The sequence below is a fragment of the Hypanus sabinus genome, chromosome 4 (assembly GCF_030144855.1).
Source record: "Hypanus sabinus isolate sHypSab1 chromosome 4, sHypSab1.hap1, whole genome shotgun sequence".
NCBI classification, from domain to species: domain Eukaryota; kingdom Metazoa; phylum Chordata; class Chondrichthyes; order Myliobatiformes; family Dasyatidae; genus Hypanus; species Hypanus sabinus.
In genome coordinates, this window is record NC_082709.1 from 148,958,244 (window position 1) to 149,102,422 (window position 144,179).

The 144,179-nt window shown below is 40.7% G+C and overlaps 1 protein-coding gene across 2 annotated transcripts; it reads left to right on the top strand.

Annotated features, from left to right (window-relative positions):
• Positions 1-2,027: 2,027 nt before the first annotated feature.
• ttf2 (transcription termination factor, RNA polymerase II) lies at positions 2,028-78,620 on the top strand. Of its 2 annotated transcripts, none has more exons than XM_059968359.1 (23): positions 2,028-2,153; positions 10,665-10,776; positions 11,736-11,822; positions 13,775-13,841; positions 14,143-15,171; positions 20,582-20,708; positions 21,633-21,794; positions 32,476-32,630; positions 42,504-42,585; positions 43,838-43,951; positions 46,358-46,508; positions 47,243-47,348; positions 49,329-49,528; positions 49,780-49,933; positions 53,009-53,100; positions 53,715-53,803; positions 56,319-56,446; positions 56,968-57,138; positions 58,233-58,291; positions 59,783-59,936; positions 61,539-61,621; positions 64,270-64,344; positions 76,975-78,620. In XM_059968359.1, exons 1-23 carry the CDS (start codon positions 2,126-2,128, stop codon positions 77,117-77,119), a joined length of 3,570 nt encoding a protein of 1,189 aa, XP_059824342.1. In that variant the 5' UTR covers positions 2,028-2,125; the 3' UTR covers positions 77,120-78,620. The 2 variants fall into 2 exon arrangements, with proteins under 2 accessions (XP_059824342.1, XP_059824341.1); XM_059968358.1 differs by having other exon boundaries at positions 32,473-32,630; positions 76,975-78,619.
• Positions 78,621-144,179: the final 65,559 nt, after the last annotated feature.

Here is a 144,179-nt window from a genome sequence, read left to right on the forward strand (position 1 = left end):
GACGGATTAGGATAATGGGCAAAGAAATGGCAGATGGAGTACAGTGTCAGGAAGTGTATGGTCAAGCACTTTGGTAGAAGATTTGAAAGGGCTGACTATCTTCTAAGTGGAGAGAAAATACCAAAATAAACTGATCCTTGTGCAGGATTCCCTGAAGGTTAATTTACAGATTGAGTCTACAGCGAGGAAGGCAAATGAAATGTTAGCATTCATTTCAAGAGAACGAGAATATAAAAGCAAGGATGTAATGTTGGGACTTCATAAAGCACTGGTGAGGCCTCATGGAGTATTGTGGGTAGTTTTGGGCCCCGTATCTTAGAAAGGATATAGAAAGGAAACTGGAGAGGTTCATGAAAATGATTCCAGGATTGAATGGCTTGTCATATGACCTCTTTCAGACCTACCGAATGGTGAAAGGCCTTCATAGAGAGTGGACGTGGAGAGAATGTTTCCTACGGTGGGAGAGTCTCTAAGACCATAGGATGCAGCCTCAGAATAGAGGGGCGTCGTTTTAGAATGGAAATGAAGAGGAATTTCTTTAGCCAGAGAGCAGTGAATCTGCAGATTTCTTTGCTACCAGCAGCTGTGGAGGCCAAGTCTTTATTAGTGTAAAGGGGGTTTCTTCTTTTTTCTTTGTTACTGTGTATGTAATCAAAAGGGCTTCTTTGTTTTGTTAACTAGCAGGAATGATAATTTACTGATAACGAGAATTGTATTCCTTTGTAAACCAAATGGGGATTAATGTTCTTTCTTCTGAGTCTGTAAGCTTTTGTTGACGGGCTTTTGGGCAGATCGGCCCGAGGGGGTTGAGAGAGAGGACGCAATGCTGTAAACTGGCCGAGGAACGGACCCCAAGCGGGGGTCTGAGGCCAGGAGGTACTCCGAGGGGGTGGATGAAGCTAGATGTGCTTGGTTGACCACTCGGAGGGTCCTGAGCTGCGAGTTGAGGAGTTTGGAGGGGATCGAATGGTGGCCAGAAGACTTCAGTAATTGAGCTCCAACGGTTGTGCACGAAGTGGTTTGGACTTTGATAAGTTTGGCGCCTTTTCTTTATTTTTTTCTCTTCATATATACTGTATCGTTATTAATCACTTAGTTACAGTAATCTTTATAAATTGTACTCATTTAATCGCTTATGGTGTACTGTCTGTTTTTGGGCGAGGCGGGAACATCACACAGCATCCACACCAGCTGATTACCCAGTTTGGCGGGGCCGAAGGCTGCTCCCCCAGACGAGAACGAGCTGAGCGAGCCTGAGGTGACCCAGGGGGTTACATTAATATTTAAGGCAGAGGTTGACAGAGTTTTGATTGGTTAGGGCATGAAGAGATACAGGGAGAAGGCACGAGTTTTGGGCTGAGGAAAATTGGATCAGCCATGATGAAATGGGGGGGGGGGGGAGGCTCGATGAGCCAAATGGCCTAATTCTGCTCCTATATCTTCTGGTTTTATTATCAAATTACATCTGACTTACAAACACCTCTATGCAGGGATTCCTTTATATTTAAGTTGATAACTATCCCAACTCCAGTTTTTACTTATGATTAATCTGAGGTGATTGATATGATTCTACATTATTTTTAATGTTAATGAATGAAACTATAAACTAGACAGAATTGGTATAAATCAGAATTCTCAAAATATTACTTTCTCCTCAAAGTTGCTAATAATATTATGAACAGATTAATATCACAACTAATTGTTTTACTGTAATGGGGGTTGGGGGTTAGTGTATTGCTAGATGGAGAGAAGTTCTGATAGAGGTCTTTACCAAAATGTCGACTCCTCTCTATATAGGTGCCTGACCTGCTGAATTCCTCCGGCATTTAATGTGCATTGACTGTAATGGTTAAGCAGACTGGATGGGCCGAGTGGCTTCATTTTTTCTGTTTTTATGACGCAACCCAAGTATGCCCTTCCCTACTACTCACTCTCAATCTGATTGGTGGTTGTCACCCGGAGTGACAACCAAGATGTAGTTCCCGCCCTATTTGCATCCTGGCCTCTGATTGGAAGAAAGAGCGACGTCCCTCATGAACGGCGTGCGGCGGTAGGCGTCGTACTGTACTACTTCGGCCGCTATCTTGAAACTACTGTTCGTCTGGATTCGGAGTTGGAGAATCAGATGGAGAAGGTGTTCTGTAAGGAACACGGTATGTTCTAGTACGGGTACTTGCTATTGAAAGTATGGGAGGGATAGGTAATCGGCTCAGTGGCATTGGCCTAAGTTTTTAAACCCATTTCAGGCAGTGACGTACTTTAACTGGCATGTGGCCTGGCCAATGAGAAGCTGCTCCGAGTTCAGCGCCAATCACTGTCCGGGTGGCCGGGGCTTCCCAGCGCAGCGACGGTGGAGATGTGTGTCATCTTTCAGTTCTTCTTTTCTTCGTGGTTGCTCAGACCCAAGCCCTCCAATTCCTAGCGCAAGCTCCTTTTTCATTTTTAAAGTGTTGTTGGATGTGCAGGAGCTAGTTGGCGTTTGGTCCGCCGTTCAGTATCTAATAATGCATCAATGACTCAGCTCAGCTCTGCTGCATTATAGAGAAGAAAATCCTAAAGAAATACCTCCATAAATCCAAAGGACCTTTTTAGAGACGGTAACCCATTCTCTGTGTCTCCTCAGTGAGCTTCTAAATATTTTCTCCATTTAAAAATAAAAATCACCTCTTATTCTGAAAATAGAGTCCCCTAACTTGATGTCACCCTGCATAATAAATCCGTCCCAGTTCGGTGAATCTTTGCTGTGCAGTTGACTCGGCGTTCTGGACATTGCAGCTGCTGTCAGTCAGAGTTACAGGCGGTTTGCAACACCTGTATGTAATGAGACTGATGGGGAGTTGAGTGACGATATGGAATAGATTTCGGCAAGAAATAAAAGGAAAATGAGTCCGGGGGGTGTGGGTGCGGGTTCAGACGAGGAAGGTCGTTTTCAAAATACTGGTTACTTTCATATCTAATTGTCACAAAAATCTTCACCTGGTTAATTGACAAAGGCTGTTCAGAAGGATATCAGTCTTAGCAAAGGCAGAGTGTTGATTACATGAGCTGATTTAAAACAGCTAGAGATATGCTGAAAATGAAGACTGTGGATGGAAGTAGAGTTGTTAGTATATTAAACACACACATAGTGCTAGAGGTAATCAGCAGGCCAGGCAGCATCTATGGAAAGCAGTCAACAGTTGACGTTTCGGGCGAGACCCTTCAGCAGGACCAGAAAATACAGAGGAGGAGATTTAAAATGTGGGGGGAGGGAAGAAAGAAACACAAAGTGAAAAGTGAAACTGGGAGGGCTGAAGTGAAGAGCTGGGAAGTTGATTGGTGGAAGAGATACAGGGCTGGAGAAGATGGAATCTAATAGGACAGAAGAGCATGGGAGAAAGAAAGAGGGGGCACCAGAGGGAGGTGTTACGAACCCCATAACTAGGTGTCTTACCAGCAAAGATAGGAGTAGCCGTTGAAGTCTGATGATACTATTTTTAACAATATTTATTAGTAAAAATACACAAAAATAATATCAATGCAAATATACAGATAATATACGTCATCAATACTAAACCTAAAAGTGCGGGTATAATAATCATCAATAAGAAATAAGCTCTATCATTGTCTAGGGGATAATGAATTGTCCGATGGAAATATAAAGTTCAGTTCAGTTCATACAGGCTGCAGTTGTTGCTGATCAATATGTGGCAACTGTTGGAGAGAGAGAGAGAGAAAAACTTGCCGACTTTCCTTGTTACGATCTTGATCTGTATTCGTCCTTTAGCTAGACTGTTCCGTGGAGGACTCGCCACCCAGGCAAGGACGGACACACACACAAGCCCCCCACCGGTCTCGTAGCGTTTCTCATGGTGCATCTGAGGGGTGTTCCCCAGACCCTACTTTTATCCTCACACATGGGGCCTCAGCTGTCAATTAGGTTGGGATGATGCAATCCCTCAACCAGCCAACTCTGGCTGCCCCCCGAGGGGTTTCAATGAATAGAACAGTACTCAATACACAATTCCTTCTCCAAGAGACAATAGCAGTAATCAGTGGTTCCGTTCCACTTTTGTTAGGAGACATTCCACTTTTTGTGTATTCCCGCATTGTCAATAACAACTGCCTGTTCTGTTATCCTGCGTCTCTCTCTCTCATTACTGACATGATGTGTATCTCTCTCATTTCCTGGGTATCAGACCCGAAATAATAGCGATCTTGCAATTCTCAAAAAGGAGGGGGCGACTTTGCACCCTTCGACCCATCACAGTTGCTCCACATTCACCACATTCGTAACAGAGGCAATAGGCAGGCAAGGAGATGAGGTGAGAGAGGAAAAGGGAATGGTAAAGGAGAAGGGCAGTGGCATTACCAGAATTTTGAGAAATCGATGTTCATGCCATCTGGTCAGAGGCTACCCAGACAAAATATAAGGTGTTGTTCCTCCAACCTGAGTGTGGCCTCATCACAACAGTAGAGAAGTCCATGGATTGATATATTGGAATAGGAAGTGGAATTAAAATGGGTGGACATATTGGAGCAACACACACAAAATGCTGGTGGAACGCAGCAGGCCAGGTAGCATCTATAGGAAGAAGTACAGTCAACGTTCCAGGCCGAGACCCTTCGTCAGGACTGATCTATGTACCAATGGAGGACATATTGGACCCTTTTCTTTCTTCCATGGCCTGCTGTCTTCTCCTATTAGATTCCCTATTCTCCAGCCCTGTATCTCATTCACTAATCAACTTCCCAGCTCTACTTCATCCCTCCCCCTCCTGGTTTCACTTTGCGTTTCTCTCTCCCCTCCCCCCACCTTTTAAATCTGCTCCTCTTTTTTCTCCAGTCCTGCTGGAGGGACTCAGCCAAAATGCCGGCTGGTTATTCTTTTCCATAGATGCTGCCTCGCCTGCTGAGTTCCTCCAGCATTTTGTGTGTGTTGCCTGGATTTCCAGCACCTGCAGATTTTCTCTTACTTGTTCGTACATTAGTGGTGGGAAATGATGGTTCAGGGTGTTAATTTCAGGTGTACCTTTGTGTGTATCTGTGGAGGATATTAGAGACAAGCCAGGAGGGGCAAAGTTGTTTGAGCTGAGAGATTACGGACCTGGAGAGAAGGGAAAAAATGAGATAGTTAGTTCTGTGGAGTTACTCTGCTGTCAAAAGCCTGTTTAGTCTTTGCTAGTTATGTAGTCAGAATGTATGACTCACCATTGTGGTGTTTTAAATGCCAACGAGTGGAATATAAGACCATAAGACATAGGAGCAGAATTGGGCCATTCAGTCCACCAAGTCCTCTCTGCCATTTCATCATGGCTGATCCCAGATCCTATTCAACCCCATACACCTGGCCTCTCACTATATCCCTTGATGCCGCAACTTCTCAGGATTCTATCAACTTCCCATGGACTTGGCCTCCGCTGCAGTTTGTGGCTGAGCATTCCACATACGTATTTACTACTCTCTGACTGGAAAAAAAATCCTCCTTACTTCTGTTCTGAAAGGTTGCCCCTCAATTTTGAGGCGATGCCCTATAATTCTGGATACCCCCACTGGAGGAAGCATCCTTTCCACATCCACCTTATCTAGTCCTTTCAACAATCGGTTGGTTTCAGTGATTTCCCCACGCATTCTTCTCAATTCCAGTGAGTACAGGCCCAAAGTTGCCAAATGCTCCTGATATGTTAACCCCTTAATTCCTGGAATCATCCTTGTGAACCTCTTCTGTACTCCCTCCAATGACAATATATCCTTTCTGAGATAAAGGGCCCAAAACACATTGCTGCTGCTTGCAGGGGGAAGTTGCGATGTGGAAAATGTGGAGGTGAGCATAAATTTGGGAATTGTGAAGTTGGTGCTGAGGCGAGAGGCTGCAACTGTGAGGGTGCTCTGCTGCTTATTTACAATGCCCTCTTTTATGAAAGACTCGGGAAATTCAGAAGGTGAAGTTAGCGCATAATATTTCTTGCGCTAAATCTGCGAGAAGATTTGATTCCTCCGTTGAGTGTTGGGTTGAAACAGACTCAGGGATTCGGATAGAGGAAGATCATGGAGTGAGGTTGTACAGGTGGGGAGTGGGGGAAATGAAGCATCTAGTGAGGTATTGATTCTTAAAAAAAAATAAATTATCTTGCTTTTGTATGTACTGTGGTCAATGGACCAGCACAGGTTGGAAAGCGATCTGTGATTGTACACAGGGTGCTACACACTGATTTTCTCCAATCAACTTACAGTTCTTCTTTGGAATGCGAGAAGTCTGTTTGCCAACGGACAGCAATTAAAGCACATGTTTCAGGTTTTGGTGACACCTCGAGTGTTATTTGTGTACAAGAAACTTGGTTGTGATCACATTTATCGTTAAGGGGGTATGAGGTTGTGAGATATGATAGATGTACAGCTGTGGGAGGGAGGTTGTACCACCTTAGTGAAGGAGAGTTTATTGTATGTAATTTTGCCTTCTCCAGAGAATGCCAAATGTGTAATTATTGAATTATTATTTCTGTAGGGTGGGATCAAAATTGTGAACTTTTGTAATCTAGGTCTGGAACTGCCTATGGAAGGGTTGGGGAGAATGTTGTGAGATTATTCTAGTATAATTATTTTTTGTAGTGACTTTAATGCATTTAGTGGTTTGTGAGACAGAAAGACTACAGATGCTAATGGGGCAGTAGTAGAGGAGTTTCTGGAAGAATGACTTAATCTGTTTAAATAATGGAAAAAAGTCAATAGTGTCTATTGCAAAAGGTGGAGACTCTTGTCTGGACTTGACTCATATCTCTGCTCCACTTGATCAACTCAATAGTTTGGCTACAGTGACTGATTGTATGGGGAATAATCATTTCCCAGTTCTGTGTATTGTAGGAATCAAAGTTCACTGTCAGAGTTTGTGTTCTGGTACTAAATGGTGTTTTAAGAGGGAAACCTGGGGAAAATGTTCCATTGTGTGTGAGATATCATTTGTCTCAAGGTGATCCCATAGAAGAAAACCGAGAGTGTATAATTTCTAGTTTGTGTGGGGTAGCTCATCAAGCCATTCCTTCGGTGTATGGGAGAGCTGGTATGAATGTGTTCCTTGGTGGACACAGGAATGTACAGAGACCAGGGATGGGCTTTTCATGTTTTGAAAAGTAGATTAATGCAAGAAGCTTTGCTGAACTTTCAGAAGAAAAGAGCAATAGCAAGGAGCGTTATTAGGAATGCTAAAAGGGTGGCGGGGGAGTATTTTGCTCACCAAATGGGAGGGAAACTGGCATGACAGTGGTGTGGAGAATATGAAAGAAGATGAATGGTGTTTGAGGTTATATCTAGATTCCAGTGTTAGTGGAGAATGAAAGGTGACAACAAACAAAGAAAAGGCTGAATGACTGGGAAACACATTTGAAAAGATACAGAGACTAGACCAGGGGTGGGCAAACTTTTTGACTTGTGGGCCACAAAGGGTTCTAAAATTTGACAGGGGGGCCGGACCAGGAACAGATGGACGGAGTGTTTTGGTAATACACCTCATAAGAGAAAATAAAATATCATGGGATATGTAGAAAACATGTGCTTTAATTTCAATTGAAAATGAACAAATGCATTACAACAAAATATCTGTCTTTGAAGTCCCATGGTATTTAGCTATTTATTGAAATGACTTTTAAAACACTGAAAATTAAATGAATAAAATACAGCTTTTTTTAATATTAACAGTTATTATTTTAAAGCACTGAAAATTCTGTTATCCTTCAAGATATTATCATCATCACTCTCCTCCTGACTGTCTTTATTTCAAAAACGGTAGGAGATGCAGGTCTACTTGTCCTGCTCCTTCTTATTCAATTGTCCCCTGTGCCAAAACTCAACAACGACCAGCACAAGGACAGAACAGTGACAGCGCGCCAGTATGCGGAGCGCGTTATTGGATCTGGAGCGCATTTTTTATTTTGAGAACGTACGTGCACCTGCGCACTACTCATGTCCATCACTTAACAGAAATGACATGTAACATGTAAGGCTTATTGAAAAAAATATTTTCAAATGCATTTTTTACATAACACAACGAAGAAACTTATTTTTAATTTCAGTGGGAACAGTGTTGTTGGTCTCCCGTTTTAGCCAGCGCATCAAAGTCTGGATTTAGTTTTGTTGTGGCGATTCTCAGGATGGATCTGAAGTGTTGGTCAGTTAACTTGGATCTGTGGCTGGCTTTGTTGATGTTCATGACGCTGACCGCCTGCTCACACAAATAGGTCGAGCCGAACAAAGAGTAAAGTGCAAATGTGGAGTAATACGCTGCACCTCAACAAAGGTCAATGTATATAGAGTGCGTCATCTATTGGGAAAATGCCAGAATTGCGGGGGAAAAAAGTTAACAAGGTTTATTAATATAATTTCATCAAGTTCTGCGGGCCGGATTAAAAAGCTTAACGGGCCGCAGTTTGCCCATGCCTGGACTAGACAATTTAGGGGCTGAGTATCTTCATGCACTTTGATGGGGAATGGGAAGATTTGTGAGAAATGAGATGTTTGAGAGTGCCATGCATCATGATTTTATGTTGGCTGAATTGAAATTTGCTGTCAACAGTGCAAGTTCTACAGCCCCTGAACAGGATATGGTTAACTATCATATGATCCAGCATCTGTCGGGGACAGTCCTAAGGAAGATACTTGAGTTTTATAATAAGGTCTGGAAGCAAGGAATGCTCCCAGGAGGCTGGAAAGGGACTGTGGTGTTGTCTGATGTTAAATTTGGGAAGGATCCCATGCTACCAAGTAGCTACAGTCCTATTGCTTTCACTTCTTCACTTGTGTAAGCTGATGGAGAAAATGATATCAATTAGGCTGATGTTTCTTTTGGAGAAGAGAGAATTACTTGGTCGATACCGATGTGTGTTTTGTAAAGGGAAATCTACATATGATGCCTTTGTATTACTGGGAAAAGAATTTTACTGTACAGTAAAAGAATCAGTAGTTGCAGTGTTTTTGGACTTAGGAAAAAGCTTATGATAGGCTATGGAGGAAGGGGCTTTTGATTAAACTAAGTAATCCTGGTATTGGTGGGAGGCCTTACAACTGGGTTTTGGATTTGGATTGTTTGTTCAGCCATTTGTTTAGAGTGAGTGTGGGTGAAAGAGTGTCATCAGAGTTTTTGGCGGATAATGGGACACCCCCGCCCCGGGTTGTGTCATTAGTCCAATGTTATTTAATCTGATGATTAATGATATTTTTAATGGTGTTGGGCCAGGGTTTGGGTGGAGCTCTTGGGAAAAGGATCCATAATGCTACCTGTGTGGTATGATATGTGTAATCACTGTTTTCAGCAATGGAAGATTGATCTTTGAACTGGCAGTTTAAATTTTCAGTTTCTAAGTCAATATATATTGTTTTTTCTTGGAAGTATGGGTTGGATAATATTCACCTTACCCTGTGTCAGTGCTGCGTAGGGTTCCCGTATCTAAATACTTGGGGTTATGGCGAACACATACAAAGTTTTTGGAGGATAAATACAAGCAGGTTATTAACTTTTTATGCTGTGTGGCTAGTTCTGACGGCGGAGCTTCCAGCGCTGTGCTTTTGACAATTTATCGTGCTTTAATGCAGTCTTGTCTGGACTGTGGTAGCTTGATCTATGGGGAAGCAGCTCATTCAGTTTTAGCAACACACACAAAATGCTGGTGGAACACAGCAGGCCAGGCAGCATCTATAGGGAGAAGCACTGTCGACATTTTGGGCCGAGACCCTTCGTCAGGACTAACTGAAAAGGAAGATAGTAAGAGATTTAAAAGTAGGAGGGGGAGGGGGAAATGCAAAATGATAGGAGAAGACTGGAGGGGGTGGAAAGGTGATTGGCAAAAGGGATACAGAGCTGGAGAAGGGAAAGCATCATGGGATGGGAGGCCGAGGGAGAAAGAAAGGGGGAGGGGAGCACCAGAGGGAGATGGAGAATGGGCAGAGTGATGAGCAGAGAGAGAGAAAAAAAAGAGGAGGGGGAAAATAAACTAAATATATCAGGGATGGAGTAAGAAGGGGAGGAGAGGCATTAACAGAAGTTAGAGAAGTCAATGTTCATGCCATCAGGTTGGAGGCTACCCAGCCAGTATATAAGGTGTTGTTCCTCCAACTTGAGTGTGGCTTCATCTTGACAGTAGAGGAGGCCATGGATATACATATCAGAATGGGAATGAGACGTGGAATTAAAATGTGTGGCCACTGGGAGATCCTGCTTTCTCTGGCGGACAGAGCTTAGGTGTTCAGCGAAACGGTCTCCCAGTCTGTGTCGGGTCTCACCAATATATAGACAGCCACACCGGAAGCACCGGACGCAGTATACCACACCAGCCGACTCATGGGTGAAGTGTCGCCGCACCTGGAAGGACTTTCTGGGGCCCTGAATGGTAGTGAGGGAGGAAGTGTAAGGGCAGGTGTAGCAGAACACCTGCTACAGAAGCAGAACAAGTGCTACCTTGAAATGGTCAAAATGTTAAAATTAGTTTTTTAAAGTCAGTCTCAATGTAATTTGCAGAGTCGATTAAACCAGCTTTTAAGTACAGGTGACCCCTGCATTAGGTGGGGGGGAGGGGAAAGTGTGTGGGAGGGTTGGTAAAAGTGCTTACATATGCTGAGCTCACCAGTAAATTATTGTGTGATTTTGTTTGAACCCATCACCTTTACTCCTTCATTATACTATCCCATGTTTCTTGCAGGATTCCTGTGTTTGCTGAAGACTGGAGTGAAAGATGGAGCTACTAAGGGAAAGAGTTTCTACGTTTGTTCAAATCGACAGAATTCCCCTTGTTCCTTTGTACAGCCTGCTGAGTATGTATTGTTTGGGGTTGTAATGTAGAAGAACAAACAGTATTTAGTTGAGAAATTTTGGCATCAATAATGCACCTTACTAAGAAGCGAGCTTGGAATATATTTAGAAATGTTTAAAGCTAGTGGGATTTTGCATTAGCTGGAAGTTCATGAGCTGCTGTTGCTAGTTATCTAGCTTGAAGCTAGACAATTTAACAATTTGAATTTAAACAACATACGATATTTGAACCAAAGTGTTTGCTTCCGTGGACTGAAATGGGTAATTATTTCATGGGGCTAGTGGATTTGGGAATAGTTTCCATAATATCCTGACCATTATAGCCTTTGCCCAGTTTATTGAACATGAAGTGCTAATCACTAATCTCACTAATGTTTATGACACCTTGCTGCAAGCACATTGCCCACAGTGCATCACTGACTTCACACCATGGCGGATTGTCTGTTATTTTAAAGTTGCAGGGTCCAAATTTCAAGTGTCTTCGATTCAACATCACTAATTGTTTCTAAATACATTTTGTGCAAATATATCTATGTGGTACAATATCAGATTATATGAATAACTGAATGCAGGAATGCAACAGCAAGGACCTTGTGCCGTGATACAGGCAGAATTTTTGTTGACTTCTTTATCCAGCCTTTTGGTTGATTTTCTGAGAGAAACATTATGATTGAATGAACTTTAAATAACAACTTGTGTTTTTTTAAAAAAAGAACACTAATGAATATAAAGAGTGATGGCTGTGGCAACCATAATCTGGTACAGCTAGCCTATTACTATCTGAAATAACTTACAAAGCAGAATGCAAAACAAGTTGAAATTTGCACTATGCATCTTTCATATAAATAAAATGTTTCTACAATCTCTTTATCCTTAGCTCAGTAAATATAATCCTTTTAACAGAAAGGGAGAAGGGTATAGCAGTAGTTCAGATATTCCAAATGTTGTCTATCCTTCCCAGTATTCCTGTATCTCACTGCCTGGTGCATGAAGACTCAATTGTGGAACTTCAGGCGATTCACAAGAAATCAGACACTCAGTCATATCGGTAAGATTTTATTATCACTGCTGTGTCAACAGCATTAATTTATATTTCACTAAATGAGCAGTGAAATTAATATGTTGATTATAATACTATATAATTTTGGGCATGAAGGGAAATGGGAAAATGCAGGAGATTGGGGCTGAGAGGGAAAATAGATCAGCCGTGATGAAATGTTGGCGTAGACCCAATGATCCGAATAGTCTAACTCTGCTCCTAAATCTTATGGTCCTAATAGGAATACCTGCGTGTATCTTCTTCATAGGTTCAGAGTTCTAGGTTGTATATCTTATAGTTTTATGCCTCATGTAGTCACCGAGTGCATTTAACCAAATTGTTGGTTTCTTTTCCTTTAACCAGAGCTTGGAGGGCTTATTGGATCACTTCATCAAAATGTGAAAGTTGCAGTTACTGGAAATCTGACATAAAAGCAGAAAGTAGCAGAGAGTGTGTAGCAGAGCAGGCAAATGGAGATTAGAAAATGTTTTGGATTGACTACCTTTTGCTAAAATTGAAAAAACTGTTAGAATGTAGTTTGAATGGAGCAAAAGGAGGAAAGGCTCCTGAGAATAAAGGAAACACCAGTGTCAGGGTGAAACCAAGAGAGGTTGTGTGACTTAAGTGTTGATTTTGTCAGCTGAGAGAGAGAGCCAGTCTGCCTCAAGGAGATAGTAGTCAAATAAATGAAAATATGGGAGCAAGTTAGAAAAACTAAATACTGGAACTGTGTGGCGCTGCACATGCTACAGATCTGAAATGAAAACTATGTTGTAAATATTCAGCATTTCAGGCAGCATCTGTAGGGAGATAAGAATGGCTAATGTACTAGGTTTGGCCAGCTCTGAAGCAGATTGGAAAGGCTGTTTATCTGAAATTGAGTTCCTTTTTCTAGCTTTGAGAAATGTAATGTGCAAGTTTGAGGTTGAGATGCTCTTTCTTGTGTTTGCGTTGGGCTTTGTTGTAATAATGGGAAAGTCATCTGGGACTAGGCTGGGGAATTAAAGTACTAAGTTCTAGTTGCCTGTCATTTTAATTGTCTCCCATTCACACCTACATTTGGTTTCTTAGGGTTTCACTGAAGCCAAAGGTAAGTTCAGGAAACAGAATCTTACCTTTTAACTTTGTAATTACAATCCATAGGACCTAATACTAATTTCAACATTTTCGGATAGCTAGCATTTGTAGTTTGTATCAAAGCTGGCCAGATCATAAAAGCATCTTATCTGTATCGTTAGCTAATTATTCTCCATCATGAATTGCTGAACTGTCTCAGTATTCTGCTTTTATCATTTGTCTATAGTATCATCTCTTTTCCAGCATTTCTTCTTTCTCTTGCAAGGTATATCAGAATTGATTAGCAAATACTCATCTCTCTCCCTATCTCAACCGAAAGCATTCAATCTTTCTTGGTCTCCACCCTTTCATAGGCAACCTGTTTGTTCTACGTGCTCCTCCCCAGTCTCTGCAACTTAAAATGCGACTTCTAATTGTCTCAACGGCCAAGCGTCTGAAACACAGTTTCCCTTTACACAGATGCTCGCTGATTCTTCTAATTCTGGCCTTTGCCCACTTTTATGATGTAATCTCTCCTCAGTGGAACAAACTGGAATTGGTGCATAGCTTCTCATTGAACAGTGGGCCCTGCAGGACCACTAATCATGGACTTCAGGTCAGAATAATTCCCATTGACCATTATCCTTCTATTGGCACGCCAATTCTGAATCTAATTTGTCAGGTCACTGTAGATCCAATGCATGATAATATTGTGGATGGGCTTACCATGACACCAAAATATGTTTTGTCCTTCACCTTCATGAAATAAAAAAGATTTTATTTCAGTATTTTTGTTACTAGCAATCAGAATAATTTTCCCTCGAGTATAAAAATGGAAGTTTGAGGTCTAAGCATTTGGTATTATTTCTGATATTTTCAGTAATTGTCCTGTGCTATTCCTGCAGATTATACTATCGCTGTGTTAAAGGGAAGGCAGATAACTTGAAATGGTGTGGAAATGTGCCTTGGCAGGTATGGATGTTCAGCATCTGCATGATTATGCTGTACTTCTTAAGTTTGGGTTTGTTTGGAGTGTTTTTAAAAATTGTCATCTGCATTTCACATCTGCACCCCTGTCCTGAGAGCATTTAATGCCTGTATAAGATGTGGGAGTGGAAAGTGTTATTCCAGCATTGAAGCTTTGACAGTCCTCACTTTATTTAAGAATGGATGCAAAAATTGTATTTTGTAGTTGGTTTTCAATTAACATATAATATTAAAAACATGTATATTCATGCAGCAGAAATATTAAATGTTAACACTTGTTTTTCAGGAGCGAAATCCAAATATTTCATCAACTAACAGAGATGGGAATCTCGATGCACGACAGCACCTCCTCTCTGTGAATCAAGAGCGAAATCCTTTTAAAATTCCTGCCAAGAATCAGAAGCCATCTTCTTCGTTTGTTCCTACGGGTGGTAGTAGTAAACAAGGTGTAGAGTTTGAATCAGACAGGGAGCACAATGAAGATATGAGTGAGTCGTTTGCTTTGGGTGGCTCATCACTAATGTGCAATGATAAAGCAACAAAGAAGCGTCATGATGGGTTGAATGTCATTGACAAGTTAACCAATGAGACTGAAAAGCTTCACATTAAGGACTTTGCGAAGACTCGGAAGGAAACAAGCCGTCACCTTAAGAGTGATGTTGAAACAAGTAGCATTGACTCTGCTAAGATTCATTGTTCATCATGTGATCCCTTGCCAACTGACAGAGGAAGGTTTTCAAAGCCATCACGGGGAGCAGAGAGAGATGAGGTAACACTAGAATCTGGGAAGTGCATCCAAAAAGAATTATCTAATCACTTCTCTCATCATGAAAACACTGTAGATTTGCAAAGAGAATCAGCAAAAGAAAGACAAGCATCAAGCAGTAAAGGTGAAAGTGAAAAATCACTTGGCACTCAGCAGTGCAACGTAAAGAAAATATCCCAAAAGTCTAAATTAATAGATACTCAGGAAAACCATTTACAGTGGAAGCAAACAACTAAAGCTGAACATGATGCCAATTCAGTTCTTACTACAAGAAAGCCAGCAAAGGAGGAAAATGACTCATGTGAAATTAATTCTGAAGCTCCGGCGAGCACTGGGGCAGGAAAGATCCATGCCACTTTAAAGCAAAGTATACCCAGCAGTCAGTCAGTGGATCCTAAACAAAGCATAAGCACAAAGAATTCAAATACAAGTAATAAACAGAGACCACTCACAGCCTTTCCTGGATTTGAATATGTATCGGCAAACAAGGATGCCAAGAATATGACAGCACTGCACAGCCAGCTGGCTATTCAGCTTAAACAGAAAAAGGTAATCGTTATGAGCAAACGTAACATAAAAAGACAATGATAATTTTTTATTTATTACCAACACTGGTTGCTTTGAGAGGGCAGTAGTTGTCTTTTTCTACTGTTGCTGTCCCAAGTAATAAATATACACAACCAGATTGCCATTAAGTCACCGTGTTTCCCAGTTTCAACAGGCTGATTAAACCGGGGTGTACCAGGTTTAAGCAGCCTGTTGATGCACCAGCTGCACTTGTCTTACAGAGCAGAGGTGGCAGGTTTGAGAGGTGCTGCTGAAGCTATGATGACTTCCTGCAGAGAATTCTGGAAATAGTACTCAATAAGTTATGTGAGAGTAAAATAATTGTATTTTAATTTTATCTGCAATGATGAAATTAACATGCAATACAATACATAATTCTCTGAATGCTGCTCTTCCAAACAAGGGGAAGGTTGTACACAAATATAGAAATTTAATTAATCTGGATCAGAGCCCTTAATACCCCTTTAATCCACATACCTATACAAATGTTTCTTAAATGTTGAAATCGAACACACGTAATCCACTTCTGCTGGTAGCTTGTTCTACACTCTGAGTGAAGAAGTCATGTTCTACTTAACCATTTCACCTTTCATCCTTAGCCTATGATCTCCAGTTCCAGTTTCAACCAATCTGGAAAAAACCTGCTTACATTTACACTATCTATACCCCCCATACTTTTGTATACCCCTATCAAATCTCCTCTCAATCTTCACTCTAGGGAATAAAGTTGTAACCTTTTCAACCTTTCCCAATCTTTCAGGACCTCAAATCCGGGCAACACCTTGTAACTTTTCTCTGTATTCTTTCAATCTTTTTGCCATGTTTCTTATTGGTAGATAACCAAAACTGCACATGATATTCCAAATTAGGCTTTACCAATGTCTTGTACAACTTCAGTGTAACATCCCAACTACTGTAGTCTATAGTTTAATTTATGAGGGCCAATGTGGCAATTTTTTTATGACCCTACCTACCTATGACGGCACTTTCAACGAATTATGGATCTGTGTTCCCAGATCGTCTGTTCTGCTGCATTCCTCAGTGTCCTACTGCTCATCTGGTAAGACCTACCAAAGTTGGTCCTCTCAAAGTGCAGCACCTCACATTTGTCTGCATTGAATTCCATCTGCCGTTTTCAGCCCAATTTCCCCAGCTGGTTGAGATCCCACTGCAAGCTTTGATGGTCTTCCTTGCTGCCTACCACATCCCCAACCTTTTAGTCATCCACAAATTTGCTGATTCAGTTGACAAATTATCCAGATCATTGATATAGATGACTAACAACAATGACCCCGCACCAGTCCCTGCACAGTCACAGGCCTCCAGTCAAAGAGACAACCACCTACTATCACTCTCTGGTTTCTCTCACAAAGCCAGTGTCACATCCAATTTGTTACCTCATCTTGAATGTCATGCGATTGAACCTTTGTTACCAGCCTCCCACGCAGGACCTTGTCAAATGCCTCACTGAAGCCCATGTAGACAACATCTACTGCCTTGCCTTCATTATCTTTCCTAGAAACCTCCTTAAAAAAACTATTAAGATTGGTTTGACACAATCTACCATACACAGCCATGTTGACTATCCCTAATTGGTCCCTGTTCATCCAAATACATAATACAGTGTAACTGGTTCCTTAGAATACTTGCCAATAATTTTCCCATTTCTGATGTCAGGCTCACCAACCTATAATTTCCTGGCTGCTTTGTAGAACCTTTCTTAAACAATGGAACAACATATTCTGTGCTCCAATCCTCCGGCATATCACCTGTAGCTAAGGATGTTTAAATATCTCTGCTAGCATGACTGCAATTTCTGCACTAGCCTCCCGCAGGGTCCAAGGGAGCACCTTATTGGACCCAAGGGATTTATTCTCCCTGATTTGTCTCAAATCAGCAAATACCTCCTCTAAAATCTGTATATGGTCTAAGACCTCGCTGCTGCTTTGGCTCACTTCTGTAGACTCTTTCTGTCTCCCAAGTAAATACAGTTGCAAAAAATCGACTGAAGAGCTCTCACTTCTTGTTTAGTTCCATGTTATGACTACCAATCTACCAACCAGAGGACCAATATTGTTTCTTGCTATGCTTTTGCTCTTAATATATCTGTAGAAGCCCTTAGGATTCTCCTTCATCTTGTCTGCTAGAGCAACCTAGAGTTTTCTTTTAGCTCTGCTAATTTCCTTAAGTGTTCTCTTGTATTTCTTGTACTCAGCTACCTCATTTCCTCCTTCCTGTCCATACCTACTATGCACCTCCTTTTTCTTAACCAGGGTTTCTATATCACTCAAAACCAAAGTTCCCTAAACCTGTTATCCTTGCCTTTTATTCTGACAGGAACATGCAAACTGTGTACGAAAGCCTCCCACTTACCAAGTACACCTTTGCCAATAAACAACTTGTCCCAATCTACATTTGCTGGATCCTTTCTGATACCATCAAAATTGGCCTTTCTCCAATTTAGAATCTCAACCTGAGGACCAGACCCATTCTTTTCCATAATTACCTGGAAACTAATGGCATTATGATCACTCAATACAAAGTGTTCCCCTACACAAACTTTTGTCACCTGCCCTGTCTCATTCCTTAATTGGAGATCTAGCATCACACTCTCTCCAGTTGGGAGTTCCTGTGTGCTGATTTCCGGAACACATTTGACACACTGCATTCTATCTAGCCCTTTATGCCCTATTTAGCCCTATCTAGCTAGTCAATATGCAAAAAGTTTAAATCACCTATTATTCCAACCTTGTGTTTCTTGGAGTAGTCTACGATATCTCCACAGATTTGCTTCTCTAAGTCCCACGGACTGCTGAGTGGTCTATAATATAATGCCGTTAATGTGGTCATCCCTTTCTTATTCCTCTATCACATCTAAAGCAATGGAACTCTGGAACATTGAGCTGCCAGTCCTGCTCCTCCTGCAACTAAGTCTTACTAATGGCTACACTGTCACAATTCCACCCACTGATTCATGCCCTAAGCCCATCTGCCTTTCCTACAGTAGTCCTTGCATTGAAATATACACTCAGAACATTAGTCCTACCATGTTCAAGCTTTGGATTTCTGACTCTGTATGTAGGTTTAACAACTACTTACCCCAAAACCACTTTATGATCTTCTCTTGTGTGCTGGTTTCATTTCCCCTACCCCATGCAGCACTAGCACAATATCCACTAGGATATTAGTACCCCTCCCATTCAGTTGCAAACCATCCCTTCTGTACAGGTCCCACCTTCCCTTGAATAGAGCCCAATGATCCAGAAATCTGAAGCACTCCCACCTGCTCCATTTCCTTATCTATGTGTTAAACTACATCAGAGGTCGGCAACCTGCGGCTCCAGAGCCACATGCAGCTCTTTGATCTCTGTGATGCGGCTCCCCGTTGTTTGTTAGCTTTTGAAATGTAATTCGAAATTTGAAGATTATGGTGATCTGGTACAATATGAAAACTTTGCGGAGACACCGTTTCCTGGCACATCCGAACCAGCTCACAATTAGCCACCGTTCCGACTAAGGGAGATAGCCTACGGGGGTTTGTGAGTACGTGTCTTTTGGAGCATACGCGCCCACGGGGGGGGGCTGGTTGAGGGAGGCTTTAAAGCAAGGCTGTTTAGTTCGAATAAAGTTAACTTTGACTGCAGTCTTTATTTTAGCGCTGCGTGTAGCACACCGCTAAAACGTGTTTTTTATCGCTATTAATATACATCACCACTGCCAATGCCTGACACCAGCCAGTGCGCGCATTCTTTTAATTCTTCGATCCAAGGTAGGCTACCTATGGAGTAACCTTCAACCCAACGTCTTTTTTTCGGAGTTCAAAATGTTTTTGTTGCATGCAGAAATGTAATTTCGTTTTCTCTGCAGGAGTTCATCAATTTCATAAATGCAACACATTATAGTTTGTTTATACATAGCATAAAGGCAAAAAAAAACCCGTTGTATGCAGTGTTATTTCATTTTGTGGCTCCCAGTGTTTTCTTTTCTGTGGGAAATGGGTCCATATTGGCTCTTTCAGTGGTAAACGTTGCCGACCCCTGAACTACATGATCTTATTTCCTACCTCACTAGTATGTGGCATGGGTAGCAATTCTTGAGATCACAACCCTGGAGGTCCTGTCCTTTAACTTAGTACCTAACTCCCTGTACTCACTTTGCAGGATCTCATCACACATTGTTTTCAATGTAGATTACAACGTCCGGCTGCTGACCCTCTCACTTAAGATTGTTCAAGTTCAAGTTTAATTAAGAAACATTGTTCCTCTGGAGCCACGGTGCAGAACACAGTCCCAACAGTCACACACAGCACAGGGCACATGTAGCACTTTTAATTATGATAGCAGAAAAAAAAAGACACAAAAAATCTGGTGCCCAGATGCAACATACCATCTGAGAATCTCATTCTCATCCACAGAACCTCCTGTCTGTTCCCCTAACTAATGAATCCCCTATCATTACAGCTTCCTTCCTCCCCTTCCCTTCTGAACCACAGAGCCAGACTTGGTGCCAGAGACCTCACCTAGCTTTCACTGCTAGGTTGACCGCCCATCAGCATCCAAAGTGGTATACCTGTTGTTGAGAATGGCCACAGGAGTATTCTGCACTGGCTGCCTATCCCCTCTTCCTCTCCTGACTGTCATCCAGTTACCTGTGTGTGTCCTGAACTTTGGGTGTACCAACATCTCTTCATTGCCTGACAATCAAACCCTCAGGCTCCCGAAGATTTGGAGTTCATCCAGTTCCAGCTCCAACTGCTTACACAGTCTGTTAGAAGCTGCAGCTGGACGCACTTCTTACAAGTGTAATCATCAGGGACAATCCCTGCCTAGCATCCCCACTGGTCTAACTGCAATAAGAAATAAAGAAAGAAAAATTAAATGGGGAAAAAAATCTACCTACACCTTCACCTCAATGAACCAAGCTTGAACTCCTCACTCTAACACTGGCCCACACACACAATGGCCGCTCAGAAACCAAACTACTTTTTGTTGGCCCTTGCCTAATTATGTCTCCTCTGGAACTGTGGCACGCAGAATGACCCAAATGCCCCTGCTCACTTTTTAAAAAAATCTCTCCTGCTATACAATCCGATGTATTCTCAGGTGCAGAGTTTGTTGTGGTAAAATCTGTCAAGCAGATTCCTGCATTCTGTCTTGTGAGGTGGAAATGGTAGCAATTCCATTCTGAATTTCAAAAAGGGCACATTTATCTTTTCTCGATTCCTTTATCCCTTGAAATACTTGTGTCAGTTTTGTTAATCAATGAATGGTATTTGCTTCATGTATAATTGACGAACAAGAAAAAAACCTCTTGTTCCTACATTTTTTTCCCAGATTGTAACAATGTATTTGGTAACATTACCATTTTCATGTCTAAATTTCTTACTTTTTAGAATACTCTGCGAACAGTGAATGTTGCTGCCCTCCCTGATAAAGGTCAAAGGTTAATAAATCAAGTCAAGGATCTGGAGGATGCTCTAAGTGCACTTTGTCTATCTGCTGCAGATGAACAGGAGAAAGGTATTGTATTTAGTTTATTAGGATTAACGACTGGGTATTCTTGTAACAATACTGATGACTTCCAGTTACATTCTAAGGGACTACATAGGCTAGAAAGAAAAAAAATGTCAAATCATGTCAGAAGACATGGATGGAGATGACCTTGTCCCTAATGATAAGAACAATGAGCAATGACCTTGGTGACAGAACTCAAGAGCATAAGAGCTCAGTAGCAGAAAGCAAGGCCACCAAGGGTGGAGTTTTAGGTCCATTTGCTACTGTATTTTTGAATAATTCCTTGATGAGCTTTCTGAAAACTTCTGGATTATTTATACCAGAAAAATAAATTTATATCTATTTTTGCTTTTAAAATTATGAACTTTTAAATCCACACAAATGAACTGTTTTTTTTTGCCAAGAGAAGGTATTAAGAGTTGAAGAAACACTTTGCTTCATTTGGAATTTTTAGCTGATCCAGCTTTCACGTTCCACATCTTCAGTAGTTTCAGAATTTAAGCAGCTTTTAACACAGTGGGAATTTGTATGCATCCCATTGGCAATTTTCCAACCAGTCTGGATTTGCATTGCTTGTGTGAATTTGGAAATTTGCTCTGAGTGTGCACGATCTCTGGTTGATACATACAGTGTAAAATTGTACACAATCTCACCCAGCAATTGCAGACCATGGTAATTTGTCAATGCAGATGAACATAAGAAATAATAGCAAGTATAGGCCATTTTCCCCTTCATCCTGCTCTGCCATTCAGGCAGATCTGCCAAGGCTGATCTGTTACCTTGGCACCATTCTCTTGCTCTATTTTCACTTCTCTTGATTGGATCCAGAAATTGGCAAAAACTTACTTGCCTGTAAACTAAAATGTATTTGCACGTGGTAAAAATATAATCAACATTTTAACAGCATCTCGACAATTTCTTTCTCTATAGGAGAAGAAATGAGGTATAGACAGAACAATCCTTTCGATAAAAGTGATACCACCTTAAGTAAACCAGTGCTCCAGGAGGATCCAAGAGGATCGAGAATAGCACCACGTTTCAATGAAGCTTCCTCCCTGGGGTCAAGTCAATTTTCTAACCAGGTGAATGGAGGTAAGATGTCACAATGAACATTGCTTTGAGAAAAAATAATGGACTGCTATAGGCGGCTCAGTCCATCAAGTCAATCTATTGGTTGTTTCTGTTTCCCTTTAAATAGCTTTATTTCATGCAAGCATCTAATTCCTTTAAGAGCGTTAAAAGTATTAGCATCAATTTGAAAATAGATTTTACTTATTCCTTCAATAATCCTGATTTTTCTCCTGTATACTCTTCATTCCTCAGCAGCTGGTTTTTTGTTCCTTGAGTTTCTGGTAGTCATGTCTTTTGGATATAACTCCCATAATTCTTAACTCTGGCTATAAGAAGACCAAATCCTTTAGCTAGATTTTGGTCATATAAAGCATTCTTAATTTAACTGCAAGTGAACTCTAATTGTAGAGGGTGAATTTCAACAATGTTTCAAATTGTTCATCATGTTAAATGAGATGTAGTTTTACTTAAAAGCAAACTTCTACTGTCTGCCCTTCAGCAATATTGCTCTGGGTACTATCATTGCTATCTTAAAGTATTGCCGTTTTTCAACTTAAGTATCCTTTTTCTGTGCCATGAGATTCTTTCAGTGCTGTACTGCAAGTCTGTTCAACTCCTTATCCTCAATTATATTTCCTGATTTGTGATCAATACTGGTAATTGATATGGATGAATACTCCTTAGACACTGTTAGAAATGCATTAGGCAAGTCCACACAACCATTACCAGAAATGCAATTTGTGTTGAGCAATATTAGAGTCTTAGAGCACTATAGCACAGAAACTAATTTCACCAGAATGTTTGCACACAATGCTGACGTATTGTGAAACGCTTTGCAGAAGACACAAGGATATTTATTTAATAACTACTGCTATTCAGGGATGAATTCTGCAGTTTTATCTTTATTTAGAGATACATATTTAAAATTTAGGTTTTATTTAAAACCAGAGTTTTAAATTCTTTTATAAATTTCAAATTTCTGACCAACAATTTCAAAATTCACTGCAGTGTTTTGCTTTTGAAAGTCAGATGCTGGTGGTCTGCCAGAAAGGAAAGAATGTTGGACAAATTTGGTAGGTTAGATGGCATCTGTGAAAAGTGAAACAGTTGACATTTTCTGGTACATTACTTTTTTCTGACTCCATAAGTGTTGACTGAGGCGCTGAGTTTTTCAAGCATCGTTTTTATTACCTCGTAGTGCAATTGGTTTGACTGTTGAATTATACAACAGGTTAGCAATGATGCCCATTCTTAATTCAGTTGATCTTCCTCTGCTATGTGTCCTGTTTGAGCTGCTTATTGTTTGGGATTCCTTTTTATTGCTGTCCTACAGATTTGGTAATATTGATGCCAAAATCTAGTGCTTTTAGCCATTTTGTCAGTTTAACAAGCAGTCATTATGTAGTCAGATGCTGATCGCTGATCGAAACACAACTGTGTGAGTGTGTGGACATCAGCAAGTTAGATTAACAGGAAGAGTTTAAAAGGAGACAGGCTTTATAGAGCGGGTGTTAGAGTAGAAGGAGTCAGAGTAGGAGGGCTTTGGCTCAACGTGGCTCCGGCAATAACAGGTTGAGGCGAGGTAAGTTACTTGTGAAAAATAAGAACAGGAAGTATGTCTGTGAGGCCAGTGTTCTTTACTGGGTGTCAGATGTGGGACGTCCAGAAGGCTTCTATCCTCCCGGACGGTCACATCTGTGCCAGGTGCATTGAGCTGCAGCTGCTTAGGGACCAGGTTATGGAACTAGAGATGCAGCTTGATGACTGTCATCTGGTCAGGGAGAGTGAGGAGATGATAGAGAGAAGCTATAGGCAAGTAGTCTCACCAGGGCTTTGGGAAACAAATAAGTAGGTAACAGTCAGGAGAGGGAAGGGCAAGAGTCAGATACTAGAGAGTACCCCTGTGCCTGTCCCCCTTAACAATAACTACTCCTGTTTGAGTACTTTTGGCGGGGGGGGGGGGGGGGACCTACCTGGGGCAAGCAACAGTGGCTTCACCTCTGGCTCGGAAGGGTAGGAAAAGGAAGAGGATGGCAGCAGTAATAGGGACTCTATAGTTAGGGGGTCAGACCGGCGATTCTGTGGACGCAGGAAAGAAACACCGATGGTAGTTTGCCTCCCAGGTAAACTACCAGGTACCAAGGTCCGGGATGTTTCTGATCGTGCCTACGATATCCTGAAGTGCGAAGGTGAACAGCCAGAGGTCGTAGTACATATTGGTACCAACAACATAGATAGGAAAAGGAAGGAGCTCCTGAAAGACTACAGGGAGTTAGGAAAGAAGCTGAGAAGCAGGACCTTAAAGGTAGCAATCTCAGGATTACTGCCTGTGCCACGCAACAGAGAGTATAGGAATAGAGTGAGGTGGAAGGTAAATGAGTGACTGAGGGATTGGAGAAGCAGGCAGGGATTCAGATTTCTGAATCATTGGGACCTCTTTTGGAACAGGTGTGACCTGCAAAACAAAAAAGGACGGGTTGCACTTGAAATCAAGAGAGACCAATATCCTGGCAGGAGGTTTGCTAAGGCTGTTGGGGAGAGTTTAAACTAGAATTGCTGGAGGGTAGGAATCTAGAACAAGGGGTTTAGATCAGGTGGAGTTTATTAAATGTGTTCAGAAAGGTTTCCTGACACAATATGTAGATAAGCCTACAAGACAGTCGGCTGCACTTGATATAGTATTGGGAAATGAACCTAGTCAGCTGTCAGGTCTCTCAGTGGGAGAGCATTTTGGGGATAGTGATCACAATTCTATCTCTTTTACCATAGCATTAGAGAGGGATAGGAACAGACAAGTTAGGAAAGCATTTAATTGGAGTAAGGGGAAATATGAAGCTATCAGGCAGGAACTTGGAAGCATAAATTGGGATCAGATGTTCTCAGGGAAATGTATGGCAGATATGTGGCAAATGTTCATAGGATATTTGCATGGCGTTCTACATAGGTACGTTCCAATGAGACAGGGAAAGGATGGTAGGGTACAGGAACCATGGTGTACAAAGGCTGTAGAAAATCTAGTCAAGCAGAAAAGCAAAGCTTATGAAAGGTTCAAAAAACTAGGTAATGATAGAGATCTAGAAGATTAAAAAAGCTAGTAGGAAGGAGCTTAAGAATGAAATTAGGAGAACTAGAGGGGCCATGAGAAGACCTTGGCAGGCAGGGTTAAGGGAAACCCCAAGGCATTCTACAAGTATGTGAAGAGCAAGAGGATAAGACATGAGAGAATAGGACCAAATCAAATGTGACAGTGTAAAAGTGCGTATGGAACTGGAGGAGATAGTGGAGGTACTTAATGAATACCTCGCTTCAGTATTCACTGTGGAAAAGGATCTTGGTGATTGTAGGAATGACTTACAGCGGATTGAGAAGCTTGAGCATATAGATATTAAGAGGATGTGTGAGAGCTTTCAGAAAGCATCAAGTTGGATAAGTCTCCGGGACCAGATGAGATGTACCCCAGGCTACTGTGGGTGGTAAGGGAGGAGATTGCTGAGCCTCTGGCAATGATATTTGCATCATAAATGGGGACAGGAGAGATTCTGGAGGATTGGAGCGTTGCAGAAGTTGTTCCATTAATCATGAGAAAGGGAGTAGAGATAGCCCAGGAAATTATAGACCAGTGAGTCTTACTTTGGTAGTTGGTAAGTTGATGGAGAAGATCCTGAGAGATAGCATTTATGAACATCTGGAGAGGCATAACATGATTAGGAATAGTCAGCATGGCTTTGTAAAGGGCAGGTCATGCCTTACGAGCCTGATTGAATTTTTTGAGGATGTGACTAAACACATTGATGAAGGAAGAGCAGTAGATGTAGTGTATATGGATTTCAGCAAGGCATGGGATCCAAGGGGACCTTGTAGAGGGGTCATATTCTGCGTGATGTGAATGAAGAAGTGGAGGGATGGGTTAAACATAGAACATAGAATAGTACAGCACATTACCCACAATGGCCCACAATGTTGTGCCGACCCTCAAACCCTGCCTCCCATATAACCCCCCCACCTTAAATTCCTCCATATACCTGTCTGGTAGTCTCTTAAACTTCACTAATGTATCTGCCTCCACCACTGACTCAGGCAGTGCATTCCACGCACCAACCACTCTCTGAATGAAAAACCTTCCTCTAATATCCCCCTTGAACTTCCCTCCCCTTACCTTAAAGCCATGTCCTCTTGAGCAGTGGTGCCCTGGGGAAGAGGCGCTGGCTGTCCACTCTATCTATTCCTCTTAATATCTTGTATACCTGTATCATGTCTCCTCCCACCCTCCTTCTCTCCAGAGAGTAAAGATCTAGCTCCTTTAATCTCTGATCATAATCCATACTCTCTAAACCAGGCAGCATCCTGGTAAATCTCCTCTGTACCCTTTCCAATGCTTCCACATTCTTCCTATAATGAGGCGACCAGAACTGGGCACAGTACTCTAAGTGTGGCCTAACTAGAGTTTTATAGAGCTGCATCATTACATCGCATCTCTTAAACTCTATCCCTCGACTTATGAAAGCTAACACCCAGCTTTCTTAACTATCCTATCTACCTGTGAGGCAACTTTCAGGGATCTGTGGACATGTACCCCCAGATCCCTTTGCTCCTCCACTCTCCAAAGTATCCTGCCATTTACCTTGTACTCTGCCTTGGAGTTTGTCCTTCCAAAGTGTACCACCTCACACTTCTCTGGGTTGAACTCCATCTACCACTTCTCAGCCCACTTCTGCATCCTATCAATGTCTCTCTGCAATCTTCAACAATCCTCTACACCATCTACAACACCACCAATGTCTGTGCCATCTGCAAACTTGCCAACCCACCCTTCTACCCCCACATCCAGGTCGTTAATAAAAATCATGAAAGGTAGAGGTCCCAGAAGAGATCCTTGTGGGACACCACTAGTCACAACCCTCCAATCTGAATGTACTCCCTCTGCCTTCTGCAGACAAGCCAATTATGAATCCATCTGGCCAAACATCCCTGTATCCCATGCCTTCTGACTTTCTGAATAAGCTTACCATCTGGAACCTTGTCAAATGCCTTACTAAAATCCATGTAGATCACATCCACTGCACTACCCTCATCTATATGCCTGGTCACCTCCTCAAAGAACTCTATCAGGCTTGTTAGACACGATCTGCCCTTCACAAAGCCATGCTGTCCCTGATCAGACCATGATTCTCTAAATGCCCATGGATCCTATTTCTAAGAATCTTTTCAAACAGCTTTCCCACCACAGACGTAAGGCTCACTGGTCTGTAATTACTTGGACTATCCCTACTACCTTTTTTGAACAAGGGGACAATGTTCGCCTCCCTTCAATCCTCAGGTACCATTCCTGTGGACAACAAGGACATAAAGATCCTAGCCAGAGGCTCAGCAATCTCTTCCCTCGCCTTGTGGAGCAGCCTGGGGAATATTCCATCAGGCCCCAGGGACTTATCCATCCTAATATATTTTAACAACTCCAACACCTCCTCTTCCTTAATATCAACATGCTCCAGAACATCAACCTCACTCATATTGTCCTCACTGTCATCAAGTTCACTCTCATTGGTGAATACCAGAGAAGTATGCATTGAGGACCTCACTCCCTTCCACAGCCTCCAGGCACATCTTCCCACTTTTATCTCTAATCGGTCCAACCTTCACTGCTGTCATCCTTTTGTTCTTCACATAATTGAAGAATGCCTTGGGGTTTTCCTTTACCCTACTTGCCAAGGCCTTCTCATGCCCCCTTCTTGCTCTTCTCAGCCCCTTCTTAAGCTCCTTTCTTGCTACCCTATATTCCTTAATAGACCCTTCTGATCCTTGCTTCCTAAACCTCATGTATGCTGCCTTCATCTACCTGACTAGATTTTCTACCTCACTTGTCACCCATGGTTCACCCTATCGTTCTTTATCTTCCTCACCGGGACAAATTTATCCCTAATATCCTGCAAGAGATCCTTAAACTTCGACCACATGTTCATAGTACATTTCCCTGCAAAAACATCATCCCAATTCACACCTGCAAGTTGCCTCATAATTTGCCCGTCCCCAATTAAAAATTTTCCGGTCCTCTCTGATTCTATCCTTTTTCATGATAATGTTAAAGGCCTGGGAGCAGTGATCACTGTCCCCCAGATGCTCACCCACTGAGAGATCTGTGACCTGATCCAGTTCGTTACTTAATACTAGATCTAGTATGGCATTCCCCCTACTCGGCCTGTCAACATACTGTGACAGGAATCTATCCTGGACACACTTAACAAACTCTGCTCCATCTAAACCCTTGGAACTAATCAAGTTCCAATCAATATTAGGGAGGTTAAAGTCACCCATGATAACAACCCTGTTATTTTTGCACCTTTCCAAAATCTGCCTCCCAATCTGCTCCTCAGTATCCTGCTGCTACCAGGGGGCCTATAGAATACTCCCAATAGAGTAACTGCTCCCTTCCTGTTCCTGACTTCCACACATACTGACTCAAAAGAGGATCCTGCTACATTACCCCCCCTTTCTGTAGCTGTAATAGTGTCGCTGACCAGTAATGCCACCCCTCCTCCTCTTCCCACCCCCCCTCTCCCTTTTAAAGCAGGAATATTGAGAATCCATTCCTGCCCTGGTACCAGCCAAGTCTCTGTAATGGCCACTACATCATAATTCCATGTATGTATCCAAGCTCTCAGTTCATCACCTTTGATCCTAATGCTTCTTGCACTGAAGTACACACACTTTAGTCCTTCTACCTTACTACCTTTACACCCTTTATTCTACTTCTCTTTCCTCAAAGCCTCTCTATATGTTAGATCTGGCTTTACTCCATGCACTTCTTTCACTGCTCTATCGCTCCGGGTCCCATCCCCCTTGCAAATTAGTTTAAACCCTCCCGAACCATGCTAGCAAACCTACCAGCAAGGATATTGCTCCCCCTTGAGTTCAGGTGCAACCCATCCAATCTGTACGGGTCCCACCTTCCTCAGAAGAGATCCCAATGGTCCTAAAATCTAAAACCCTGCCCCTTGCACCAACTCCTCAGCCACGCATTCAACTGCCATCTCCTCCAATTCTTACCATCACTATCACGTAGCACTGGTAGCAATCCTAAGAACGCCACCCTTGAGGTCCTGTTCTTCAGCCTTCTGCCTAGTTCCCGAAACTCACACTCATCCCTCATCCCTTTTCCTGCTTATGTTGTTGGTACCAACATGTATCACAACTTCCCTCTCGTACCAGGACGTCATGCACTCGGTCGGAGACATCCCGGACCCTGGCACCCGGGAGGCAACAAACCTTGCAGGTGTCCTTCTCACGTCCACAAAATCTCCTGTCTGCTCCCCTGACTATTGAGTCTCCAATGACGACAGCTCTCCTCTTCTCTGTCCCATCCTTCTGCACCACAGGGTCAGACTCAGTGCCAGAGGCCCTGCCAACGTGGCTCACACCTGGTCGGTCATCCTTGCCAACATTATCCAGGACGGTAAACTTATTATTCAGGGGAATGGCTACAGGGGTGCTCTGCACTACCTGTCTACTCTCCTTCGCTTTCCCCCCTCTGACTGTCACCCAAGGACCTGCTTCCGGCAGCCTAGGTGTGACTACCTCCCTGTAGCTCTCATCTGTGACTGCCTCATTTTCCCTTATGAGTTGAAGGTCATTCAGCTGCTGCTCCAGATTCTTTACATAGTCTTAAATCATGGGATTGAGTTTAAGAGCCGAGATATAATGTTGCAGCTATATTTTGGAGTACTGTGCTCAGTTCTGGTCACCTCACTACAGGTAGGATGTGGAAACTATAGAAAGGATGCAAAGGAGATTCCCAAGGATGTTGCTGGATTGGGGAGCATGCCTTATGAGGATAGGTTGAGTGAACTTAGCCTTTTCTCCTTGGAGTGGCGGAGAATGAGAGGTGACCTAAGATGATGAGAGGCATTTGACCCATCAAATCTGCTCCACTATTTCATCATGACTGATCCATTTTTCCTAACCTACCAAAATCTTCTTCCTTCTCCCCACATCGTTTTATGCCCTGACTAATCAGGAATCCATCATCCTGTGCATTAGATGTACATGATCATGTGGATAGTCAAAGGCTTTTTCCCAGGGCTGAAATGGCTAGCTCGAGAGGGCAGAGTTTTAATGTGTTTGAAAGTATGTACAGAGAAGATGTCAGGGGTAAGTTTTTTGCGCAGAGTTGAAAGTGCATGGAATGGGCTGCCGACAACGGTGGAGGAGGCTGATACGATAGGGTCTTTTAAGAGACTCTTGGATAGGTACATGGAGCTTAGAAAAATAGAGGGCTATGTGTAACCCTAGATAATTTTAAAAGTAATGTTTGGCACAGCATTGTGGCCTGAAGCGCCTCTATTATGCTGTAGGTTGTCTATGTTTCTGTGTAGCTAACAGGAAAGAAAAGAAGCCCATTCAAAAATGCAACTAAATGCATGTGACCAGTGACAATCTACTGTGCAGTGCCAGTGTTCAAATGGCATGAATTCTATTAATGTTATTTTGTACCTTACACAAAATCAAAATTTTATTAGTGATAACAGATAAAAATTAAAGATCTTAAACAGTTCCACTTGTGGTAAAGTAACAGAGATATAGTAATATTGATTAGCTATCTAGTCAAATGCAGAATTACCATTTAATGTATTTCCTAAAGGGTACATTAATCTGATTATGCAGGGTAGTGAGTTTCAAAATTAATTCTGCATTCACTTTATTCAGCTGTACTCATGGATCATTAAATCCATCCATTAAAGCGTCCTAGGTTTTCATGCCACATTTTTCCACATGCAGTAGAATATCTATTTTCCAGACCACAGTTGTCTGCTTTTCCAGTTACTTGCAAGGATTATTGCTAATCACTATCTAGTGCGAGACATCAGTTTATCACAAAGCTGATTTTTACATCAAATTGTTTCAGATGAACAACATTTCGGTTTAAAATTGTAGTGCACCATCTTGCTATTGAGCCATGTATTAAATTTTTGTAGCTTCATCGTGCCAGATAATAGTTCTATTGTAGTACAAACAAAATTCCAGATATACTCAGGGAAGGGAGCATCTGTGGAAAGAAAAGAATTAAAATTTCTGTATCTACTTTAGGTGCATAAGGAAATGTGTTTACATAGACAACTAGTTATGAGAAGTACAATGTGCTCCTGATTTTGGACTTGTTTATGCTAATGTTGTGCTACTCTTTGCAAGATTTCCCTGCAACCCCTGGTGTACTCACTGTGCTGTTTGTATAAAAGTATCCTTTTAGACCATAAGAAGGAGCACAGTTAGGCCATTTGACCCATCAAGTCTGCTCCGCTATTTCTTCATGGCTGATCCATTTTTCCTAACCTGCCAAAACCTTCTGCCTTCTCCCCACATCCGTTTATGCTCTGACTAATCTGGAATCCATCATCCTGTGCATTAGATGTACATAGAAGAATTGGCCTCAAGGGACATGGTGAGAGGACAGTTGTATGGGGTTGACTGGGATCCAGGATCAGCCATGATGAAATGCTGGAGTGGACTGAATGGGCTGAATGGCCTAATTCTGCTCCCATGTCTTATGGTTTTATGGACTTCTGGCTGTTCACCCTCCTACTTAAGAATGCTGAGACTCGATCCAAAATATGCCCACCCCTGGCACGCAGGAGGACATATACCATCTGGGAATCTCATTCTCGTCCACAGATCTCATCCCTTTCCATAACTAACAAATCCCTATTACCACAGCGTGCCTCTTATCCCCTTTTACTTCTGAGTCACAGAGGCAGACGGTGCCAGAGACTCGCCCACTGTGACTTACCGCTGTTAGGTCATTCCCTTCGACAATATCCAAAGTGATATACCTGGCGTTGAAGGGGATGGCCACAGGGGTACCCTGTACTGGCACCTTAACCCCTTTCCCTTTCCTGACTGTCACCCGATTTCCTGTGTCCTTTACCTTGGATGTAACTACCTCTCCGTTTGTCCTATCTAACACCACTTCAGCCTCCCGGATGATCTGGAGTTCATTCAGTTCCAGTTCCAGTTCCAGCTCCAAATCTTTAATGTGGTTTGTTGGAAGCTGCAGCTGGATGCACTTCTTGCAGCTGTAGTCATCAAGGACACTGGAGGTCTCCCTGCCTTCCCACAGCCTGTAAGAGGAGCATTCAACGATCCTTCCTGGAATCCCTACTGTTCCAGCTGCACAGATATAAAAAAGAGAACTAAAAAACTTGAGCTTTTCTTTCCTTTCTGAAGCTTCAAGGTTACCATTCTGAATATGTTTGCTGTAGTGACCTGCTGCAGTCTTTTCTTCTCAGGCAGTGGACCTGACTGAAGTCCCTTCTTCTCAAATTTCCGATTTATGGATTGGCTGCTGGTCAAAGCTCATTTTGTGCAACATTCCAATAGACAATACTTGAAGCCTCTCCCTTAAGCTTTATCAGCTATTGCATTGCTTGTAAGAAGTTCTTTAAAAAATATTAATAATTTCTTAATCATTATTCCCTGAATATTTTTACTGCTTAACTGCTTAACTGCTTAACTCTTTAACTATTCCCAAAACATGCCATAAATATATAAACCTGCCTTCTCACATTACTGAACCACAGTATCTCAATGTGGTTTCAAAATTTGTTTCCAAGTATAGAAGCTAAAGTGTTTTGAAGTTGTCCACTCTTAATTCTTCTAACCCCAACAAGACCAGATGGTTTTTAGACATTGTGGAATCCCTTCATTTCAGCAGATTCACAGCAACAGAGTGCACACGGTGGACAGAAAAGTCAAGATCGACTCTTCACCATTGGAAAAATGACCAGTGATGCCATTGAGCAACTCCACAAATCATTGGAGACTTGCCCAGATGTGTCTGATGAGGCTGAAGATCCACATTATCTCAAGGTAAATTATTTGGAATTGGTTAATTATTGTCACAAGTACTGGATACTGTGAAAAGCTTTGTCTTGCATATTGTGCAAGTCGTTGCACAGTTCATTGAAGTTAAACAAGGTAAAACTAATAACAGTGCAAAAAACAGCTATGGAGAAAATGCGGTACAAGTAAAGAATAAGGTGCAAGGTCATGAGTTAAACTATGAGATCAAGCGTCATACAAACCATTTATGATGAAGTCAAGAGTCATCTTATACTTAGGAGCTATTTAATGGTTTTATAACAGCAGAAGCTATTCCAAGAGTGGTGTAATATGTTTTAAACTTTTTTAATCTACATCCTGAGAAGAGAGAATGTCTGTGGTATGTGAGGTCTTAGAAAGTGCTAGCTGCTTTCCTGAGGCAGCAAGACGTATAGACAGATTCCATGTTGGGGAGGCTAGGTTCCATGATGTGTCCTCAACTCTCTTAAATAAATATTTAGGTTGACGGACCATTTTTATTTGGAAATGACAAAAGCAATGTGCAGATACCATGAATAAGTATTTCTTAACATGTATGTTGCTTTAAGGCTACTACTTAGAATTAGCATGAGTTTAGTTTGCTTTTGGGAAGGAACAAATGCTGTGGTTATGTCTTCTGCTTGATAAACATACACTTTTTGTAACAGTTGTAGAATTAGCTGGATAGATGCATGCTACAGCTAAAAAATTCTACGGAAATGAACAAAAATGCTTATTGAATTGACTTTATTTCTAAAATCCCTCACATAGATGGGGAGTAAAAATCTTTATGTTACGTCTCCATCTAAATGTGCAATCATAGTAATTTATAATAAATAGAACAGTCAATGTAACGTAGAAATACACTCAAATCAGTGTGAGTTAATCACTCTGATGGCCTGGTAGAAGAAGCTGTCCCGGAATATGCTATGTATCATTTCCTGGATGTAGCAGCTGGAATGGATTGTGGTTCGGGTGACTCAAGTCCCTAATGATCCTTTGGGCCCTTTTTTCTCACCTGTCTTTGTAAATGTCCTGAATCATGGGAAGTTCACAACTGCAGATGTGCTGGGCTGTCTGTACCACTCTCTGCATAGTCCTACGATTAAGGGAGGTACAGTTCCCGTACCAGGCAATGATGCAGCCAGTCAGGATGCTCTCAATTGTGCCCCTTTAAAAAGTTCTTAGGATTTGGGAGCTGTTGCCAAACTTCCTCAACTGTTTGAGATGAAAGAGGCACTGTTGTGCCTTTTTCACCACACAGCCAGTGTGTACAGACCACCTGAGGTCCTCGGTGATGTGGATGCCAAGAAACCTAAAGCTGTTTACCCTCTCAACCCCAGATTCATTGATGTCAATAGGGGTTAGCCCGTCTCCATTCCTCCTGTAATCCACAACCAGCTCCTTTGTTTTTGCGACACTGAGGGAGAGGTTGTTTTCTTGACACCACTGCATCAGAGAGATGACTTCTTCCTGTAGGCCACCTCATTATTGTTTGAGTTTAGACCAATCAATGTAGTGTCATTGGCAAATTTAACTGCCAGGTTTGAGCTGTGGATGATGACACAGTTATGGGTATACAGGGAGTAAAGGAGGCAACTTAGTACAGAGCCCTGAGGGGTTTCTGTGTTGAGAGTCAGAGGGGTGGAAGGGTGGTTAACACATCGAGCAATTTGTATTACCTGACATTTCTGTATTGTTTGTATGCACTATTAGTAAAAGCAATGGATTCTTTGCATTCTAATAATGTGGGGTAACTTCCACAAAATCTACATTCTTTCATTGGATCAAATGTTAAATACTGTGGATCAGCGCTCCAAAACAGTTCCACAAGTTTTGAGAAGGCTTGTTGCACGAGTCTTCAAAAGATGGAAATTGATAAATTCCGTTACTTCCTATCAAAAGTTCCACTGTGTTTTATTTAAATTGCTGTCCCTCATGTCACCCAAACCATGACTTGTTTTGTATACTAGGGAAATTAGTTTTGTATTTAACACAGAAATAAATTAAAATTGTCTACATTTGGAAATGAGAATAAGCTGGAAATTTAGGAACAGTAAAAATGTTTCAATAAACTTCCAGGCCTCGGTGCTAAACCATAGTAACTTTGCATTGCCAACTTCATTGTGACATTCATTTCAACGGAAGTCTTTCCCTTTCATCCTCCTTCCCACAACCCTGCTGCACTCCTGCAAGAACCTCTTTATCCAAAAATTTAAATAACTCATCAGTCAGGGAGCCATTTAGTATGGAAAAATCCTACAAAATCCTACCTTGGCGCCTCACCATAGTGTAGGAGTGACACTGGTCAAACATCAGTGAAGTAAGGCAGAGATTTGTTCTCTGGCAGGTCTAACCTAGCCGTGAAGGTGATGTTCCATCGGTATACTACTAGACTGGATCTAGTAGTAGGATTGTGGCTAGCTAAGTCAAGGAGGTAAACATGCCTTTGCTACTTTGTAGGTTATGCCTCTTTAGGCAAAGGCTGCACCCAACGAGGACGTCTAATGGTGTCTGTGGTAGATGAATCCAAAAGGGTCAATGGTTCAGCCACCTTGGTGGCATGCAGAGGAACCAGAGTGCTGGACAACGGATGGCATCACTAGACTAGTTAGTTGTCACTGTGGGGCAGCTTCCTTATCCACTAAGTCTGTTACACTCCTGTGTACCACTTAGCATCAGACTTGGAAGCCCACTGTATGGGGGGGGGGGCATGACACCATCTGTCTTATTACTGTGCAAGGTGTGTTGGGAGTAGAGTTTCTGGATGGTGGGTGCTGATCTTGTGGCCCATAAACGTGCCTGCAGAGTCTAAACTCTCAGCACAGTCAACATTGAAATCGATGGACAGTCGAAGAGAGAGAGTTTGGAATTTGGGAAGGCCTGGTGTAGTCGTACAAGGTGTTGGTAAGCCCATACTTAAGAGTATTGTGTTCAGTTTTGGTCAGCCAGCTAGCTATAAAATGGTAATATTACATTAGAAAGAATGCAGAAAAGATTAAAAAGAATGCTGCCAGGACTTGAGGGACTGAGTAAAGGGAAGAGGCTGGACAGGCTAGGACTTTCCCTTGGTGTATAGCAGATGGAGAGGTGTATAAAATTATTAGGGGCACAGATAAGGATGAATGCACTCAGTCATTCTCCCAGTACTGAGGAATCAACAACTAGAAACATAGGTTTAAGACGAAGGGGAAAAGATTTAAGAACTTCAGAAGCAACTTTTTTTTACATAGTAGATGATGTGTTGGTGGAATGAGCCGCCAGAGGAAGTACTTAAGGCAGATACAGTAACAACTTTTAAAAGATAGTTGGATGGGTACATGGATATCAAAAGTTTAGAACGAAGTTAAATGCTGGCAAATAGGACTAGTTTGGATAGCCATCTTGGTCAGCATGGGCCAGTTGGGCTGAAGGGCCTGTTTCTATGCTGTGTCTTTGAACTGCTACATACTTCTAAGGGTAACCATATAATGGCTGAAATGAATTTTCTACATTTTTTAACAAGCAATGACTCTGCACTGCTAATTCAAACTTAAAACCGATCTTAGGACATAGTGCAGGATTTGCTCAGTGTATTTATTTTTATTCATTTATTGAGATGCAGCACAGCCCTTCTGGCCACCCAGCATTCCCCCGATTTAATCACACCCGAATACCGAATAATCGGTACATATTTGGACTGTTGGATGAAACAGTTTGCTGGGGAGAATGTGCAGATGATGTTGGGAATTGAGCCCAGGTTCCCTGCACTGTAAAGCATTGTGCTAACCACTATGCTACTGTGCCACCCTGCACACTTCCAGATGGTATTTGGGTACCCTTATTTTGAAATAATGTTTTGTAATATTTGGAGTGAAAGGAAGAAAAGTGAAGATTTTTCTACAAAAGCCTGCTCTATATGTCAAGCAACTGGACTTGTTGTGTTGTCTAGAAGATGTTTTGCTACTCATCCGAGAGGTTTCTTCAGTTCTGATCCACGGTGGGTAGTTTTCCGGCTTTTAAATTCTGTGAGTTGTTTAAAGGTATAGCAATCACATGAGGGCAGTTAAGAGTTGTAGAGATAATAAGAGGGTCATTACTGTTTGCATGAATGGAGGTGTGAACTGTTGTGGAGACGCTGGGGTAGTGACTGTATTGTAAGCAGCTGTTAGGTGGTGTCATACCCCACCCCCTCTGTTCAGGGATGCGTTTTCCAGTTTGACAAGGATGGCTTCTTTAATCACTCTTTCAAACCACCTGTCCTCTCTGTCCAAAAAAGACAGAGGTAAAGAGCAAAGCAGATAGAAATACATAGTCATCCCATATATAGCTGGAGTTTCCGAGAAATTCAGAAGGATTTTCACCAAACACCAAGTCCCTGTATTTTTCAAACCAGCAAACACACTCAGACAGAAACTTGTCCAACCCAAGGATCCTTTCCCAACCAGAAACAGAGCAATATTGTATATGCTAACTAATGCAGTGAAAACTGCACAGTTATGTATATCGCGGGGACAAAGTAACTACACAAATAGATTGCCCAACATAGGAGGGCTAACACCTCAGGTCAAGACTCAGCTGTATATCTATGTCTAAAGGAAAATGGACACCCCTTTGATGATAACAGTGTGCACATTTTGAACAGGGAGGACAGGCGGTTTGAAAGAGAGGTCAAAGAAACCATCGTTGTCAAACTGAAAACCATCCCTGAACAGAGCAGGTGGGGTACAACACCTTCAGCTACCTACAATGCAGTCCTAACATCACTAGTCTGGTGTCTCCACAACAGTTCACATTTATATTCATGCAAAGATAAGAGTAATGACCCTCGTTACCTCTTCGACTCTTAATGACCCTCATGCGATTGTTACACCTTTAAACGTTCATAGAGTTAAAAACCTGGAAAATTATCCACCCCCCCATGGATCAGAACTGAAGAAGCCTCTCGGATGAGTAGCAAAACATCTTCTAGACAACACAGCAAATCCGGTTGCCTTGATTTACTTTTGCTTGATATACGATAACTTGGATGACCCAGAACCTTCAGACAGACAGACATACTTTATTGATCCAGAGGGAAACTGGGTTTCATTACAGTCGCACCAACCAAGAATAGTGTAGAAATATAGCAATATAAAACCATAAATAATTAAATAATAATAAGTAAATTATGCCAAGTGGAAATTAGTCCAGGACCAGCCTATTGGCTCAGGGTGTCTAACACTCTGAGGGAGGAGTTGTAAAGTTTGATGGCCACAGACAGGAATGACTTCCTATGACACTCAGTGTTGCATCTCGATGGAATGAGTCTCTGGCTGAATGTACTCCTGTGCCTAACCAGTACATTATGGAGTGGATGGGAAACGTTGTCCAAGATGGCATGCAACTTGGACAGCATCCTCTTTTCAGACACCATCGTCAGAGAGTCCAGTTCCACCCCCACAACATCACTGGCGTTACGAATGAGTTTGTTGATTCTGTTGGTGTCTGCTACCCTCAGCTTGCTGCCCCAGCACACAACAGCAAACATGATAGCACTGGCCACCACAGACTCGTAGGACATCCTCAGCATCGTCCGGCAGATGTTAAAGGACCTCAGTCTCCTCAGGAAATAGAGAGGGCTCTGACCCTTCTTGTAGACAGCCTCAGTGTTCTTTGACCATTCCAGTTTATTGTCAATTCGTATCCCCAGGTATTTGTAATCCTCCACCATGTCCACACTGACCCCTTGGATGGAAACAGGGGTCACTGGTGTCTTAGCCTTCCTCAGGTCCACCACCAGCTCCTTAGTCTTTTTCACATTAAGCTGCAGATGATTCTGCTCACACCATGTGACAAAGTTTCCCACCGTAGCCCTGTACTTAGCCTCATTTCCCTTGCTGATGCATCCAACTATGGCAGAGTCATCAGAGAATTTCTGAAGATGGCAAGACTCTGTGCAGTAGTTGAAGTCCGAGGTGTAGATGGTGAAGAGAAGGGGAGACAGGACAGTCCCCTGTGGAACCCCAGTGCTGCTGACCACTCTGTCTGACACACAGTGTTGCAAGCGCACATACTGTGGTCTGCCAGTCAGGTAATCAATAATCCATGACACCAGGGAAGCATCCACCTGCATCACTGTCAGCTTCTCACCCAGCAGAGCAGGGCGGATGGTGTTGTACGCACTGGAGAAGTCAAAAAACATGACCCTCACAGTACTCGCCAGAGACATATTCTTTTATTTATGGTTTTGGTTCAAGGTGCAACTTCTTTAATAGAAGTACAAGATAACATCAACAGTATTCCAAATTGAAACAGATTTGTGCAGATTATATGCTGTAGATTTTCACAGGTTGTAGCATTACTAGTTATAAACCTAAGCAGACTTTGTGTGTTTTTACTACAGATCTGCTTAATTAGCACACTTACTTACCGTAAATTCCGGACTACAGAGCGCACCTGATTAAAAGCCGCACGCTCTAATTTTAGAAAGAAAATCAATTTTGTACTTGTACAAGCCGCAACGGATTTTAAGCCGCAGGTGTCCCACGTTGTGATATGAGATATTTACACAGAAAGATATTACACGTGAGGATTTTTAAACTTTTAATTAAATCCGTATGGTAACATAAACAAATACATATTGCAAATGCTTTTTTTCGAACAGTGTCTGTAACACAGCTACTTTTAAATATACCTACGTATCGGTAACACACAAATTACGTTGCATATACTTTTTTACTGAACAGTGCACGAACAACATTCCAATATCTCCTAACGACTGGTAAAAAAATATATATACTGCAGCCTACCAGGAAAAGTTATTGATCGCCTTTAACTTAAAAGCTGCATCATATGCTTTTCTTCAAGTGTTTTCCATGTTGATGAGGGTGAGTACAAATGACTGATTTACAATAATTTAATTGTGAAAGTGCGCTTGATTTATCGTACAATTTCATTGGATCTCTGTGAACTACTCATCAATTTTATTGGTCTTGCTATGATCCCAGCCCCCTCCTTTGTGAGAATCGCAAGAGCACCCGTCGAAGGGGGGGGGGGGTCAGTAGACCCAGTCGGAGAGAGAGAGAGAGAAACGTGCTGTTACGAATCCCGTAACTGGAGAACTTACCAGCAAAGATAGAGAGGTCCGTTGAAGTCTGATGTCACTATTTTCAAACGTTTTTATTGATAAAGGGGCACAAAAGTAGGGTTAATACAAACATTCAGAGACAATAGTCGCTGTTGTTATTCTGTATCCCTGGTGGGACCTGCAATTTGGCACGTCTCTCTCTCTCTCTCTCTCTCTCTCCCCGACTGGGTCTACTGACCCCCCCCCCCACCTTTTGACGGGTGCTCTTGCAATTCTCACAAAGGAGGGGGCTGGGATCATAACAATACAAATTGCATGTTCCACCCGGGATACAGAATAAGGCGACAGCGACTATTGTCTCATGGAGACCACGTGAAAAGCCCTCGGGCAAGGTGGGCTGGTTGAGAGAGAGACTGCATCATCCCAACCTGACTGACTCCTGCGACCCACTGAGGAAGTATAAAGGAGAGTCTCAGGGGGACAGCCCTCAGACGCACCAAGAAGACACGAGAGGGTGGTCCCGCAGCAGCAAAATGTTTTTGGCGGCATGAAAAAAAACATGCATTAGCCGCACCGTAGTATAGGCCGCAGTGTTGCTGCAGTGTTCAAAGCGTGGGAAAAAAGTAGCGGCTTATAGTCCGGAATTTACGGTAAAATAAAATCAAAGTGCTGGAAATATTCACTTGGGCATGTAACCTTCACAGAGAGAGAATGTCTTAAGTTGAATTCTTCATCAGAACATGGAAAAGCTAGACTGATCTCTTAAGATGCAGAAAACTCGGGAATGAGAGGAGTAAAGAGAAGTCTCTGACAATGTTGAGGGTAGGAGAGATTAAATGACAAAAGGAGAGGATGACTCAAAGAGAAAGAGGGTAGTAGGACTATTTAAGAAACAAAAGATCATAGCTGTGTATCAAAGAAGATTCACTTGAAATTACCAAAGACTATGCTAGGAATACGGAATATCTAAGAATTTAAAATTTGACATTCAACTATGAAGGGTATAATATGCCAAAACAGCTGACGTATTAATCCTTGACCTTGCTTTAGACCACAAGACATAGGAGCAGAATTAGGCCATTTGGCCCATTGAGTCTGCTCCACTATTTCATCATTGTCGGTTTATTGTCCCTCATGATCCTGTTCTCTTGCTTTCTTCCCATAAACTTTGACCCCCTTACTAATCAAGAACTTGTCAACCTCCACTTTAAATATAGCCAATGACATAGGACAGGGACATGTAGGCACAGGGCAGAACATTTGATAAAAGAGACAACTACCTTTAATCTATTTTAACCTTCAGCAAAAAGCTGTTACCACAGTTAAGTAGAGTTGTTGATTTATTCCCTTCCCACATACAGGTACTACTTCCCCATCACTGTGACCTTCACTGTCAGTATCAGTAGATCAGTAAGAAAGGGTTAAAGGAAATGCTTTGATTATAATTAATCTATCAGCAGCTGTCTTCTGTAGCATCTATATCCAAATTTTACAATGACAAGTCTCATACAAGAAATCACATTACATTATATCTAAACCTAATTCTTGTGTTGTAGGTATTACACAAGTCTAATGTACAATGTAAATGCTGTACATTATCCTACATTGGTTCTATAAAGTGCAATTATCAGAGAGAATTATCAGAGAAGCCTACCAAAAGTCAAATGCAAGTTAAAGATTTCCTCAGTCTGTTGGCCAAACAGTTGTTCTCTGAAGCAGGCTATTACAATATTATCCTATTGCTGAATCATACTAGTGAGAATCCCATAATCATTTGGAAATGAATACAAACTGACAATCTCACGTAAATACTCCATTATGTGTAGGTTCAGTGGGAAAGTAATTTCAAGCAATTTAAAGCTACATGTGCTGATCATGCTTGGTTTGACCACAACTGTCAGGCTAACTAGGTAGAAACATAACTTTCTTATGTGCTCCCTTATTTGGGAAAAGAATAACAAAAAGTGAAGTAGATGAACATCCAGCAGATTTCTCAATCACAGATCTATATCACATCATTGTAAAATGCCAAGATTGCTTTACATTTCCTTCCATTTTAAAAACTCCAAAAAGATTACCTATCTTCAAACTTTCAATTATCCAGTCTAACACAAGGAATCACATAACATCATATATAAATCTAATTACTGTGTTCTACGTATTACACAGGACTAAAACAAAGCCACAGTGAACAGTGAGACATTTAATTGCATTATCATAAAATTTTAAAAGGAACTCAGTTTACTTGTCATGTGGAGCTGAATCTCTTTCTCTTAGAATCATTCATTTGATTTGGGAAGATAATCCCAAATCCAGGCACAGCTGCCTGTGGGCCACCAAATCAGGCAGGTAAATTTGCATTGTTTTAAATTTAGTACACTAGTTAATTGCAATGAATTGTTCTATAGTCCACAAAATAATAATAATTAAAATAACCTGCCTCTTAGAAATGTAATAATAGCAGATGCATCAGATAATTGACTTCCTTCATTATCATCTAATTTGTTTACACCCGCCTATAGTATTTTGAAAACCAGCAGATAGCTGTAACTGGCAGATCAAAGGTAACAAATTTCCCAAATTTCCTCTTTACGTCCCCAACTCTATTCTTTACAAAGAGGAAGACTATACAAACTGTAGGCTTGGTTACTGTGCAAAACAGAGCTCAAATCATGAGGTGGATTGAACCTCTACAGTTTGAAACAAAGGCTCTGTGCCAGTGTCACATAAGCAAGTGTCTCACTATTTATCCAACTTCAACCAACTAACAATTTGAAATATGTATTTGAAATGCAGAGCATTAAGTATTATTTGAAACCGATATATCTTCACAGGTCCCACTGCTAGTTCATCAGAAACAAGCACTGGCTTGGTTACTGTGGCGGGAGAAGCAAAAACCATCTGGTGGTATACTGGGTAAGAATGCCTCCCTGAAAAGTTTTAAAATGTGACCCACTTATGAAGAGTATTCAGGAGGATATAATTTGTATCAAAGCCAAAATAAAATACTCAGTAGCAGGTGTAGCACTCTTGTGACATTGCTTATCTCAGCTTAAATAATGTTTTGTAATAAGTGTTAGGTGGCATAATCTTCTTGTCATTTACTGCCAGGATATTTAAACTAAAATCTTGAAGAAATTGAATCTATATGTTCAAAATAACTGTCGGTGAAAACTTTTGTTTGATGGTCTGTTTAAGAACTTTTACAAAATGTGCTTATCTGGCGTTTAAAGTTATTTAGCTTTTGAGGGGAAGTGAGATGTATCCACACATGTACTGTCTTAAAATTATGCATAGAACAAAGATACATGTAAAGAACTTGCCTTATTCAAACATTAGTTCAGCCAAGTTTGGACTTCTTTCAATCCAACGGCATTCTTAAGAATTGAAGTTGCTCTCATTGGAAATAATTAAGTTTTTAACCCAATAACTGCTTTTGGAGTCGGAGATTGTTTTGTAAATAATCCTTAGCAACTATTTATTACATAAGTATTAAATCTTTATAGGTTTAGTGGTTAAGCTGCAAATTAAATATGTAGATAAATTAATTTTTTAACAAATCACATACTCCATTTCTTGATTGGCAGAATTACAAACAATTTGTATTGGGTCCTCCAAATCCTGCAATCACTTGCTATTTCCCCATTCATAAGGGAAAGGTATTGTTTTGCTATTTGCTGGCATATAAAGCTAAAAATGAGAGCTCAAGAAAATAGGAACAGGAGTAGGTCCTCAGACCTGCCCCACTATTCAGTATGATTATGGCTGATCTATGCTTGCCTGAACTCCTCTCCTGTGCTAGGTCCCATAACATTGTTTCCTCAATCTTTTATCCATCTCTGCCTTGTATATCTAATGACCTGGCTTCTACTACCCAAGGGGACAGAGAATTGAGGAGATTTGCTATTATTTGAGAGAAAACAAATCCTATGCACATCAGTTTTAAATGACCAGCCCCTTATTTTGTTTCAGTTAACCCTCCTTCATTACTCTCTCTACAGTGAAAACAGATTCCTTTGGTGCTATATTTAATGTATTCCAGTAGAAAAAAGAATGATACACAGATTAGTTGCTTGCACCAAAATTTCCCCTGCCTGCGCTGGAGTAGGATCTTTGTCCCTTTTTAGTAGATTTTGTCAAGTTTATATTTGCTTTCTTATTCTTACAGCAGATGACATGGGATTAGGGAAGACTCTAACAATGATTGCACTCATCTTAGCACAATGTTATAAGGAGAAAAAGAAGAAAGAGAAACAACCAGAGGAGTGGCTCTCTAAAACAGGTAAGTTGCAGAGGAAAATCGATGATTTAAAAACAAGCCTAAAAGAGCACTTACTGTAGGCTAACAAATGTCATGTTAATTTTCAAAGAAAATGCCATTATACCTTCCTTAATCGACTACTATGGTGGAGCTTTTTACTTAGGAAGGTGATATTTGGTTTAGTGATGGCATCATTGTATTTGATTTAGAGGCTTATAGATTCATGCATTACACCAGAATCTGATCACCTTAGACTGGCACACTTCAATGTCTTAATTGATGTTTGAAGTCCTGCCTTCCCAGTGAAATGTTAAACTGACAGCTTCTGCGCAAAATATCCTGTGATGGTATTAAACTATAAGCTTGAAGTTCTTTAGGTATCCTGGTCAAAATGCTGTACTATGCAAACATGCAAATAAGCTGATAGAGAGATTACTGTACATCAGAAGAAAAATATTCACTGTGTCATCTTGGCATTGTACTAGCTGAATGCACATACTCTTGTGCACATGCCCTTAAGTTTTTTCAGTAGATGTTTTGTCTCAGTTAAGAACGCTCACAGGTAAGCATTAAGTAAGAACTTTAGATGGTGAGCAAAGAGGCATTCAATGAACTGATATTTTAATGAAGAGAGGGGAAGCGATAAAAAGCAATTTAAACTTAACAAAAAAAACCCAACATGATAAATGTGTTTTTGTATGTCGATCTGGAGATCATTTAAAAACCTGAATCAGCATTACTGACCACCTTTAACCAGATTAGTGGATGTAGTTTCTTTAAAAAATGTATAATTTGTTCTTTTCTATTTCGTGTGTAATAATGACAAAATAAGCAAATACTAGAGGATGGCTCATAATTCGATTTTAACTACAACTTAAATGATTTTTATTTAGGAAGGTAAGTAAAAAAAATTTTGATTTGATCATTAGATCATGGGACTATCTTTAGTTAATAATTCTGAGTTAAGTTTGTCCAATTAAACATTTCCATTACCTTGGCTGTACCATAAAAGGTTGCATTAATGACTTCATTTCTTTCCATATATATTTGCTGTTGTACTTGAACAACAATACATCTGTAGCACTGAAATGGATGTAAACCACTAACCAAAATATGTTTTTATTGTAGAAAGAATATACCTTGTATGTTTTTGTTGTCTGTTATTGTAGAAAATTTAGTTTTTTTTTGTCTTTGTTAATGACTCACAAAGCTGGTGCTATTGGAGACCAATGTATTCTCAGAGATTTATTTCACCTATATGGCAATTTAGAAACAGTCTGCTTAAACTGTTTTGTTTATAAGTTTGTCTCCATTTTACTTTACAACTTGTTTAGTAAAAATTCAAACATTTAAGTCAGATATTGTTTAAAGTTTGAACAATGCACTCAAAGTACTGGAGGAACTTAGCATGTCAGACAGCATCTATGAAGGGGAAGAAACAGTCATCATTTTAGGCTGATCCCCCTTCATCAGGGTTGGAAAGGAAGGGGGCAGAAGCCAGAGTAAGAAGTAGTACAAGCAGGCAGGTAGTAGGTGAAATCAGGTGATGGAGAAGGTAGGTGGGTGGGCAGAGAGGATGAAGTAAGAAGCTGGTTGCTGGAAGGGATAAAGAGCTGTAGAAGAAACGAGAATTTAATAGGAGAGGACAGTGGACTATGGAAAAAAGGGAAGGAAGACCAGAACCAGAGGAAGATGATGGGCAGGTGAGAATAGAAGGGGAGAGAGAGAGGATAACCAGAATAGGAAATGGAGAAAGAGAACAGGGAGGTGATAATCAGATTTACCAGTGGACAGAGTGAAGGTGCTTCGAGTGAAGTGGTCCACCAAAATGTGAGTTTGTTAGTTTTATCTATTGTATCTGGTGCTCCCAGAGAAGTTGCCTCTACATGAGTGAGACCCGACGCAGATTAGGCAACTGTTTCAATGAGCACCTTCGCTCTCTCTGCCACAAAAGGTAAGATCTTCCACTGGCTACCCTTTTCAATTCTCATTCTGACGTGTCCACGGCCACCTCTACTGACATGATGAAGCCAAATTCAGCTGGAGGAACAACACCTCATATTCTATATGACGAAAGGTGTCAGCCCTAAATGTTACTCTCTTCCCCTCCACAGATGCTGCCTGACCTACATTTTGAATCTCTTGTTGAATCTCTTGTTTGTTACTGCTTATAGTTTGTAATGGTTTGTATTTTATTTAAACTGTAAAATATAAACAATTCTATGTTCACTATTTATTTCTAGAAATGCTGTTTTCTTGTTTGTGTACTATTTACCCATAAAGATTCCATAATTAATTGTAGAGTGAAGTTTTCCCCCATTGCAACATGGCATTGATATGATTTCTTGCAAATCCAAGAATTTTCAATTTCTTTTGTCATGTTGCAATCACATTTCGCATTTCATTTAAATATCTGTTTTCCGACAGAAAATCCTCTTGCTGTCTCTAATGGAACACTCGTTATTTGTCCGGCATCTCTAATCCACCATTGGAAAATGGAAATTGAGCGGCATGTCTGTAAGAATAAACTAAGTATATACATGTACCATGGCTCAAACAGAGAGAAATCAGCAAAGGTGTGAGTACCTGCGGCATTCTTCTCCCTATTCTTAAATGCATTTACTGTTGTAAAAATACTTTAGACAGCATTGTACATTCAACTCTGTTTTTAGTGTAACACTTAGTCAACGTTTCTATAATATATTTGTTCATGATCATTATGAATTCCGAGTCCCTAGGTAATGAATTGATCTGAATGAATAATATGCAATTCAAGCTTTTCGCTGTTATCTCAATAAATGTGGCAGTAATAAACCAATTACAATTAATTGTGTTAAGTACAATTACAGATCAGTCTGTGTTAGTATAGTAAATTAACTAAATAATTGGTAAACTGATTCTAAATGATTTTATTAACATTAGTGTAAAATTAGATTTGTAAAGTTGAAGATGCACAGTTGTGTTGATCTGTGCATATAAATTAGGCTACACAGTAGTATAATGTAGGTAATACCCCAAAAATCTATAAATGCTCTTTGAGGAAAGCACTAGGCAAGGCTACTTGCCGCTTTCTCATTCCCAACTTCTGGGAATGAATAATAAAGTGTATCTGTGGCTTCATAGAACACCAAGGCTTTTTTTTGCTCCATCAATTGAACAATAAAGACAGTAGAAAGAAATAGCAATCTAGAAGGAATGTCTCACTTGGCTTGGGAAAGTAGACATTAAGGGACATATGGAAAGTAGAAACGAAACAAATGCTGTGACATTATTTTATTAATCATAATCCAAGCTATTGAAATTTTTCTTTAGGCTTTCAGAATTTGATGTTGTTATAACGACATATAGTCTTGTTGCAAAGGAGATCCTGGTGAAGAATGAAAAAGAAAAACGCACAGCCAAAGATGAAGAGGCATCTGTAAGTTAAACGTTATGGTTCATGATGCCATGGGTAACTTTGAAGAGAACCATCTTCTTGATGGATAACTAATTTTATGTGCACTCTTATTGCTTCTTACTAGGAAAGTCACATACTAACAGACAAAGCCTATAAAAAGTATTCACCCATCTCCCTCGGAAGTTTTCATTTTTTTGCTGTTTTACAACATTGCTTGGATTTTATTATTGACACTGCGAAAGTGAAAAAAGATCTCTACAAAGTGATCCAAATTAATTACAAATACAAAACACAAAATAACTGATTGCATTAAGTATTCACCCCCCCTCCCCCTTTAATATGATACACCAAATCATCACTGGTGCAGTTGATTAGTTTTAGAAGTCACATTATTAGTTAAATAGAAATCTGTTTTTGGAGACCTGTGTGCAGTCAAGGTGTTTCATTTGATTGTAGTAAAAATACGCCTGTATCTGGAAGGTCCAACTGTTGGTGAGTCAGTATCCTGGCAAAAACTACACATGAAGGCAAAAGAACACTCCAAGCAACTCCGCAAAAATGTTATTGAAAAGCACAAGTCAGGAGATGGGTACAAGAATATTTCCAAATCTCTGAATATCCTTTGGAGTACAGTTTTGTCCATCATCAAGAAATGAAAAGAATATGGCACAGCTGTAAATCTGCCTTGAGCAGGTTGTCCTCAAAAGCTGAGTGACTGTGCAAGAAGGGGATTAGTGATGGAGGCCACCAAGAGACCTATGACAACTCTGGAGGAGTTACAAGCTGCAGTGGGTGAGCTGGAAGAGACATACAAAGCTGTTGCTTGGGTGCTTCACCAATCACAGCTTTTTGGGGAAGTGGCAAAGTGAAAGCCACTGTTGGAAAAAAAACTCACATGAAATCTCAGCTAGGGTTTGCCAGAAGGCATGTGGGAGACTCTGAATTCAGCTGGAAGAAGGTTCTATGGTCTGATGAAATCAAAACTGAGCTTTTTGGCCATCAGACTAAACACTAAGTTTGGTGTAAGCCAAACATTGCGCATCATCAAAAACGTCATCCCTACCGTGAAGTATAGTGGTGGCTGCATCATGCTGCGGGGATGCTTCACTGCTGCAGGCCCTGGAAGGCTTGTGAAGGTAGAGGGTAAAATGAATGCAGCAAAATACAGGGAAATCCTGGAAGAAAACCTGATGCAGTCTACAAGAGAACAGGGACTTGGGAGAAGTTTTGTTTTGCAGCAAGACAGTGACCCAAGCATAAAGACAAAGCTGCACAGAAATGGCTTAAAAATAACAATGTTAATGTCAATGTTAATGTCTGGAGTGGCCAAGTCAGAGCCTAGACCTCAATCCAATTGAGAATTTGTGGCTGGACTTGAAAATAGCTGTTTTCTCACAATCCCCATGCAACCTGACAGATCTTGAGCAGTTCTATACAAAAGAATGGGGAAAAATTGCAGTGTCCAGATGTGCAAAGCTAGTAGAGACCTATCCACACAGACTCAAGGCTGCAATTGCTGCCGAAGGTGCATCTACTAAATACTGACTTGAAGGGGGTGAATACCTATGCAGTCAATAATTTTGTGTTTTGTATTTGCAGTTAATTTAGATCACTTTGTACAGATCTGTTTTCACTTTGGCATGAAAAAGACTTTTTCTGTTGATCAGTGTCAAAAAAAGCCAAATTAGATCTACTGTGATTGAATGTTGTAAAACAATAAAATATGAAAACTTCTGAGGGGTGATGAATACCCTTTATAGGCATCAGAAATTTTTTAAAATTTAAACATCTGTAGAATTTTTAGTGAGATAACACTTTAAGCAACTTTAAGGAAGGGTGGATTGACTGTATTATAACTATGTTAGTAAAGGAGATAACTAAAATTTGCTTCCATATCCTAAACTCTTTTGGGATAATTCAATGAAAGTAAGTAATTTGTTGATCCTCTATATGTAACTGCGTTCCACTGAAAAATCATTTCAGCTGATATGCTGTTTTCAGTCTTCAGTTAAACCAAAATCCTCACATTCACCTCTACTGAAGATAGCTTGGTCTCGGATCATCCTGGATGAAGCTCACAACATTAAAAACCCCCAAGTTCAAACATCAATGGCAGCATGTAAACTCAAAGCTGGAAGTCGCTGGGCAATCACAGGAACACCAATACAAAACAACCTCCTGGATATGTACTCCTTGCTCAAGTAAGATGACAAGCCAGAGCAACATTCACACTTTGTTTTTGAATTTGTTTCAAACTTTATTTGTATTATCTGCATTAGTAACTAGATTATTTCAAGTTTATCCTGGCGAATTCTCAATATGTTCTCTTCCTTTAAGCATTTTTAAAAAATATGACCCCCAAGTTATGCATTTTTGCCTTGTTAATTGAAGCTAACTATGCAGTTGAAGAAGAAGAATTGTTCATCTTTCTAAACTTTCCCTCTTTTTTCAGATTCCTTCACTGCTCCCCATTTGATGATTTTAAGCTTTGGAAGAATCAAGTCGATAATGGGACTAGGAAGGGTGGTGAGCGCCTCAACATCATCACCAAAAGCCTTCTATTGCGAAGAAATAAGGACCAGCTTGACTCCAGTGGCAAGCCTCTGGTATATTGGCTGCTCAGACTTGCCAGTTTTGGAACATAGAACAGTTTAGGCCCTTTGCCCACAATGTTGTGCTAATCTTTTAACTAACTCTAAAAGCCCCACCAATGTTGGGAGAGAGAGGATAAAAAGAGCAGATTTGAGCAAGGCCAGTCTTTTTCAGCTGCGCAGGCCCAGAAAGTGCGGGCACCAGAGGCCCAAACTCAGCTGGAAATAAGAAGAGGGTAGGCTTAAGCAGAACAGCTGTTGTCAGAGTGTGCCAGTGATAGAATATGAAGGCTTTAAGAAGAGGTAAGCATGTTCCTTTTTTAGTATAGAGTAGTTAGGATGAAACGCTCCTCCTGTCAGATGTGGGAGTTCTGGATACCTGGCGGTTTCCCTGATGACATCAACTTCAGCACCTGACTGATTGGGTCAAGGTGCAGGAGCTGGAGTTGGATGAACTCAGAATCATTTGGGTAACTGAAGATGTTATGGACGAGACTTTTGAAGAGGTGGTCACACCCAGAGTGCAGGTTTCGGACAGAAGGTGGGTGATGACCAGGAGGGGTAGGGAGATTAACAAGTTAGTCCAGGGATCTCCTGTGGCCATTCCCCTCAGTAACAAGTCCACCTCTTTGGATTCTGTGGGTGGGGATGATTCATTAGATCATGGCAGCAGCAGCCAGGTTGCTGGCACTGTGGCCAGCCCAGAGGCTTGACAGGGAAGGGTAAAGTCAGGCAGGGCAGTAGTTATAGGGGACTCGATAGGGGAACAGAAAGGAGATTCTGTGGCCACAGAATGAACACCAGGATGTTGTGTTGCCTCTCGGGTGCTAGGTCCATGATTGGAGCAGCTGCAGACTATTCTTAAGGGGGAGGGGAAACAGCCAGAAGTCATTGTGCATATTGACACCAATGACATAGGCAAAAATGGGGAAGAGGCCCGAGACAGTGAGTGTATAGAGTTAGGAAAGAGGCTACAGAGAAGGGGTTGTAATCTCCAGATTACTCCCATTGCCACAGCTCGTGTAGGTAGAACAGATGAATGAGTGGCTGAGGAGACGGTGAAGGGACAAGGTTTCAAGCTCTTTGATCATTGGAATCTTTTCTGGGGAAGGGGTGACCCATACAAGAGGGACTGGTTGTACTTGAATTGGAACGGAACCAATATCCGTGCGGAAGAAAGGCCTGGCAATCTACTTCTGTATCATACCACGAAAACCCGATGGACAATACACTATCCATAGGTTCGCCATGAGTTGACTCGATGGAACTCAACAGCAACAACATAGATAAGGGTAGAGACAAAGTTCGTGTGGGCGCGATAGAGATACCCGGATGGTATGTTGTCTCCCTGGTGCCAGGATGAGGGATGTCTCGGATTTTGTCCATGGCATTCTCAAGGGCAAAGTTGAGCAACCAGAAGTCTTGATACATATTAGTACCAATAAGGTAGGTAGATGTGGTGAGGAAGTACTGAAGAGAGATTTTAGGGAGCTAGGTAGAACGCTGAGAAACAGGACCTCCAGGGTAGTAATCTCTGTTCCGTGTGCCAGTGAGGGTAAGAAAAGGATGATTGGCAGGTAAATGTGTGGCTGAGGAACTGGTGCAGGGGGCAGGGGTTCAGATTTATGATGATTGGAATCTCTGGGGAAGGTATGACCTGTACAGAAGAGATAGGTTATACTTGAACCGAAGGGGTTACAATATCCTTCTGAGCTAGAATTGTTCGGGTGGGTTTATACTAATTTGGCATGGATAGGTCCAATGATGTTTGGTTAAAGTTAGTGAATTGAGTGCTAAGTTGGCACCAGAAGTGTTGCAACACTTGCACAATCCTCCTCACTGATTGGATTTGGCACAAGCAACACATTTCACTGTATGTTTTGATATACATGTGACCAGTAAAGCTCAGCTAAACACCGATTTGCTGTTTCAAACATCAAAGTCAGTGCACAGCTGACAACAGTATCTGTGGACTTGGCTTAAGCCCTAGTTTTTGTGTTGCAGTTTAGATGTAACAATTAGCAACATTTATTTGACAAGCTTTCACCAGTGAATTTGGAACAACCTGTTTTAGCTTTGTGCTTTAAAATTCAGTGAAAGTGGAAATTTAATGAGAAGTTTCATCTTTTGAGAGCACATAAGAAGCAGGAGCATGAGTAAAATTGTGGCTGATCCAATTGCTTTCCTGTGCTTTCCCTGATTGTCCTTGACTCTCTCTTTGCCTTGAATAATTTTTGCCTCCTCAGCTCTCTGAGGTAGAGAATGTCAATGAGTCATGACCGCCTAAAGGAAGAAGCTGTTATTCATGTCTGTTCTGTATGGGTGACCCCTCATTCTGAAGATGTCCCCTGGGTTTAGATACCCCACTAGGGGGAACCATCCACCTTTGTTAATCTATCTCAAAATTATGTAATTCAGCAAAATCCCCTCCTATTTTTGAAAACTCCATGAAATGCAGGCCTATACTATTCAACTGTCCTTCATGCATCAGTCCCTTTATCTCAGGAATTAACGTGGCTGCAACCATATTTCTTTCTCCACCTGTAATAACTAAAAGTGTACTTGGTATTCCAGGTGGATTCTTAGATCCCCAATAAAGTTGGACGAAAACTTTGCTATTCCATTTCCTTTGTGATACAGTGAGCCTTCCATATTGCTTGTTATACCTCTAAGCCAGACCTACAGTGCACAGGATCCTCTCATCAAAGTCATTAAGGGAGGCATGCTAGCGTAGCAGCTATCATAATGCTACCACAGTGCAGCAACCAGGGTTTGATTACACTACTTTTTGTAAACTCTCCTAGTGACTTGCATGGATTTCCTCCAGGTGCTCCAATTTCCTCCAGTCCAAAGATGTATGGGTTAGGTTAATTGGTCACATGGGTGTAGTTGGTGGGGAGGGGGGCCCAAAAGACCCTGAACACTGCTGTATCTCTATACAAAATTAGAATGGATTGTATGAAAAGCTTCATCTTTGAACTTTGTTGTGGCAAAAATAGTGCAAGACCATCAAGTAGGATTGATGAGAAATAATAATTAATATAAATTGAAAGTTCTCAACCTGATGGGCCTTAAATTATTTACTTACAGGTTGTCTTGCCTCAAAGATTTAATCGAAGTCATCGACTAAAACTATCAGAGGATGAGGAGGCAGTTTATTCTGTCCTGTATGCTCGCTCCAGGTATGTTTGAGGAGTTGTGTGCTCAACAGCATACACTGCTGTTCCTACTATTCACTGCATTATTATTGGGATAATGTTGTCCATTGTCAGCCAAATTTAGTGGAACCTGCTAATTAAGCTTTCTTTGGATAAAAATGTGATTGCCAGAAAGAGACGTCATCCAAGCAGGGTAAAATCAAAAGCATGGTACAATTATGCAAGATAATGCTTAGCAACCTCTGGGTTATCTCTGGTGCCTCATCTGCTGCTAAATTTTTCTGGCATATTTATCTAGAAGTTTTTTATAATTGGAAAAAGGCAATGTACGTAAATGTGTGCATTTGTTATTTATTTACAACTTTAACTTTTTTACAAAAAGGATCTGTGCATTTTTAAACAATACATGTTGAACTGTCATATTTTATTCCTATGCTGTAATTTTAACAGCGAAGTAGTTAAAAGACTTTCTTTTTAGTCTCACTTAAAAACATTCTGCTTCTGTGCAAGGACCAAATGATGAAATAAAAGTTAACAATGTTCTCCATTTCAGGCCTTTGAAAAATGCAGCGATGCCCTACCATACTTTCAGATGCAGATTGTTTGTGTAAATGTTTCAATACTTTTTCTTCATGTAGGTCAACCTTGCAGTCATATCTGAAGAGACATGAGGGCAAAGACCGTAAAGCTGCTTCATCCTCCCAGGTAGATAACCCTTTCAGCAAAGGTAAGAAAGCCAATTTTAAAAGATAGACATTTGTGAATAATTGACAGCAAATCGAGTATCGAGGGGTTGTGTCTGTTTAGAAGTAGAGCATAAAAGGAACATCTGCATGTTTTCAGAAAATGATACTGACACTCTGCAGGTCAGACTGCATCTGTGGAGTTGTGACAAAAATGTTTGGACCTGAAGCGTTAAAAGGTCAACTATTTGCATCCCTTCAAAAAAATACTAGATTGATTGCTGAATGAGTGCTGCATATTGTACTCCTCTTCAGGCATTTGCTTAATTGTAAGGAGCAACACTGAATAACCTGGGATCTTGGTTTTCAGTCAAACTGGATTTTTGGCAGTCATGTCATTTTCAAAAGCGTACATGTAAATAATAGCCTTAATTTTAGTCCCTACACCCCTTTAAAAATGTACCTTTCTTATCGGTGTCTCTTTCACTCTGGCCACCAACTCCATTACACTACAATTCTCTGTATTTACTTCAGATGTGCTACATCTGCCTATTTTCCAACACCGTCCTCAATATTGCATTTACTGCATTTAACTGTAATGAAATACCACATTTGTTCTATATGTAGCCTTCCAGCTACTTTTGACCCTTTCCAGTTCACCTAACATTCAAACCAGTCCACCAATGATGCCATAGCTTTAGCCCTCCACTCCATGCTGTCCCATCTAGAAAACAATACCTCATACATCAAAATATCATTCACCGACTTCAGCTCGGCACTTAACGCTATCATCCCTCAGAGACTGGTGGATAAACTGTCCTCACTGGGACTCAACACCCTCTCTGTATCTGGATCTTGGACCTTCACAGAAAGACCTCAGTCAGTCTGAGTTGGCCATAACATCTCAAGCTTCATCACGCTGAACACTGATGCTCCTCGGTGCTGTGTGCTCAGTGCTCAGCCCGCTTTTGTTCATGCTGCTGCCTTGACTGCATTGCCAGAATCAGCTCAAACCGCATCATCAAATTTGTGACGATGCTACAGTGGTTGGCCTCATCAGCAACAATAATGAGTCGGCATACAGAGAGGAGGTTGAGAGGCCTGTCAGATGGTGTGAGAACAGCAACCCGAGTCTCAACATCGGCAAGACGAGATGATTGTGGACCAGGAAGGCACAGGTTGACCACTCTGCTTTGTATATCAAAGGCTCTGCCATGTGAAGAGCACAAAGTTCCTTGTTCGGCACATAATGGACAATCAAACCTGGATCCACAACACCTCACTAGTCAAGAAAGAACAGCAGCAATCACACTTTCTGAGGAGATTGAGGCATGCGATGCTCTCCGCCCGCACTCTTAACAACTTTCTACAAGTATCATCAAGTGTCCTGTCTGGCTACATCGTCGTGTGGTACGGCAACTGTGAGGTATCAGTCTGCAAGTCTCTACAGAGGATAGCAAAAACCATTAAGAGGAGCACTGGTGTCTCCCTCCTCCTAATTGTGACTTTTACCAGGAGTGTTGCAGATGAAGATCCTAAACCATTGTTCAGGATCCCTACCACCCATCCCACTATCTCTTTGACCCATTATTGTCAGGGAAGGGATACAGGAGCATCAGGACTAGAATTGCCAAACTGGGTAACAGCTTCTTTCCTCAGGCTGTGAAACTAATGATTACCCTGCTACCACTTAAGTCTCATCTCTAGGACATTAAGCTATTTACCTGTGCAGTGCACTTCACATGTATTATATTTTATTATTTATAATATTTTGTTTTATGTGCTGTGTGTGATATATGATTTATGAGTGCATTGTGGTCCAGAGTAACTGTTTTGTTTGATTGTATATATGTACAATCAAATGACAACAAACTTGAACTTGATTTTGGATTTCTTCCCCCTTTGCAACTTGAAGAATATTTGCAAGATTTGGAAGACGTAGATGTCTTTATTAAGCTAGTAATATTATTCTTCTAGTAAACTATCTATTTTTGAGAAGTATCTTTAAGCTGGGTTAGAAGTTAGAAAATTCTACTTGGAATGCAGTTTGTTTAGGTCCTGAATGTTCATTAGTAATGTGTGCCACTAATAGTTATGTGCCTAATCTACCACTTTGTAAGTTTTAGTTTTGTTTGATTATTTGATTTTTTTCTAGTAATCATTACTGGATAATGAAATATTGCTTGGAAGCTTTAAGGAATCATTCCTGCTGGTGCGGGCATCAGATTACAATACTTAAAATTGCTAATTTCACCCCATTTTAAAAGATGCAGTCTTTGTTTGCATCGTTATCTCCCCGTTATCACTGCTAGTGATTTTTTCATATAGATGTGAGACTTGATTTATTGCATATAGTTTCATATAGTATGTTAGACCCGTTTGTGTAGATGGTGAACTAATGTGACAAACCTAACAGAGAAACTATGTTCAAGGTCTAGTCTATGTGCAGACATCCTCTTCAAATCCCAGAAATACCATGCAATTTAATTATAAATAATATGCAAACATATTTATAAAAAGTTATGAACTATGTTCCGTTTGTGTTCTGCTTATTTTTAGTTAGTCAAGAGTTTCGTAATGAGTCAGTCAGTGGTGGAAAAGCCACATCCAGTTCGAGCACTGTCCATGTCTTATCATCACTGCTCAGGCTTCGGCAGTGTTGCTGTCATCTATCTCTGTTAAAGACGGTAAGAAATTACTGACCCCAGGTGCACTGACCACGCATAGAATACAAAACATTAAACAAAATCCTCCTTTAAAATTACAAATATTAGAGGTTAAATTGCAAATAAAATTTGCAACTTGGTAAAGGATGTAAATAGAGGAAGCCACTTAAAATAAATACCATGGAAGTTATTAGTGTTGAAGAGCTCTAATGGAAGATATGCAAGGATTTTATCTCATTTGGTAATAGTCCTTTTGTGTAAAACACAATCAGCCATAATCACATGAATATGCCATTTGGGTTTGCAACAAGATGAAACTTTTCCTTTTTGTAGTTTTAGAAAATAAAGGATTAAATTGGATTTTCCTCAACCAACATTCAGGTTCACACAGCAGGACAGAGATCACCAAACAACAATTTTGATGCCTATTGATGCATTTGGTTTATCTGTTCCATTGCAAATCTGTAGTTGCAACAAACAATTTGAAAATATTTAACCAATTATTATGGATTTATTTTTAAATTGATTATCTTCCACTGTAGGCTCTCAGTCAGACTGAAATGGAATCTGAAGGTATCACCCTCTCACTGGAGGAGCAGATGAATGCATTATCATTGTTAGAGGCCACAACTTCTGGCACCAATTCAACTGTGAAATTAAATGGAACCAGCTTCAAAGCCAACCTGTTTGAGAGCACCAGAGAGAGCACCAAGGTATAGTCAGATCTTTTGTTAATGAAATCACATGCAACGTGGAAGGTGTCATTGGCAAAGTGAGCATTTATTGTCCATGAGAATGTGCTGATGTGTCCCAACCTTGAATTACTTCTGTCATTCTGATGAAGCTATTGTTAGTTAGTGTGTTTCAGGATTTAGACCCAACCATTATAAAAGAATGATAATATGTTTCTACCTCTCAAGAGTGTGATTTGGTGGGAAGTTACAGGTTCTACCATGTCAAATTGCTGGGTTCGTAAACAAAAGAAAGGCTAGATTATACTTCGATGAAATACTTCGGGATTTTGTAATATATGTTAAATTCATTCAGTTATTGGTTGTCATATCAGTGTGTAGTAAGTATCTCAAAGTGCTTTACTGAACTCCTGAAAACACAGGTATTTAGCCGATCAAGTCAATCTGTTTGCCACAGCAAATTATTTTAAAATGGGTTGGATGATGAGATGAATTGTATTGAGGAAAGAAAGTTAAACAAGATTTTGTGAATGTTCATCAGTCTTCAAGTTAGGCAGGTCCTTTGCTCTGTCTACCCAGTACTGTATAAATGATCTTAAGCTTTTTATGTACACTCATATATTTTAAATAAAAGTACAGATAGTTATATGTGATGGATGAACTGAGAATTAAATAGGGAGGAGAATATTGTTGAAGGTAAAGAGGATAAAGAAATTTGTGAAAAATGGAGAGAAGAATCACAAAATAACTTGGATCTATTTACTGCTGTGCCATAGCAAAACATTTTAAGCTGCAGGGAAAACTGGAACTTCCAAAGGAGTTTTAGGGGAAAATAAACAAAGAATTGGACAGAAATAAAGACTGTAAGAGTAATTCTAGAGCATGGCACTCCGTCTGCAAGGATAAAGGTTATACCGACAAATGAAGTACAAAGGCATGGAGTTTATATGAGGAACCATTCATATGATCTGTTTTAATAACAAATAGAAATCTTAAACTATGCATGGTTTAGAAATTGAAATTTTGTTGCATTATTATCGCCTTTCAGCTGATTCTCAACTATAGAAGTGATACAACCAAAACCTCACTTTTCAACCCGTTTCTTTTATTGCCAGATCTCTGCCCTACTAGAGGAATTAAAAGTAATAAGAAGCAGCCCAGAACCCCAGAAAAGGTATGTATAATTCTATGAAGGCTTTAGTTTTTGGAAAAACATTTAGCTGAAGGGAAGTGTTTTTTTTCTAGGTACAATGAAGGCTTTTTTTATTATAGTACAGGAAATGGTCCTTGACCATCTACAAGCAGAGCAATTTTTATCAGTTCCATTTCACCTCTTGTTTCCCTGTACACGTGCAACTTATTCTCTCCCACACACCTATCAACTCCCCTTCTGTCATTTACCTCCTGTCAGTGTTACAGTAGCCACTTCAACTACTATATATAGAAATAGGAAAAGAAAGCTTCTTCAAGCCTAGGGGTAAATGGATACAGTCTTACGATACTTAGTGAGGTTCAGTTCAGTTCGTGGTATTGAGTCAAGTAGTGATGGAGAGAGAGAGAGTCTTGAGCCTTCATCTAAGCTGACGCTGTCGATCGTCCCGTTGTCCTCCGAAATCAGTTGGAAGTCACCGACTGTGACCATAACAAAGGGGACAGTTCTTCTATGGTGGAATTACTAACCCAGGCAAGGGTTGGACACACGAATAGCTCCCCACTAGTCACACCCTTTTCACACCGCAAGAGCCACTGATCGATCCTCCAAAACCCACCTTTTCTGTGGGCACTACAAAGCTCATTCAGTGTCCAAAACCATGTGTCTGTAGGTCCATCAGCGGACCTCCTATTTATCTCAGCATGCTGAACACCAGCCGTCCATCAAATAACACCGCCCTCAGTCACCATGGTGACTCATGAGTTGCTGGTTGCTCTTTCTCTGCAAAAACTCACAAGCATATATTCAAAACAAACTTGCAGAGAAACCATAACACCATCTCCGAGCAGTCTTTGTCTCTCTCTCTCTCCCTTAATAACAAGATGTCCGGTGTTGAACAACAACTCTCTCTCCCTTTTCAAAAACACAGTTCATAGGGATAATTCAGGACCCTGTCACAAAGAGAGTCTACTCATTTCAGAATTTACTTGTGGTTCTTCATTAAATTTCAAAGAATGTAAGACCAGCTTTTAAAAAGTGAGTCTTAACAAACTATAAAAGCTGTCTTAGAGAAAAAGCAAGGTACTGCTACTTCCCTCTCCCACATCCCCCAACCCCAAAGTTCACTGCATGGTGAATAGAATGGGTATTTCTGATAATAAAGAACGTAACCCCTGTAAGGAAAATATCTTGAATCTTGCTCTAAATAAGCATCCGGAGATATTCGAACTTTAGAGAGGGCGATGTAATTCACTGCAGGTGAATCCTGTCTCAATCTTCAGACTGCCAATAGGAACTTAAAGGTATCTCAAAGTGAGGGACAGAAGAACATCTGTTCAACTGTCTTTGTGTAAAACAGGATTGACTATAATTCCATGCTTTTTTCTCTGGCAACAAAATATGTAACATCATTTCCAAGATTATAAAATGTCCATTGTAAAATAGTCTTTCCCGTTCATAGTTACAGTTCGCATTTTTGATTCATTTAACTATTGTCAGTCAATTCTCCTCCAGTGTAATCATTTCTCAGTGGACCAGTATGCTAAAAGTGGTGGCAGTCCACTTGGATAAAATCAACTTGACCCATGTTACTCTGGATGGTACTGTGACTCCTAAGTGTCGTATGGACATGGTAGAAGAATTCAACACTAACCCAAAAGGACCTCAGGTACCAGCTGAGTGCTATTGCGATGTCTGGATGGGAGAAATATCTGAGTTTGTAGTACTTGCACGTTTGGTTTCCTTTACAGATTAGATGTGGATTTTCAGAAGGCTTTGATAAAATCCAGCATAACCATTGCAAAATTAAAGAACGTTGCCATGGATGATGGGAATATAATCTGGGGATGTATTGATACAAAATGAAAGAGACTTTTCCAGTGACCAGTGGTGGTACCTGAGCTATCAATTCACTTCTCAGCTTTAAGCAATATGTATTAATACTTTGGATGCGAAAACCAAATTCAATGTTTTTAAGTTTAGTGAATATGCTTGCGAGGAAAGCACAAAGAGAACAAAGTGAACAGGCAAAAAGGCAACAGAAACAATATAAACACAGGATAAATATTCACTTCAGAAGGATAAACATGAAGGCAGAATACTATGTAAATGGTGACAGTTTGGGAAACATTACCATAGAAATGGGGTGTCCTTATCTACCACCAAACATTCAGGTGCAGCAAGACATAGGACAACAGTTGACATGTTTTGTAAAAGATTTTGAATATTGTAAAACGTTTTGAATTCTGGACAGATGATACCTTGCTATTAAAAAATGCCTTGGTGCGAGACAGTTTCTGGAATGTTTGGCTCCTTACCTAAACTATGCACATCCCTGAGGTTTTGCTGCATAGATTCACTAGACTGGTGGAGTGATTTGGTCAACTAGGCATATCGCCACTAAATTTAAGAATCAGAGAAGATCTTGTTTACATGTACATGATTCTGACAGAGCCAGGTAGCCACAAAGTGAGGGTAGTTACCCTAGTCAAGATATCTAGGAGAGGATCATAGTCTCATCAGAGTACAGGATAAAACAAATATTTATCACTAAGATAAAGAGAAATTCCTTTAGAGATCTAAACCATGCAATTCTCTCACTGGAGGTAGTGGATACTAAATCTCTGAATATATTTATGGAGGAGATGGAGCAATTTCCAGACAAAAGGCAATAAGGTTTATGGGGAAGGAAATGGGGGGAAAATACTGAGATGGGGAATCAAGCAAGCTTGCAAAGCCAAATGGCCTACTGTTGCTCCTATTTTTCCTTGGTAGGCTTCATATTGCCAGCACTCACTCCATGGACTGTCATTTTGAAATGTTGAAATTAAAGTGGATTTTAGAAAATTTATTTTATGATTTATATCAGGAATTTTGATTATTGATTGTCCTTCCTGGTTTTAGTGTGTCAATTTTCTCTGACTTGGAATTCTATCGATGCTGGGTACAGTTTGTATATGCATTGTTTAAATAATCCCTCTCTTTCATCAGTTTCAACTGTAATGTGTGGTTTCTGAAACCTAGGCAAGGGTCTTGGCCCAAATAAATGTGTTTGTTGGACAAAAGTATGAGATATATATTAAAAAAATGTGCCCATCAATACAATGACACGTTTATTTTTACTTTGTGAAATGCATCAAAACAGTCCTGATGAATCATCTTGGCTTGAAACTCCGAGCTTGTTTACTTATTTCCAAGAATGCTGAGTAGCCTGCTGAGTTCTCCAGCGTTTTGTGTGTGACACTTCCGTTGTTCCTCTGTCTTATCACAGGTCATGTTGGTCTCCCTCTGTGCTGGTGGTGTGGGTTTGAATCTTATTGGAGGCAATAACCTTTTCCTGTTAGATATGCACTGGTAAGATTAAAGATTAGCAGTCACGCTATTGTACCTTTCAATTATTTTTAAAGATGGGATAGGTTGAATATATTTTCCTCATGCACAGAAAGCACTGAATTATTGATAAAATTGTATCAGCTTGATTTTTTTTGTGCAATTGATTTTCCGTTGCTTAAATACTTTTATTTTCACATTCTCCTCTTCCTTCTTTAGTAAGGATGGAGACAAGTCAGAATACCTCAGATAAGTAAACTGGGCACAGCAACTTGAAATAAGTCCACATGACAAACTGAAGTCATTCGAAAGTAATTTAGCATTAGGACTTCTGCAAGTTGGGGCAAAGAAACAAACACGAGGAACTCTGGATGCTAAAGCTATATTCGGGGTTGTATAAAGAACACAAAAGCAAATGGCAGGAGTTTGTTCTCTCCATGACCATGTGGATTTCCTGTGGATGCTCTGTTTTCCTCCCACGTTCCAAAGATGTTAGGTTATTAGGTTAAATGATCACATGGGTATAATTGGGCAATGCCTTCTTGTTGGGTCAGATGGATCTGTTTCCATGCTGTATCTCTAAAATAAAAAAATATAAATATCAGCTGAATTCAGGGGAGGTCCAAATTGGCGAAGAGTTACTGGGTGGGGGGAAATTTAAAAAGGGGAAACTCAAAATATAAATGTGTATTTCCTTAGTCTTAGAACAGTTTGGATATATGTTTAAGGGGAAGGAAGTAACCAAGGAAAGAATGGGGCCCATGGGTATGCTGCGCATGGAGTCAGTTTTTGGATAAGGTTTTAATTGTCTATACACAGTAAGGGAAAGGACACTGTAGTTGGAGAATTCAGGGAGAGGAGAACATTAAAAAAGGAGGAAGACAAAAGTGGACAAATCCCCATGGCCTAATGAGATGTAACCCAGCTCTGGGAAATAAGGGAAGAGATTGTCAGGGATCTGGCAGAAATTTTAAACCTTCAGTGGCCACAGATGATATATCAGATATTTGGAGGACAGAAGATGTACATTTGTTTAAGAATAGCTGCACAGATAAGCCTGGTTATCACAGGAAATTGAGTATAATAATGGTTGTAGAAAAGTTATTAAGGAATAAAATTAGTCTATAGTTGGAAAGGCAAGAAATGATCCAACATAGCATGGCTCTGTGCAATGGAAATTTATTTGTTTGACAAATTTGATAGTGTGTTGATAGGGTACTGCACCTGGCATAGTTTACATAGACTTTGGTAAGGTTTTAGACAAGTTCCAACATGAGTGAGTATACCAAAAGGTTGGAGCCCATGATTTCCAGGACAACATGGATTCAAATTTGCAAGGGTGGTGGGGCGTTGGGGGGGGGGGAATAGAGGAACATAACAGAATAGCTAAAGCCAGAGGGAGTAGGCTTAATGGGTAGCAGGCTTGAAGAGGTTGAGGAAGAAACCTTTTAACCGATTGTGGGGCTAGAATCTGAAATGTGCTGCCAGGGAGTGTGGCAGTAGCAGAGACACTCATTACGTTTTTTTATCCAAAGAGCACTTGAGTCACCAAAGGCATAGAAGGCTACAGGTCAAGTGTTGGAAAATGGAATTGGTATAATGAGTATTGTGACGGTTGGCACGGATGTGGTGGATTGAAGGCTCAGTTTCTCTGTTGTAGGACTGACTCTCCTTGCTCTGAGTATCAAACAATGCTACTTTTGTCTCATCTTGTTACTAATTAGTAATTTCTTTTTTGTTTGTTCTGTACTTTGCTTAACTGAGTTGTGGCTCAGTATTTCAAACTAGGATAATCCAAGATTATCTGAATTTGGTTAATTAATCCATGTAACTGAGCCACCTGTATGTTGCTGAGACCAAGAACCTTCTCTCTGTCCACCATATAAAGTGAGAATTCCCAGTGGCCACCCATTTCAATTCTACTTCCCATTACCATTCCGACATGCCGGCCGCCTCTACTGCCAGCATAAGGCCACATTCAGGTTGGAGGAGCAACACCTTGTATTCTGTCTGGGTAGCCTCCAACCTGATGACATGAAGATGGATTTCTTGAACTTCTGGTAATTGCACACCCCCTCTCCATCACCATTCCCCTTTCTTGTTTCCCTCTCATACCATCTTTCCTTACCTACCTGTCATCTCTGTCTGGTGCTCCAACCCCTTCCCGTTCTTCCCCCTTCTCCAGCCCTTTATTTCTTTCACTACTCAACTTACCAGCTCTTTACTTCACCCCTTCCCCTCTTCCAGTTTAACCTATCATCTGCCAGTGTCTACTTCTCCCCTCCCCCATCTTATTCTGATTCTCCCTTTCCTTTTCAGTCCTAATGAAGGGTCTCGACCCAAAAAGTCAACTGTTCGTTCTTTTCCATAGATACTGCCTGACCTGCTGAGTTCCTCCAGCGTTTTGTGTGTGTTGCATCTGAGTCAGCAATTTGATTTGTATATAATGTCTTGGCAATTATTTATGAAACCAAAGATGTATTCTTTGATTTCTATGCAACACTCATCCAAATGTTTTAGTGGTTAATTTATTTTTATCTGAACTATCATACAGAAAAATAGAATTCTGATTAAAATATAAAACTGTAATGGATAACAAAATGTTGAATCATTATATTTCCTTTTATAATCAAGATAATTAGTTGTATTTATGAATTTTTACCTATTTTCAGGAACCCTGCACTGGAAGAGCAGGCATCAGATCGAATTTATCGTGTAGGGCAACGAAAGACTGTCACCGTGCACAGGTAATTGAAATATCAAATATCATTTCTGAAGGATTGCATGAGAAGAATAGTAAAAAAGACATTAACTTGGTATAAAACAGGTGCATTTTAGAAACGTGGTTCATTACTATTTGAATGGACCACTTGCTAGTGCAGGAATCTGGTCCCGGACATAAATGATCTTACATTGGCCCATATGGTACAACTTCTTCCTACTACACTCAGTGGCCACTTTATTAGGTACACCTGCTTGTTACTGCAAATATCTAATCAGCCAATCATGTGGCAGCAACTCAGTGCATAAAAGCATAAAGATTCAAGAGGTTCAGTTGCTGTTCAGACCATAAGATATAGGAGCAGAATTAGGCCATTTGGCACATCGTCTGCGCCACCATTTATTCGTGGCTGATCCAGATTTCCTCTCCTCCCCATATCCCTTCGTGCCCTGACCAATCAAGTATCTATCAACCTCTGCCTCCACAGCATTACATAGATTCACCACTCTCTCACTAAAGAAATTCCTCCTTATCTCCTTTCAAGAAGGACGCCCCTCTATTCTGAGGCTGTGTCCTGTTGTCTTAGACACTCCCACCATAGGAAACATCCTCTCCACATCCATTCTATCAAGGCCTTTCACCATTCGATAGGTTTCAATGAGGTCACTGCTCATTCTTCTGAATTGCAGTGAATATAGGCCCAGAGCCATCAAAGCTCTTCATATGAGAAGCTATTCAATTCTGGAATCAGTTTTGCAAACCTCCTTTGAACCCTCTCCAATTTCATCACATCCTTTCTAAGGGGCCCAAAACTGCTCACAGTACTCCAAGTGAGGCCTCACCAGTGCTTTATGAAGTCTCAACATTACATCCTTGCTGTTAAATTCTAGTCCTCTTGAAATGAATATGAACTTTCAATTTGCCTTCCCCACCACACACTCAACTTGAAAATTAACTTTTAGGAAATCCTTCACAAGGACTTCCAAGTCCCTTTGCACCTCAGATTTTTGTATTTTCTTTCCATTTAGTAAATAGTCAACCCTTTCAATTCTTCCACCACACTGCATTCCATCTGCCATTTCTTTCCCCATTCTCCTAATCTGTCTTTCTGTAGCCTCTCCATTGCTCAAAACTACCTGCCACTTATCTTCATATCATGTGCGAACGTCATCAATTCCATCATCAAAATCATTAACATATAATGTAAAAAGTCCCTGTCCCTGTGGAATACCACTACTTACTGGTAGCTAACCAGAAAAGGCTCCCTTTATTCCCACTCTTTGCTCCTGCCAATCAGCCACTGCTTAATCTATGCTAGAATCTTTCCTATAATACCATGTGCTTCTAGCTTGTTAAGCGGCCTCGTGTGTGGCACCTTGTCAAAGGCCTTCTGAAAATCCAAGTACACAACATACACTGGTTCTCCTTTATCTATCCTGTTTGTTTTTTTCCAAAGAATTCCAACAGATTTCTCAGGCAAGATTTTCCTTTGAGGAAACCATGCTGACTACGGCCTGTCTTACCATGTGCCTGCAAGTACCCTGAAGCTTCATCCTTAATAATCAACTCCAAACATTTTCCCAACCACTTGGGTCAAACTAACTGAACTATAGTTTTCGTTCTTTTGCCTTCTTCAAGAGTGAAGTGACATTTGCAATTTTCCAGTCTTCAGGAACCATTCCAGAATCTAGTGATTCTTGAAAGATCATTACTAATGCTTCCACAAACTCTTCAGCTACCTCTTTCAGAACTCTGGGGTGTACACCATCTGGTCCAGTGGACTTATCCACCTTCAGACCTTTCAGTTTCACAAGAACCTTCTCTCTAGCATTGGTAACTTCATTCCCCCGACACCCGAAACTTTCCTCACCGTACTGCTAGTGTCTTCCACAGTGAAGACTGATGCAAAATACTTATGCAGTTTGTCCACTATTTCACTGTCCCCCATTACTGCCTCTCTAGCATTATTTTCCAACAGTCTGATATCTACCCCTGACTTTTAAACTTTATGTATCTGGAGAAACATTTTGGTATCCTCTTTAGTATTATTGGCTAGCTTACTTTCATATTCCATCTTTTTCTCCTTAATGATTTTTTTTTAGTTGCCTTCTGTTTATTCTTAAAAGCTTCCCAGTCCTCTAACTTCCCCCTTATTCTTGCTCTATTACATGCCCTCTCTTTGGCTTTTCACACAAAGCCACTAACATATAGTAAAAGCAGGAATGATATGATAAATATTCACCCCATATAAAGCTGAAATATTGTAGCTACGGTGTAGTTTCACTTAGCAAAATCGGGAAGACAGCGAGCCAAAATCGATTTGGAGAAAAAAAAAATCGGCATGTACACACATGTGCAAACAACTGCCCGCACAAGGTTTCACGGTCATTGTAGCCTTTCTTGGGGTAAACACACATATAAAGCAGGCATCTTTTTATCGTAAAAGCGAACATCTTCTTTGGTTAGTGAAGACAGGTACTAATGTTGGTCTTTCGTAACAGCGAGTTATCGTAAAATGAAAGTTCAGAAAGGGGGGGGACACCTGTGATCTTCCTTATTCTAGCCTCACTAGCGTGTGGCATGGGTAGCAATCCTGAGATCACAACCTTGGAGTCCTGCCCTCTAACTTAACAGCTAACTTCCTACATCACTCATCCTAACCATCATTGGTACCTACATGGTTCACGACTTCTGGCTGTTCTCCTCCCACTGAAGAACGCTGAGGGCTTAATCCAAGATATACCGGACCCTGGCATCCAGGAGGCAACAAATCATCTGAGAATGTCATTCTCTCCCACAGAACCACCTATCAGTTCCCCTAACAAATCCCCGATCACTGCATGCTTCTTCCTCCACCCTGTCTTCTGAGTCACAAAGGTAGACTCAGTGACAGAGACCCAGCCACTGTGACTTTTCCTCTGTCAGGTCACCCTCCCCCCCCCCCCCCAAACAGTATCCAAAATGATATACCTGTTGTTGAGGGGAATGGCTACAGGGGTACTCTGCACTGGCTCCTTAACCCCTTTCCTGACTGTTATCCAGTTTTCTGTGTCCTGCATCTTGGGTGTAACTACCTCTCTATATGTCCTATCTATCACCCCTTCACCCTCCCTTCCTAACGTGGTTTGTTAAGACTGCAGCTGTATTCACTTCTCACAGTTGTTGTCATCAGGAACGCTGGAGGCCTCCCTGCCTTCCCATGTCCTACAAGAGAAGCATTTCACTATTGTGCCTTGCATTATCTAATATCCTAGAGAAGGAAATAAACTTGAGCTTTTCTTTCCTTTGCTTTCTCTGAGTGAAGCCCCGAAGAGCTGGAGCATTAAGATCACCACTCTGACTCTGTCCACGCAGACGATGGCCACTGCGGCGATAGCCATTGTGCTTACCCTTGCCTTCCTTTAATATGCTCTTGCTAATCAATCCCAAAGGCTGAGTGGCCACTGGTCAAAGCTCTATTATGTTGTCGCAACCTACTCCTGCCTTGTATCCTCAGGCCTCCTCTCCAAACTTCCAATGTGTGGAATGGCCGCTGGTCATTCGGACCAGACATCAGAATGGAGAAGAAATATGATCGATATGACTTTGACCATGAAATGATTGCTGATGCCAGACGAGGTGGTTTTGAGTATCTCAAGAACTGCTGATCTCCTGCAATTTTCACACACAGTAGTGTTTAGAGTTTACAGAGAATGGAGCCAAAAAAAATATCCAGTGAGCTACAGTTCTGTGTGTGAAAATGCCTTGTTAATGAGCAAGGTCAAAGAATGCCCAGAGTTTATGGTGTAAAGTTGACTCACACCCTTCCTCAGGAATTGATACAGGAAGAGCTTTCCTTTTGGTCTAATCTGTAATAGCTGCAAAGACTGCCAGGGTTTAGCCAGAACAATCAAAATCAGTATGTTTATGAAACCTGTAGAAGCAAAGCTTTAAAATTTAAAATGCAACATATTTTAAAAATCCTAAAATACAAAGTTTTGGACATTTTAAATGTAACCCCCCCTGGGTCACCTCAGGCTTGCTCAGCTCGTTCTCGTCTAGGGGGAGCAGCCTTCGGCCCCACCAAACTGGGTAATCAGCTGGTGTGGATGCTGTGTGATGTCCCCACCTCGCCCAAAAACAGACAGTACACCATAAGCGATTAAATGAGTACAATTTATAAAGGTTACTGTAACTAAGTGATTAATAACGATACAGTATATATGAAGAGAAAAAATAAAGAAAAGGCGCCAAACTTATCAAAGTCCAAACCACTTCGTGCACAACCGTTGGAGCTCAATTACTGAAGTCTTCTGGCCACCATTCGGTCCCCTCCGAACTCCTCGACTCGCAGCTCAGGACCCTCCGAAGTGGTCAACCAAGCACATCTAACTTCATCCCCCCTCCTCGGAGTACCTCCTGGCCTCGGACCCCCGCGTGGGATCCGTTCCTCGCCCAGCTTACAGCATTGCGTCCTCTCTCTCAACCCCCTCGCGCCGATCTGCCCAAAAGCCCGTCAACAAAAGCTTACAGACTCAGAAGAAAGAACATTAATCCCCATTTGGTTTACAAAGGAATACCATTCTCGTTACCAGTAAATTTTAACCCAAACAAGCTTCCAGCACTCTCTCGCAACAAAGAAACATACCTGCTTTTAACAAAGAAGCCCTTTCCCAACAGTAACAAAGAGAAAAAAGAAACGCCCTTTACATAAACCATTCCCCACCCAAAAAAAACAAAAACTAAAAGCATACTTACTGGTAGTCTTTGCAGCTATTACAGTTTAGATCAAAAGGAAAGCTATTGATACTCCGGAGGAAGGGCGAGTCAATTTTACACCATAAACTGTGGGCATGAAGTGCAATTTTACACTTCCCTGCTATACTTCAGCACCACAATTCAGTTTGCAGTCAGAATGGTATAGATGACAGCAATTTAGCATTTCTTCTTTCACAGATAGTGAGGAATGAACTAAATTTTGTTCATGTTAACTTAACAGTGAAGGGAGTGTTTATTAAAATGTTCAGTTTGTTTAAAAAATCAAGGTCATTCAGGTTTTGATGTTTTAAGGCTAACTCTAAAGGAATGAGAGGCAACATATCAAAACAGGTCTGGTGAAACTACAGGTAAACAGCAAGATAATTAAAAACTTTCATTTTTGAACACAGAAACTGTATGTACGCCTTCAGGGAGCGGAGCTGTACTGACCAAATTGAATAGCTACGGTTGACCAAAGTTGCAGAGCAACCCAACACACAGATAAGGCCTGTAAATGATCAACGAACTGTATACCTAGGGGGCTAAGCAATGTAAAGCAAAGGTTAAGGAAAAATGAAATGGTAATTTTATGAAATTATAATATGAAAAGGACCTTGAGGGATAAGAAACTTAACACACCATGAAAGTTAGACAGGCAAAGGCTGTCAATTTGGTTACATTGAAAATGAAAATAAGGAATAAACTTGTTGAATTGTTACTTACCGTTGTCCAAGCAGGAGCAGAAGAGATCCAGGGAATCACGAATTCAGATTTAGTAAAAATAGGAATAAATGTAGCAAAACGCAAATTCATAGGACTGGTTCTACTTTATGGTTTATGAAAGAAGAGATGTATTAGACCATAAGACATAGGAGCAGAATTAAGCCATTTAGCCCATCAAGTTTGCTCCGCCATTCAATCATGGCTGATCCTTCTTTCACTTCCTCAGCTCCACTTCTGGCCTTCATCCCTAAACTTTGATGCCATGTCCAATCAAGAATCTATTAGGCTCTGCCTTAAGTACACCAAACGACTTGGCCTCCACAAATTCACTACCCTCTGGTTAAAGAAATTCCTCCACAGCTCTGTTTTAAATGGATGCCTCTCTATTCCTGAGGCTGTGCCTTCTAGCCCTAGACTCCCCCACCATAGGAAATATCCTTTCTGCATCTACTCTGTCTAGGCCTTTCAACATTCAAAAGGTTTCAAAGAGATCCCCCCCCCCCCCTTCATCCTTCTAAATTCCAGCAAGTACAGACTCAGAGCAATCAAACGTTCCTCTTTGCTAACCCTTACATTCCCAGAATCATCCTTTTGAACCTCCTCTGGACCCTCTCTAATGACAGTGTCAGAAACACACTGAGTCTCAGCAATTTGCAGAACGGTAAACTTTATTTTTCGAGTCTGCAGAGTCGGACCCAACCAGCTCCTGCTAGATTGAGTGCCGAATTACACTTTGCACAGTTTTTTATACCCTACTTGTTTACGACTTTGTGAGTTGCACCCATGTGAGGTGCAGACATTCTTCCTTAATCTCATTACAAAATTACAAATGTGATTACCCTTTGGCCCACTTATCAGCCTCAGCGCATTAACACCGTTATTGTTCAACCGTTAAGCATGTCTTCCCGTTACCCGTCTTCTTTAATCAGCAAGCTATTGTTTCATCCTGATTTTGCAAATTGGTTTATACGTTGCCCTGCAAGTTGCTTTGCACGCTCTTTCTGTGTCAGCACATTCTAAATGGACTCCTTAAGTACCGTCTTTAATTTAATCATTTCTCTCAATCCACCCTTTTTCTTTTTTAGAATGTGCTATCAGTTGGGCTTTTGCCACGGGTTTACATAGGCTTCTTCCTCTAGCTCTATTTCCCTTTGTAGGAGTACCTGAACAGGATCAGCTGGGGCCCCTGGTTGCATGACTTGTCTTGCCACCCGAGCTACTAGCTCCCGCAAGCAGGGGATCAGACATGGTAGCAGAAGGAGGACCATCAATCCCCCTCCTATAACCCCTAAAGCGGTTCGCCACCAGCCTCCTTTCATCCGTCAACCACTGCTGAGCTTTTTGGGCTAAGAGGGTGCTAACGGAGTGCGGGGTATACACCGTCATTCTTCCCCCAAAGGTTAATTTCCGTGCTTCTTCTACTAGTACGGCTGCTGCCGCTACGGCTTGTATGCACGTCGGCCATCCCCGGGATACCGGGTCTAACATTTTTGATAAAAAGGCCACAGGTTGCCGCTTTCCTCCTTTTTCTTGGGTTAGTACTCCTAACGCAGTTCCTTCATTGTTTGTTGCATACAGCTGAAAGGGCTTTTCCAGTGCTGGCAGTGTTAATACCGGGGCCCAAATTAGTTGCCCTTTTATTTTCCTGAACTTCTGTTCTTCTTCTTCAGTCCAGCTGATTATTCCCCGGTCTTCCTTTGCCAATTTGTCGTACATAAACTTCACCAGGGGGGTATAATTCTCTATCCAAATCCGGCAATAGCCCACTAAGCCCAGAAATTGTCTTATTTCCTTCTTTGTCCTGGGAAGCGGTATTTTAGTTATTCCCGCTATTCTTTCTGGTGCCCTTTACTGACTCTGTGTCCGAGATATGTTATTTCCTTCTCGACAAATTGCAGTTTCTTCTTGGACACCCGCAATCCTTTTTCTCCTAGGTAATTCAGGAGTCTTATAGTATCATCTCGCACTACCTCCTCTGCTGGTCCCGATAGTAGTAGGTCATCGACATACTGTAATAGTTGGTTCTTTTCGGTACAATGGAATCCAGCCAATACTTGCTCCAGTACCTGTTCGAATAGGTTTGGGGACTCCGTGAACCCTTGGGGCAAGACGATCCACCGGAGTTGCTTCTTCCGGATGTCTTGCAATGCTTTTGATACAAATTCAATTCGTATGAATTGTTCCCCTACTGCCGAATTAGGGTCCACCCCCGCATACTGATGCACATTTTTCCGCACCCTATCGAGGAAGTCGGTTGGGCTCTCATCTTTCCCTTGGTGGTTTCCAAACGCCTTGGCAAAGTTGTGACCTTTTGGCACAGCCTCCCTTATTCCCTTAATGATGTACTCTCGCCACTGTCGCATATTGCGTCTTCCCTCTTCTGCTTGTTTGTCCCACTGTGGGTCGTTTACTGGAAATTTCCGGTCCCCCGGTAACTCATTCGGCTGTTCCCTTCCCCAAATTGGTATTGCAGCTTGTCGTATCATTTGCCTCTCTTGTGCAGAAAATAGCGTTCCCATAATCGCATGCATTTCTTCCCAAGTGTAAACATTAGGTCCTAAGAATTGATCCAACTGTTCTGCCAGTCCCATTGGATCTTTTAATAAAGTTTTCATATCTTTCTTAAATCCTCGTACTTCGGTACTTGTCAGAGGGACGTTTACAAATCCTGTTCCTCCCCGTTCTCCTCCCATTGGAACCTCTCGAAGGGGACACAGCTGTACCTCTTCCTTTTTTAATTCGTCTTTCTTTTTCTTATCTGCTCCTGTCACACTCCTTGTTTCGATCCTTGCTTTTGCTTTTTCCCTAACATCCCTCTCTTCCCTCTCCGGGTCTATTTCTTCTGTTTTTTCACTTTCTTCACGTCCTCCCTCTGCTCCCGCAAGGGGCGCAGAAGGCTGGACATAGGGAGAGGGTAAATGATCGAGTGGGTCCCACTTCCGCTCCCCTTTAATGCCCAATTTAAAACTCTTTGTTGTTACTCCTGGCCAGGGAGCCCAACAAAAAGCATAAGCAATTTCTTCCGGTTTTACATTTGGTTTTGAATTAACGTAAATGCTTAAGGCTTGTCGTACCCAATCCTCCTCAGACCCAAGCCGCGGCCACCAGACCGCAGGTTTTTCTATCGGCTGTTTCGACCAAATTAAACAGTACTGTATCATTTTTTTCTTTTGTTTCCCTTTTAGTCTTCCACATCCCCAATTCTCAAACATTCTACCGAGGGGGCTATCAGGAGGAACCCCCGGGTATGGTCCCGGTCTTTCTGTTTCCTCTTTCTTTTTAGAGCCACCCCCTCCCATCTTATTCCGCTCTTACTTAATCCCGCACCCTTCTACTGCAACAGTAGGCACTTTACCCGGTGCGTCCCAAGGACTTTTATCAGGAGGACCCCCGGGTAGCGATCCCGGTCTTCTCCGTCCTTACTTATTCCCGCACCCTTCTACTATAATAGTAGGCACTTACCCGGTGCGTCCTGGGGACTTCCAGTACCAGGTACTGTCCCCTTCTCCCCGTTTACCGCTCTGCGCTGTCCGGATATCACTCGCTCAAGCCGCGTCGGAGCGACGAGCAAGGAGTCAGGGACCGCCAAACTCGGCGGGGTGCACCGTCTCCGATGTCCTTCCTCGTGTCCACCGCGGCCGGAGTGTGGATCCCGGACGAGCCCCCATGCTGTCAGAAACACACTGAGTCTCAGCAATTTGCAGAACGGTAAACTTTATTTTTCGAGTCTGCAGAGTCGGACCCAACCAGCTCCTGCTAGATTGAGTGCCGAATTACACTTTGCACAGTTTTTTATACCCTACTTGTTTATGACTTTGTGAGTTGCACCCATGTGAGGTGCAGACATTCTTCCTTAATCTCATTACAAAATTACAAATGTGATTACCCTTTGGCCCACTTATCAGCCTCAGCGCATTAACACCGTTATTGTTCAACCGTTAAGCATGTCTTCCCGTTACCCGTATCGCTTCTTTAATCAGCAAGCTATTGTTTCATCCTCATTTTGCAAATTGGTTTATACGTTGCCCTGCAAGTTGCTTTGCACGCTCTTTCTGTGTCAGCACATTCTAAATGGACTCCTTAAGTACCGTCTTTAATTTAATCATTTCTCTCAGACAGTTAATCTGTTCTTAGATGAGGAGCCTAAAACTGTTCACAATTCTCAAGCAGAGACCTTACCAGTGCCTTAAAAAGCCTCAATACCACTTCCCTCTTTTTGTATTCTAGAGCTCTTGAAATGAATGCTAACATTGCATTTGCCATTCTCACCATGAACTCTTCCTGCAAGCTGACCCCTAGTGTGTTCTGCACAAGCACTCCCCCAAGTCCCTTTGCATCTCAGATTTTTGGATTTTCTCCCTGTTTAGAAAATAGTCTGCACATTTATTTCTACAATCAAAGTGCATGTCAATGCATTTTTCAACATTGCATTTCATTTGCCACTTTCTTGCCCATTCTCCTAATTAGTCTTGTCCTTCTGTAGCCTGTTTCCTGACCCTACTTGCCCCTCCACCAATCTTTGTACCACCTGCAGACGGCAACACAGCCACCTATTCTGTCACCTAAATCATTAATATACAGCATAAAAAGAAGCGATCCCAACACCAACACCTGCAGAACACCACCAGTCACTGGGAGCCAACCAGAAAAGGTCTCCCTTTATACCCACTCACAGCCTCCTACCAATCAGCCAATGCTCTAATCATGCCAGTAGCTTTACTGTAATACCCTGGGCTCTTAACTTGGTAAGCAGCCTTATGTCTAGCACCTTGTAAAAGGTCTTCTGATAGACAAAATATACAAAATCCCCTGTATCCCCTTTATCTATCCTACTAGAAATCTCAAAGAATTCCAACAGGTTCATCAGGCAAGATTTTCCCTTAAGGAAACGATGCTGACTTTGTCCCATCTTGTCCTGTGTCATCTGGTAGTCCATAATCTCATCCTTAACACTTGACTCGAACATGTTCCCAACTACTGAGGTTAGGCTAACTGGTCAATAATTTCTTTTCTGCTGTCTTCTTCCTTCCTTGAAGAGTGGAGTAACATTTGCAATTTTCCAGTCTTCTGGCACCATGCCAGAGCACAATGATTTTTGAAAGATCATTATTATCGTCTTCCCAATCTCTAATGCTACCTCTTTCAGAACCCTAGGGTGTAGTTCAGTGGTCCCCAACCACCGGGCCGTGACCCAGTGCAGCTCCGCAGCCCAGTGGTTGAGGATCACTGGTGTAGTTCATCTGGTTTGAGTGACTTAATTAAAAATTTTCAACCATGATGAGCAATTATCTGTAAATGAGAGAAATGAGGAAATTATAAAAGCAGATCTACCAGCTGGTTTGGGGACGGCACAAACCAACCAAATAGCCAGTGTATTCTTTGAGATAGGTCATGTCTAATGAACCCAAGTCTCTTTATGAAGTGACAACTGCCCAGTGTCTGTGGTATGTTTTATATGTGCATTACCAACATTAAGGGTTGGTATTTATTACTAAAGCTATTGAATTAAGAGCAAATTATTAAGCAGTTTAGGAGATTAACAGGGCATTAAACAATGGTGAAATAGCAGGAAGTAACAACCACTGGATCACAACAGATTGTCCATTTATATTTATTGGTAGTGCGGTAAAGCACCATGTATGCATGTGGAAGGTAAGGTTACAAAGACGAAACAAAAAAAAATCAAACAAAATTGTAATGAATTTCAGTGTAGCCAAGTACAAGAATATTTTAGGTAAAAAAGAAAGTTAAATGATAACTCGAACAGTGAAGTTACAAATATTACATATCTCTACACTGTAATCAGCTACAAATTTGATCCAGTACTTGTGGGATAATTCTCTGTACATCCAGAAACTAAAAGTTCTAAATATATCATTGTAGGCGCACTTGGTATTGATAGAATTTTGTTAGGAATGCAGTGTAAATTCACTGGAATGATAGAGCTGTGCAAGAAGTGCATAAACTAGGCTTGTGCTCCCTGGGTACAAGAACTTAAAGAGCAAATTGGTTGGGGTATGGTGGGGGTGGAGGTTTGTTAAGATGTTAAAAAATTGATAGGCTAAGCAAACCTCCAACTGATGCAGATAATCAGGACAAGGTGGGGAGGAACCTTAAAATTACAACCAGGGATCTTTAAGAAGCAACATCAAAACTGAAAATCCTGGAAACAAAACTGTGGAAACAATCAGCAGGTCTGCAGCATCTATGCAAACAGAAACAGTTTAACATTTCAGGTCACAGACTTAGCATTAAAATTACAGGAGATACCCATTTAAATAAAGAGTGGTTGAGATATGAAACATACTACCATAAACAGTCAATGTTAGATATTAGGATTAGTTTTTTACTATAACCAAGGATATTGGTCATGGATACAGATGACAAACAATTTCATTGACTAGTTGACAGAACAGAAACAAGTAACATTGGACATTTTTGATGTGCCCTTGTAGAAATGGTTTATTTTGTCCATTTACTTTATTGAAAATGTTGAGTTCATGTACGGAATACTTACTAGATTGTGGTATCATCTATTATGGGGGAAAACAAGTGTTTCAGGTCAAACTAATAAACATTTACACTACTAGACAGGTATATAGAGGAATTTAAGGTGAGGGGGTTATATAGGAGGCAGAGTTCAAGGGTCGGCACAACCCTTCGGTGGGCCGAAGGGCCTGTACTGTGCTGTACTGTTCTATTACTGCTGAGAATATGGCATTTTATCTGGTCGGTATATGTTTGAACAGGCTTCAAATGCATCTGACTTGCTATTGTAACTGAATTTGTTTTCACCACTTCAAGTAAAGATGAAAGAAAAGCTTTGTGACATGTACATCAGAACATACAGTGAAATGTTATTTGTGTCATTGATCAACACAGTCTTAAGTTGTTTGCAGGACAGCTTTTAAATGTCGCTATGGTTCCAGTGCCAACATGGCATGCCCACAACTTAAGGACTAACTGGAACTCATACATCTTTGGAACGTGGAAGGAAACTGAAGCACCGTAAGGAAACCCACACAGTCACAGGCAGAACATGCAAACTCCTTACAGATGGCAGCAGAGTAAAGTTACACTGTCCATTACAATACCATGTCACCCATAACTAATAATGATATTGCTGCCAAAGTATCCTAAAAGAGAAATTTTGTAGATTTCTGATTGCAGATTAATGTTATTCTTTCCCTTGTAGGTTTGTGTGTGAAGGAACTATTGAAGACAAAATCTTTGAACTTCAGGAGAAGAAGAAGGAGCTGGCAAAGAAAGTGCTGTCAGGGACTGGAGAAACATTTACCAAGCTTACTCTTGCTGATCTTCGAATCCTTTTCGGCGTCTGAGTCGATCTAAGTGGAAAATAAGATAATTTTTCAAACTCTAACATAACAGTCAAAGTACACTCTTAAAAAGATCCTCAGAAAATACTACAGGATTTCTGAAACATATCAAAACATCTGAATGCTGTTGTATAATTATGACAACATACAAAAGCTTCATATACTAAAGTTATTTACATTTGGTATATACCGTATAATTGTCTCAAAGGTTAATCCCCATCCCACATTTGGTTAGATGTTGTCTTGATAAAGGTAAGATATGGCAACAAATTCATCATCAATGTTATATTGGTTATTACCTGCAAAATACTAAAATTAGTAAAGTTGTTTTTGTTCTTAGCATTGGTTAAAATTCAAGCAGCCAAACTATTTACTTTTGTATTCAAATGAAGTGCCTACTCGTGCATTGTTAAGGTAATGATGAGAAATAAACTACAGCTCAAATTACACTTAGGTTAGTGATTAAGTTGACATTGTCAAAAATTTAGTACAATGTTACAGTTCCAGCTTCTTGCGTGACAGATGAAACTTAGATCAATGCCTATTCTTGCATTGAGAGAACATTCCCTCATTTAATCTCATCTCCATTCTCCAGGATTCTATGAGAAAAGTAATTTTAATTTCTCTTGTGTAAACCAATGTGTCATTGCACTTCCTTTGCTTTGGCTACTCAGATGAAAGTGGACCCATTTACATTTAAAGTACCAGTTTATAACCAACAGTTTACACTTGAAATAGTGAATTCTACAGTTATAATGCACTGTTAGATCTTTAGTTTAAATTCATTCTTCAACAAGTTCTGAGATCTTGCAGATCTTGCCAGTGCTCCCACAGAAGCATAAGTATGAAACTGGGTAAAAATGTTGGCTACCCATGGTATCGCATTTGGCCAACTATATTTCAGAAGAAAACTTTGTGCATAGGTATACAGTATAACTAGGATATTTTTAAATGTAATCGTAGGATTGCATTTAAAAATATTGTCCTATTCAGTGATTACCATGTAATTTGTTGAATTAGTTGGATGTAATTTTTATTTTGCCAAAAGGCTTTTCATTAGCGGTCAGTAATGCTGCGTATTCCACATTGATGCATTTCCTGCCTGTTTACATTTACCTATTTATAGATAAATGTAGTCTACGTTTATCAAAATACAGCTTTTGGGATAACTTTTGTGGATTGCAATAATAAAGCTCAACATTTCATTATGTAAACAAATAGAAAAAAAATTAAAAATGAGACTAGTAATTGAAAAGAACTCTCCAAGCAATAGCTTATCTTGAAAAATGAAATGGAACATCATTACACAAAAAAGGATGTACTAAACTGATTCTTGGGTTAGTGGGTCAGCTGTTCAAGGGAGAGATTAAGTTGGGTGAGTTTACTAACATAGAAACATAAAAAAATAGGTGCACGAGTAGGCCATTCAGCCCTTTGTGCCTGCACCGCCATTTCGAATGATCATGGCTGATCATTCAACTTAGAACCCTGTACCTGCTTTCTCCCCATACCCCCTGATCCCTTTAGCCACAAAGGCCATATCTAACTCCCTCTTAAATATAGCCAATGAACCGGCCTCAACTGTTTCCTGTGGCAGAGAATTCCACAGATTCACCACTCTGTGTGAAGAAGTTTTTCCTCATCTTGGTCCTAAAAGGCTTCCCCTTTATCCTTAAACTGTGACCCCTCGTTCTGGACTCCCCTAACATCGGAAACAATCTTCCTGCATCTATCCTGTCCAATCCCTTTAGAATTTTATATGTTTCAATTTGATCCCCCCTCAATCTTTTAAATGCCAGCGAGTATAAGCGTAGTCTATCCGGACTTTAGACAATAGGTGCAAAAGTAGACCATTCGGCCCTTTGAGCCTGCACAGCCATTTTGAGATCATGGCTGATCAATTACTATCAATACCCTGTTCCTGCCTTGTCCCCATATCCCTTGATTCCCCTATCCATAAGATACCTATCTAGCTCCTTCTTGAAAGCATCCAGAGAATTGGCCTCCACTACCTGCCGAGGCAGTACATTCCAGACCCCCACAACTCTCTGGGAGAAGAAGTTTTTCCATAACTCTGTTCTAAATGACCTACCCCTTATTCTCAAACCATGCCCTCTGGTACTGGACTCTCCCAGCATCTGGAACATATTTTCTGCCTCTATCTTGTCCAATCCCTTAATAATCTTATATGTTTCAATCAGATCCCCTCTCAATCTCCTTAATTCCGGCGTGTACAAGCCCAGTCTCTCTAATCTTTCTGTGTAAGACAGTCCAGACATCCCAGGAATTAACCTCGTGAATCTACGCTGCACTTCCTCTACAGCCAGGATGTCCTTCCTTAACCCTGGACACCAAAACTGTACACAATACTCCAGGTGTGGTCTCACCAGGGCTCTGTACAAATGCAAGAGGATTTCCTTGCTCTTGTACTCAATTCCCTTTGTAATAAAGCCTTCTTCCCTGCCTGCTGCACTTGCTCATTCACCTTCAGTAACTGATGAACAAGGACTCCGAGATCTCTTTGTATTTCTCCCTTACCCAACTCTACACCATTCAGATAATAATCTGCCCTCCTGTTCTTACTCCCAAAGTGGATAACCTCACACTTATTCACATTAAACGCCATCTGCCCACTCACCCAGCCTATCCAAGTCACCCTGCATTCTCCTAACATCCTCATCACATCACACTGCCACCCAGTTTAGTATCATCAGCAAATTTGCTGATGTTATTCTCAATGCCTTCATCCAGATCGTTAACGTAAATGGTAAACAGCTGTGGTCCCAATACCGAGCCCTGTGGCACCTCATATGAAAGGACTTCATATGAAAGTCCTGCCATCCGAGGAATCAATCTGGTGAACCTTCTTTGTACTCCCTCTATGGCAAGAATGTCTTTCCTCAGATTAGGGGACCAAAACTGCGCACAATACTCCAGGTGTGGTCTCACCAAGGCCTTGTACAACTGCAGTAGAACCTCCCTGCTCCTGTACTCGAATCCTCTTGCTATGAATGTCAACATACCATTGGCCTTTTTCACCGCCTGCTGTACCTGCATGCATGTACCTTCAATGACTGGTGTACAGTGACACCCAGGTCTCGTTGCATCTCCCCTTTTCCTAATCGTCCACCATTCAGATAATAATCTGTTTTCCTGTTCTTGCAACCGAAGTGGATAACCTCATATTTATCCACATTAAATTGCATCTGTCATGAATTTGCCCACTCACCTAACCAATCCAAGTCACCCTGCATCCTCTTAGCATCCTCCTCAGAGCTAACACCGCTCTCCAGCTTCGTGTCATCCGTAAACTTGGAGATGCTGCATTTAATTCCCTCGTCAAAATCATTAATATATATTGTAAACAACTGGGGTCCCAGCACTGAGCCTTGCGGTACCCCACTAGTCAGTGCCTGCCATTCTGAAAAGGTCCCGTTTATTCCCACTCTTTGCTTCCTGTTTGCCAACCAATTCTCTATCCACATCAATACCATACCCCCAATACCGTGTGCTTTAAGTTTGCACACTAATCTTCTGTGTGGGACCTTGTCAAAAGCCTTTTGTAAAATCCAACTATACCACATCCACTGGTTCTCCCCTATCCACTCTACTAGTTACATCTTCAAAAAATTCTATAAGATTCGTAAGACATGATTTTCCTTTCACAAATCCATGCTGACTTTGTCCAATGATTTCACCTCTTCAAATGTGCTGTAACCGACTCTAGCATTTTTCCCACCACTGATGTCAGGCTAATCGGTCTAAAATTCCCCAGTTTCTCTTTCCCTCCTTTTTTAAAAAGTGGGTTACATTCGCCACCCTCCAATCCTCAGGAACTAATCCAGTATCTAAGGAGTTTTGAAAAATGCATCCACTATTTCTTGGGCTACTTCCTTAAGCACTCTGGGATGCAGACCATCTGGCTCTGGGGATTTATCTGCCTTTAATCCCTTCAATTTACCTAACACCACTTCCCTACTAACATGTATTTCCCTCAGTTCTTCCATCTCACTAGACCCTCGGTCCCCTACTATTTCCGGAAGATTATTTATGACCTCCTTAGTGAAGACAGAACCAAAGTAGTTATTCAATTGGTCTGCCATGACCTTGTTCCCCATGATCAATTCACCTGTTTCTGACTGTAAAGGACCTACATTTGTCTTAACCAATCTTTTTCTTTTCACGTATCTATAAAAGCTTTTACAGTCAGTTTTTATGTTCTTACTTTACTGAGTTATTTTTACTGGGGGGGGGGGGGGTTCATTTATCCATTGAAATTTGCAAGTATTTCAATACATTTCCTCTGACTGGGATGTCTAGACCCAGGAGTCATACTCTCAAAATTAGGGTTCACTGATTTAAGATGGAGTATACATTTTTATTGTAACTTCTGATCTGAGTGACCAGAGAGACAATGAAGCTGGTGATATAAAGGTCTATATTCTTCACAAGCTTGCATTCTCCTGGAGACCCACAGTAGAGTCTCTCATATTCAAAGTGCATCACATTTTTGTCCTTCAGATCAATAATAATAGATATTCAATCCAATTTCAATAGTTACAGTGACACCATTTATTTCATTATTTTAGGTTTGACAATGCTTCCTGTGAGGTACCTATCTACAGTGGAAGCATATCTTCATGTTCAGATACCTGAAACATGAGAAATTCTGTATATCCTGAAAATGCAAAACATCACACAAACTGCTGGAGGAACTCAGCAGGTCAGGCAGCATCTAGGGAAATTAATAAAGACCCTTCTTCAGGACTGGAAAGGAAGAGGGCAGATGCCAGAATAAAAAGGTGGGGGTGGGAAAGGAGGATAGCTAGAAGGTGATAGGTGACACCAGGTAGGTAGGAGCATAGAAAACCTACATCATAATACAAGCCCTTCGGCACACAAAGCTGTGCCAAACCTGTCCTTACCGTAGAAATTACCTAGGGTTACCAATAGCTTTTTATTTTTCTGAGCTCCATATACCTATCCAGGAATCTCTTAAAAGACCCTATTGTATCTGCCTCCACCACCATCACTGGCAGCCCATTCCATGCACTCATCATTCTAAAAAATAACTTGCCCCTGACATCTCTGTACCTACCTCCAAGCACCTTAAAACTGCCCTCTCGTGCTAGCCATTTCAGCCCTGGGAAAAAGCCTCTGACTATTCCCATTGTTACGAATGAGGAGCAACTCTGATGGGCAGAAGGGTACAAAATCGCCAATGCCCCCCCTTTGGAGGATCGCAAATCACTACTATTCCGATGCTGTTATCAAGGGAGATGAGAGAGACAATGCAGGGATACACACAGGTTGGAATGTCTCCTATTGACAAAGAGATATTACTGCTATTGTCTCTTGAAGAAGGAATTGTGTATTGAGTACTGTTCTATTCATTGAAACCCCTCAGGGGGCAACCAGAGTGGTCTGGTTGAGGGACTGCATCATCCCAACCTGATTGGCATCTGAGACCCCGTGAGTGGGGATAAAAAGTCGGGTCTGGGGAACACCCCTCAGACGCACCAGGAGAGACGCTATGAAACCGGTGGGGGCTTGTGTGTGTGTCCACCACTGCCTGGGTGACGAGTCCTCCATGGAACGGTCTAGCTAAAGGACGGAGACGGATCAAGATCGTAAAAGGAAAGTCGGCAAGTTACCCTCTCTCTCTCTCTCTCTCTCTCTCTCTCTAACAATTGCAACACAGTGAACAACAACTACTGCAGCCTATATGAACTGAACTGAACTTTATATTTCCATCCGACAATTCATTATTCGCTAGACAACGATCGAGCTTATTTCTTATTGATGATTATTATACCCGCACTTTTAGGTTTAGTATTGATGACGTATATTATCTGTATATTTGCATTGATATTATTTTTGTGTATTTTTACTAATAAATACTGTTAAAAATAGTATCATCAGATTTCAACAGATACTCCTATCTTTGCTGGGAAGAAACCCAGTTACGGGGTTCGTAACACCATAAACGGTGCCTCTCATCCACTTATACACCTCTGTCAGGTCACCTCTCATTTTCCGTTGCTCCAAGGAGATATGACCAAGTTTATTCAGCCTATTCTCATAAGGCATGCTCCCCAATCCAGGTAACATCCTTGTAAATCTCCTGTGCACCCTTTCTATGGTTTCCACATCCTTCCTATAGTAAGGTGACCAGAACTGAGCACAGTACTCCAAGTGGGATCTGACCAGGGTCCTATATAGCTGCAACATTACCTTTTGGCTCCTAAACTCAATCACATGATTGAAGCCCAATGCTCCATATGCTTTCTTAAGAGTCAACCTACATAGCAGCTTTGAGCGTCCTATGGACTCAAACCCCAAGATCCCTCTGATCCTCCACACTGCCAAGAGTCTTACCATTAATACTATATTCTGCCATCATATTTGACCCACCTCACACTTATCTGGGTTGAACTCCATCTGCCACTTCTCAGCCCGGTTTTGCATCCTATCAATGTCCCGCTGTAATCTTTGACAGCCCTCCAACGCTGTCCAGAACACCTTCAACCTTTGTGTCATCAGCAAACTTACTAACTCATCCCTCCACTTCCTCATCCAGGTCATTTATAAAAATCACGAAGAGTAGGGGTCCCAGAACAGATCTGAGGCATACCACTGGTCACTGACCTCCTTGCAGAATATGACCCATCTACAACCACTTTTTGCCTTGTGTGGCAAGCCAGTTCTGGGTCCACAAAACAATATCCCCTTGAATCCCTTGCCTCCTTACTTTCTCAATAAGCCTTGCATAGGATACCTTGTCAAATGTTTGCTGAAATCCATATACACTACATCTACTGCTCTTCCTTCATCAATGTGTTTAGTCACATCCTCAAAAAATTCAGTCAGGCTTGTAAGGCTCGACCTGCCCTTGACAAAGCCGTGCTGGCTATTTCTGATTATATTATGCCTCTCCAAATGTTCACAAATCCTACCTCTCAGGAATTTCTCCATCAACTTACTAACCACTGAAGTAAGACTCACTGGCCTATAATTTACTGGGCTATCTCTACTCCCTTTCTTGAACAATGGAACAAAATCTGCAATCCTCCAATCTACTGGAACCTCTCCCGTCCACACTGATGATGCAAAGATCATTACCAGAGGCTCAGCAATATCCTCCCTCGCCTCCCACAGTTGACTGGGATATATAAGGCATGCACCCCAATCCAGGCAACACCATTGTAAATCTCCTCTGCACCCTTTCTATGGTTTACACATCCTTCCTGTAGTGAGGTGACCAGAACTGAGCACAGTACTCCAAGTGGGGTCTGACCAGGGTGCTATATAGCTGCAACATTACCTCTCGGCTCCTAAATTCAATCACATGGTTGATGAAGGCTAATGCACCGTATGCCTTCTTAACCACAAAGTCAACCTGCACAGCAACTTGAGTGTCCTCTGGACTCGGACCCCAAGATCCCTCTGATCCTCCACACTGCCAAGAGTATTACTATTAATATTCTAAATGGTAAAGGCTGGAGAGGAAGGGGAGGAGTAGGGGCCCAGGGTGAGGTGATAAATGAGAAGAGGTAAAAGGCCAGAGTTGGTTGAGACAAAGTAATATGTGAAAGCTTCTGGGGAGAGAGATGCCAAAAACCCAAAATTAATCTGTGAGGGCTTTAAGTAAGGAAATATCTCAACCATGGATTGATCAGATGTGTCTGTGCCTATGTTTGATGTGCTCAGTTACAAACTCAGTCTGCTTTGCAAGCTCCCTTGTACTCAGTCAGCACGGTGTAAGTAACTTAAGCAGTGTCGTCTGGTTTGATGCATACCAATTAGCATAACCCCATTGTTTTATGAAAAAGAAAAGAATCGTGTGATTTCCCAGCATATATGACAAATATCATTTAGCAGCTAAACATAGTGTTTGTATGCAAAACTGTCCTATTAATTTACAGAATTGTTTACATTAAGAACTGAAGACTGTTTCTTGCTTGAATTAGTATCTGCTATATTCATATAATTTCATAACTTCAGAATAATCAATATAGCTTCTAAAGAATTTCATTCATTGCGACTTACCAACAAAACTGGACGCAATCACTACCAGCAATAATAAACTAATTCCCATGATGATGATGACAGCATGTGAGATAAATGGGATGAGATGGTCATCTGCAAATAAGAGTATACAGATCATCATCATTCTCTTTCAATAATTTAACAATCTTTAATGCAAACTGAAATTCTTGCAAATTAATGCAAATTTAAATTCTTCAAATTAATGCAAACTAAAATTTTTTAAAAATCTGGCCATTTTACAAATCGAATAACTGAGAGACAAAAGACTTGGCGTAGATGGCTTTGTTTTTTTGCAGTTTTGTTTTCAAGTGATCTGAGCATCTTAAAATAAATTGGAATGTCACTGACCTATTTTGCATGTGTATGACAATCACATTTTTTTGACCCATACCTGTATTGCTTCTAGGGCTACCTCTTATCTTAAAAAGCACAGATAGGAACTGTGAGGTTTTTTCAAAAGTAAAAAACGATATCAAAATTAGAATTAAATTAAATTAATCAGTTAATCAGTTTGTCTGATGCAAATTATATTTTGTTAATAAAACATGCTAAATATGGTTCAATGTAATTCATACAGCACAGTATGAAACAAGATTTGGAAATGTCATAATATCTGAATGTTCTAGAGTTTGATAATGTCTGTCAATAGTAATTGAAAAGTAAAACATTACAGTTTTTGAACATTTTAAATGCTGACAACATTTGTCATCTGGGGAAAGAACATTTCAGTTTAAATATTAATTATGTATTTGAATTTCTTCAAATTCAAATGTGCTGGCGCGTGGCTAAGTGGTTAAGGTGTTCATCTAGTGATCTGAAGGTTGCTGGTTCGAGCCTTCACTGAGGCTGCGTGTGTGTCCTTGAGCAAGGCACTTAACCACACATTGCTCTGTGACGACACTGGTGCCAAGCTGTATGGGTCCTAATGCCCTTCCCTCGGACAACATTGGTGGCGTGCTGCTGGTCTTCCATTAAAATAAAACCTTGCCTAGGCTTGCACCCTGGAAACTTTCCAAGGCACAAATCCATGGTCTATCAAGACTAATGGAGACCTACTACTACTACTATTTGAATTTCCTTAGTGTATACTTATTCTAAGTAAACCTGAAGGAATAACTCGTGGATTGAAAAGTCGATATCAATGATCCTTCTAAACAATTAGCATCAATTCATTCCATATCATTATTAGCTGCTCTCATAGGGGAGGGAATTAAAAGTGGCTAGAGATCATGTGAAATCAAATGTGTTTTAAAAAGACTAACAATGATCTGATGTCCCTCCATGTCCAAGTTTCTGCAAATATCTCCACGGTGCATCCTTCATTACTCGGTGCCTGTGCAGACCCTGATTTATAACTGCACCCATATATTTAATTGTGCAGTTTAGATTTTCCACTACGAATCTTAATGTTTCATCTCAAACTATTGCAATTACTTGACCATAAGTAGACCACATGAAAACTGCATGGTAACTTACATTTTTTCACAAGTTAAATTCTGGTTTTAATTATTTTAACTAAATATTATGCTTATTATATACCAAATATACACTGATAAGACTATAATAGCACTCTAGGAAAGTGACAGTATGATATGCATGGATATTTATGATAAATTATGTTTGGTTAAATACAATTTAAGTACCCCAGGACTAATCTTGCTGGAAATACAGTCATTTTCCTTTATAGAATATAATCCACAGTAGCATATATATTCAGCTGAAGTCTTCTGTGCAGATGGTTTAAAGAACAGTAATAGTAGGAAAATAAGTTCAAGCATACATTAATTTTACAATGGTAAATTCTCTCCATGTACCTATCAAATTTCTCTTAAATCCACAATTTCTGCTAGCAGCTCATTCCACACTCTCACCACCCTCCAGGTGAAAAAATTCCCCCTCATGTTCCCTTTCAACAATTCACCTTTCATCTTAACCCATGACCTCTAGTTCCAGTCTCACCCATTCTCAGTTGAAAAAGTTTGCTTGCGTCTGTCGCTCAGAATTTTGCATACCTCCATCAAATCTCCTCTCATTCTTCTGTGCTCTGTGGACTAAAATCCTAACGTATTCAACCTTTCCCTATAACTCAGGTTCTCAGGTCCTAGCACTATTGTTGCAAATTTTCTCTGCACTCTTTCAATCTTATTGACTTGGTTCCTGTAGGCAGGTGGCCAGAAATGCACACGGTACTCCAAATTAGGCCATACCAACGCCATCTATAACTTCGACATAACACTGCCAACTCTGGTACTCAAAACCAGACTATGAAGGCCTTTGTGCCAAAACCTTTCTTAATGGCTCTATCTGTGATGCCACTTTCTCAGAATTATGGATCTATATTCCCCAGTCCCTCTGTTCTACCACACTCCTCAGTGCTCTACCATGTAAACCCAAGCCAGGTTTGTCCTACCAAAATGCACCTCCTCACACTGCCAGTTTTTGTCATCTGGTCCAGTTCCTATTCCAAGCTTTGATAGTCTTCCTCACAGTCGGCTACACCCCCAATTTTGCTGTCATCACAAATTTGCTTATTGCTTACATGCAAGACCCAGAATATATTCTCTGAAATGGTAACACTGAGGAATTTGAAGCTGCTGACACTCTCCACGCCTGATCTCCTAATGAGGACTGTCTTATGGACCTCCAGTTTCACCCACCTGTAGTCAATAATCAGCTCTTTGGCCTTATGACATACAGTGAGTGGTTCCTGTTGTAGCACCACACAATCAGGAATCTCATTCTTATCCACAGAAGCATCTGTCTGTTCCCCAAACCAATGACACCACTATCATTACAGCTCACCTCTTTGCCTCCCTTCCTTTCTCAGCCACAGTGCCAAAGACCTGACTGACCATAAGAGCAGAATTGAGCCATCACGTTTGCCCCACTAGTTCATCATGGCTGATCCATTTTTCCTCTCAGCCCCAATCTCCTCCCTTCTCTCCATTTCTCCTCCTGCCCCAACCAATCAAGAATCTATCAACCTCTGCTTTAAAATGTACAAAATGACTTGGCCTCCACAGCTGCCTGTGACAACAAATTCCACAGACAGAGTGGTCAGCAGCACTGGGGCTCCACAGTGGACTGTCCTGTCTCCCGTTCTCTTCACCATCTACACCTCAGACTTCAACTACTGCACAGAGTCTTGCCATCTTCAGAAGTTTTCTGATGACTCTGCCATAGTTGGATGCATCAGCAAGGGAGATGAGGCTGAGTACAGGGCTACGGTGGGAAACTTTGTCACATGGTGTGAGCAGAATCATCTACAGCTTAATGTGAAAAAGACTAAGGAGCTGGTGGTGGACCTGAGGAAGGCTAAGACACCAGTGACCCCTGTTTCCATCCAAGGAGTCAGTGTGGACATGGTGGAGGATTACAAATACCTGGGGATATGAATTGACAAAAAACTAGACTGGTCAAAGAACACTGAGGCTGTCTACAAGAAGGGCCAGAGCCGTCTCTATTTCCTGAGGAGACTCAGGTCCTTTAACATCTGCCGGACGATGCTGAGGATGTTCTACGAGTCTGTGGCACCAGTGCTATCATGTTTGCTGTTGTGTGCTGGGGCAGCAGGCTGAGGGTAGCAGACACCAACAGAATCAACAAACTCATTCGTAAGGCCAGTGATGTTGTGGGGGTGGAACTGAACTCTCTGACGATGGTGTCTGAAAAGAGGATGCTGTCCAAGTTGCATGCCATCTTGGACAATGTATCCCATCCACTCCATAATGTACTAGTTAGGCACAGGAGTACATTCAGCCAGAGACTCATTCCACCGAAATGCAACACTGAGCGTCATGGGAAGCCATTCCTACCTGTGGCCATCAAACTTTACAACTCCTCCCTCGGAGTGTCAGACACTCTGAGGCAATAGGCTGGTCCTGGACTAATTTCCACTTGGCATAATTTACTTATGATTATTGAATTATTTCTGGTTTTATTTTGCTATATTTCTACTCTATTCTTGGTTGGTGCGGCTGTAATGAAACCCAGTTTCCCTCGGGATTAATATAGTATGTCTGTCTGTCTGTCTCTGGCTGAAGAAATTCCTCTTCATCTCCATTATGAAAGCCTCTATTCTGAGGCTGTGGTCTCTGGTCCTGGACTCTCCTACCATTAGAAACATCCTCTCCACATCCACTCTATCAAGACCTTTCAACACTCGATATGTTTCAATGAGGTCACCTCTCATTCTTCTTAATTCCAGTGAATACAGGCCCAAAGCCATCAAACACTTTTCATATGACAAGCCATTCAATCCTGGAATCATTTTCCTATGATGAACTCCTTTGAACCCACTCCAGTGTCAGTACATCCTTTCTAAGAGAGGTTGTTTAAGAGATAACAGATCCATTGGTCATGATCTTTCAAGAATCAACTGATTCCAGATGGTTCCAGAATATTGCAAATGTTATTCCACTCTTTAAGAAGGGAGGAAGGCAAAGGGAAGGAAATTATTTGAGCATGTAGGTATTAAGAAAGGGGATGTGCTGGAGCTTTTGGAAAGCATCAAGTGGGGTAAGTCACTGGGACTGGACGAGATGCATCCCAGTCAACTGTGGGAGGCGAGGGAGGATATTGCTGAGCCTCTGGTAATGATCTTTGCAACATCAATGTGGACAGGAGAGGTTCCAGAGGATTGGAGGATTGCGAATGTTGTTCCATTGTTCAAGAAAGGGAGTAAAGATAGCCCAGTATATTATAGACCAGTGAGTCTTACTTCAGTGGTTGGTAAGTTGATGGAGAAATTCCTGAGAGACAGGATTTGTGAACATTTGGAGAGGCATAATATGATTAGGAATAGCCAGCATGGCTTTCTCAAGGGCAGGTCATGCCTTACGAGCCTGACAGAATTTTTTGAGTATGTGACTAAATGCATTGATGAAGGAAGAGCAGTAGATGCAGTGTACATGGATTTCAGCAAACATTTGACAAGGTATCCTATGCAAGGCTTATTGAGAAAGTAAGGAGGCATGGGATCCAAGGGGATATTGTTTTGTGGACCCAGAACTGGCTTGCCACACAAGGCAAAGAGGTCGGTCACCAGTGGGGTGCCTCAGTGATCTGTTCTGGGACCCCTACTCTTCATGATTTTTATAAATGACCTGGATGAGGAAGTGGAGGGATGAATTAGTAAGTTTGCTGATGACACAAAGGTTGGAGGTCTTCTGGATAGTGTGAAGGGCTGTCAGAGGATACAGCAGGATATTGATAGGATGCAAAACTGGGCTGAGAAGTGGCAGATGGAATTCAACCCAGATAAGTGTGAGGTGGGTCAAATATGATGACTGAATATAGTATTAATGGTAAGATACATGGCAGTGTGGAGGATCAGAGGGATCTTGGGGTCCGAGTCCATAGGACACTCAAAGCTGCTACGTAGGTTGACAATGTGGTTAAGAAAGCATATGGAGCATTGGCCTTCAATCATGTGATTGAGTTTAGGAGCCAAAAGGTCATGTTGCAGCTATATAGGACCCTGGTCAGATCCCACTTGGATTCATGTGCTCAGTTCTGGTCACCTCACTATAGGAAGGATGTGGAAACCATAGGAAGTGTGCAGAGGAGATTTACAAGGATGTTACCTGGATTGGGGAGCATGGCTGAATAAACTTGGCCGTATCTCCTTGGAGTGGCAGAGGATAAGAGCTAACCTGATAGAGGTGTATAAGATGATGAAAGGCATTGATTGTGTGGATAATCAGAGGCTTTTTCCCAGGGCTGAAATGGCTAGCACGAGAGTTGCAGTTTTAAGGTGCTTGGAGGTAGGTACAGAGATGTCAGGGGCAAGTTATTTTTTAGAATGGTGAGTGCATGGAATGGGCTGCCAGCGATGGTGGTGGAGGCAGAAATGATAGGGTCTTTTAAGAGACTCCTGGATAGGTACATGGAGCTCAGAAAAATAGAGGGCTATGGGCAAACCTAAGTAATTTCTAAGTTAGGGACCTGTTTGGCACAGCTTTGTGGGCCAAAGGGCCTGTATTGTGCTGCAGGTTTCAAAGTTTGTGCTTGCTCCTTTTCAGTCTTCTGGAACCATTCCAGAAACTAGTCATTCCTAGAAGATCATTACTAATGCCTCCACAGTTTCTCCTGCCTCCTTTTTTAGAGCCCTGGGCTGTACACCATCTGGTCCAGGTGACTTATTTAATTTCAGACCTTTCAGTTTCCCAAGAACCTTCTCCTTAAAAATGGAAAATCAACACACTTCTAGCCCCTGACACTCTGGAACTTCCACTATACTGCTAGTGTCTTCCATAGTGAAGACAGATGCAAAATACTTCATCTGCCATTTACTTGTCCCCCATTACTACCTCAACAGCATCATTTTCCAGTGGTCCAATATCTATTCAAACCTGTCTTTTACACTTCATGTATCTCAAGAAACTTTTCTTTAATATTATTGGCCAGTTTATTTTTGTATTCCATTTTTTCCTTCTTTGGGATGTTTGTAGCTGCCTTCTGTTGGTTTTTAAAAGCTTCCCAATCCTCTAACTTCTCACTAATTTTTGCTCTATTATAAGCCCTCTCTTTGACTTTTATACGGGTTTTGACTTCTCTTGTTTGCCATGATTGTGGAATCTTGCCTTTAGAATACTTCTTCCTCATTGGGATGTATTTATCCTTTGCCTGCTGAATTGCTTCCAGAAATTTCAGACATTGCTGCCATGTCATCATCCCTGCCAGTGTTCTTTTCTAATCAATTCTGTCCAACTCCTCTCTAATGCCTCTGAAATTGCCTTGTCTCCACTCTAATACAGATACATCTGACATTAGCTTCTCCTTCTCAAATTCAGGGTGAAATTGGTCATATTACGATCACGTGCCACTGAGGGTTTTTTTTACCTTCAGCTTCTAATCAATTCTGGTTCACTGCCCAACACCCAATCCAGAATAGCTGATCCCCTAGTGGCCTCAACCATTAGCTGAGCAGCTCTAAAAACGTTTTTAGGTACTCTGGAAATTCCCCTTCCTGGAATCCAGCACCAACCTGATTTTCCCAATCTACCTGCATATTGAAATCCCCCATGACTAATATAACATTGTCTTTTTGACATGCATTTTCTAGATTCCGTTGAAATTGGCAGACCACATTCTTATTAGCATTGGGGGGGGGGGTGCGGTTGTATATAACTCCCATTGGGGTCTTTTTACGTGTGCAATACCCACAACGATTCAACATTTTTCTTCCATACATAATCCCTTTCTAATTATTTAAGAGTTTAGCCAATGGAGCTATGCCACCCCCTCTGCCTTCCTGTCTGTCCTTTTGATACAATGTGTATCCTTGGACGTAAACCTCCCAGTTATAATCTGCTTTCAACCATGATTCAGTCATGCCTACAATGTCATACCTGCCAATCTGTAACTGTGTTACAAGTGCACCTGTTGCAATGAGTGACTGAGAAAGTGAACCGAGGTGCAGGACGCAGACGGAGATTGAGTTTGGATGCTTACATGGGCGTAAATGCTGATCAGCAAACAGGAGAGATCCCGACACGGAGCCCAGATATGTACCCTTGACACGGTAAACCTTGAAACTGGATCTAGTCTTAGAACAAATAGTTATAAGTTGTCGGGAAACATGGTTATCTCACGGGGAAAAAAAACAACGAATTGGTAACTAGTGGTTGTGACACCGGAGTTCTTGATGGAAACCAGGTGTGCCATCATCAAAGCGAATGAGAAGCAATTGGGAAATTAACGGTTGGAATCGTGGCACAATCAAAGGAAATTAGGAGCAAGATGGGAATTAACAATCAGGGCCATGACAGCGCCTACCTACCTTATTCTGTTTACTACGTTCATTCAAATATAACAATTTCAGCACTGTATTCACCCTTTTCAATGTTATCCTCTTTTACACTGCAACTCATCCTGTTGACTGCAGATTTGCCGTCAACAGCCCTTCCTTTCTAGGAGTCTCATTGCACATTGCTTTTGTTTGTAAGCCAACTCCCTCATCCTCAGGACTAGCACCTCTGTTCCCATCACGCTGCCAAATTAGTTTAAACCTTCCCAAACAAATCAACTGTTCTTGGACTTCCAGCCGGGTATTGATTATAAATAACGTTCCGATGAAAAACTCTGCCATCTTCTTCAGTGATGATGCCTGGGTATGTCTAGTCCAGGGGTATTTAAACCCCCATTGTCCGTCCCTCCAGATTGGTAAATCTTCATGGAATCAGGGTTCAGCTCCCCCACCTTGTTAACAATTGAATTCCAGTTCATCCATTAGAGGAGGAGCTTTGTTACACACAGTGATAGCACCAGATCCTTTTACACCTACCGAATGACTCTAGCAAACCTGCCTGTGAAGATGTTGGAGCCTCTCGGGCACAGTTTGTACCTTGATCCCAATGATCCATAAATCTGAACCCCTGTCCCCCACACCAGTTCCTCAGCCACGCCTTCGCCTGCCAAGTCATCCCATTTTTACACTCACTGTCGCTTTCTATCCTCTGCCCGGTCATCCATGCCAACTGTGTCTAAAGTATGTATACTTCATACAAGCTTAAAAATTGTTTCCTTACAGGCAGAGAACCCCAACAGAACCCGTTAGAAACAAAATAAGACCATCAAACACCTCGTGTGCAGGGAGCGTGAAAAATAATGCAGAATATAAAGGCAAGGGAACACCACTGAGAACTGAAGTTTACAAAGCCAGGCATCATTGCAGGCCACAGCCTCAGTTCAACGCAGATACGAGCAAACCCCGCGGAGTATTGAGCCGGGGTGACCCGCCCTCGCTTCCGACCCCGACACCCAGACTATTTCAATCTGGCCCGACGCTTAAATCGTATAAATCGCTGGTCGTACCTCACTCTCTGCCACTTCGATACGCTCTTCGGCTCCATTCAGTCGGTGCACGACCTTCCCAATTCAGTTCGGCTCTTAAATCATTCGAGCCTCGGATCCTTCCTCCACTTCGCCCTGCCTTGGTTCTGCCGCATGGAATTGCCTCTGCTACGTACCCCATAACTGGGTCACTTACCAGCAAAGATAGAGAGGTCCGTTGAAGTCTGATGGTACTATTTTCAACAGTATTTATTAGTAAAAATACACAAAAATAATATCAATGCAAACATACAGATAATATACATCGTCAATACTAAATCTAAAAGTGCGGGCATAATAATAATCAATAAGAAATAGCTCTATTATTGTCTAGGAGCTAATGTATTCTCCGATGGAAATACAAAATTCACAGTTCATTCAGGTGCAGCTTGTTGTTGGAGAGAGAGAGATTTTTAGAAACTTGCTGGCTGTCCTTTTGATGATTTCGATCTGTCGGGAGTCCCGTTGATGTGGCCGTTCACTTGTGGCCTTCTCCTTTAGCTAAGCCGTTCTTCCGTGATGAGTCCGCTACCCTGGCAAGGGAGGATGCAATCGAGCCCCCACCGGCTGTCGCTATTAAACGCTATCACGGGATTTCTAGCGTTTCTCCTGGTGCGTCTAAAGGGGTTGTTCCCCAGACCCCTCTTTTATCCTTACTCACGGGGTCTCAGATATCAATCAGGTTGGGATGATGCAATCCTTCAACTAGCCCGCTCTGGTTGTCCCCTGAGGGGTTTCAATGAATAGTACAGTACTCAATACACAATTCCGTCTCCAAGAGACAATAGCCGTTATCAAGGGTTTTTGTTATCGCTGAGGCCAGGACACATTCCAAAACAATGTGGATTCTCTCTCATTTCCTGGGTCCCAGACCCGAATTAATAGCGATCTTGCGATTCTCAAAAAGGAGGGGGCTACTTTGTACCCTTCGGCCCCTCAGAGTTGCTGCACATGGAATTGCCTCCAAGCCAGCTCCAACAACTCCGAGTCTGGACTTGCTGCAACCGTCCTGCCTCCTTTCGTTGCTTTAAGAGCGGACAATTGTTTATTACTTGTCAATATTTTTCATATAGTTGGCATTCGATTTTCTAATAAAAATGACCTTGTTTTCGTCCAATAATCTACCTAACTGGAACACTGCGTCCTTGTAATTATTCTATTTAACCTGTCTGTATCTTCTGCCTGTTTGACGATAACACACAACGCCAATCTTCTTTTTTTTTATCAATTCAGTACATTAAAATAAATGATTTTGCAATAAGACTGTAGATATTGAGGGTGCTACCCGAATTTTTACTCTTCAGATCAACGAATTGCTTTCACCCCATGGGGTGTGTAACGTTCTCCTTCGCGTATACTAATAACGCCGAATTCAACGTCGAGATAAACCAGTCAATGAAACCAGATCGCAGTAAGATTAACCATTTACTGTTCACTCTTCACATTAACATATGGTGAAAACTGTTGATAAAACAATACAAGATTGATACAGTATTTGTTCCTTCCTTAATATCACATTTCAATTGTAAATACTTGCAAAGGTGACTATAACTACATTACACTAAAGTGCAGTATACAGGCAGAGTTTACCTGCTCCATTGACTACTTTAAATACACTTCAATGCAAACTATCCGCAACTCTTTAACTAACGAAAGCATAAACATTATCGACCGTCGTTACTTTTAACAGGATCGGCATTAACATCTTAGTTCAATATATCGATTATCTATTAACTTACAGCGTTGCTCTCACTGTGATTTCTAATGCCTGCAAAACAACTTCTGCTCAGGTGTGCCTCGTGGTGAGCCCCCACCCTCGCGTTAATTTCAAACCGGTACTTTCCCACAAGACGCGGCAAAACCGGATGTGACGTCATCGCATGCCGATATATTTTACATGCAATGAATATGCTTTGAACACTTCTAATTCTAACTAGAAAATACTATCGAATGAATTACTAAGCGAAAATATTATAAACTAAATAACTGTCGTAAAGACAGCACACTCCCCGCTTGACCTTCGTAAGGTCATAATGAACAGAGTACAAACTTAGTCTCTTAATCAGTCATTAGGTAGAAGTAGAATAACTTCTGTAACTGGCCTTTGGTAAATTTTCACATCGCCTTGGTCGGTAGTCTTCAATTCGATCTTCCCGACATGTCCATCCCCGCTAGGGAATGTAACAGTGATTCTGGCCATTGGCCAGCTGTTGCGGGCGATTTGCTTGTCCCTGAGCAGGACTAAGTCTCCAACTTGAAGATTCCTTCGGGGTTCTGTCCACTTTTGTCTCTGTTGCAACAAAGGTAGATATTTTTGTCTCCAGCGAGACCAGAACTGATTTGCCAGAGCCTGGACTTGTCTCCATTGCTTTGTGTACAAATCCTTGTCTGAGAAGTCTCCTGGTGGAGGAGGTGCTCCTGCCTTCTGCGTAAAGAGCGTTGATGGCGAAAGTATAAAGGGGTTTTCTGGGTCAGAAGACACAGGTAGGAGTGATTGTGCGTTTATAATGGCTGTGACCTCTGCCATTAGGGTGCACAGTACCTCGTGGGTCAATCGGGTGCGTTGCTGCATCTCAGGTTTCCTTTTCCGGGTTTTCCGTAAGGACGTGAACCGTTTGACTGCCTGCTCTTTGTTATCTGGTGAGCGCTGGCGTGGTTCTCTGAAAGGCAATGGGGCAACCCCATTATTTGCTTCATCTCTGAAGACCTTGGTGTCTTTGGGTTTTAAAGAAATGGTATCTTGAGCTGATTGTGCAAGTTTGTTTCCGTGCTCGGTTTGAACGAAAACTGACTGACCTAGTGTCTCGTCGGTTACTTTACGCTTGGTAACGTCTTGTTGTGCTTCCTTGATATACATGGAACTTGTGCAGGGTTGAAAAATCGAATGGCGGCCACTCTCTAGCACATTGGTCTTGAGTGTGTCAACCGTCGGTTTGTGTACGTCACCGAGACACACCTCTCCTATCACCACCCAGCCCAGATCCAGACGTTGCGCGAAGGGGGCGTCGAGTGGTCCATTGACCTGCTGCCTAACCTTGTGTACCTGGATAACATCTCTTCCTAATAGCAGGAGTATTTCCGCTTTTGGATCCAGTTCTGGGATGTGTTTGGCGATGTGGTGGAGATGTGGCTGGTGTAGCACTGCACTTGGTGTCGGGATCTCAGTGCGGTTATTCATGATTTCATTGCACTCTAAGAGCGGAGGGAGACAGATGACGACTTTACCATCCAGGGACTCGATCTGGATGCCTTCTGCCTTCCTTCCTTGGGTAAACATGTTGCCTGAGCAAGTTTTGAGGTAGTATGGGAACTGCTCACTCTCAATGTTGAACAATTTAAAGAACTCTGGACTGACTAGTGAGCGATTGCTCTGATCGTCCAGAATCACATAGGCTTTGATGGCCTTGTCTTTGGCTCCTTTAGGGTACACCTTAGTGAGGCAGATCTTGGAACAAGAACGGCTTGACTGAGCTTGACCGCAAACTTCTGTACAGTTCGTGCTGACAACTGTTGACCTAGAGTGAGCCTCTCCCTCCCCGCCGTCCTGTTGTGGGGGTGAAGTTGCGTTTCGGTTTGCGGTGACAGGCCGGAATGCATGGCCCCGACGTGATCCGTGCTATCACATTCCGGACACTTCACGGCGATCGTACACTCTCTGGCGATGTGAGAGGTTGAGGAACAACATCTAAGACATATTCTTTTCTCCTTGAGAAGGGCCGTCCTCTCTTCAAGGGGTTTTTCCCTAAATGTTCTGCATCCTTTGAGGGGGTGAGGTTTGTTATGCAATGGACAATACTTGCTAGGGTCGTTGCTAGTTGTAAGGGCTTCAGTCTTGAGCACTGAGACGGGTTTATCAATGTTGAAAACATTCGAAGAGGATCTACTTGGCTTGGTGTAAATCGTACTGCTTCTTGGACCCACGAGGCTAGGGTCATTTCGCTTCTTCGCCTCCCTGCACACAAACCTAGTGAGGAGCTCAAAGGGAGGAGATCGATCATTGTGCTCTTCCTTGTAATCTAAAGCAACGGACAGCCACCTGTCCTGCAGCCCAAAAGGAAGTTTGTCCACGACTTGTCTAATCCCGAATGGAGTATCTAGGTATACTAGACCAGCTGAGTAGCCATCTTCTTTGGCGCCTTGGATCTCCATGAGTAAATCTCCGAATTCTCTTAACTTAATGTGATCTTTGGCTGACACCTTAGGAAAGTTTTCCAGACGTTGATATAGCGCCGCTTCAATAGCTTCGGGGGACCCATAGTCCTCCCGAATTCTCTCCCACGCTTTGCTTAAGGCTAGTTCGGGTTTGTTGATGTATACTGAACGTATGCGTCTCACCTGGTCGCGTGATTCTTTCCCCAGCCATTTCGCCATAAGGTCCAACCTTTGGGTTGCACTGAGCTGGACTCCGTCGATCGCGTTGGTGAATGTGGAGTAACATGCACGGTAATTTTCAGGTTTATCGTCAAACTGGTACAGTCCCGAAGTGACGAGATCCCGTCGTGCTAAATACTGCATCGTGGGATCGGCTGTAAGCGGCATGCGGGCTGGAGAAGTACGTTGGCGCCTATATGACTGAGAGCGCACGTTTCTCATGGAATTTGCCGTCCTGGATTCGGCCTCTGCATCTCTTTGCATCAAACTTTGTAAGTTTGGTGTCGAGAAGTATCGGTTGTCAGCTCTTTCATTCTTGACTTCATCACGGAGTCGCGAGGGTAAATTTTCTTCCTCGTATGGATGTGATGCAATCGTGACTCTCTGAGGTTTCTCGTAGCTGGGGAAGTTATCGAATACGTATGGAGAGGGGAGACGAGCCTGCCTGTCTATTTGAGATTGTACATAGTCGCTTGTGCATTCCAGTCTGGTCCTTTCTAAAGTAGATCTTACTTCGGTCAGATCACGCGACCCTTCAGCTTCTTCTATGTACTCTGCTTCCGCCTTGGCAGCTTCTTCTTCTCTTTCTATCTGCAGCACTTGCAACTCTGTCGATATTTTTGCCATTTCCAACTGGGTTTCGGCTTCTCGGGCGGCCGCTTCACTTTGTCTGGCGGCCCTTTCCTTCTGGATTTCGGCTTGTCTGGCGGCCTGTTCCTTCTGGATTTCGGCTTCTCTGGTGGCCTGTTCCTTCTGGGTTTCGGCTTCTCTGGCGGCCTCTTCTCTTTGTCTGGCGGCTTGACTTACTTGATGTAGCTCTACTGCCCTTGTCGCTGGGCGCCATCGACTTGATCCCGGATCGAGCTGACATTGCAGCACTTGGAACACCTGATAACGCCTGGGTGGGCTTACTTGATGTCGGTTTACCGCCCTTGTCGCTGGGCGGCGTCGACTTGATGCTGGATCGAGCTGACATTGCAGCACTTGAAACACCTGATAATGCCGCTTTTTCACTGTAACGTTCTCCTTCACGTGTACTAATAACACCGAATTCAACGTCGAGATAAACCAGTCAATGAGACCAGATCGCAGTAAGATTAACCATTTACTGTTCACTCTTCACATTAACATATGGTGAAAACTGTTGATAAAACAATACAAGATTGATACAGTATTTGTTCCTTCCTTAATATCACATTTCAAGTGTAAATACTTGCAAAGGTGACTATAACTACATTACACTAAGGTGCAGTATACAGGGAGAGTTTACCTGCTCCATTGACTACTTTAAATACACTTCAATGCAAACTATCCGCGACTCTTTAACTAACGAAAGCATAAACATTATCGACCGTCGTTACTTCTAACAGGATCGGCATTAACATCTTAGTTCAATATATCGATTATCTATTAACTTACAGCGTTGCTCTCACTGTGATTTCTCATGCCTGCAAAACTGCTTGTGCTCAGGTGAGCCTCGTGGAAAGCCCCCACCCTCGCGCTAATTTCAAACCGGTGTTTTCCCACAAGACGCGGCGAAACCGGATGTGACGTCATCGCATGCCGATATATTTTACATGCAATGAATATACTTTAAACACTTCTAATTCTAACTAGAAAATACTATCGAATGAATTACTAAGCAAAAATATTATAAACTAAATAACTGTCGTAAAGACAGCACAGGGTGTATAAATTTACTTCTATCTACCAGCAGTAAGAGAAACAATATGGAGCCGGGGAAGGGGATTAATTCGAAATGTTACAGCGAGTGAAAATCTAAAATTAAAAACAACAGCCATTAGAAATGTCCATCAGGTCGGGTCGCAACTTTGGGAAGAGAAACAGACGTAAAGTCACAGGCCGAAGAGTTCTGACGAATGTGCTTCGATACGAAACCTTTGTTTCTCACCAGCAATGGGCCCCGAGTGTTTCTATTATTTCTTAAAAGCCGGTTTTATTCTTCTGCTTCTTTCGTTCCAACATATCTTGGTCAGTCAGCTACAGTTCCACTGGTAGTGTCCCATGTTACGTATTCAGGCAACAATAAATATATGAGTCCGGCAAGGATTTCTTATAACAAACAACACGTTTATTAAACACAGAAAACAAACCCCCCAAAAGTAAACAAACACTACCGTAACCGGAAACAGCTGCTGAGCGGCTGTTCAAACAGTTCGTAAAGTGATATTCCAAAACAGTTCTTTAAAGTGATATTCCAAAACAGTTCTTAAAGTGATATTGCCAAAAGTTCGATATGCTCACAGTCCATTTAAAAGGAGAGACTTTACAGGACGATTTAAGTTCTCTTTCACGTCGCTTGCTTCGATTCCCGACGTCGAAATTCCCACGAAGAATTTACGAAACAGAACGGCTTAAAGGCACTGACCTTTCCTTCTCCACTACCTTCAATCCTTTCTAGTTAAACCTAGGGATTAACACGAAGATAGTCAACGAAATCCTTCCAAATAAGGATCAAACAAAGGTCGCCCCCGTTTCACCGTAGAAAGCGATTCTCCTCGATCTTTACTTCCAACCTTGAATCTTCACTCTCCTCTAATTGCGAAATAACAGAATCATAAAGAACCTGTTGGCATTAACCTTTTAAACTTTAGGCATTAAATAAAAACTTCATCCTTCAACTAAACTGCGTCATCACTTCAAACACGCAGTGGCATGAAGTCAACTTGGCAAATCCAGCCACGAACTGCCCCTCCTCACAGGGTGGGGTCTACCTTTTATAACCTGTAAAAAAAACCCGTCACATGATCTCTACTGGCGGGAAAATGACGTCATTCCACCATCACAAGACCATCACCTCAAGTCCAGTACAGCTTCAACCCCAGTCAGATGACAAGGGCACCACTGTCATGTGTCACGAGTATGTAACACCCAACAGTGACATCTCACGTTTCCGATTCCACATTACCAATCCCCCTGGCGTTTAACCATATTTCATGTCGGCCTTGAAAAGCGGTCGCAGGTTCGCGTTTTAACCGCCTCTCTTCCGACGAACTTTCGGGAATTTATATGAACGTCCCTGCTGCCCCTGGACGTGGTGGCGCTGATGAATTCAGCGACAGGTCTTCCCTTCCCCATGCGGGAGATTGTTTCGGTGTTGGTTAATCTGGTTACTTTGGCTCAGAAGCAAAACAGAAACCAAACGCGGAGAAGACAGGATTCCTCCAGCAGGTCAGGGCGCGTTTGGAGAAAGGGACCTAAAGACCCGTTATCCAGCTCGGCCATTGGTCTGAGGCATTGGCCCCAGTTCCCTCGCTTCACACTTTGCCCGGCCTGCTGAGTATTTCAAGCGTTTACTGCTTTCATTTCACACGTACCTCGGATGGTCACTTCTGTTCCGCTTCCAAAATATGTTTTCCAGTGGTTCGAATCCAATGTCAGCGCTGAGCATTGGTAAGTGTCAGAGTCATCCACAGTCACGTCGCGAATGACCAGCCAGCCTTCTTTCCCCGATAGACAGATCCGAGTGTTATTTTTCAGGAAATTACTGGACCCGTTTACAGGTTTGTCTCGTGTCCGAGTCCAATAATACCTCGCCGAATCCACCCGCTCGTCCCCGGATAACAGGGAACAGTAGATCCGAGCTGTCTGTCCTCGGAGAAGGGTCAGAGCTGAAGGTGTCTGGCTCAAATTCAGACCAACAGCGGGCCACAGAACAGAAAATCAGCAACAAGATTCAAAATTATGAGAAGGCCACGGGAATAAATGTCAGAAGCAAAGAGCGTGTGAATTACCCGGGAGAAACAGCCAGACCGTGTACAATAACTTCCAGGTTGTGTGAAGGAAGCGCCGAGATACGAATTTATTCTGTGTAAACTATTAAACGTGTTCGCTATTGATTCTATTCTCAGGTTTATTTCAAATGCAAGTTGATGTTGTTCCCTCAATAGAGCTACTGAACTTCGCTCCGTTGAAAACAAAATTAGAAAGGGCGTGATAATCGGTGCACAATAGTATCTGTATGAAGGAAACCGGTTACCTTTACGGACTTGTGGGCATTTTAGTTAGGAGTCTCAACGTTATATTTAAAAAGTCTTGAAGTCGAAGCTTTAACTCCAAAGCCCCCCTAACAACGTGTCTATTCCGTGTTCGCGAACCGTGGGCTTTGTTCCTTTTGTAAACCACCAACCTCGGCTAAAATTGAGAGGTTTATGTAGAAAGTTAGCGAGGGTGGGTGCTTCTAATCCAGAATCCAAGGGTACTCACAGGTGTTTGTTTCTGTCTAGTTAGTACTTATTACCAACTCCATTCATAAATCTTCACAAGTAGCATAATTATTTGAAATATGCACGATAACATACTGCGCAAGTTTTCTATCAATTAAATAAATTGAAAAAAAAAGATTTTGCAATAAGAGACTGTACACAGAGAGCGTTACACGATTTTTTACTCTTCAGATTAACGAATTGCTTTCGATCTATTATTTGTATTAATTTACAAATTTTATCTCCAATTTTCACCAGTAATTGGGAGGAGCAGGTTGTGGGATTTATTCCTGTGTGAAACACCTACCTCGGTTGAAAGTGAAACTTTTCCTCACACTCCCTGTAACGTGGTGAACCAGGCAGGTGATGTCGGGTACTGACTCCCGCCGAGCGTCGGTCACCCGCAGCCGGGAGCTCAGGTTGTAGGTATGGTCCTCGTTTACCCTCAGCGGATCCGCCTCTGTTTCATACGAGACATTTCCCGTTACGGTCCAAGAAATACTCAGATCTTTCGGGAAAAATCCCGCAGCCACACAAATCAGGCTCTGAACCCCAGCGGCTTCGTTTTTGGGATCCAGAGAAAGGGAGACGTCAGGCTTCGCTGCAGATAACGGGAGAATTAACACATGGTGAATGTTACTGTAACCCACATGGATACAGACAGCAAAAGTGGACACAACTGAAGACAATTGATTATTTGGTGTCTCAAAATGCACGCCAGCAGGAAGAGACAAAATACAGCCGGGAAGCGGAATAACTTCGACATGACGTAGCGCGTGATAAACTAATATTGAAAATAGTAACAATTGGAAATATCCATCAGGTCAGGTCGCAACTTTGGGAAGAGAAACAGTGGTAAAGTTCTGACGAAGGGTTTTCAATGCCAAGTGTTTGTTGCTCATCAGCGGATGGGCCCGATTGTTTCCTTCATTTCCTGGTTTTATTTTTCCGCTTCTTTCATTTGACCACAAGTTGGTCAGTTAGCTCCAATTCCACTGATAGTGTCCGAACAAGGACGTTTCACGGTTCAGAAGCAAAGGATTCCTTCAGCAGGTCAGGGCGCGTTTGGAGAAAGGGATCTAAAGACCCGTTATCCAGCTCGGCCATTGGTCTGAGGCATTGACCCCAGTTCCCTCGCTTCACACTTTGCCCGGCCTGCTGAGTATTTCCAGCGTTTACTGCTTTCATTTCACACGTACCTCGGATGGTCACTTCTGTTCCGCTTCCAAAATATGTTTTCCAGTGGTTCGAATCCATTCTCAGCACTGAGCATTGGTAAGTGTCGGAGTCATCCACAGTCACGTCGCGAATGACCAGCCAGCCTTCCTGCCCAGATGGACAGATCCGAGTGTTATTTTTCAGGAAATTACTGGACCCGTTTACAGGTTTGTCTCGTGTCCGAGTCCAATAATACCTCGCCGAATCCACCCGCTCGTCCCCGGATAACAGGGAACAGTAGATCCGAGCTGTCTGTCCTCGGAGAAGGGTCAGAGCCGAAGGTGTCTGGTTCACTTTCGGAGCAACAGCGGGAGCTAGAACAGAAAATCACCGCAATTAGCAACAAGATCCAAAATTATGAGAGGACAACGAGAATATATGTCAAACGGAGAGAGCGCGTGAATTACCCGGGAGAAACAGCCAGACCGAGTACAATAAGCTTCCGAGTAGTGACATGTTGGGTAAAGGAGGCGTCGACTCGGGACAGGAGTCACCCAGCACTGAGAAATAGATGCGAGTTTGGGGCAAGTTTAGTTTAATACGTCACGTGGGCGGCAGACTGGCTGGAAGTTTAACGGAACGCAAGCCCGTCTCTTTTTTTGCAAAACGATACAGGTTTATTTTCATCACATATCCACAAGAACAGATTCAGTATTTACGAGACAGCACATATACTAAGATTAAAATACGGTTACTACCGTCTATTTAACAGTCTATACCCCGGGAGGGGGCACCGCTCCCGAAAGTCCCCCACTGTACACTTTGTGACAGGTTGTTTCCTCTCCAAGCACAACCAGGCACGAAGGAGCGTCAGTGAGATTATAAAAGACATCAGTAGATAGTTTGTCTCCAGAGATGGAGACAGAGAGATCAAGAAAAGGAGAGAGGAGTGAAATAGACCAAGTTGGAAGTTGGAGGCAAAGTTAATGAAATTGACAAGCTCAGCGTGGGTGTACGAAGCTGCAACAATGCAGACATCATTTGCAGCGTAGGAAGAGTTGGGAGCAGTGCTGGAACATAGACTGTTCCACATTGCCGTCAAAAAGGCAGGCACAGCTGGGATCCATGCGAGTGCCCATGAGTTTGAAAGAAGTGGGAGGAGCCAAAGGGCCAGTTCCACCAGACAGCCCAGAGTGGTGTTGGAGGGGAACTGGTTGGGTCCGGTGTCCAGAAAGAGCTTTAAGGCCCTCCTGATGGGGGATAGAAGTGTATTGCGATTCGACATCCAAGGCAAGGCAAGTCACTTTTTATTGGCATTTCGACCATAACTGCCAGTACAGTACGTAGCAAAAATGACACAACATTTTTCAGGACCATGGTGATACATGAAGCAGTACAAAAACTACACTGAACTATGTAAAAGAAAACACAGAAAAAAAACTACACTGGACTACAGACCTACCAAGGACTGCATAAGGAGCACAAAACAGTGCAGACATTACAATAGATAATAATAAATCCATTGTGAAAATGAGATGATCAGGACCAGGAAACTGTAAAAGTCATTGAAAAGATTGAGAGTGTGTGAAGTGTCATGGGTGTAGGTAGGAAGGGGCTGAAACAATGGAGAATAAAACAGTCGAGGTATGTAGACACGAGTTCTGTGGGGCAGGAGCAGGCAGAAACAATGGGTCTACCTGGACAGTCAAGTTTGTGGATCTTGGGTGGAAGGTAGAACTGGGCAGTGCAGGGACATCTGGACAGCGAAATGTGGATGCTCTTCATTGACTACAGTTTGGCATCAATACTACAGTATCATCCCCTCAAAATTAATTATTGTGAGGCCAAGTACAGCTCCAATGCCATATTTAAGTTTGCTGATGATAACATTGTTGTTGGCCGAAACAAAAGTGGTGACAAATCAGCATATAGGAGGGAGATTGGAAATCTGGCTGAATGGTGCCACAACAACAACCCCTCACTTAATGTCAGCAAGACCAAAGACCTTATTATTGATTATAGGAGGAGGATACTGGATGTAAATAAGCCAGTCCTCGTCAGGGGATCAGAAGTGAAGAGGATCATCTACTTTAAATTCCTCAGTATTATTACTTATTTATTCATTATTATTTTGTTTTATTTGATCGATTTGTCATTCTTTGCACTCTGACTGTCCATTTCTGCTGTGTGCAGTTTTTCATTGATTCTATTTCTTTGTATTTACTGTGAATGCCTGCAAAAAATTGAATCTCAGAGTACTATATGGTGACACATACAGTGGTATATAAAAGTTTGGGCATCCTTGGTCAAAATTTCTGTTACTGTGAATAGTTAAGTGAGTAGAAGATGAACTGATCTCCAAAAGTGATAAAGTTAAAGAGGAAACATTCTTTTCAACATTTTAAGCAAGATTAGTGTATTATTTTTGTTTTGTACTATTTTAGAGTGAAAAGAAAGGAGCACTTTGCAAAAGTTTGGGCACCCCAAGAGATCTGAGCTCTCTGATAACTTTTACCAAGATGTCAGACCTTAATTAGCTTGTTAGGGCTATGGCTTGTTCACAGTCATCATTAGGAAAGGCCAGGTGATGCAAATTTCAAAGCTTTATAAATACCCTGACTCCTCAAACATTGTCCCAACAATCAGCAGCCAAGGGCTCCTCTAAGCAGCTGCCTAGCACTCTGAAAATTAAAATAAATGGTGCCAACAAAGCAGGAGAAGGCTATAAGAAGATAGCAAAGCATTTCCAGGTAGCTGTTTCCACAGTTTGTAATGTAATTAAGAAATGGCAGTTAACAGGAACAGTGGAGGTCAAGTTGAGTTCTGGAAGACCAAGAAAACTTTTTGAGAGAACTGCTCATAGGATTGCTAGAAAGGCAAATTAAAACCCCTGTTTGATTGCAGAAGACCTTCAGGAAGATTTAGCAGACTCTGGAGTGGTGGTGCACTGTTCTACTGTGCAGCGACACCTGCACAAATATGACTGTCATGGAAGAGTCGTCAGAAGAAAAACTTCCCTGCAACCTCACCACAAAATTCAGCATCAGAAGTTTACAAAGGAACATCTAAACAAGCCTGATGCATTTTGGAAACAAGTCCTGTGGACTGGTGAAGTTAAAATATAACTTTTTGGCTGTAATGAGCAAAGGTATGTTTGGAGAAAAAAGGGTGCAGAATTTCATGAAAAGAACACCTCTCCAACTGTTAAGCACAGGGGTGAATCGATCACACGTTGGGCTTGTTTTGCAGCCAGTGGCACAGGGAACATTTCGCTGGTAGAGGGAAAAATGAATTCAATTAAATACCAGCAAATTCTGGAAGCAAACATCATACTGTCTGTTAAAAAGCTGAAGATGAAAAGAGGATGACTTCTACAACAGGATAATGATCCTCAACACACCTCAAAATCCACAATGGACTACCTCAAGAGGCACAAGCTGAAGGTTTTGCCATGGCCCTCACAGTCCCCCGACCTAAACATCTGTGCATGGACCTCAAAAGAGCAGTTATGCAAGATGACCCAAGAATCTCACAGAACTAGAGGCCTTTGCAAGGAAGAATGGGTGAAACTCCCTCAAACAAGAATTGGAAGACTCTTAGCTGGCTTCAGAAAGCGTTTACAAGCTGTGATACTTGCAAAGGGGGTATTACTAAGTGCTCATCGTGCATAATGCCCAAACTTCTGCTTCAGGCCTTTTTTCATTTTTGTTATTTTGAAACTGTAAAAGATGGAAATAAAAAAGTAATGGAAGTTAACAGGGTGAATGTGTGAATTAGACAGGAGAAGACAGTATATCTATTCTAATCTGCATAGAGGTTTATTCCATTGAGAATAAAGAACAATTCACTTAATATAGTATTTCAAAAAATATATAAAATTAATACCAGCAAATTTGACATAAATATTGATTACACATAGTTGTCATGTTTTATTTTACTTAGAAACTGGTTTCATAAAGAATTTAGCTTTATCACATCTGGCTCAGAATGATTTCGTTTCCCCAATGCTGGAGCCAAGTGGACAATGAAACAGCAACGTAAGTGTTCAGTTCAGGATGCCTCTACACCCTCTCCAGCTTGACAATATATTTCATATAACAGGGTGATGCAAACTATATGCAATTCTCCAAGTGCGGCTTCACCAATGACTTGTATAAGAGCAATGTAGTGTATCCACTCCCAAATTGACTGCCCCGAATGATGAAGTCCAGCATGCTGAACACCCTCTTTGCTACAGTTGTGCAGCCACTTCCTGCAAGCTCTATTCATGTGCTTTCAGGCCCCTCTGTTCCACAACACTCGTCCGTGCCCTGCCTTTCACTGTATAAATCCTACTCTGCTTTGACTGTTCGAAATGCATCAGGTCCATACTAAATTGAAATCTATTTGCCATTCCTCAGCCTATCTCCCTAACTAATCAGGATCTCTTGGCTATTCATTGCAATGAACTTCACTGTCAACAAGACCCCCAAGTTAATATATCAGCAAACTTGTTGATCATGCATGTACACCTATATCCAATCATTTACATGAATAATGAATAATGAATAACAAAGGTCCTTCAACTAACACCATCTGCTTTCTAACATCAAACCAATTCTGAATCTACCTCACTACCTCTCCATAAATATTATGCAACCTAACCTTCGACACCATCCTGCCATGCAGGACCTTGTCATGTGAAGTCCATATAGACAACATCCACTATCCCAACTTCATCTATTCCCTTAGTTACATCTTTGGGGAAAACTCCAAAGCTTGCTCAGTTATTTCCTCCCGTGCACAAATCCGTGCTGACCATTCCTGGTCAGGTCATGACTATCTACATCAGTGATGGTGAACCTGACCTTCAGAAGATACTCCGATAACTTCCCTACAGTTTAATCAAGCTCACCAGTGTGTAGTTCCCTGGCCAATCCTCGTTACCAATCTTGAACCCTCTACCCTCCAGTCTTCTGGAACTTTGACAATAGTTAACAACAAAGCAATTAGGGGTTTTGTGATATCTTCACTGGGCTCCCATTAGGTCTGGGGATGCATTGTTCAGGCCCACCTTAATGCACTTCAAAACTACAAATACCTCCTTCCTCATAATGAGCAAATGATCCAAAATTCACTACTTTTTAAATTCATTTCCTTGGAATCTATGATATTCTTAGTAAACACAGAGTAGAAATGGACATTAAAGTTCCCACAGGACAAACTGCACCTCAGCTGCCATTTCAGTACAGTAATTAGGTCCATAAGACCATAAGATGTAGGAGCAGAATTAGGCCTTTCAGCCCATCGAGTCTGCTCTGCCATTCCATCATGGCTGATCCCAGATCCCACTCAACCCCATACACCTGCCTTCTTGCTATATCCTTTGATGCCCTGACCAATCTGGAAATGATCAACTTCCACTTTAAATATATGCATGGACTAGACATAATTTTTAGTTTGACACCTTTTCATAATGGTTCAATATCTAATATTTATGGTATGTTAATGGAGATGTGGAATGTTCCTTTAGACAAAATTAAGAACCTCTGGGAACAAGACTTACAGACATGAATATCTGAGGAAACTTGGAATGAAATTTTTAAACTGGTTAATCCTTCATCGCTATGTGCACGTCATTCCCTCATACAATTTAAGGTGGTACATTGAGCTCATATGTCTAAGGATAATCTATCTTGTTTTTATTCAGATTTATCTCCCTACTGTGACAGATGTAGTAATGGAGAAGTTTCATTAATCAATATGATTTGGACTTGTCTGAATCTTGAAAAATATTGGAGAGAAGCTTTTCCAAACCTTTTCCTTACTTTTTAAAATCAATTTTAAGCCTAATTCTCTGACAGACCTTAACGGTATTGTTGCAGGACAAGATATTAAGCTGAAGGCATTGATTTACATATTTTGGCCTTAGCTCTCTTATAGCTAGGAGGAAGCTTTTGTTTAAATGGAAAGATGCTTTTCCTCCTACTCATGCTCAATGGTTATGCGATGTTATGTCATGTATAGCTTTAGAGAAGATTAATTGTTCAATTTCTGAACCTAGTCAAGACTTTCAAACACTGGGGGGATGTGATGTGATGACATAGGATCAAGATGTGGAAATCCAGCTCTCCCATAAAAAAACAGTAAAATAACGTTTGTGAAGAAAAATTAGTAAATACTTTCTAAAAATTACTTATAATCTACTGTTACGAACCCCGTAACTGGGTCACTTACCAGCAAAGATAGAGAGGTCCGTTGAAGTACTATTTTAACAGTATTTATTGATAAAAATACACAAAATAATATCAATGCAAATATACAGATAATATAGGTCGTCAATACTAAATCTAAATGCATGGGTATAATAATAATCAAGAAGAAATAGCTCTATCGTTGTCTAGGGGATAATGTATTGTTCGATGGAAATGTAAAAGTCACTGTTAGTTCGTTCAAGCTGCAGCGTTTTGGTTTGAGAGAAAGACGGGTTTAAAACGTGCCCAGTCCTTTTATGATGTCAATCCTTCGAGTCGTTGGGAGTTGGTTTCCCCGTTGTTAGCTAAAAGCTGTTTTCCCGTGTTAAAGGGCACCAGTTCCGGGGCAAATGGAACCGAACACACGTGGCCTCCCCACTGGCTTCCACTATTACGGGATCACTAGCGTTTCTTCTGGTGCGTCTGAAGGGGCTGTTCCCACAGACCCTCTTTTATCCTGACTCACAGGGTCTCAGATGTCAATCAGGTTGGGGGTGATGCAATCCCGCCCTCAACCAGCCCACTTTGCCTGAGGGCTTCCACGTAGCACAGTATTATAATACACAAGTCCGTCTCCAAGAGACAATGGTCGTTTCCCGTAGCTTTATATCGCCGGGGGGGGGGGGGGATCAAGACATTCCACACGTCTCTCTCTCATTTCCTGGGTCTCCTGACCCAAATCAATAGTGATCTTGCGATTCTCACAAAGGAGGGGGCTAACCCGCACCTTCGGCCCCTCAGAGCTGTGGTACATTCATAACACTGCTCAGGATTGTCTTTAGATATGTCTCCTAATCAGAAACAGAAGACAACTACTACTTTGAAGACAGCACGAATTGGAAAGGAAAAGGGCCGACCACTATGACGGAGCCTCGTACTCAGGTTGGACCTCTTCTTGGTGTGGTGCACTTCGCTTCTGGCTGTGCAGGACAGGAAATTACGGCAACATCAACAGTCTCTAAGAAGAAGCAGCAGGAACTGCACATGCATGAAGAAATGGGCATGAGCAAACAGGGGCAAACCAAATCACAGCTACGACTGAAAGTGAAAGTGAATTGGAAGTGGAGTCGGATTCTTTGGACAACACAGATGAAGATGAGGAGGAAAAAGAAGAAGAACAGCAGTAAGAGGTTGGAAGTAGAAGACTTCCTGTGGACATAAGAGAAGCCCTGCTGCAAATAATGCATGAATTAAAAGAATTAAAAGCATTAAAAGTAATAAAAACAGATATTAAAAATATGAAGATTATGTTTGATAAAGTTGTGAAAAAACAGGAGCAAATGGATAAGAAAGTTAAAAAGCTGGAAGAAATAACAGAAGACAGCATTGATAGAGTGAACAAAATGGAAGATAATATCCTTGCCTGGACATCAAAAAGAAAACGGTTGTTGGAAAAAGTAGATGTGCTTGAAAATTTTAGCAGATGAAATAATATTAAGATTGTTGGTCTTAAAGAAGGTACAGAGGGAGAAGATCCAATAAAATTTTTTCAAAAATGGATCCCGGAAAATTTGGAAATGAAAGAGGGAAATCAGTTAATTGAAATCAAAAGGGCTCATAACACCTTAAGACCAAAACCTCAGCATGATCAAAACCCGCAACCAATCTTGATAAAATGCTTAAGATATCAAGATAAGGAAAGGATCCTGAAGGCGGCTGTCCAACGTGCCAGAAAGAGAAACGGGCCATTGGTCATAGAAGGGAAAAGAGTTCTTTTCTATCCTGACATAAGTTATGACATTTTGAAGAGGAGGAAGGAATTTAACACTGTGAAAAAAGTCTTATGGGAAAGAGTTATAAATTTATACTGCGCCACCCGGCAACACTGATAGTTTTTTTGGATGACGAAGAAAGAAGATTTTTTACTGATTATCGGAAAGTGAAGGAGTTTGCACAAGAACTCCCAAATATTCGCGAGACACAGCTAAGAATTTATGGAAGCGAAATGGATTAAAGATGAAGACTGAGATAGTGAATGGATTTGATGGATATTTCAGGACAGAAGAATATACAAATATACTCTAAATTATATGATAGAGGGGAGAAAGGTAAAAATTTCAGGAATATTAATCAGGAGTAGTGATATTATTTTTTTCTTCTCTTACATATACCTTTTTTTTCATTACGGGGGAGCTGGGGGAACTTCTGATCGATTACTACGGGATTCACATGTGTAATCATGGCGATTGCCATGACCCGTACAACGGAGGGGGGTAATGTTGTGGTTCTTTTCATTCACAACATTAGTAAGGGGTAGTTTGTTATCTTTTTCTTTACAATCTATCTTTCTTCTACCTTTCTTTCTTTGCCTGGATGATCGGGGGGGGGGGGGGGGGGGGGGGAGACACATAGCAACATGGAGAATTTTAAAAAGATTCCCCATGGTACTATGAGAGCTGAAATATTATGTATTGTTATAGATTGGAGTAACCTTGCTAAAAATGATGTCTAATTTACTGAACTTTTTAAGTTTTAATGTTAATGGGCTTAATGGACCGGTGAAAAGAAAAAGAATTTTAACATACATTAAGAAAATGAAAATTTTCTTAGCCTTTTTACAGGAAACACATTTAACAGAGATAGAACATCAGAAATTAAAAAGAGATTGGGTCTGTAATGTTATTGCAGCTTCATTTAATTCAAAGGTGAGGGGAGTTGCAATTTTGGTTAATAAAATTTTACCAATTAAAATGCAAAATGTATTAATTGATTCTACGGGGAGGTGTGTGATTATACATTGTCAAATCTCTTCAGAATTATGGGTGTTATGAATATTTATGCACCAAATGAAAATGATGCAAAATTTATACAAGAGGCCTTTTTGAATTTGGCTGACGCACATGATAAAATATTAATAGGTGGAGACTTTAACTTTTGTCTAGACCCAGTTTTAGCCAGGTCAACAAAGGTTATTACAAAATCAAAAGTAGTAAAATTAACTTTATCATTGATGAAAGATTTAAATTTGATTGATATATGGAGAAGAATTAACTGAAGAGAAAGAGATTATTCATTTTATTCAAATAGACATAAAACTTACTAAGGATAGATTTTTTTCCTGTTATCAATGAATACTCAGGATAAAGTGAAAAATATGGAATATAAAGCAAGAATATTGTCAGATCATTCCCCCTTGATAATGACAATGATAATGATGGATAAGGAGGAACCGATTTACAGATGGAGATTTAATTCAATATTATTAAAACGTCAAGATTTTTGTGATTTTATGAAAAAACAGATTCAGTTTTTTTTTAGATATAAACTCACATTCAGTTGATGATAAATTTTTATTATGGGAAGCGATGAAGGCATATTTGAGGGGCCAGATAATAAATTATACTTCTAAAATTAAGAAGGAATATATGGTAGAAACAGATCAATTGGAAAAAGAGATTACAAAATTAGAAAAGGAATCTCAAACTTATATGACAGAAGAAAAATGAAGACAACTTGTAAATAAGAAGCTACAGTATAATACACTTCAGACATACCAAACAGAAAAAGCAATTATGAGAACTAAACAGAGATATTACGAACTAAGTGAAAGATAACACAAGATTCTTGCTTGGCAGTTAAAAACAGTACAGGCTTCCAAAACGATAAATGCAATTAGAACAAGTGTAAATAAAATTACTTATAAACCTTTAGAAATTAATGAAACCTCTAAAAGTTTCTATTCTGAATTATATCAATCAGAATCACAAAATGATATTGTTGAGATAGAAAGATTTTTGTCACAAATAACTCTCCCAAAATTGAATTTGGAAGAACAGAAGGGATTAGATATGCCTTTTACATTAAAACAGATTGAAGAAGCTCTAGGATCACTTCAGAGTAATAAATCTCCTGGAGAAGATGGTTTTCCACCTGAATTTTATAAAAAGTTTAAAGATTTATTAATTCCTTTTTTTATGGAGTTAATACATCAAGCGGAAAGAACACATAAACTTCCAGAATCTTTTTCGACAGCGATTTTAATAGTATTGTCAAAAAAGATAGAGATCTTTTAAAGCCAACATCATATAGGCCTAATTCTTTGTTGAACATGGACTATAAAATAATAGCAAAGATTTTATCTAATAGATTATCTAAATACTTACCAAAATTAATACATATGGATCAAACAGGATTTATTAAAAACAGACAATTGGCAGATAATGTAACTTGGATACTTAGTATAATTCATTTGGCACAGAAGAGGGAGGAAATGAGCGTGGCAGTTGCTTTGGATGCAGAAAAAGCATTTAATAGATTGGGATGAGATTTTTTATTTAAGGTATTGGAAAAATATGGATTAGGAGTATCTTTTATAAATCGGATTAAAACCTTAAATACTAATCCCAAAGACAAACGGCCAAATTTCAACATCATTTCAGTTAACAAGGTCAACTAGACAAGGTTGTTCATTTTCACCTGCTTTATTTATATTGGCGATAGAACCATTAGCTGAATTAATTAGAACTGACTCAGATATTATGGGTTTCAGAGTTAATCAGGAGAAATATAAGATTAACATATTTGCTGATGATGTTCTGCTTTATCTACCAAACCCATTGTATTTGTTGCGTAAATTATCTTCTAGATTGGAAGAATATGGGAAAATATCAGGGTACAAAATAAATTGGGATAAAAGTGAAATTTTACCCCTTACTAAAGGAGACTATAGTCAATGTCGATTAATAACTCAATTTAGATGGCCGATAAATGGTATAAAGTATTTAGGTATAAGAGTTGATAACGACATAAAGAATTTATATAAATTAAATTATTTGCCATTATTGAAAAAAATTCAAGAAGATCTTGATAAATGGATGATGTTACCAATAACATTAGTAGGTAGAGTCAATTCTGTAAAAATGAATATATTTCCTAGATTACAATATTTATTCCAAACACTACCAATACAACTACCGCAAAAGTTTTTTCAAGAGTTAAATAAATATGTGAGAAAGTTCCTTTGGAAAGGTAAGATGTCAAGAATATCACTGGAAAAATTGACATGGAAATTTGACCTAGGAGGGTTACAATTACCAAACATTAAGAATTATTATAAAGCAAATCAACTTAGATTTATTGCATCTTTTTTGATGAAGATAAACCGGCATGGATTAGAATAGAACTAGATAAAATAGGAGAAAATATACCAGAAGATTTTATATAAAAAGAGGAATCTAAATGGATACGGGAAAAGAAAGAATCCCTTATATTAAAACATTTGATTGATCTATGGAATAAGACAAATGTTGATGATGAGATAAAGAAATCTTTATTAGCAAAGAGACCTCTAATTGAGAATAGACTTATTCCTTTTACAATGGATAACCAACTGTTATATAGCTGGTTTCAAAAAGGGATTAGATATATAGGAGATTGTTTTGAAGGAGGTATATTAATGTCATTTGATCAATTAAAGAATAAATATAAAATATCAAATAACACTCTTTTCTATTATTTCCAAATAAGGGCTTATTTAAGAGATAAACTGGGTCAAGCAATGTTAATGCCAAAATCTAATGAAATAGAAACTTTAATACAAAAAGGAAAAATTAAAAAAATTACTTCTTGTTTGTATAATTTAATTCAAAAACAGACAATTATACAAGGAATTCATAAGTCAAGACAAAAATGGGAAACTGATTTGAATATTAAAATTGATGAAACAAATTGGTCAAGATTATGTCTTGACAGTATGACAAATACAACAAATGTCCGACTTAGATTAGTACAATACAATTTCTTACATCAATTATATATTACACCACAAAAAATAAATATATTAAACCCAAATTTATCTGATCAATGTTTTTGATGTAATCAAGAAATTGGTCCTTTTTTACATTCGGTCTTGTTTTAAAATTCAACCTTTTTGGAAAAATTTAAGAGTTTTATTGGAACACAACTTCCACATAACCCAATATTATTTTTACTAGGTGATATTGAAGGGATAAAACTGAAACCTAAATTGAACAAATATCAGAAAGAATTCATAAAAATTGCATTGGCAGTAGCCAAAAAGGCTGTTGCAGTTACTTGGAAATCAGACTCATACTTAAGTATGGATCGTTGGAAGAATGAAATTTTTAGCAGCATTCCACTTGAAAAAATTATTTATAATTTAAGACATATTTCTGAAAATTTGGCACCCTGATTTACAAAAGATAGGATTAAATATATAGGTGCTCTGAAGATAAAGTTATTGGTTACCTGGGGAAATAAATAAATATATATATTAAAGGTATTTTGAATTCCATGGAGCATGTGGGGATCTTCCGAGATCCAGGCAGTTTTTTTTTTCTTTCTTTCTTTCTTTCTTTCTTTCTTTCTTTCTTTCTTTCTTTCTTTCTTTCTTTCTTTCTTTCTTTCTTTCTTTCTTTCTTTCTTTCTTTCTTTCTTTCTTTTTAAAAATTCTTTTTAAAAAATTTTTATTGAATTTTCAAATAGGCTACATAGAGTAGAACAGAATAACATCAGCCCTCCCCGTCCCCTTAACCCCTCCCCCTAACATATCCCTATCTAAAAAAAGAGGGAAGAAAGAAAGAAAGAAAGAAAGAAAGAAAGAAAGAAAGAAAGAAAGAAAGAAAGAAAGAAAGAAAGAAAGAAAGAAAGAAAGAAAGAAAGAAAGAAAGAAAGAAAGAAAGAAAGAAAGAAAGAAAGAAAGAAAGAAAGAAAGAAAAAAAACTGCCTGGATCTCGGAAGATCCCCACATGCTCCATGGAATTCAAAATACCTTTAATATATATATTTATTTATTTCCCCAGGTAACCAATAACTTTATCTTCAGAGCACCTATATATTTAATCCTATCTTTTGTAAATCAGGGTGCCAAATTTTCAGAAATATGTCTTAAATTATAAATAATTTTTTCAAGTGGAATGCTGCTAAAAATTTCATTCTTCCAACGATCCATACTTAAGTATGAGTCTGATTTCCAAGTAACTGCAACAGCCTTTTTGGCTACTGCCAATGCAATTTTTATGAATTCTTTCTGATATTTGTTCAATTTAGGTTTCAGTTTTATCCCTTCAATATCACCTAGTAAAAATAATATTGGGTTATGTGGAAGTTGTGTTCCAATAAAACTCTTAAATTTTTCCAAAAAGGTTGAATTTTAAAACAAGACCGAATGTAAAAAAGGACCAATTTCTTGATTACATCAAAAACATTGATCAGATAAATTTGGGTTTAATATATTTATTTTTTGTGGTGTAATATATAATTGATGTAAGAAATTGTATTGTACTAATCTAAGTCGGACATTTGTTGTATTTGTCATACTGTCAAGACATAATCTTGACCAATTTGTTTCATCAATTTTAATATTCAAATCAGTTTCCCATTTTTGTCTTGACTTATGAATTCCTTGTATAATTGTCTGTTTTTGAATTAAATTATACAAACAAGAAGTAATTTTTTTAATTTTTCCTTTTTGTATTAAAGTTTCTATTTCATTAGATTTTGGCATTAACATTGCTTGACCCAGTTTATCTCTTAAATAAGCCCTTATTTGGAAATAATAGAAAAGAGTGTTATTTGATATTTTATATTTATTCTTTAATTGATCAAATGACATTAATATACCTCCTTCAAAACAATCTCCTATATATCTAATCCCTTTTTGAAACCAGCTATATAACAGTTGGTTATCCATTGTAAAAGGAATAAGTCTATTCTCAATTAGAGGTCTCTTTGCTAATAAAGATTTCTTTATCTCATCATCAACATTTGTCTTATTCCATAGATCAATCAAATGTTTTAATATAAGGGATTCTTTCTTTTCCCGTATCCATTTAGATTCCTCTTTTTATATAAAATCTTCTGGTATATTTTCTCCTATTTTATCTAGTTCTATTCTAATCCATGCCGGTTTATCTTCATCAAAAAAGATGCAATAAATCTAAGTTGATTTGCTTTATAATAATTCTTAATGTTTGGTAATTGTAACCCTCCTAGGTCAAATTTCCATGTCAATTTTTCCAGTGATATTCTTGACATCTTACCTTTCCAAAGGAACTTTCTCACATATTTATTTAACTCTTGAAAAAACTTTTGCGGTAGTTGTATTGGTAGTGTTTGGAATAAATATTGTAATCTAGGAAATATATTCATTTTTACAGAATTGACTCTACCTACTAATGTTATTGGTAACATCATCCATTTATCAAGATCTTCTTGAATTTTTTTCAATAATGGCAAATAATTTAATTTATATAAATTCTTTATGTCGTTATCAACTCTTATACCTAAATACTTTATACCATTTATCGGCCATCTAAATTGAGTTATTAATCGACATTGACTATAGTCTCCTTTAGTAAGGGGTAAAATTTCACTTTTATCCCAATTTATTTTGTACCCTGATATTTTCCCATATTCTTCCAATCTAGAAGATAATTTACGCAACAAATACAATGGGTTTGGTAGATAAAGCAGAACATCATCAGCAAATATGTTAATCTTATATTTCTCCTGATTAACTCTGAAACCCATAATATCTGAGTCAGTTCTAATTAATTCAGCTAATGGTTCTATCGCCAATATAAATAAAGCAGGTGAAAATGAACAACCTTGTCTAGTTGACCTTGTTAACTGAAATGATGTTGAAATTTGGCCGTTTGTCTTTGGGATTAGTATTTAAGGTTTTAATCCGATTTATAAAAGATACTCCTAATCCATATTTTTCCAATACCTTAAATAAAAAATCTCATCCCAATCTATTAAATGCTTTTTCTGCATCCAAAGCAACTGCCACGCTCATTTCCTCCCTCTTCTGTGCCAAATGAATTATACTAAGTATCCAAGTTACATTATCTGCCAATTGTCTGTTTTTAATAAATCCTGTTTGATCCATATGTATTAATTTTGGTAAGTATTTAGATAATCTATTAGATAAAATCTTTGCTATTATTTTATAGTCCATGTTCAACAAAGAATTAGGCCTATATGATGTTGGCTTTAAAAGATCTCTATCTTTTTTGACAATACTATTAAAATCGCTGTCGAAAAAGATTCTGGAAGTTTATGTGTTCTTTCCGCTTGATGTATTAACTCCATAAAAAAAGGAATTAATAAATCTTTAAACTTTTTATAAAATTCAGGTGGAAAACCATCTTCTCCAGGAGATTTATTACTCTGAAGTGATCCTAGAGCTTCTTCAATCTGTTTTAATGTAAAAGGCATATCTAATCCCTTCTGTTCTTCCAAATTCAATTTTGGGAGAGTTATTTGTGACAAAAATCTTTCTATCTCAACAATATCATTTTGTGATTCTGATTGATATAATTCAGAATAGAAACTTTTAGAGGTTTCATTAATTTCTAAAGGTTTATAAGTAATTTTATTTACACTTGTTCTAATTGCATTTATCGTTTTGGAAGCCTGTACTGTTTTTAACTGCCAAGCAAGAATCTTGTGTTATCTTTCACTTAGTTCGTAATATCTCTGTTTAGTTCTCATAATTGCTTTTTCTGTTTGGTATGTCTGAAGTGTATTATACTGTAGCTTCTTATTTACAAGTTGTCTTCATTTTTCTTCTGTCATATAAGTTTGAGATTCCTTTTCTAATTTTGTAATCTCTTTTTCCAATTGATCTGTTTCTACCATATATTCCTTCTTAATTTTAGAAGTATAATTTATTATCTGGCCCCTCAAATATGCCTTCATCGCTTCCCATAATAAAAATTTATCATCAACTGAATGTGAGTTTATATCTAAAAAAAACTGAATCTGTTTTTTCATAAAATCACAAAAATCTTGACGTTTTAATAATATTGAATTAAATCTCCATCTGTAAATCGGTTCCTCCTTATCCATCATTATCATTGTCATTATCAAGGGGGAATGATCTGACAATATTCTTGCTTTATATTCCATATTTTTCACTTTATCCTGAGTATTCATTGATAACAGGAAAAAAATCTATCCTTAGTAAGTTTTATGTCTATTTGAATAAAATGAATAATCTCTTTCTCTTCAGTTAATTCTTCTCCATATATCAATCAAATTTAAATCTTTCATCAATGATAAAGTTAATTTTACTACTTTTGATTTTGTAATAACCTTTGTTGACCTGGCTAAAACTGGGTCTAGACAAAAGTCTAGGGTTAAGGGGACGGGGAGGGCTGATGTTATTCTGTTCTACTCTATGTAGCCTATTTGAAAATTCAATAAAAATTTTTTAAAAAGAATTTCAAACACTGTGGGGACTGTTTCTGAATTATTTTCAAAGCCTTCAATTCATTGTTTAAACTCAGATGTTGACTATTATTAACTTTTTATTATATGAGAAGGTATTTTACTTTCTTTTTCCCTCAATGAACAGCTTCAGTCTTGGTAGGGGTTAAATTCTTTTTTTTGTAATAAATTAGTATATTTCAATATAACTATTGATTAACTTACATGAATACAGGTAATTAGATTGTTATTATGAACAAATAATGTAATTGGTAGTTTTTAATTTTTTTTAACCTTTTATATACACTTTCATGTACTCCGTATTTTTCCCACATAGAAACTAATAAAAATATTAGAAAAGAAATATATACATGGACTTGGTCTCCACCACAGTCCGTGGAAGAGCATTCAATAGATTTACTACTCTCCGGCTAAAAGAATTTCTGCTTACCTTTATTCTGAAGGGTTGCTCCTCAATTTTGAGGCTGTGCTTTCTAGTCTGAATACCCTCACACTTAGGAAATATCCTCTCCATATCCACCCTATCTAGTCATTTCAACATTTGGTAGCTTTCAATGAGATCCCCATGCATTCTTCTAAATTGTTACCCAAAACTGTTGATAATACTCTGTGCAGCCTGACTAGTGACTTATAAAGCCTCAGCATTATGTCCTTGCTTTTATATTCTATTCCCCTTGAAATAAATGCCAACATTGCATTTGCCTTCTTTACCACAGACCTAACCTGCAAATTAACCTTCTGAGAGTGTTGCAAGAGGACTGCTAAGTCCTTCTACATCTCTGATGTTTGAACCTTCTCTCCATTTAGATAAAAGTTCACACTATTGTTCCTTTTACCAAAATGTGTTATCATACATTTCCCAACACTGTATTCCATCAGCAACTTCTTTGACCATTCTTCCAAGTCCTACTGCAATCACATTGCCTCCTCAGCACAACCTACCCCTCAACCTATCTTCATATCATCTGCAAACTTTTCCATAAAGACTTCAATTTCACTATCTAAATCATTGACTAACAATGTGAAAACTAATGGTCCCAATACTGGTCCCCTGAGGAACACCACTAGTCACTGTCAGCCAAACAAAAAGGCCTCTTTTATTCCCACTCACTGCCTCCTGCCTGTCAGCCATTCTGCTAACCATGCCGGTATCTTTCCTGTAACGCCATAGGATTTTATCTTATTAAGCAGCCTCATGTGTGGCACTTTATCAAATGCCTTCTGAAAATCAAAGTAAATCCACAGCCTCTCCATTGTCCATCCTGCTGGTTACTTCCTTGAAGAACTCTAACAGATTTGTCAGGCAAGATTTCCCTTCTCAGAAACCATGCTGATTTTGTCTTATTTTATCGTTAGTCTCCAAGTACCTTGGAACCTCATCCTTAATAATAGACTCCAACACTTCCCCAGCCACTGAGGTTAGGCTAACTGGCCTATAATTTCCTTTCTTTTTCCTTCCTCTCTCCTTAAAGAGTGGAGTGACATTGGCAATGTTCCAGTCCTCCAGGACCATGCCAGAGTCAAGTGATTCTTGAAAGATCATGGCCAATGCACCTGTTATCTCTTCAGCAACCTTGTTCAGGACTCTGAGATGTAGTCCATCTCATTTCCTAAGAGGAGAGCCAATATTGTTCCTTCCAGAGTAGGTTCCCCTATAATTTGTAAGAGGAAACTATCTTGGAAGCACCACTCAAATTTATCTGATGTCCAGCCATGAACAAGTTTCTGCAAATTTCTCCGCAGTGCACATTCCATGGCAGTGCAGACCTGATTTGTTACTGCACCCTTATTTTCACCTTAATTTTGCTATTTTGATTTTGCATTGTATAAGTTTAATACATTTGATCTTAAGCAATAGCAATTACTTGACCACAAAGTTATTTTCTACACTGTATGTTAATTTACATTGTATACGTTTAATTCTGGTTTTAATCATAATTTTACAATCAGAAATTCTCTCAATGTTTAAAGCAATGGCGCAAAATAGCTGTTGATACTTTCAGTGTCAGTTGCGCATACGGTATGGTGCTGCACTTGACATGTTGCACGATAATTCATATTCAAATATCACACCGGACACATAGCAAAATAACAACAGCTCTGCACTTGGATATCAGAATGTGAAAGGTACAAGTTATATCACTGAATATCTTTTTTTAAAATTCACCATCTTCCTATAAACCACCGGAGATACGGAAGGACGCGGCAATGTAGGAGGCCAGCTGGCTCTTACACTGCACGGGAGTTTCAAGGTATAATTTGGCGTAAATGAGAAAGCAGCAGTAGTTCCCACACGTCTGCACTCTTCCTCCTCCCCGCCCCAGCAAGCAGTTATCAATTGTCCTCAGGATCTGTACACACTACGCAGCCAGGTAGTTCATTCCAAATACCGGCCTCTTTTAAAACGAGGTCAATGGTGTATTGCCAGTCAACTTAATTCCCAGCCCTTTTGTTGCCTTATACGTGGATAAATCTTACTTATTATGGAATATTTTGCACATTTTCCCTGCGTTGTCTATTAAAATGAGTTAATCTTCCTCGGACAATCGACACAACTGGACTCTTGCGCTCTTCTAACTATCCATTTTAACCTAAAAAGGCGGAGATGATAATTGGCAACGATAATCCCGAGTGAAGCCACGCTAACATTTTACAGAGGTTTCGTATAACATCCGACTTGTTCAATCGGTGTAAATTTCTAAATCCTTGAAGATACTCGCTATCGGTAGCATTGCTCATTTCTATGTCGCCATTAATTGTTTCTACAAAAACGCTCCAATTTGCCTACCATCATATCCGGTCCATAGCCGTATCTGGTTAAATAAATCAGGTTACCTTTGGGTATTTTAGTTAGAATTCTAAAAGTTATGATAAAAAGTCATTCAGTTGAAACACTGTGTCGTCAGGGACCCTCTGAATGGGAACTCTGGACCTAACTGATATCGTCACCAACTGTCGATTACAGTTGTACTCGCTGACTTTGAGATTTTCTTTTACCCGTGTAAACCCACCTTGGCTGAATCTGAAACTTTTCCTTATTCCTTATAGACTCATTCCGGTTCTGTGCCGAACTAAGCAGGTCGCTCCCGCCGAGAGTTGCCCGCAGCTGGAATCATAGGCTCTCGAGACGGTCCCCATTTACCCTCAAGGGGCCCACCTCTGTTTAACCGAGACATCTCCCGTAACAGTCCAAGAAATGTTCAGATCTCTCGGGGAAAATCCTGCAGCCACACGAATAAGTGTGTAAATACCAGCAGCTTCATTCTTCGGATTCAGTGAGAGAGAGACGTTAGGCTTCACCGCACAAACCCCGCCGACAACACGTTGTGAATTTTGTTTTTACACAGATGGATACATGTGTGGACACAACTGAAGACGGTGCACGGATACAAAGGAAACAATGTAAACTGAACTGATTAGCTTGTGTCTCAAAATGCACACCGGCAGGAGGAGAAATAAAATAAAATAAAAGAGAAAGGAATGAATTCGAAGTGTTAGAGCGAGTGAAAATTTAAAAAAAAGGTAGTTGCCTGAGATCTGGAATTAAAAATTGAAACAGCAGAGAAACTGAACAGAATTACAACCTTCTGCAGCTTCTTTCGGTCCGGCGCAGTAGCCCCTCAATACCAGATGGTTTGCAGCCTGTCAGAATGGTACGACTAAATAAAGTTTTTGAGTGTATTTGTTGACATGCCAAATCTCTTTAAACTCCTAATAAAGTATAGCCGCTGTCCTCCCTTGGTAATAACTACATCGATAAATTGGACCAGGTTAGAAATTCAGAGATCTTGTTGGCGTTGCTAAAGCGGTCGGAGTGTTGCAATTCAACCGCCTCTCTTTCAGTGAACTTTTGGAAATCTGCACGAACGACCCTGCTGCACACCCAAGTTGTGGAGCTGTTGTATCAGCAGCATTTTCTGTATCTTCCCCGTACAGGGGATTGTTTGGGTGAAGGTTAATCCAATTACCTCGGGCCACAAAAGGAAAAGCCAAACTAAACGTGGCGAAGCCATACCACCCTCTGTGAAAAATCCCGAGCGACCAGCGAGCGCTCAGGCTGCAGAGTGCCTGTCTTCAACAAGTTCCAGCTGCCAATCCCGGCACTGTCCGGCGTCCGAGACCATTCTCGCCGGATCCTCCGGCTCCTCCTCGATTCGCAGGGGCTATTGAATCGAGCTGTTTGCCCTCGACGAGGGGTCAAAACCGTAGGGGACTGGATAATTTTTAGACTGACAACGATCCCTGCGATTACCACCATCAGCAAATTGTGGAAGGAAAACGGGAATACTGTAGAAGACAGCAGCGGTGAAGGCGTGAATTGCCCATGAGAAAGAACCAGAACCATTTATTCCATTGGCAATAAAGAACAGTTCGCTTAATGTAGTGTTTCAAAACATACAGTAAGTAAAATCAATATCAGCAAAATTAATATTGAATACACACACGTCATCACTCATAGTTGAACCTACGCTGTGAGTTTCCTTTGTTTTACTTGGAAAGCGGCTTCGTAATGATCTTGCCTAAATCATATTTGACAATAGACAATAGGTGCAGGAGTAGGCCATTCGGCCCTTCTAGCCAGCACCGCCATTCACTGTGATCATGGCTGATCAGACACAATCAGTACCCCATTCCTGCCCTCTCCCCATATCCCTTGACCCTGCTATCTATAAGAGCTCTATCTAACTCTCTCTTGAATGCATCCAGAGACTTGGCCTCCACTACCTTCTGGGGCAGAGCATTCCACATATCCACCACTCTCTGGGTGAAAAAGTTTTTCCGCATCTCTGTTCTAAATGGCCTACCCCTTATTCTTAAACTGTGGCCTCTAGTTCTGGACTCACCCATCAGCGGGAACATGCTTCCTGCCTCCAGCGTGTCCAATTTCTTAATAATCTTATATGTTTCTATCAGATCCCCTCGCATCCTTCTAAATTCCAGTGTATACAAGCCCAGTCGCTCCAATCTTTCAACATATGACAGTCCCGCCATTCCGGGAATTAACCTTGTGAACCTAGGCTGCACTCCCTCAATAGCAAGAATGTCCTTCCTCAAATTTGGATCGGAAAGTTTTTATTTCCCCTGTTCTGGGACCAAGTGGAGCACGAAACAACAGCGAAAGTGTACAGCACCTAATAGACATTGAATGCCGCCGGCAATGCAACTTGTTACTTTGGGTATACTGTTGCCATGTGTACTGAAATAGATTGAGAAGCTTTTGTACTGTGTGCCAGCCAGCCGGAATATTCCCTGAGATAGCTAAGAGGAAAACGGATTGCAGAACAGTGCTACAGTTACAGAGAAAGTGCAAAGAAAGCAGAGAAGTGCGAGGAAAGTAACACGAAGAAAAAAGATAAATATCTGGGTCATCAAGTATGTTTGTCCACCCAGAGACTCCGAGCCAGGTGATTCGAGATCGTTTCCTGACCCGAATTGCCTCTCACATCTCAGTAACCTTTTTCTACAATCAACACATGCAGCTCAGTTCCATTTTATGTTCAATGTTCTGGATAAGGCTTGATCTTTAATTTACTATGAACTTCGCCACGCCACATTAATGAATTTGCCACGTCCAAAACGGTTGGACGGTTCAGCTTTAAGCAATATGTATCAATATTTTGGATGCAAAAACCAAATTCAATGTTTTTAAGTTTAGTGAATATGCTTGCGAGGAAAGCACAAAGAGAACAAAGTGAACAGGCAAAAAGGCAACAGAAACAATATAAACACAGGATAAATATTCACTTCAGAAGGATAAACATGAAGGCAGAATACTATGTAAATGGTGACAGTTTGGGAAACATTACCATAGAAATGGGGTGTCCTTATCTACCACCAAACATTCAGGTGCAGCAAGACATAGGACAACAGGTGACATGTTTTGTAAAAGATTTTGAATATTGTAAAAGATTTTGAATATTGTAAAACGTTTTGAATTCAGGACAGGTGATACCTTGCTATTAAAAAATGCCTTGGTGCGAGACAGTTTCTGGAATGTTTGGCTCCTTACCTAAACTATGCACATCCCTGAGGTTTTGCTGCATAGATTCACTAGATTCACTTAATAAGCTGGTAAGGAAGGCGGGCTCTGTCGTGGGCACAGAACTGGAGAGTATGACATCGGTGGCAGAGCGGAGGGCGCTGAGTAGGCTACGGTCAATCATGGAAAACCCTGAACCATCCAGAGACAGAGAAGCAGCTTCAGCGGCAGGTTGCTGTCAATGCAATGCTCCTCAGACAGGATGAAGAGATCATTACTCCCCAACGCCATTCGGCTCTACAATTCAACCACCAGGGGCAAGACATGTTATAGTGCCGGGGTTAGGACTGAGCTTAAGTTACCACTCAATGCACTTTAGTAAACTATTTAAGAAGTTTTTAAAAGCTATTTATTAATGCTTTTTGGGAGGGTGATTTTAGATGCATATCATATTTATACTGAATTAAATACTGTATGTAATTAGTTTTGCTACAATAAGTGTATGGGACACTGGAAAAATGTTGAATTTCCCCTTGGAGATGAATAAAGTATCTATCTATCTAGACTGGTGGAGTGATTTGGTCAACTAGGCATATCGCCACTACTTTTAAGAATCAGAGAAGATCTTGTTTACATGTACATGATTCTGACAGAGCCAGGTAGCCACAAAGTGAGGGTAGTTACCCTAGTCAAGATATCTAGGAGAGGATCATAGTCTCATCAGAGTACAGGATAAAACAAATATTTATCACTAAGATGAAGAGAAATTCCTTTAGAGACTTAAACCATGCAATTCTCTCACTGGAGACAGTGGATACTAAAACTCTGAATATATTTATGGAGGAGATGGAGCAATTTCCAGACAAAAGGCAATAAGGTTTATGGGGAAGGAAATGGGGGGAAAATACTGAGATGGGGAATCAAGCAAGCTTGCAAAGCCAAATGGCCTACTGTTGCTCCTATTTTTCCTTGGTAGGCTTCATATTGCCAGCACTCACTCCATGGACTGTCATTTTGAAATGTTGAAATTAAAGTGGATTTTAGAAAATTTATTTTATGATTTATATCAGGAATTTCGATTATTGATTGCGCTTCCTGGTTTTAGTGCGTCAATTTTCTCTGACTTGGAATTCTATTGATGCTAGGTACAGTTTGTAGATGCATTGTTTAAATAATCCCTCTCTTTCATCAGTTTCAACTGTAATGTTTGGTTTCTGAAACCTAGACAAGGGTCTTGGCCCAAATAAATGTATTTATTGGACAAAAGTGTGAGATATATATTAAAAAAATGTGCCCATCAATACAATGACACGTTTATTTTTACTTTGTGAAATGCATGAAAACAGTCCTGATGAATCATCTCGGCTTGAAACTCCGAGCTTGTTTACTCTTTTCCAAGAATGCTGAGTAGCCTGCTGAGTTCTCCAGCGTTTTGTGTGTGACACTTCCGTTGTTCCTCTGTCTTATCACAGGTCATGTTGGTCTCCCTCTGTGCTGGTGGTGTGGGTTTGAATCTTATTGGAGGCAATAACCTTTTCCTATTAGATATGCACTGGTAAGATTAAAGATTAGCAGTCATGCTATTGTACCTTTCAATTATTTTTAAAGATGGGATAGGTTGAATATATTTTCCTCATGCACAGAAAGCACTGAATTATTGATAAAATTGTATCAGCTTGATTTTTTTTGTGCAATTGATTTTCCATTGCTTAAATACTTTTATTTTCACATTCTCCTCTTCCTTCTTTAGTAAGGATGGAGACAAGTCAGAATACCTCAGATAAGTAAACTGAGCACAGCCATTTGAAATAAGTCCACATGACAAACTGAAGTCATTCGAAAGTAATTTAGCATTAGGATTTCTGCAAGTTGGGGCAAAGAAACAAACACGAGGAACTCTGGATGCTAAAGCTATATTCGGGGTTGTATAAAGAACACAAAAGCAAATGGCAGGAGTTTGTTCTCCCCGTGACCATGTGGATTTCCTGTGGATGCTCTGTATTCCTCCCATGTTCCAAAGATGTTAGGTTAAATGATCACATGGGTATAATTGGGCAATGCGGACTTGTTGGGTCAGATGGATCTGTTTCCGTGCTGTATCTCTAAAATAAAAAAATATAAAGATCAGCTGAATTCAGGGGAGGTCCAAATTAGCGAAGAGTTACTGGGGGGGGAAATGAAAAAAAGGGGAAGCTCAAAATATAAGTGTGAATTTCCTTAGTCTTAGAACAGTTTGGACATATGTTTAAGGGGAAGGAAGTAACCAAGGAAAGAATGGGGCCCATGGGTATGCTGTGCATGGAGTCAGTTTGTGGGTAAGGTTTTAATTGTCTATACACAGTAAGGGAAAGGACACTGTAGTTGGAGAATTCAGGGAGAGGAGAACATTAAAAAAGGAGGAAGACAAAAGTGGACAAATCCCCATGGCCTAATGAGATGTAACCCAGCTCTGGGAAATAAGGGAAGAGATTGTCAGGGATCTGGCAGAAATTTTAAACCTTCAGTGGCCACAGATGATATATCAGATATTTGGAGGACAGAAGATGTACATTTGTTTAAGAATAGCTGCTCAGATAAACCTGGTTATCACAGGAAATTGAGTATAATAATGGTTGTAGAAAAGTTATTAAGGAATAAAATTAGTCTACAGTTGGAAAGGCAAGAAATGATCCAACATAGCATGGCTCTATGCAATGGAAATTTATTTGTTTGACAAATTTGATAGTGTGTTGATAGGGTACTGCACCTGGCATAGTTTACATAGACTTTGGTAAGGTTTTAGACAAGTTCCAACATGAGTGAGTATACCAAAAGGTTGGAGCCCATGATTTCCAGGACAACATGGATTCAAATTTGCAAGGGTGGGGGGGGGGGAATAGAGGAACATAACAGAATAGCTAAAGCCAGAGGGAATAGGCTTAATGGGTAGCAGGCTTGAAGAGGTTGAGGAAGAAACCTTTTAACCGATTGTGGGGCTAGAATCTGAAATGTGCTGCCAGGGAGTGTGGCAGTAGCAGAGACACTCATTACGTTTTTTTATCCAAAGAGCACTTGAGTCACCAAAGGCATAGAAGGCTACAGGTCAAGTGTTGGAAAATGGAATTGGTATAATGAGTATTGTGACGGTTGGCACGGATGTGGTGGATTGAAGGCTCAGTTTCTCTGTTGTAGGACTGACTCTCCTTGCTCTGAGTATCAAACTTTGCTACTTTTGTCTCATCTTGTTACTAATTAGTAATTTCTTTTTTGTTTGTTCTGTATTTTGCTTAACTGAGTTGTGGCTCAGTATTTCAAACTAGGATAATCCAAGATTATCTGAATTTGGTTAATTAATCCATGTAACTGAGCCACCTGTATGTTGCTGAGACCAAGAACCTTCTCTCTGTCCACCATATAAAGTGAGAATTCCCAGTGGCCACCCATTTCAATTCTACTTCCCATTACCATTCCGACATGCCGGCCGCCTCTACTGCCAGCATAAGGCCACATTCAGGTTGGAGGAGCAATACCTTGTATTCTGTCTGGGTAGCCTCCAACCTGATGGCATGAAGATGGATTTCTTGAACTTCTGGTAATTGCACACCCCCTCTCCTGTTTCCGTGCTGGATCTCTAAAATAAAAAAAATAAAGATCAGCTGAATTCAGGGGAGGTCCAAATTGTCAAAGAGTTACTGGGGGGTGGGGAATGAAAAAAAGGTAGCTCAGGGTTTGGACCAATAGAGAAATGGTGATTTCCGGGTTAGGAAACAGTATGAGATTGGGTAGAGACTTGCCTTTTCAATTGATAGATGTTGAAAGTTTTGGCGTGCTGTTAAAACTTTGAGTTCTAGAGATGCATTTTGTACATGATGTTCCAGTGTAGACAAAGTGCTTGTTTGAGCTATTGTTCAGATGGGCTTGCTCCCGGTTACTGGGTGAATGAGTAGCACCTGGGAGTAAGGATGAGAATAGTAGAAGCAACAAGACATTTGAATCCATTTTGTACTGTAGTCAATATAGAAGAATGAGGGCTGTTTTAATTTGTAGACCAGCAGTAGAATAATTAGAATCAGAAAAAATAATTTTCAGGGAATCAAATTTTAAGGTTAGACAACAGAATTTACCAGTAACTCTTTATAAACTACCAACTCAGCTGAAGTGGTCCTGAAGTGGGAGCTTGCAGGATAAAGATGATGATCAGTAAATTCACAAATATATTCATGCAAAAGGTCCCAAAGCAAGCAAGACATCCAAAGCTAACACTACCCAAAAAAGAAGAAATAAATCTATCAAATGCTAAGCATACTGCTAGGCTTAGCCAGAACAATCAAAATCTGTATGTTTATGTAATCTGTAGAAACAAAGCTTTAAAATTTAAAATGTGACATATTTAAAAAATCCTAAAATACAAAGCTTTGGACATTTTATACCCTCCCCCCCAAAAAAACCTAAAAGCATACTTACTGGTAGTCTTTGCAGCTATTACAGTTTAGATCAAAAGGAAAGCTATTCCTGTATCATCTCCGGAGGAAGGGTGAGAGTCAATTTTACACCATAAACTGTGGGCATGAAGTGCAATTTTACACTTCCCTGCTATTCTTCAGCACCACAATTCATTTTGCAGTCAGAACGGTATAGATAACAGCAGTTTAGCATTTCTTCTTTCACAGATAGTGAGGAATTAACTAAATTTTGTTCATGATAACTTTGTTAACAGTGAAGGGAGTGTTTATTCAAATGTTCAGTTTTTTAAAAAATCAAGGTCATTCAGGTTTTGATGTTTTAAGGCTAACTCTAAAGGAATGAGAGGCAACATGTCAAAACAGGTCTGGTTGAAACTACGGATAAACAGCAAGATAATTAAAAACTTACATTTTTGAACACAGAAACTGTATGTACGCCTTCAGGGAGCAGAGCTGTACTGACCAAATTGAATAGTCACGGTTGACCAAAGTCGCAGAGCAACCCAAAACACAGATAAGGCCTGTAAATGATCAACAAACTGTATACCTAGGGGGCTAAGCAATGTAAAGCAAAGGTTAAGGAAAAATGAAATGGTAATTTTATAAAGGAATATGAAAAGGACCTTGAGGGATAAGAAGCTTAACACACCATGGAAATTAGAAGGCAAAGGCGATATCCTTAAATCAATTTGATTACATTGAAAATGAAAATAAGGAATAAGCTTGTTGAATTGGTACTTGCCATTGTCCAAGCAGAAGAGATCCAGAGAATCACGAATTCAGATTTAGTAAAAATAGGAACAAATGTAACAAAACGCAAATTTCTAGGACCGGCTCTACTTTATGGTTTTTGAAAGAAGAGATGTATTAGCCGATAAGACATTGGAGCAGAATTAAGTCATTTGGCCCATCAAGTTTGCTCTGCCATTCAATCATGGCTGATCCTTCTTTCACTTCCTCAGCTCCACTTCTGGCCTTCATCCCTAAACTTTGATGCCGTGTCCAATCAAGAATCTATTAGGCTCTGCCTTAAGTACACCAAACGAATTGACCTCCACAAATTCACTACCATCTGGTTAAAGAAATTTCTCCACAGCTCTGTTTTAAATGGACGCCTCTCTATCCTGAGGCTGTGCCCTCTTGCCCTAGACTCCCCACCATGGGAAATATACTTTTTGCATCTACTCTGTCTAGGCCTTTCAACATTCAAAAGGTTTCAGTGAGATTCCACCCTCCCCATCCTTCAAATTTCCAGCAAGTACAGACCCAGAGCAATCAAACGTTCCTCGTTGCTAACCCTTACATTCCCAGAATCATCCTTGTGAACCTCCTCTGGACCCTCTCTAATGACAGTTAATCTGTTCTTAGATGAGGAGCCTAAAACTGTTCACAATTCTGAAGGTGAGGCCTCACCAGTGCCTTATAAAGCCTCAATATTACATTACTGCGTTTGTGTTCTAGAGCTCTTGAAATGAATGCTAACATTGCATTTGCCTTCCTCACCATGAACTCTTCCTGCAAGCTGACCCCTAGTGTGTTCTGCACAAGCACACTCCCAAGTCCCTTTGCATCTCAGATTTTTGGATTTTCGGATTTTCTCCCTGTTTAGAAAATAGTCTGCACATTTATTTCTACAATCAAAGTGCATGACCATGCATTTTTCAACATTGCATTTCATTTGCCACTTTCTTGCCCATTCTCCTAATTAGTCTTGTCCTTCTGTAGCCTGTTTCCTGACCCTGCTTGCCCCTCCACCAATCTTTGTACCACCTGCAGACTTGGCAACAAAGCCACCTATTCTGTCACCTAAATCATTAATATACAGTATAAAAAGAAGCGATCCCAACACCAACACCTGCAGAACACCACCAGTCACTGGGAGCCAACCAGAAAAGGATCCCTTTATTCCCACTCACAGCCTCCTAGCAATCAGCCAATGCTCTAATCATGCCAGTAGCTTTACTGTAATACCCTGGGCTCTTAACTTGGTAAGCAGCCTTATATCTAGCACCTTGTAAAAGGCCTTCTGATAGACAAAATTTCTATCCTACTAGAAATCTCAAAGAATTCCAACAGGTTCATCAGGCAAGATTTTCCCTTAAGGAAACGATGCTGACTTTGTCCCATCTTGTCCTGTGTCATCTGGTAGTCCATAATCTCATCCTTAACACTTGACTCGAACATGTTCCCAACTACTGAGGTTAGGCTAACTGGTCAATAATTTCCTTTCTGCTGTCTTCTTCGTTTCTTGAAGAGTGGAGTAACATTTGCAATTTTCCAGTCTTCTGGCACCATGCCAGAGCACAATGATTTTTGAAAGATCATTATTATTGTCTTCCCAATCTCTAATGCTACCTCTTTCAGAACCCTAGGGTGTAGTTCAGTGGTCCCCAACCACCGGGCCGTGACCCAGTGCAGCTCCGCAGCCCAGTGGTTGAGGATCACTGGTGTAGTTCATCTGGTTTGAGTGACTTAATTAAAAATTTTCAACCATGATGAGCAATTATCTGTAAATGAGAGAAATGAGGAAATTATAAAAGCAGATCTACCAGCTGGTTTGGGGACGGCACAAACCAACCAAATAGCCAGTGTATTCTTTGAGATAGGTCATGTCTAATGAACCCAAGTCTCTTTATGAAGTGACAACTGCCCAGTGTCTGTGGTATGTTTTATATGTGCATTACCAACATTAAGGGTTGGTATTTATTACTAAAGCTATGGAATTAAGAGCAAATTATTAAGCAGTTTAGGAGATTAACAGGGCATTAAACAATGGTGAAATAGCAGGAAGTAACAACCACTGGATCACAACAGATTGTCCATTTATATTTATTGGTAGTGCGGTAAAACACCATGTATGCATGTGGAAGGTAAGGTTACAAAGATGAAACAAAAAAAAATCAAACAAAATTGTAATGAATTTCAATGTAGCCAAGTACAAGAATATTTTAGGTAAAAGTGAAAGTTAAATGATAACTTGAACAGTGAAGTTACAAATATTACATATCACTAAACTAATCAGCTACAAATTTAATCCAGCACTTGTAGGGTAATTGTCCGTATATCCAGAAACTAAAAATGTTCTAAATATATCATTGTAGGTGCACTTGCTATTGATAGAATTTTGTTAGGAATGCAGTGTAAATTCACTGGAATGATAGAGCTGTGCAAGAAGTGCATAAACTAGGCTTGTGCTCCCTGGGTACAAGAACTTAAAGAGCAAATTGGTTGGGGTATGGTGGGGGTGGAGGTTTGTTAAGATGTTAAAAAATTGATAGGCTAAGCAAACCTCCAACTGATGCGGATAATCAGGACAAGGTGGGGAGGAACCTTAAAATTACAACCAGGGATCTTTAAGAAGCAACATCAAAACTGAAAATCCTGGAAACAAAACTGTGGAAACAATCAGCAGGTCTGCAGCATCTATGCAAACAGAAACAGTTTAACATTTCAGGTCACAGACTTAGCATTAAAATTACAGGAGATATCCATTTGTATAAAGGGTGGTTGAGATATGAAACATACTACCATAAACAGTCAATGTTAGATATTAGGATTATTTTTTACTATAACCAAGGATATTGGTCATGGATACAGATGGCAAACAATTTCATTGACTAGTTGACAGAACAGAAACAAGTAACATTGGACATTTTTGATGTGCCCTTGTAGAAATGGTTTATTCTGTCCATTTACTTTATTGAAAATGTTGAGTTCATTTACAGAATACTTACTAGATTGTGGTATCATCTATTACGGGGGAAAACAAGTGTTTCGGGTCAAACCCATAACATTACTGCTGAGAATATGGCATTTTATCTGGGTCAGTATTTGTTTGAACAGGCTTCAGATGCATCTGACTTGCTATTGTAACTGAAGTTGTTTTCACTGCCTCAAGTAAAGATGAAAGAAAAGCTTTATTTGTGATATATACATCAACACATACAGTGACATATGTTATTTGTGTCACTCTTAAGTTGTATGCAGGACAGCTTTCAAGTGTCGCTATGGTTCCAGTGCCAACATGGCATGCCCACAACTGACAGACTAACTGTAACTCATACATCTTTGGAACGTGGAAAGAAACTGAAGCACCGTAAGGAAACCCACACAGTCACAGGCAGAACATGCTGTTACGAATTCCCGTAACTGGATCACTTACTAGCAAAGATAGAGAGGTCCGTTGAAGTCTGATGGTACTATTTTTAAAAGTATTTATTGATAAAGGGCACAAAAATAAGATTAATGCAAACATACAGATAATATACGTCATCAATACTAAATCTAAGCGCGGGTATAATAATAACCAATAAGAAATAGCTCTATCGTTGTTTAGGGGGTTAATGTATTGTCCAATGGAAAGATAACAGTCACTGTCAGTTCGTTCAAGCTGCAGCGTTGTTGGGTTTAAAAGTGATGCGGTTTAAACTTTCCCCAGGTCTTTTAAGGTGCCGATCCGTTGAGTCAGGGGAGCGGGCTTCCCCGTTGTTAGCTAAAAGCTGTTTTCCCGTGGTTCCAGCCACCAATTCCAGCCACGGAATCGAACGCACGTGGCTTATTTCAGATGACTTCCTGCTGTTACGTGGTCGCTTAACATTTCTTCTGGTGCGTCTAAAGGGGTTGTTCCCCAGACCCTCTTTTATACTTCCTCACGGGGTCTCCGATGTCAATCAGGTTGGGATGATGCAATCCCTCAACCAGCCCACTCTGGCCATCCCCTGAGGGGCTTCAATGAATAGTACAGTACTCAATACACAACTTGGTCTTCCAGAGACAATGGCCATGTCCCGTAGCTTTACATCGCTGGGGAAACGAGGCATTTTGCACGTCCCATTCTCATTTCCTGGGCCCCTTGACTCAACCCACTAGTGACCTTGCGATTCTCACAAAGGAGGGGGCTATGGACATAACAACGCAAACTCCTTACAGCCGGCAGCGGAGTAAAGTTACACTGACCGTTACAATACCATTTCACCCCTAATAATGTCAAAATATCCTAAAAGAAAAATTTTGTAGATTGCAGATTAATGTTATTCTTTCCCTTGTAGGTTTGTGTGTGAAGGAACTATTGAAGACAAAATCTTTGAACTTCAGGAGAAGAAGAAGGAGCTGGCAAAGAAAGTGCTGTCAGGGACTGGAGAAACATTTACCAAGCTTACTCTTGCTGATCTTCGAATCCTTTTCGGCATCTGAGTCGATCTAAGTGGAAAATAAGATAATTTTTCAAACTCTAACATAACAGTCAAAGTACACTCTTAAAAAGATCCTCAGAAAATACTACATGATTTCTGAAACATATCAAAACATCTGAATGCTATTGTATAATTATGGCAACATACAAAAGCTTCATAAACTAAAGTTATTTACATTTGGTATATACCGTATAATTGTCTCAAAGGTTAATCCCCATCCCACATTTGGTTAGATGTTGTCTTGATAAATGTAAGATACCTCAACAAATTCATCATCAATGTTATATTGGCTATTACCCGCAAAATACTAAAATTACAAAAAATTGTTTTTGTTCTTAGCATTGGTTAAGATTCAAGCAACCAAACTATTTACTTTTGTATCCAAATGAAGTGCCTACTCGTGCATTGTTCAGGTAATGATATACTTAGGTTAGTGATTAAATTGACATTGTCAACAATTTTGTACAATGTGACAGTTCCAGCTTCTTGGGTGACAGATGAAATTTAGATCAATGCTTATTCTTGCATTAAGAGAACATTCCCTCATTTAATCTCATCTCCATTCTCCAGGTTTCGATGTGAGAACTGTAATTTTAGTTTCTCTTGTGTAAACTAATGTACCATTGCACTTATAACCGTAAAACCATATAGCAATTACAGCACTGAAACAGGCCATCTCGACCCTTCTAGTCAGTGCCGAATGCCTACTCTCACCTAGTCTCACTGGCCCACACTCAGCCCATAACCCTCCATTCCTTTCCTGTCCATATACCTACCCAATTTTACTTTAAATGACAATACCAAACCTGCCTCTACCACTTCTACTAGAAGCTCATTCCATACAGCTACCTTTCTGAGTAAAGAAATTCCCCCTCGTGTTACCCTTAAACGTTTGTCCCCTAACTCTCAAATCATGTCCTCTTGTTTGAATCTACATTGCTCTCAATGGAAAAAGCCTATACACGTCAACTCTATCTATCCCCCTCATAATTTTAAATACCTCTATCAAGTCCCCCCTCAACCTTCTACGCTCCAAACAATAAAGACCTAACTTGTTCAACCTTTCTCTGTAACTTAGGTGCTGAAACCCAGGTAACACTCTAGTAAATCTTCACTGTACTCTCTCTATTTTGTTGACATCTTTCCTATAATTCGGTGACCAGAATTGTACACAATACTCCAAATTCGGCCTTACCAATGCCTTGTACAATTTTAACATTACATCCCAACTCCTATACTCAATGCTCGGATTTATAAAGGCCAGCATACCAAAAGCTTTCTTCACTACCCTATCCACATGAGATTCCATCTTCAGGGAACTATACACCATCACTCCTAGAACAAACAACACACACAAAGTGCTGGTGGAACAAAGCAGGCCGGGCAGCATCTATAAGGAGAAGCACTGTCGACGTTTTGGGCCGAGACCCTTCATCAGGATGCCTGGCCTGCTGTGTTCCACCAGCACTTTGTGTGTGCTGCTCAAATTTCCAGCATCTGCAGATTTCCTCGTGTTTACTCCTAGATCATTCTGTTCTACTGCATTCCTCAATGCCCTACCATGTATGTCCTATTTTGATTAGTCCTACCAAAATGAAGCACCTCACAATTATCAGCATTAAACTCCATCTGCCATCTTTCAGCCCACTCTTCTAACTGGCCTAAATCTCTCTGCAAGCTTTGAAAACCTACTTCATTATCCACAATGCCACCTATCTTAGTATCATCTGCGTATTTACTAATCCAATTTACCACCCCATCATCCAGATCATTAATATATATGACAAACAACAATGGACACAGTACAGATCCCATCACTAGTCACCGGCCTCCAACCTGACAAACAGTTATCCACCACTACTTTCTGGCATCTCCCATCCAGTCACTGTTGAATCCATTTTATTACTTCAATATTAAAACCTAACGATTGAACCTTCCTAACTAACCTTCTCTGTGGAACCTTGTCAAAGGCCTTACTGAAGTCCATATAGACAACACCCACTTCTTTACCCTCGTCAACTTTCCTCGTAACCTCTTCAAAAAATTCAATAAGCTTTGTCAAACATGACCTTCCATGCAAAAATCCATGCTGACTGTTCCTAATCTGACACTGTCCATCCAGATAATTAGATATACCATCTCTAAGAATACTTTCCATTAATTTACCCACCACTGACGTCAAACAGCCAGGCCTATAATTGCTAGGTTTACTCTTAGAACCCATTTTAAACAATGGAACCACATAAGCAATACGCCAATCCTCCAGCACCATCCCCATTTCTAATGACATTTGAAATATTTGTCAGAGCCCCTGCTATTTCTACACTAACTTCCCTCAAGGTCCTAGGGAATATCCTGTCAGGACCCGGAGATTTATCCACTTTTATATTCCTTAAAAGCGCCAGTACTTTCTCCTCTTTAATTGTCATAATTTCCATAACTTCCCTGCTTGTTTCCCTTACCTTACACAATTCAATATCCTTCTCCTTAGTGAATACCGAAGAAAAGAAATCGTTCAAAATCTCCCCCATCTCTTTCGGCTCCACACATAGCTGTCCACTCTGATTCTCTAAGGGACCAATTTTATCCCTCACTATCCTTTTGCTATTAATATAATTGTAGATACCCTTTGGATTTTTTTTACCTTACTTGCCAAAGCAAACTTGTATCTTCTTTTAGCTTTTCTAATTTCTTTCTTAAGATTCTTCTTACATTCTTTATATTCCTTGAGCACCTCATTTACTCCATGCTGCCTATATTTATTGTAGATATCTCTCTTCTTCTTATCCAAGTTTCCAATATCACTTGAAAACTATGGCGCTCTCAAACTTTTGACCTTTCCTTTCAACCTAACAGGATTACAAAGATTCTGTACCCTCAAAATTTCACCTTTAAATGACCTCAATTTCTCTATTACATCCTTCCCATATAAAAAAAATTGTCCCAATCCACTCCTCCTAAATCCTTTCGCACCTCCTCAATGTTAGCCTTTCTCCAATCAAAAATCTCAACTCTGGGTCCAGTCCCATCCTTCTCCATAATTATATTGAAACTAATGGTATTGTGATCACTGGACCCGAAGTGCTCCCCAACACATACATCTGTCAGCTGACCTATCGCATTCCCTAACAGAAGATCCAACACTGCCCCTTCTCTACTCAGTACCTCTATGTATTGCTGCAAAAAACTATCCTGCACACATTTTACAAACTCCAAACCATCCATCCCTTTTACAGTATGGGCTTCCCAGTCTATGTGTGGAAAATTATAATCTCCCACAATCACAACCCTGTGCTTACTACAAATATCTGCTATCCCCTTGCAAATTTGATCCTCCAATTCTCGTTCCCCATTAGATGGTCTATAATACACCCCTATAAATGTTACTACACCTTTCCCAATCCTGAGTTCCACCCAAATAGCCTCCCTAGATGAGCTCTCTAATCTATCCTGCCAGAGCACCGCTGTAATATTTTCTCTGACAAGCAACACAACAGCTCCCCTCTTGTCCCTCCGATTCTATCACACCTGAAGCAGCAAAATCCAAGAATATTTAGTTGCCAATCACACCCCTCCTGCAACCATGTTTCACTAATAGCTACAACATCATATTTCCAGGTATCAATCCTTGCTCTAAGCTCATCCACCTTTCTTACAATGCTCCTAGCATTAAAACACATTTAAGAAATTCTACAGCTCTTCCTCTATGTTTATCTCTAACAGTACAAAGAATTTTAATGTTTTTTTTTCTTCCTGCTCCCATACATCTGTTGCTACATTCTGATTCCCCTCCCACCTCGTATCCAGTTTAAATCCACTGGAGCCTCTCTAGCAAACCTACCTGCAAGAATATTTGTCCCCCTCCAGTTCCGATCCCACCGGAACAGGTCCCACCTTCACTGGAAAACTGTCCAATTATCTATAAATCTGAAGCCCTCCATCCTGCTCCATGTCTTCAGTCACGTGTTGATCTGCACTATCTTACTATTTCTAAACCCACCAGCACGTGGCACTGGTAGCAATCCTGAGATTGCTATCCTGGAGGTCCTGTCCTTTAACTTGGCACCTAGCTCCCTAAACTCACCTTTCAGGACCTCCTCACTCTTCCTACCCACATCATTGGTCCCTACATGGACCATGACATCCGGCTGCTCACTCTCCCTATTGAGAATACTGAGAAGTCGATCCGAGATATTGTGAACCCTGGCACCAGGGAGGTAACTGACCATCTGGGATTCTCAATCTCTTCCACAGAACCTCCTATCTGTCCCCCTAACTGTTGAATCCCCTATCACTACTGCTCTCCTCTTTTCCCTCCTTCCCTTCTGAGCTCAGGGTCCAGTCTCAGTGCCAGAGACTCAACCACTCCAACTTGTCCCTGGTAGGTCATCCCCACCAACAGTATCCAAAATGGTATACTTATTGTTGATGGGAACGGCCACAGGGATGCTCTGCTCTTCCTGTCTATTCCCCTTCCCTCTCCTGACAGTCACCCAACTACCTGTCTCCTTTACTCTTAGGGGTGACTATCTCCCCGAAACTGCTGTCTATTTCTGCCTCTGCCTCTGTCTCCCGAATGATCCAAAGTTCATCCAGCTCCAGTTCCCTAACACGGTTGGTCAGGAGCTGCAGCGGGATATACCTTTCGCAGGTGTAGTCATCAGGGACAGCTGTGCTCACACTGACTTCCCACATATTGCAAACGGAGCACTGGACTGCCCTAACTGCTGCCTCTTTACCTACCCCTAATCTAATTAGATTAATTAAAGGAGCTTACCCGGCCTTACCTCACCTGGAGTGAAGTTCGTACTCAGCCTCTGCTCGCTGATCTCAGAGGCGGACTTTCACGCGCCTGCGCAGTCTAGCCTCTTTGCCCTGATCAGTTAAAAAAAAAACAGCCTCTCTCCGAACTTCTTTTACCTCTTCCCTCTTCGCCTCTTGCTTCGATTTAAATGACTGTTGAAAACTTCCTCTCCTTTTTAAACCTTTGGCGCGCTAGTCACGCGCGTGCGCAGTCTAGCCTCTTTGCCCCGATCAGTTAAAAAAAACAGCTTCTCTCCGAGCTTCTTTTGCTTTGGCTACTCAAATGAAAGTGGATCTATTTACATTTAAGGTACCAGTTTGTAACCAACAGTTTACACTTGGAATAGTGAATTCTACCGTTATAATGCACTGTTAGATCTCTAGTTTAATCTGAGATCTTGCAGATCTTGCCAGCACTTCCACAGAATCATAAGTACGAAACTGGGTAAAAATTTTGGCTACCCATGGTATCGCATTTGGCTAACTATACTTCAGAAGAAAACTTTGTGCATAGGTATACAGTATAACTAGGATATTTTTAAATGTAATTGTAGGATTACATTTAAAAATATTGTCCTATTGAGCGATTACCATGTAATTTGTTGAATTAGTTGGATGTAATTTTTATTTTGCCAAAAGACTTTTCATTAGCGGTCAGTAATGCTGCGTATTCCACATTGATGCATTTCCTGCCTGTTTACATTTACCTATTTATAGATACATGTAGTCTACATTTATCAAAATAAAGCTTTTGTGATAACTTTTGTGGATTGCAATAATAAAGATCAACATTTCATTATGTAAACAAATATTTAAAAAAAAATGAGACTAGTAATTGAAAAAAACTCTCCAATCCATAGCTCATCTTGAAAAATGAAATGGAACATCATTACACAAAAAAGGATGTACTAAACTGATTCTTGGGTTAGTGGGTCAGCTGTTCAAGGGAGAGATTAAGTTGGGTGGGTTTACTGAGAGGGGGGCTCATTTATCCATTGAGCTTTGCAAGTATTTCAGTACATTTCCACTGACTGGAATGTCTAGAACTCTCAAAATTAGGGTTTACTGATTTAAGATGGGGTATAAATCTTTATTGTAACTTGTGATCTGAGTGACCAGAGAGACAATGAAGCTGGTGATATAAAGGTCTTTATTCTTCACAAGTTTGCATTCTCCTGGAGACCCACAGTAGAGTCTCTCGTATTCAAAGTACATCATATTTTTGTCCTTCAGATCAATAACAATAGATATTCAATCCAATTTCAATAGTTACAGTGACATCATTTATTTCATTATTTTAGGTTTGACAATGCTTCCTGTGAGGTACCTATCTACAGTGGAAGCATATTTTCATGTTCAGATACCTGAAACATGAGAAATTCTGTATATCCTGAAAATGCAAAACATCACACAAACTGCTGGAGGAACTCAGCAGGTCAGGCAGCATCTAGGGAAATTAATAAAGTGTCAGCATTTTGGGCCAGGACCCTTCTTCAGGACTGGAAAGGAAGGGGGTAGATGCCAGAATAAAAAGGTGGGGGTGGGAAAGGAGGATAGCTAGAAGGTGATAGGTGACACCAGGTAGGTAGGAAACTTAGAAGCCTAGAAAACCTACATCACAATACAAGCCCTTCGGCACACAAAGCTGTGCCAAACCTGTCCTTACCTTTGAAATTACCTAGGGTTACCAACAGCCCTCTATTTTTCTGAGCTCCATGTACCTATCCAGGAGTCTCTTAAAAGACCCTATCGTATCCGCCTCCACCACCGTCACCAGCAGCCCATTCCATGCACTCACTCTGCATTGAAAAAAATTTGTCCCCGACACCTCCTCTGTACCTACTTCCAAGCATCTTAAAACTGCCCCCTCTTGCTAGCCATTTCAGCCCTGGGAAAAAGCCTCTGACTATCCACACGATCAATGCCTCTCATCATCTTATACACCTCTACCAGGTCACCTCTCATCCTCCGCTGCTCCAAGGTAACAAGGCTGAATTCACTCAACCTATTCTCATAAGGCATGCTCCCCAGCCCAGGCAACATCCTTGTAAATTTCCTCTGCACCCTTTCTATGCTTTCCACATCCTTCCTATAGTGAGGTGACCAGAACTGAGAACAGTATTCCAAATGGGGCCTGACCAGGGTTCTATATAGCTGCAACATTAACTCTCGGCTCCTAAACTCAGTCCCACGGTTGATGAAGGCCAGTGCACCGTATGCCTTCTTAATCACAGAGTCAACCTGCACGGCAACTTGAGTGTCCTATGGACTCGGACCCCAAGATCCCTCTGATTCTCTACACTGCCAAGAGTATTATTATTAATATTCTAAATGGTAAAGTCTGGAGAGGAAGGGGAGGAGTAGGGGCCCGGGGGAGATGATAGTGAGAAGAGGTAAAAGGCCAGAGTTGGTTGGGACAAAGTAATGTCTAAAGGCTTCTGGGGAGAGAGATGCCAAAAACCCAAAATTAATCTGTGAGGGCTTTAAGTAAGGAAATATCTCAACCATGGATTGATCAGGTGTGTCTGTGTGATGTGCTCAGTGACAATCTCGGTCTGCTCTGCAAGCTTCCTTGTACTCAGTCAGCATGGTGTAAATAACTTAAGCAGCGTCATCTGGTTTGATGTACACCAATTAGCATAACCCCATTGTTTTATGAAAAAGAAAAGAATCGAGTGCTTTCAAAGCATATATGACAAATAAACTCCTCTCAGGCTGATTTTAACCAACGGTTTGATGACAAACTCTGCTGTCTTCATCAGTGACAATAGCTAGGAATGTCTAGTCCTGTGGTATACATACTCCCAACCATCCTTCCTTCCTGATTGGTTAGTTCTCATCCAATCAAGTTTCTGTTGTCCCAGTTTGTTTACAATTAAATTCCAGTTCTTACTAATTTTATTTCAATGTGATGAGATGCACGGTGGAAACCCAAATCAAGGAGCATAGAAGTTGTATCTGTTTGGGTTACACAGAGAAATCAGTGGTAGCAAAATACTGCATTCACAACGGCCATGGGATTGACTTCGATGGTACAAAACTGCTGTGCCAGGCAAATGTCTTTGGGGATCACCTGGTGAAGGAAGAGATTGAAATAAAACAAGAGAAAAAGAATTTTAACAAAGACGAAGGTCTTGCTCTAAGTAAGAACTGGAATTTGATCATAAATAAGGCAGTACAGCAGAAACCTGATTGTATGACGTCTAACCAATCAGGAGGGACAGACTGCAGGGGTATAAATATGCCCAGGCATCATCCCTGATGAAGATGACAGAGTTTGTCATTGAAGCATCAGTTAAAATCGGTATCTGTACCTGGCTGGAAGCCCGAGAAGAGTTTATTTCCCATTGTGTTTGGCTGATGCAAACCAGAACTCATGGTCACTTCACTTTGTAAGCCATATCTTTTAGCAGCCAAACATATTGTTTGTTTGCAAAATTGTCCTTTTAATTTACAGAATTGTTTACTTTAAGAACTGAAGACTGTTTCTTGCTTGAATTCATATCTGCTATATTCATATAATTTCTTAGCTTCAGAATAATCCCCAATATAGCTTCTAAAGAATTTCATTCATTGCGAC

Excerpts from the sequence above, each read along its gene's own strand:
- ttf2 (XM_059968358.1), top strand. The coding sequence starts at position 2,126 with ATGGAGAAGGTGTTCTGTAAGGAACACG. Across the intron at positions 21,795-32,472 it reads TTCTAACCAGGTGAATGGAG|CAGATTCACAGCAACAGAGT; the intron begins GTAAGATGTCAC and ends CCTTCATTTCAG. Across the intron at positions 49,529-49,779 it reads GATATGTACTCCTTGCTCAA|ATTCCTTCACTGCTCCCCAT; the intron begins GTAAGATGACAA and ends CTCTTTTTTCAG.